The 120,684-nt window shown below is 42.1% G+C and overlaps 1 protein-coding gene across 1 annotated transcript; it reads left to right on the forward strand.

Annotated features, from left to right (window-relative positions):
* Positions 1 to 32,354: 32,354 nt before the first annotated feature.
* SESN3 (sestrin 3) lies at positions 32,355 to 106,776 on the forward strand. The gene is made up of 10 exons (XM_070942893.1): positions 32,355 to 32,518; positions 82,602 to 82,667; positions 85,653 to 85,850; positions 88,301 to 88,483; positions 90,792 to 91,028; positions 94,506 to 94,644; positions 99,021 to 99,139; positions 101,159 to 101,349; positions 102,357 to 102,501; positions 103,530 to 106,776. Exons 1-10 carry the CDS (start codon positions 32,408 to 32,410, stop codon positions 103,614 to 103,616), a joined length of 1,476 nt encoding a protein of 491 aa, XP_070798994.1. The 5' UTR covers positions 32,355 to 32,407; the 3' UTR covers positions 103,617 to 106,776.
* Positions 106,777 to 120,684: the final 13,908 nt, after the last annotated feature.

A 120,684-nucleotide genomic window follows, 5' to 3' on the forward strand; every position in this document is an offset into this window, starting at 1 on the left:
CCACACATGTGTGCGACATCAAACAACACGGCAATTCGCACGTGGGCACCATCCACACATGTGTGCGGCATAAAAAACACAGCAATATAGGACGGGATTGTGCCCGGGCGGGTGGGTGGGGAGGGCAAAAACGGCCTTCCCCACCCCACCGGAGGCCCTCCAGAGACAGGAAACTGCAGGATAGGAAGACCTAAAAATCAGCTGGCTGGTGCACGCATGCGCGCTGGATCTGAGCTAGAGCAATGCTCACCTGCCCACAGATATGGCTCCGTGTGCCACCTGTGGCACGCGTGCCATAGGTTTGCCATCACGGATATAGGGTCTCCTGCTTCAGAAGGGGGGTAGACTAGAAGACCTCCAAGGTCCCTTCCAACTCTGTTTATTTTGTACTCTGTCTTCATGCTAATTTAGAAACCTAAAAGGAAATGAGGGGCAGTTGCATACATTTTCTGACATTCCCAAACATTCAATGATCTTAAGGAAACCACTTCAGCCTTTCCAATAATACAAGCAAGACTTCCTGCAACTTTTCTTTACTTCCAACACCATAAACAAAAATATTGAGGTTTCTTAGCAATTTTTCATTATCTGGGGGACTGTATAGCTCAATTAAGGTTGACACTCTTGACCAGCTAATAACAGAGTGTTCCAACTGTGTTCTGCAAAATGTGACACCAGCTCAAAGCCCTTGCTATATTTGTGTGATGCATTTTCAATAGCACGTCTATCACTTCTCTAATTTTTTTTTTTTTTAATACCTAGGAGAGTGCAGACGAATTTGCTATTTTGCTATTTGCTGCTTGCTATTTAGCATGCATTTATTCAGTTATTACATAACTTGTTTTTGTATCCTGTGGCTATATGGTCACATGGGTCTCAGCGGTGGAACCAAATAAGATTAGAAAAATGTGATAACTGGAGTTCTGTTTGTTCAGAAGGACGAATAAATCCCTTGTTGCAGGCATGAAATATACAAAATGCAGCTTGGGGTCTTGTTTCTTCCGTTACTTTTTAAAAAGAGGGAGGGAAGTTTGGTACACCCACAGGGCCTCAAAAATTCAGAGACGGCATCTTCGAAAGTCTTTCTCTTCCTTTCCATAAGTTGCATCAGTGTGGTAGAATGTAGTCTGGATTCCCAAGAGGGAGGGGCCACATTCCAGAGGACCAAGAGAGAGCAAAGCTTAAATATTTCACTTAAGAGAAAGAGAGTTAAGACTCCCTAGCAATTCTCAGAGTATATCTTTTAGTGATGCAAAAAGTTGCTTCAATTTCGCAAGATTTATGTCTAGTGAGGAACAATAAAGGAAACTGCTCGGAGGTAACTCTACAGTAGCGGCCAAAATTGTGGAAACCTTTTGGGGAAAGTATATTTTTGAGGTTTGATGGCTAATAACACCACTTTTTTTTGGGGGGGGGAGTTTCAAGATAATCATATTCCACTGCTGGAATGGCCTGGGAATAGATTGAAAATCTATGGAGCCGACTAAAGAAACTTGTTAGTCAGAAGCGACCTAGCAATAAAACCCAGTTAATAGAAACAATCATTCAATCTTGGTTTCACATTCTAACAGCTGCAGAACTAAAAGACTTGGTTCACTCCATGGGAACACATTGTAAGGCCGTAATTCATGCTAAACGTTATTGACATGGTGATAATTTTTGTATATCTTGTTTTTTCTACGTTTCACTTTTCTTCTTTATACTGTAACTGCTATTCTAATAGCAAATCCTTCATAAAAGCTATTGCATTACATTCTTGATTAAATAATCTTTCCATTGATATATAATTTTATGGTACTACTCCAAAAATAAATGGTGTTATTAGCAGTTTTAGAAAATACACTTTTCCTAAAATGTTTCCACAATTTTGGCCACCGCTGTACGTGTCTTACTTGGTTCTCGGGGCCTGACAAGTTGTGATACTTGTAAAAAAAAGTTACAAGGCTTCTGTCATGTGATCACAGACATCATTTTGATTTGATTTGATTTTTTTGATGCCTTGGACATACTACTAACCCTCATGAAGAAACCTGGGCCAGAAAACATGGTGCCTCCTACTGTGAGAGAAAGTTGTTCTTAAAATTTGAATCATAACAAAATGGACCAAATCAACATCATTTTGAAAGATTTTTAAAATAACTAAAGAAACTATTGAGCTATTCCTGATATTTGTATATAGCTTGGGGATGGTCAGATGGTATACAGGTAGCCCTGTACAACCACAATTGAGCCCAAAATTTTTGTTACTAAGCAAGACAGTTGTTAATTGAATTTTGCACCATTTTATAACCTTTCTTGTCACAGTTGTTAAGTTAGTAACACAGTTCTTAAGTAAATGGCATAGGGCCTAGCTATCTTCGAGACCGCCTGCTGCCACCGACGACCTCCCATCGACCCGTGCGCTCCCACAGAGAGGGCCTCCTCAGGGTGCCATCAGCCAAACAGTGTAGGCTGGTGACCCCCAGGGGGAGGGCCTTCTCTGTGGGGGCACCTACCCTCTGGAATCAACTGCCTCCAGAGATCAGGAGAATCCAAGACCTCAGTGCCTTCCGCCGTGCCCTTAAAACCTTCCTTTTCCAGCAAGCCGGGCTGGCCTAATTTTTTTAAGTGTTTTTAAGTGTTTTGTTTATTGTTTTTAATTAACAGGGCCAAATTTATATATGTATATTTTAACTGTATTTTAATATTTGTATTTGATGTTTTTACTTGGCTGTTCACCGCCCTGAGTCCTCAGGGAGAAGGGCGGTATACAAATTCAAAATAAAATAAAAATAAAATAAATAAAATCTGGTTTCTCCATTGACTTTGCTTATCAGAAGGTCACAAAAGGTGATCACATGACCCCAGGACATTGCAACTGTCATAAATACACATCAGCTGCCAAGCGTATGAATTTTGATCATGTGACCACGGAGGTACTACAACTGTTGTGTGAAAAATATTCATAAGTCACTTTTTTCAATGCTGTTGTAACTTCGAAGAGTCATTAAATGTTTGTAAGTTGTGGACTATTTTTTATTTATTTATTCAATTTCTGTTGCTGCCTAACTCAACCAAGACAAGGAGGAAAGTACATTTCCTCCATTCTTCCATTTTCCCAATTTGGGAATTACATCCTTTAACTTAGTAACTGTTTGGCAGGTTGAATGAAATGTAGGCAGCACGTAGGATCAGTAAGGAACTAGGAAGATACGAGTCTTACAACCAGGGGTGGGCTGCTGGAGGTTTGCAGGAGTTTGGGAGAACCTCTAGCTAAGATTCTGTGCAGTTCAGAGAACCCCCAAATCCCACTCCTGGCTGGCCCCATCCACCCCGCCCCACCCCTCGCAGGAGTCCCCATGCGGCCCGTTTTGGATGCAAGTTAGTGCAGGGAGCGCATGGAGGCTCAAGGAGGGTGAAAAACGGGCCTACCAGAAGTTTGGGAAGGCTGGAAATGAGCCCGTTTCCAGCCTCCGGAGCTGGGGAGGCAGTTTTCACCCACCTGGCGGCTTGAGGAAACCCTCCAGAGCCCAAGGAGCAGGGGTGAAATCTAGCAGGTTCTGACAGGTTCAGGAGAACCGGTAGCGGAAATTTTGAGTAGTTCGGCGAACCGGCAAATACCACCTCTGGCTGGCCCCAGAGTGGGGTGAGAATGGAGATTTTGCAGTATCCTTCCCCTGGAGTGGGGTGGGAATGGAGATTTTGCTGTATCCTTCCCCGGCCATGGCCACTAAGCCACGCCCATGAAGCCATGCCACGCCCACCAAGCCGCGCCCACAGAACCAGCAGTAAAAAAAATTGGATTTCACCACTGCCGGGGAGGGCAAAAACGCACCCCACCCCCCCCGCCATAGTGCAGGAGGCTGACTAGGTCACGCCCACCATGGCCAGGCCCACCTAGCAACTGGGCAGAGAACTCCTTGCTAAAATTTTTAAAGCCCACCCCTGTTTACAACAATTGGCCTTTTGTCCCAAAGGTGCTTTCTTCAGGAGGCAACTGAACTTTCTTGTTTTTTCTTTTGAAGACGTTTCGCTTCTCATCCAAGAAACTTCTTCAGCTCTGAGATCTTGGTCACCTGAGTAATGTTCCTGGTTTCTGACCCTGAGGAGAACCTCCAAGTGCTTCAAGGACCCTCTAAAAGGATGCAAATTAACAGCTGTCTGCAAGGAATATAAATCCTTCCACCACCACCACCACCACCCCACTATCCTGTCAAAGCTAGAGAAGCTTCTTGGATGAGAAGTGAAACATCTTCAAAAGTAAAAAAACAAAAAAAGTCCAGTTGCCTCCTGAAAAAGCACCTTTGGGACAACCATGACCAGGATGAGAATCTCTATAGACAACTGGCCTTTTGTCTTTGCTGATTCAGTTCTGAAGCAGTATTTACTCCTTCCTCCAGAGCAGTGGAAGAAGTCATAGTGGAGAAAGTGAATGTCGTTGTTTCCTTAACCTAAAAAGCACAATCCATGCTGCATTTGCTTGATGGTACATCCTTTAATGCCTCAGCATGTGGGAGATGTGATGTGTGCCCCAGATGGCACAACAGTGATTCAGCCACCAGACGGCTACGCCTTATGGATGGTTTGTTTTTCAGCATAATGAGGCAGGCTTAAATAAAGATATCAATGTTTAGGCCAGCCATGAGTATTCAAAAAAGCTGTCCAGAGTTGCCTTGCAGAATGAGATGCGCAGGAAAAATAATAAAATAAATAAATAATAAAGTATAAAATAAAATAAAATGTAAATTAAAGTAATAAAAGAGAATAATAAAATTATTCCTACTGTCCTACTGTCCCCATTTATTTGTATTCATTCCTTCGTTCATGTCCATGTTCATATTTATACCTGCTATCTTGTACATGTTTGACAAACTAATAAATAAAGTAAAGTAAAGTAAAGTAAAGTAAAGTAAAGTAAAGTAAAGTAAAGTAAAGTAAAGGAAAGGAAAGGAAAGGAAAGGAAAGGAAAGGAAAGGAAAGGAAAGGAAAGGAAAGGAACGGAACAGAACAAAATAGAATAATAAAAAATAAAATAAAATAAAATAATAAAATAAAATAAAATAAAATAAAATAAAATAAAATAAAATAAAATAAAATAAAATAAAATAAAATAAAATAAAATAAAATAAAATAAAATAAAATAAAATAAAATAAAATAAAATAAAATAAAATAATACTCCAGGTACCAGGTCTGGAATAATAAATCAGATTTCTAGGTCCTCAGATAAAATGGTGTCTGAGATTATTTTTTATAGAAGGAATGATCAGCGGCCTACTTGAAAGCTGATGCATGATTTGAGCTAATTTTGAGTAGAATGACTCAGCCTTCATCTAAAGGAAGACTTTTTTAAAAAAGTGAAAGAGAACGTAATGAACAACATTCATTTAGAACATCCAAGTTCCAGAACCTTCTGAAAGTATAGGTCACTGATTCATAACATCACTATTTTAATCCAGGAATGTTAACTTGCCCTTGATGCAGGAATACTTTTTCAATTTTAATACATCTTTTTTTTTTAAAAAAAAGTTGATTTTAATTGTCTTCAGAAATGGCTTTATAAAGGTTTTTAAGAAATAAAAATTGAGCTGTTGAGATTAACAACAGCTGTGTATATGATCCCATTTAGAGCCCTCTTGAAATCTTAATTCTGAAGGGGGCAGACAATATAGAACTCTTGAAACAAATAAAATTTTGGGAAGAAATACCACATCCTACAGTTACATACTGAAACATCCTTTTTTATAGTAGATGGAATATAATAATTTAAAAAACCCTTATTCCCAATATTCTATGAGGGAGATAGCAATTTCAAAATTTGATAAGTAAATAAAATTATGTCATTCTACGGGAAGCATCTTTCAAACTGTTACAATTATGGACCACAAAAATAAACACTTGGAAAATGTGTGACCGGTGGCCAGTTAAACATCCTCTCTCATACACTATTGTTACGCCACGGTGAAGGGAGGTGGCGAGTAAGATCATAACTGTGGTTGCATTTATGTACCGCTTCCCATTCCCTCCATTTTAAGAGGACTTTTAAAACTAAATTTTAAACCAAACCATTTAATCCAGAATTATTTCCTTACCAATTGAATCATTTTATGTTTCCCGGTGCCATAATAACAATCCTAGTAGCACACATTTGCTAGTCTGGAATATTTGTCCTTAGAGACTTCTGAATATTAAAGGACTGGAGAAGAGTAGATCTCCACTCAGTGAAATACCATTTTTTACATTTTCATCACCATCTTTCCTATTTGCAGTTGTCTTTGGAGAATGCAAATTGTTGTTGCACTTTGCACAACACACACTGGGTAACTTACACTTGAGAACATCCTCTGTTTTCAATTGTATGCATGTTAAGACTCATGTTATTGCTTGTCTTCTCGTTTCTATGCTTCAGGGAACCAGTTTCTCAGCCACTGATCCATTCTTGCAAGACAGGGACTGAGTCAGAACCTGGGGCAACAAGCAGGATCTTGTGTGAAGCCTAAGACACAAACAAGGGAGTTAGAATGATACCAATTTAGAACATGGAACACATATGTCCAGTATATTTTTGAAAGCCTCCAGTGATGGAGCACCAACTCTGGAAGGCAAGCTATTCCATTGATTCATTGTCATTCCTCCTTACTTCTAGGTTGGAGATTTCTTTAACAAGCTTCCACCCATTTCTTCTTGTCTTGCCCTTTGATGCTTTGGAGAATAAGTCAATCCCTTCCTCTCTGTGTCAGTTTCTTAAGTATTAGAAGATAGTTATCATGATGTTCCCCCTAATCTTTCTCATCAATAGGCTAGCCGTACCTAGCTCTAACTTCCATTAGATGTTTTTAATGAAGAGGTGGGGTCAGACGTGGGCTTCACATAATTTAAACAACCGGTTCGCCCAGAATCAAAAATGTGAGCGTGCGCCTTGCGCATATGTGCACTGCATCAAAAACACGGCAATTCACTCACCTACCCCGTCCACACATTATTTTTTTCCCCAGCCTGGACTGAACTATCATTTAGTAGGTAAGCTACTAATAAACTCTTTTCTCATCTTTTAGCTGTTTTTGTCCAACATTTTGTGTATTACTTTTCCATTTTCCTACCAATCTTTCACATGGAAGTTAGCCTTTGGCATATGCGGGGAATTAAGGCTGAAACTAGTCTGTGAAAAGGGAAAAGTTGTAGTGGATCCTTTGCTGAACTTCTGTAGATCACCAACAATCTGCAGGATATAATTTGAGAATCGCTGCATTAGTCTGAACTATGTTAAGAAGCAGAATCCAGAATGGGGATTATGCAGATGTGATTTGCAGCAGTTGGGATCAACAACAGAGGTTTAGGGGAAGTTTTCCCAAAATATTTTTGCAAGTGAACTTTTGAAAAAATGATTTATGTCATATTTGCAAATTAATGTACTCCACTTTTTTTTTTAAAGCCATTTGAGCAGTTATAAATCAAAGAGTTGTCATGCCAATACCAATATAAGCCATCTCTACATTTTCACTTAGCTAGACAACCGGGTTTTTTTTCTTTTTTAAATAATTAAGCATTTCTAACAAAAGGAGAAGGAAAAAGATTAAAACAGAGGAGAACGTAAGCCTGAAGAGAAAAGGAAAGCACAAAAGCGGATAAACAACAAATTTACAAGTATCTAAAGTTAGATTAAAATTTTCAGTATTTTATTCATCAGTTTTAAATAAATTTCAAAAATTACAGATCATTGGTAAAATCCAACTAATCTGCAAATATCAGTAACAATAATCAATGCATATAAATCATAAAATGAGGTTAAGAATTACAGAAATTTCAATCGGAACAATTGATGATTTTATATTAATAGAAACCCAAATTCAGAGAACAAGGCTTTCTTGACACCAGCAATTTTCCTCCTTATCCATACAATTTTATCATTAACTACACTTTATTCATTATTAACTAATGTCATCATTAGCTTATGAATAAACTACTATTTATTCATTATTAACCAAGTCCATCATTAATGATTCTAATATTAAAATAGTGCATTCCACTTATTCTAGCACCATCTAACAATGAGGTCTTTTGTAGACCATTTAGTTCAATAATCTGCTCAGAGCATGAGAAATTAAATGTGGCTTTCTTCCCTCAAAATTCCTGAAATTCTGGGACTTGTAGTCCCAACAAATCTGGAGGCCTTCAGGTTGTGGAATTTTTTATATGCCACTAAAACTGTCATTGTAATGACCTTTAACTGGGAAAACACTGCATCATAGGGCATAATTTATGAACCAAAGTATCTCAAATGGGCTAACATACAGAATGTGTCCAAAATCCAGGACTCCTGAAGAAATGACATTTAAGGAGGTTGTGACTGCTTCAGTGCTGCTGGGTTTTGCTGGGCTTCTGCTATAGTCATATGATCCAGTGGTGGGTTTCAAAAATTTTTACTGGCGTGGCTTGGTGGGCGTGGCAGGGGAAGGACACTGTAAAATCTCCATTCCCACCCCACTCCAGGAGAAGGTTACTGCAAAATCCCCATTTCCTCCCAATCAGCTGGGACTTGGGAGGCAGAGAATAGATGGGGGCAGGGCCAGACAGAATTTTTACTACTGGTTCTCCGAACTACTAAAAATTTCCGCTACCAGTTCTCCAGAACTGGTCAGAACCTGCTGAAAGCCACCTCTGATATGACCTTCATTTTCAATGTTCTGTGATTCCATGACAGTTTCCCAGCCACTCTTGCAATCCCTCAATAGGGAAGCCAGCAGGAAGTCAGAAGTTGCACCCATTCCCACTGCTTTTTTGTCCACCTGTGATCATTCTGTTTCTCTGTTTAGGTAAGAAAATGTCTCTGAAACAATAACCCACCAGGTAAGCATTGTCTAGTGTTGTTCTATAACTTGATTGTAATGGATGTACAGTGATGGAATGACTTTCTGTCATTTCATTTCCTTTTTATTGAATAAAGCCCTCAACATCTGTTTGCCTTAGCATTCTGCAATTATGGTTGCACCAAAGCTTACAAAGATAGGCAGCTCACAAAAATGGGATCAATCTATTGGAGCAAATGGAATCAATCTATTGGAGCACAAAAATAAATCTAGTTTTGCTTTTCCGGAAAGATTTCAATTTAGATTCGTGATAACCCTGTGTATCCATCTAGCCATAGTTTATAAAGCATATAGCATCATAAAGATGTTGCCAAGACTGTCCTTACCTGTGTGGTAAACCCCCAGCCCCCCCCACCCCGGAAAAATGAAATATATTGGGAAATATTTAAAAAGGTAGAATATTGTATTTCCCTAAAGGAGAAATGGAGAAACGTGTTTTTAGAGGCAGAAAGCAGCTCCCAGTCTTTCTTAATAGCCCACAGCAGATGCCAGCACTTAAGGAGATAAAGAGCTTATTGAAAGAAGAAGCCAACTATCTAGATGTCTCCATTCAGAAACAAAGCAAATACTGCCGGCAGAAGCCCATTCAAGACAGGATATGTCGAAACTCCTTGCAGCAAAGTTTGACAGCTAACAAAGGCAGAATGGTGGGATTAGAACATGCAGCCCCTCACCCAAGATCTAGCAGATCTAGGACGAAAGCCATTAACCACAATAGGAATTGCCTGACACCCTTCCAGAACACCAGCCCCTTCATTGCACAATCACCCCCAGCAGCATTTCAGGACCTGTATAAAAATCCTGGCACTCATCTAGCTAACTGGTCAGCTGCCCCAGAACCACAAACCCTGGTGGTTCTGTCCATCAATAAACAGAATATTTTTTTCCAATCAGCCTCCAGCCTCCATTTTATTTCCAGCGACTTTCTCCCAGCTTGGAACTGAACCAGATGGATTTTCCTTCCAACACCTAGGAATAAAATAGAGAAGAAAGCAATGGCTTTGAACAGAATTTTTGTATCATCTGACGCAAAGCTAACCTTGTAGAGTCTTCATGCAAAGTTACCAAGTAGTGGCCAGAGATTTCCTGTCTCTACAGCTAAGTGCAAAGGAAATGTGGAGATCCCTCTTTGCAATATACAAAGCTGCTGCCTAGAGTTTGCTAGGAAACAGCTTGAGCAAAATCTCAACAATCTCTGATGCATTCCTCTTTCTGATTGGTCACTTTCCTGTACAACTGACATCATCTTGTTACCGGGCGAAAAACATCTGAAGCTGAAGCTTTGATGATATTGCACAATGAGCCAGTTGAGGAAAAGTAATTATTTTTGCACTTTAAAAAACAAAACAAATAGCTGTCATTTAGCAGCCTAGTTAAAGGTTAGACAATTAAAAAAAGCTCTTTTTAAACCTGTAGTTTAATATTAGCAGATCATTATTACACAAGCAAGAATTGGGGCATAATTCTGGTGTTTTTTGTTCATTAGGAAAGTAAATAGACACACTTCAGATATGTTGGACTATAAATACCATAATCCTTACAAGGTAGCCAAGAGGTTTGGGATGATGAATATTTTGTAGTATACCTTTCCATTTGTTGCCAAAGTGTTAACTTTTAATGAACTAAAATCAGTGCTGGGATTCAGCCAGTTCGCACCACTTCGGGAGAACCGGTTGTTAATTTTCTGAGCAGTTTGGCAAACTGGTTGTTGGAAAAAATCATTAGGGCAGAGAACCAGTTGTTAAATTACTTGAATCCCACCACTGGCTAAAATGTATTATCAGTGCAGTGGTGAAATCCAAATTTTTTTACTACCAGTTCTGGAGGGTGTGGGTTGGTGGGTTGGTGTGGCTTGGTGGGCGTGGCAGGGGAAAGATACTGCAAAATCTCCATTCCCATCCCATTCCAGGGGAAGGATACTGCAAAATCCCCATTCCTTCCCCACTCCTGGGGGAAAGATACTGCAAAATCTTCATTCCCACCCCATTCTGGGGGAAGGATACTGAAAAATCTTCATTCCCACCCCACTCTGGGGTCAGCCAAAGGTGGCATTTGCCAGTTCTTTGAACTACTCAAAATTGCCGCTACCGGTTCTCCAAATTACTCAAAAGTTCCGCTACCGGTTCTCCAGAATCTGTCAGAACCTGCTGAATTTCACCCCTGTATCAGTGTCATAATTGCTAAATGAACTTTGAAAGGCATAAGTAGACTTCATAAACTTCAAATTTAACCCCTGCATATGCAGAAGTGCTCAAAGTATTTATTCATATACCACCATGTTGTATATAGATGCCTAAAAGGATATACTAAAAACCACAATATTGTAGGAAGCCCCCCACTCCCGGAAAAATGAAATATTTTGAGAAATATTAAAAAGGCAGGATTAAATATTTCCCCTAAAGTCAGTGGTCGGATTCAAAAATGTTAGCAACCGGTTATCTGCCCGGTTGCTGGGTGGGCATGGTCATGGTGGATGTGGCCTACTTAGCCTCCTGTACCATGGCGGGTGGGGCGTTTTTGCCCTCCCCAAGCTCCGGAGGCTTCCCTGAGCCTCTGGGAAGGCAAAAACAGCCTACCCCGGGATCCAGAGGCCCTCCGGAAACCAGAAACAAGTCCGTTTCTGGACTTCTGGAAGACACATTTTTCACCCTCTGGAGGCTCTGGAGGATGAAAACAGCCTCCCCTGGGCTCCGGAGCCCTCCGGAGCCCGGAAACAGGTCTGTTTTTGAACTTCCAGAACTTCCGGAAGGCCCATTTTTTGCCATCCCAGACCCTCCACGCAGGCCCTGTATTTACCCACCATGATGAATGGGCCGTGCGGAGATTCCTGGGAGGGGAGGGGTGGGTGGAGCCAGCCAGTCCTTTCAACAACCGATTCGGAGAACCAGATGCAAATTCAGACGCCCGAACCAGTTTGAACCGGCTGAATCCCACCCCTGCCTAAAGGAGAAATGAAAAAATCTTAAGAGAGGCAGAAACCAGCCCCAGTCTCCCTGCCCCAAGTAGAAACTGAAGAGGCCAGCTTTTAGAAATGCAGATTTGGTAATCCATTCAAGACAGGGTATTTTGAAACTCCTTGCAGCACAGCTAACAAAGGCAGAATGATAGTATTAGAAAGCAGCTCCACACCCAAGATCCAACACAGGACAAAAGCTGTTAGCCACAATAGGAATTGCCCAACACCCTTTCAGAACACAAGCCCCTTCATTGCACCATCCCCAGAACAGGTAAAACTTCAAAGTCACAGAAACCTACAAAAATCCATCCTCTTATTCAACCATTTTGTTCAGTTGACCCAGAACTGTCTTTGTGGTTCCCCTCATTCCTAGTCTGCGTGGCTAATGATTTGATGAATTTGAATTATGGAAGCTGTATTTCAAGAAATATATTCCTGGTGTAGGAAGTTAGCATCCACCCCTCTCCTAGGAAAATGAGATATTTTAGGAAATATTAAAAGGGCAGAATATTTCCCCTAAAAGGGAAGCAGAAACTCACACACCCCACTTTTGTTAATGGGCCATTAAGGCCTGGACCAGTCTATTCTACATAACAAAGATCTACCTCCTTCAGGCAGAGCCATAGTAGGAATTGCCCAAAGCCCTTTCATTACATCATCACCCAGCAAGGCTCAACCAAGTCTGGGACACAGACAACCTACAAAGTTACCCCTGCATGGCCCCATGGGAGTCTGACAACCAATCAGAATACAAGCTCAAATTCAAAAGTCCAGAGATGGCATTAGAACCCAGGCACTCTCAGCATCTCTTCGCTGTTTTTCCCAGGACCTCAAATCATGTGGTCCTGTCCACCATTAAAAACCATCTTTCCAATTAACCACCATGTTTCCAGTGTCTTTCTCCCCACTTGGAACTGAACCCAGATGGACATTTCTTCCAACACTGGGGACAACTTAACAGGTAGCCTCTATATTGAAATATTAATAGTCTCATCACCATGACCACCAGGTGGTACCAAAAAACTTAGCTACTCAGGAACGATAACTTTTTATATTAAAGAATAAAATAATTTTATAAACTCTTGAGTTCCATCCTACTTTTTCTGCCACAAGATCTTAAAAACCTATGCTGGTTATTGAGATTCTTCTATTTCAATTCCTACTTTTTTTCAGTTCTGCTTTTGTCCTCTATCACTTCCTCAATTACACTTTCTATGCTACTAGTCATTTTTAGATTGTGAGCCTAGCCCTAGAGGCCAACAAAATATTTTTAATAGTGCATGCCTCTAGGGAATTAAAGCAGCTTTTGAGAAAAAAAAAAGTTACTGCTGTGACAGTCATTGAAACCTATTTCTGTGTTCAGTTTTCTACATCCCATATTGGGCATCAGTAAGCTGCGCTCACTTGCTTTCCTGACGGAGTATCCAGTGCTTTGGAAAACAAGTAAAAATAATAAATTGTACTTAATCATTGGAAAGTCAAGACTGATTTGAAAGACCATAAAAACAACAAGCAATATTGAAATGTTCATGTAGATGTCAAAAGTCAACTCTAGAATCAAATAGATTAACAGATTGGAAAGGACCTTGTACTGTAGGTCATCTAATCCAAACCCCCACCCCCACCCCATCCAAGCAGGAAACCCTACATCATCTTTGACAAATGGCAATTCAATCTCTTCTTAAAAGTCTCCAGTGATGAAGCTCCCACAACTTCTGAAGGCAACTTCTGTTCCATTGGTTGATTGTTCTCACTATCAGAAAATTTCTCCTTATTTCTAGGTTGAATCTCTCCTTGATCAGCTTCCATCCATTTTCCTTGTCTGGCCTTCGGGTGCCTTGGAAAATAGTTTGACCCCCTTCTCTCTGTGGCAGCCCTTCAAATATTGGAGTACTGCTATCATGTCTCCCCTGGTCCTTCTCTTCACTAGACTAGACTACAGTTCCTGCAACTGTTCTTCATATGTTTTAGCCTCCAGTCCCCTAATCATCCTGGTTGCTCTTCTCTCCACTCTTTCTAAAGTCTCAACATCTTTTTTACACTGTGGCGACCAATTTCAACCAGGGTTAGAGGGAGCAGAGATCAAACCCAAGCCAAAAAAAGACAAACAGGAAGAAAACAAAAAACTTCAGAGTGCTATTAGAAGAAACAAAAAGTAGTGTTCTTGTCAGGCCTGGAAATCATATTTTGCATTGAATCTTCAGGCCTGCCACATTTTCTACTGTTGGAATTGTATGGAGCAAGGATGATATATAGTCATAATAACATTCCTTTCTCAGAGAGTCAAGGTCATCTTGCCCTGCACCTGGACAGTTGGAATTGGGAGGCATCTCCAGGTTGAGATAGTGCTTTGATTGGACCATGTGGGTGCTGGGCAGGGACTTGGACTTTCCTTTGGGTGAGGAAAACTGGAAGCTTTCAGATTCGGGTTTCCCCAGATGTGCCAATATGACATCTCTAATAAAATGAAACTTTGAGGAAACTCAAGCCTCGGAGTTTTCTTTCATTGGGGATGTTTCTTGGAACCCTGACAGTTACAACATCTGTAAAAATGATGATAGAAAACTGAAACAGAAAAAGAGGATAAGTCTTCCAAAAGAAGAAGGTTCCAACCTCAATTGGAACACTAAAAAAATAGATAGATAGATAGTTAGATAGATAGATAGATGATAGATAGATAGATAGATAGATAGATAGATAGATAGATAGATAGATAGATAGAATAAAGTAACCAATCGTCCTCTTTTAGGGAGGACAGTCCTTCTTTTGTAAGTTCTGTCCTCTCTCAAAAAGTGTCCTCCTATATGTCCTCCTTTTCGATATTTGAAGACTAATCTGTAAATCTTCATATTTGATCAATGCCGATCCGATCCATTGCGTGTGATGTGACGTATTTGTATTTGATATGACAATTTGTCAAGGCTCGGTACAGTGCGGCGAGATGCGATTATGAGACACATGCGCTCCGCACAGGAGAATTGTTTTGAGAGAGTGCGTGGCGCGCAAGTGGCTTTGTTTACTTCTTACCAAAACACAACATGGCACACACGCATGTGTCCTCCTTCTCATTGTAAAATAGTTGGTCCCCTTAAAATAGCTAGCTAGCTAGCTAGCTAGCTAGCTAGCTAGCTAGCTAGACAGATAGATAGATGAGAGATAGAGAGAAAGAGATACACATACACACACACACACACACACACACACACACACACACATTGTGTGTATCTATATAATGATTTAAAGAAAATTGAACAAAAGTATTCAACAATACGTTAGAAAATATTCCAAAGAACTTCTAGCACTAGATAATGAAGTTTGATTAGCTATCTAGTCAGTATCCCATTGGAAGGCGACAGATGATATATCTACAGAAATGTGGCAAGCAGCAGACAAATTGGTAGAAATTCCAGCTAAGCTATACTGTACCTGGAAAATTATATTGCTTGATCCATTAGGTCTTTTTTAAAAAAAAATCTATCAAAGCAGCAAATAATTAAATAATTTTGTAGCCAGTATAAAACACTGATCGATGGCTGACCAGCTTTTCCTGAAAGCAGCCTGAGCATTGGTTAAAGCGAAGTTTCTCAAGGTAAGAGGCTTTTTTTTTCATTTAAATATCTTGCAGAAAGATTTCCCAGAACTAATAACAACCTAATTGACCTATTATTGACAGGGTCTTCAATTTCTCCCTTCTTATATAGGGGAATTATTACAGCCCTATTCCAGGATAAAGAGTTTAAATCAGAACTATCTATTGCAGGGAACTCAATTTCATTGAGGGCCACATCAGGATTGTGTTTGACCCGGGGGGGCTGGGGGGGGTGACCAGCTCAACGTCACTCATAGAGACTCTGTTTTCGGCCATGATGGCCTTCTGCAAATGAAAATGGAACTTGGGAGGGCCGCGAGCGAAAGGGCTGCAGGAGGCTGTTGCGGCCGAAAACGGAGCCTAAGACACCCGCACATGTCCCTCCCGAGGTCTGTTTTCACTGGCAGAGGCACCGTGGGCCAGTACTTTTCTGTTTCCAGGACAGGCCCACAGGCCAGATCTAAGCACCCTGCTGGCCAGATCTGGCCCACGGGCCTTGAGTTTGAAACCCCTGATCTGTTGGGTAAACCGGGCTGTTAATAAAAGGCACTGCCCATCGAGATTTTTTTTTAATGAGTTCAATGGATATATTATCCTAGCCAGGAACCTTATCAGATTTTGCTTTTGAAATAAGGTCAATGATCACTTTTTCCAACACTGGTTCCTACTACGGACGGTAAGTTAACTTTGATCTCATCTTGTTTGCCGTATTTACAAAAGGCTGCTCCTGCTCCATAAAAATGGATTTGAAATATTTTTTCCCCAGGTCTTAGATGGTATGCAGCAATCTGGGATGGAGGGAGCAGTGAAAGCTCCGGAAATTAAATTCCAAAAGGTTTCAAATTCTTTGCAGAGAGAAGCATTTATTAATAATAACCAGAGAACTTTTTTTCTCTGCTTTCTGTTTCTTCTGGAGTATTAGCATCTTATAATGTTTCTTCATAATATCTCAAAGGAGGCTGTTGTAAATTAGACGTTCTCTATACTAAATATAAAGCTCTTAATTTCTTTTTAGAAGTGGCATAATCCACATCAAACCAGCTGGAATAATACTCAGCTGAGTATTTTTTTTAATTATTATTATTTGATGCAATAGATGCTTCAAATACTACAGGATTGCCTGCTTGCAATCAGAAATAAACCACAATTATTTAAGGATGTATAATTTCTAATGACAAAAAAAATTACTGAGTTGGAATTAGAGAAGCAAAAGAGAAAGTGAGTAGATTAAAAAACAAGTATTTGAATTTCTGTCTGGAAATATACAGTATTACACACACATCTTTCTACAAAATATTATAGGAAGTGTACATCTTACTGCAAACCTCGGGGAATTTGGACTAGAACTAACATGTGAGTTTTTTTTAGCTACTTAAGAATCAAGAAATGGAGAGCCATTTCTCTTGGTATGAAGAACTTGATGCCCATAAGCTAAAGGAGAGAATTCAATGAAATAAAAACAAATTATAGAATTATAAGTCAAGATGGGTTCTACCCAGGGGTGGGATTCAGCCGGTTTAGACTGGTTCAGGCGAACCGGATGTTAATTTTAATCTGGTTTGCTGAATTGGTAGTTGCAAGGACTGTCTGACCCCACCCACCTCACCATGCGGCCCATTTTGGATGCCAGGTAAGTGCAGGGCCCACGCAGAGGCTCTGGGAGGGCAAAAATTGGGCCTACGGGAAGTACCAGAAGTCTGGAAATGGGCCAATTTCCAGCCTCTGGAGGGCCTCCGGTGCCCGTGGGAGGTCATTTTCACACTCCTGGAGGCTTGAGGAAAGCCTCTGGAGCCTAGGGAGGGTGAAAAACAGGCCTATGGAAAGTACCGGAAGTCTGGAAACGGGCCCATTTCCAGCCTCTGGAGGGCCTCCGGAGCCTGGGGGAAGTCATTTTCACCCTCCTGGAGGCTTGAGGAAAGCCTCTGGAGCCTGGGGAGGGCAAAAACGCATGCTCCTCCCCTCGCCGTGTTGCAGGAAGCCAACTAGGCCACACCCCCATGGCCACATCCACACAGCAACCGGACAGAGAACCGGTTGCTAAAAGTTTTCAATCCAACCCCTGGTTCTACCTGTATGGATTTCAAGTCCCAGAATTCTTAACCTAGAGTATTCAAGCTGGAGAAATCAATACATCTGGAAGGCAGACAAGTTGAGCAAGTTAGATTAGATTATAATTCTCATCACGTCTTACCACAGACATGCTGGCTGGGGAATTCTGGGAATTGAAGGTCACACATCACTGAGATTGAGAACCACCAGCCTAGAACATGTGGGCAGTGAACGAATGTGGGGTTACGTGTTGACCGCTTATGCATTAGAACAGGATAATAACCACAACCAATTACCAGGCTTCCATAGCAAGTCTGTTTGGAAATGTCTGCTGCCCGAGATTCTGGCTGCTATCTGTTGGATGGTATCATATAACTTCCAGCCTGTGAAAAGAATCTGAATGTCTTTCAGCTACAGGAAGTTTCATTTGCACAAAATTAATTAGAAGGTTCTCTGGCTGTAAAACAGCTTGGCATGCTGAAATTAGGAATTGTGACTCAGCACACACCCCATTCTTGAACTTGGAGTAATCTGAAAGACTTTTAAAGCTGCTGCACAAACAGTGCCAGATATTTAGAGCAATTGCTCCATTGCCAAAATCGGTTGCTTAAGGATGGAGCATGATTGATTGGGATTGTTCCAGGTCTTCTTGAATTAATTTCTAGATCAGATGTCAGGAAAAAAAAAATGCACGAGAACAGTATTTTGTAGCTTATTCTGTACTGTTAAATTTATCTGCAATTTTCTGGAATGGTCACACATTTATTTTAGAAAATTCAGGCAGCATACAAAGATAAACATTTATCAATATGACTTGATTTGTGAAGACAGATAGTCCTCGATTTACGACAATTGAGCCCAACATTTCTGTTGTTAAGTGAAACATTTGTTAAGTGAGTTTTGCCCCATTTTACGAATTTTTTTTGCCACAGTTGTTAAGTGAATCATTGACATTGTTCAGTTAGTAATCCAGTTATTAAGTGAATCTGGCTTCCCCGTTTGACTTTGCTTGTCAGAAGGTCGCAGAAGGACTCCGGGACAGTGCAACCGTCATAAATGTGAATCAGTTGCCAAGCATCTGAATTTTGATCTCGTGATCTTGCTGCAAAGGTTGTAACTGTGAAAAATGGTCATAAGTCACTTTATTCAGCACTGTTGTAACTTTGAACAGTCACTAAATAACCTTGTTGCAAGTCAAGGACTACCTGTATTCTATTTCATTACGGGTAGTCCTCAATTTATAACCAGAATTGCCATTGCTAAGCAAGGGAGTTGTTAAGGGAGTCGCCCCCAATTTTACCACAGTTGATAATGAATCATATGAAGTTATTAAGCAAATCCAACTTCCTCCACTGACTTTGTTGGGAGCTCGCTAGAAAGATCACAAATATCAATCACATGACCCCTGAACACCGCAACCGTTATAAATACGTGCCCCTTGCTAAGCAACCAAATTTTGATCATGTGACTGTGGGGTCCTGTGACCACTTGTAAGTCATTTTTTTCAATGCAGCTGTAAATTCAAGCAGTGACTAAACAAATAGGTATAAGTCAAGGACTATCTGTATTCTCATTTTTCATCCTCTGCTCTTATATTGGAAAATAAACAGTGTAAAATACATTTTTGCTTCTTGCTCTGTCTACAGGAGCAGGAAAGAGATGGAGAATTTTTAAGTTTTTTAAAAGGTAGGCTTTCATATTAGCTTCATTGAGGGCCACATCAGGGCTGTGGTTGACCTCGGGGGGGGCGGGGTGTGTGTGGCCGACTGGGGGTGTGTGGCCAACGTGGTGGGCGTGACCAGCTTGACGCCACTCCCCAAAGTGTTGGAGTGTTTCCTCTTTGCATTAGATAGACCAGGACGGCCCTGCGGGCCAGATCCAGCCTGTAGGCCTTGAGTTTGACACTTACCGGTTCAAGGAAATTTGGGGGATAGAGACTGGGGTGCAGGACGATTGCAAAAACTAGTATCCATTTCCCTATGTTTGAAAGAAAGTCTGTCCAAGCAATATCTTTGGTCCTTACACTATTTCATTTAAATAATCAGATGCAGTTTTAAAATACTCATGTCAGCATTTCTCTGTCTCTTCATAGCCGGGCCTCATGGAGAGTTTCATCATTTTAACTTGTTTTAACTTCTCCATTCTTGCTGAAAACAACATTACTCAGGGAAGGGAAGCAGCAAGATTATCCTTATTGGCCCAATTTTTAATTTGTTAGCAAGAGGTTGGAATCCAATCAAAATAAAGCATTAGCATTAAAGTTACCGTTTTCCAACTCTTCCCTAGATGAAATTTCAGCAACCCTGCAATAATTCAATACGGCAACCCTTTAATATAATAAATGAATTTATGTAAATCGTCCTCAAGAATAATACTTATTCACACGCACACAATAACAACTGCTGCATTTGGCAGGTAGTTTTATCAGATGTCCAGATCTGCTTGGTTTAGCCCAGGGGTCGGCAACCTTAAACACTCAAAGAGCCACAAAGGTCCTAACCGGAAGCCCCCATTCAATTCTGGAGCCGACCGGAAGTCCGTTCCCCCACCATAGAGTCTCCTCCTAACGCGGCATCCTTTTTCCTCTACCTGTCCTAACCGAAAGCCCTATCAATTGTGGAGCTGACCGGTAACAGGGAGCCGCAGCAGAGGGATGAAAGAGCCACATCTGGCTCCAGAGCTGCAGGTTGCTGCCCCCTGGTTTAGTCATTCCTGTCTGCACCAAGAATGGAAACTCTTAATTTCTACCTCAAATTAAGAATTTTTATATTCAATGCAGACTGGAATGAGAAATAGCTAAACTAAACCAGCAGAGTCCAGAGAGCCAAACACAGGAAAGTTGGTGGGTTTATGACTATGGCCACAGAACGATCTATTCATGACATCAATCTTAAAAATGTTTTAGCTTTTCAGACCCCAATTAACTTGGCAGAGAAGATGTTGACAGGTGTTCAAAACCAATAATATAGTGAACAGCTGCCTCCCACAGAAGTGATTGATTCTATCCAGGAAACAAGGTACAGCTTTTGTTTAAATCAGCCCTGATAGCAGTTCTGAGCAGACTTGAATTTCAAAAGCTGCCTACTGCTTGCTTTAAGGACAAACTGGAATCTCAAACAGGCAAAAATGAATCTTGGAGAGATCAATTTAAATTGTAAAATGGGTCGGTCTGTGATGGTCAAAACCATATTGTGTTGGAAGAAATGTCCATCTGGGTTCAATTCCAAGTGGGGAAAAAGACACTGGATTCATGGAAGTTCAATCTTAATAGCCCCCAGCAGATATTTTGTGCCCATTAAGAAAGACTAGGCCAGCCTATCTACAAAACAAAAGACCTTCAGATCCAGGATGATGGGATTATCCTTCAGGAAAAAGCTACTAAATCACAATAGAATTGCCCAACACCCTTAGAGCTGCCCAAACGTCAACCAAACCTAGCTCAGACAAACACCTAGGATTTGTACTTTGCCTATAGAGCCAGCTATGACCCCTACATAATCCCTACGTGGGCCCCATGGGAGTCTGACAACAGCCAATAGAATACATATTCTTGCACAGGAACAGGAAGCTCAAGTGCAAAGCCCAAGAGAAGGTATAACCCCCCCCCCCCATACACACACACACTCAACTCCATTTTGTCATCTGCACCAGAACCATGTGTTTCTGTTCATCAATAAATGGACCAGTGGTGGGTTTCAAAATTTTTTACTACCGGTTCTGTGGGCGTGGCTTGGTCGGCGTGGCTTGGTGGACGTGGCAGGGGAAGGATACTGTAAAATCTCCATTTCCTCCCAATCAGCTGTGTTATGTCCTTATAAGGACATCCGCCCTGATTGGCTGCCAGCCATCGGGCGGGAAATTTGAATCCCTGTCAAGGGGCGGTGCGTCTGCCGGGAGCGAATATAAGGAGAGCTCCGGCAGCGCGCCAGCAGTCTTGACTCGTTACTTTGTACTTAATAAAAGTTGCTAAATGTATCGAGCTGGTCCAGTCTTCCTTTCCTGCGCCTGATCTAACACTGGCGACGAAGGACTAGAGGAGAGAACCTGAACAAGACTCGTGGCACGATCGCCCACCGAACAGAATCACCACACCACAGCGACCTTCCAGAATGGCTACCCCGCAAGCCCCGATGACCGCGCTGAACCCGTTCGACCCATCCCGGGAGAAGTGGAGGTCATACATGGTCCGATTCCGGCAGTTCCTGCGAGGCAATGGATACCAGAACCTCGACGATGAGAGGAAAAGAGCCCTCTTCCTGGCTCATTGCAGATCGGACGTCCTGGAGATGGCGATTGACCTCGTGGCACCCAGGGACATCGAGGAGATGTCCTGGAACGACCTGCAGGAAGTCCTACAGGAGCACTATGCACCTACAGGCACCCCCATCGCAAACAGGTTCACCTTCCAGCAAAGAAACCAGCGGGAAGGTGAATCCATCAAGGAATTCGTGGCAGCGCTTCGCCAAATCGCTGCCAACTGTGAGTTCGACAATGTGGACAATGCCATCCGGGACCGCATTGTTTTTGGAATGCGAGATGTGGGGCTGCAAAAGAAATTCCTCAGCCGGAAGAGGATCCCGCTGAAAGACGTCCTCGATGAGGCAACAGCGGCTGAAACGTCTGAGCAAGCAGCCGCCGCAATGGTAAAAGCAAGAGGGATCCATAAGATCCACAAGTCGGGCCCGACCTCATCAGACGAGGCAACCACTCAATCCGAGTCTGATGAGGAAATGGCCGTCCACAAGGTGTCCCGCCCCCCCAGGCGGGAAGACCCACAGCATGGCGACCGGGGAGAGCGATGCGGCAGCTGCAGAGGCGACCACCCCAGGGCAAACTGCAGATGGAGGGACGCGACCTGCCACCGATGCCTGAAGAGGGGCCACATTGCCGAGGCCTGCAGAGCCACAGACCCAGCCCCGGAACCGCCCAGACCACGATTCCAGGAAAATCGCAAAGATAACCAGAGGACATCCAAACGGTCCTCAAACCAGTCCCGGCGCGGGGAGGAGGAATATCCCCGAAGCAGAACGGTGCACCAGACCACCACCATTGCCCACACAAGCGACGAGGGGACCACCAAGTTCCACGTGACGCTGCTAGCAGAGGGGTCTCCGTGCAAGATGGAGGTAGACTCCGGATCCGCCTACTCCATCATGGACTGGCAGCACCTACAACAGCTGAAACCGGCATACAAAAGGACCCAGCTGAAAACCCCGAAAGCGAGACTTGTGGACTTCAACGGAAACCCCATTGAAATCCTAGGCAGAGCCACCATCCATGTGAAGTACAACGACTTCGACGGAAAGCTACCCATCACCATCGTGCAGCACAGCCGACCGAACCTGTTGGGTGTGGAGTGGTTCAAGCCGCTAGGACTTTCACTTCAGGGCATCCACGAGATCCGCAGGGACGAACTCGACTCCATCATCGAAGAGTTCAAAGAAGTCTTCGATGGTAAGCTGGGGAAATTTGTGGGGAGGCCAATCTCTTTTAATCTGGACAAGGGAATCACCCCAATCAGGCTCAAGCCCCGCCGAGTTCTATTTGCCCTGCGGCCTAAAGTAGATGAACAGCTGGATAAGCTGATCGCCCAGGGCGTCCTGGAACCGATCGATCATGCCTCATGGGAGACCCCCATTGTGACCCCACTGAAGCATGATGGGTCTGTGCGCATCTGTGCTGACTACCGTTGTACCATCAACAAGGCGTTGGCACAGAGCGCATACCCAGTCCCAGTGGTGCAACATCTGCTGCATTCCCTGGGGTCGGGATCAATTTTCGCGAAACTGGACCTGGCCCAGGCTTACCAGCAACTGCCAGTGGATGACAAAACGGCGGAGGCTCAAACAATTGTCACGCACAGAGGGGCATTTAAATGTAACCGCCTCCAATTTGGAGTCAGCGCTGCCCCTGGTATCTTCCAATCCATGTGAACGAACGACAAGCCGAGACCATGATGGAACGCCTTCTCCAAGGCGTTCCAGGGGTGGTGCCTTACTTCGATGATGTGCTCATCTCCGGTGACTCAAGAGCCCAACTCCTTGAAAGGCTCAGGCTTGTCCTGCAGCGGTTCAAGGCCAAGGGCTTGAGGGTCAGGCGGGACAAGTGCATCATAGGAGTACAGGAAGTCGAGTTCCTGGGCTTCCTCATTGATAGCACAGGCATACACCCCACCAAATCAAAAGTGGAAGCAATCCATGAAGCTCCAAGCCCAAAAAACAAAACGGAGCTTCAGGCTTTCCTTGGGTTGCTCAACTTCTATGCCATTTTCTTAAAACAGAAAGCCACAGTTGCTGAGCCACTCCACCGCCTGCTGGGGAAATCGGCCTCCTGGAAGTGGGGCCAGGAAGAGGAAGCGGCATTCCGGGCCATCAAAGGACTATTGACGTCCAAAAGCGTCCTCATCCAATACAGCGAGACGCTCCCCATCAGACTGACCTGCGACGCGTCGCCGTACGGGGTAGGGGCAGTTCTCAGCCACGAACTGCCCAATGGCTCGGAAGCCCCGATCGCGTACTTCTCAAAGACTATGTCCGGCGCAGAACGGAACTATAGCCAGCTGGACAAAGAAGCCCTGGCCATCGTGGCTGGAGTGAAGCGCTTCCACGAATACCTCTACGGAAGACGCTTCACCATAGTCACAGACCACAAGCCTCTCCTGGGACTCCTCGCAGGCGACCAACCAACCCCGACCTTCATGTCCCCAAGAATGACGAGATGGGCCATCTTCCTAGCTGGCTACTCCTATAGGCTCGTGCACCAGCCAGGCACAGCCATAGGAAACGCTGACGCTCTCAGCAGATGCCCGTCGAAGAAGCCGGTCGAAGACCCAGCCCCCACGCTCCACCTACTTCACATTGATGATGACGCCAGCTGCCCGGTGTCATCCGCAGATGTGGCCGTCCACACCCAAAAGGACCCCACACTCCGACAAGTGAAGTCCTGGATCCTCAGAGGGTGGCCAGCGGAAAAGCCAGAGGAAAGGTTCAGCCCGTTCGCCAGGAAACAGGAGGAGCTGTCCACCATAAAAGGCTGTCTGCTATGGGGAGACAGGGTGCTGATTCCAAGCACTCTGCAACGGCGGACGTTAGAGACCCTGCACAAGGGGCATCCGGGCATCGTCCGCATGAAGGCCCTGGCACGGAGTTACGTCTGGTGGCCCGCCATGGACAGAGACATTGAACAATGGGCCTCCAGATGTGACCCGTGCCAAGAAGTTCGCCCAGCGCCGCCGCAATCCGAAGTCGCGAAGTGGGAGACCCCCAGCAACCCCTGGTCGAGGATCCACATTGACTTCGCGGGTCCGATGCAGGGGCGACACCTCCTCATCGTGGTAGATGCCTTCTCCAAATGGCTCGAGGTGGTGCCCATGGCATCTACCACAACAGACGCAACGATCCGAGCCCTGCGCCGCCTCTTTGCCACACATGGTCTACCGGATGTGCTGGTCTCAGACAACAGCCCCCAGCTCACATCCCTGGCCATGGAGTCCTTCCTGGCAGGACTGGGCATCCGCCACGCCCTGTCCGCCCCTTACAGGCCGGCCGGAAACGGACAAGCCGAACGCATGGTCCGACTGACCAAAGAGGCCCTCACCAAGATGGGCCCGGGGGACTGGCAAGAGCGCATAGACAATTTCCTCCTCACCCAACACATCACGCCACACGCCACCACCCACAAGAGCCCGGCCGAACTGTTGATGGGCAGAAGGTTGAGGTCACCCTTGGACCGGCTGCACCCCCAATACAGCCCGGAAGTGACCGCAACCGCCAGCCGCCCGCTTCGCGCCTTCAGCAACGGAGATTCAATTTTCGCGCTGAATTTCAGCGGCTCTCCTAAATCGCTGAAGGGGAAAATTGCCAGCACAACCGGCCCCAAATCCTACATCGTCGAGTTGGAAGATGGACAGTTCACGAGACGCCACATCGACCAACTCCGAAAAAGGTGGGGGGGAGCACAGGAAAACCAGCCTGACGAGGGAGGCCTACAACACCCCGACGAGGTAGGCCTCCAACATCCCGGCGAGGTAGACCTACCACACCCAGACCAGGTAGGCCTACAGCACCCCGGCGAGGTAGGCCTGCGACACCCCGACGAGGTAGGCCTACCACACCCCTGCGAGGCAGAGCAGCACCACCCCGACAAGGTCGGCCCAGCCCACTACCAGATGCTGTCACGTCGGCAGCCCAGCGAGGTAGACCGGGGCCAACCGCACGGAGGATGGCAACACCAACCCAGCCAGGTGGGCACCAGGCACGGCAAGGCCAGGGACCACCAACCCAGCCCGCAGGTAGACCGGGACCTGCCCAGAGGAGGAGCAGCGCACCCCACCAGTTACAGCAGCCCATGCCAGCCCAGCCAGGGAGACTGCAGTTCCAGGCGAGTAGACCGGGACCCAGCCAAGACGGGCACCCCACGACCCACGGGCGAGGGTGGCACACGACTCACCGACGTGGGGGACCCCCGCCCATCACAGAAGACAGCCGAGAAACGACACCCCGACCCGGATGGCCCCAGGCACCAACCAACGGTAGACCAGGGACTAGGGGGAAGGGGAAGCCGACAACAACCCGGCCAGGGAGACCTGCACCACCCCGGCAGGGGAGACCGCCGCCGCCCCGCAGAGGTAGCGCCGCAACAACACCCCGACCAGGTCGACCACCGCTGACCAGACAAGGGAGACCAACGCCAGCCCAACCGAGGGGACCAACGCCACCCCTGCGAGGTCGGACGGCACAACGACAACAACGCAAGCCAGCACCACCCGAACCGAGCGGAACCACCAACCGAGCGACAGCAAGCCGGACAGAGGCCGAACCACAGCGCCCGGGAGACCAGGGAGGAGCAAGAAATGGGCTTACCAAGACTCAGACGCTCTTCCCGGGCCGGAACCGAGCAACCGAGACGAGGCGAGAGATCCACAGGCCAGGAGGAAGACCACCAGGACCAGCCATCCAAGGTCTGCGGTCCGGCCGGAGGCGCTGGGGGTGGCCCCGCTCACTCGACAGCCGAACCGAGCCCGGTTCCGGAGAGGGAACCAGGAGACGAAGGAGCCCCGTCCTTCCAGGTCGGAGATGGAGGAGAAGTGAGACTGCGCAGGTCAGCTAGGGTGCCGAGGCGTCCGGCGTACCTGCGTGATTACGTGACTTTCGTGAACGAGATTGACAGTTCGGACTAAGGGGGGAGGAGTGTTATGTCCTTATAAGGACATCCGCCCTGATTGGCTGCCAGCCATCGGGCGGGAAATTTGAATCCCTGTCAAGGGGCGGTGCGTCTGCCGGGAGCGAATATAAGGAGAGCTCCGGCAGCGCGCCAGCAGTCTTGACTCGTTACTTTGTACTTAATAAAAGTTGCTAAATGTATCGAGCTGGTCCAGTCTTCCTTTCCTGCGCCTGATCTAACAAGCTGGATCTTGGGAGGCAGAGAATAGATGGGGGCAGGGCCAGTCAGAATTTTTACTACTGGTTCTCCGAACTACTCAAAATTTCCTCTATCGGTTCTCCAGAACTGGTTAGAACCTGCTGAAATGGACCTTTTTTCCCAATCAGCCTCCATTTTGTCTCCAGTGCCTTTCTCCCGGTTTGGAGCTGAACCAGATGGATATTTCTTTCCCACATAACTTTCTCTTGACATTTTGCTGTGTGATTAGTCTGTCCGGGAGGTATTCTGAGGTGGCTTTGCAGGGTTGAGAAAACAAGTCCCCATCAGCGCTGTCCTAATTACATCTTCTCACTGCATTAGCACAGAGACCAGGTACTCTGACTCAGCATTTTCACTAACACTACAACCTGAGGCAAACAGACCTCACATACACTCTCCAACTTTTTTTCAACTTCCCCCCCAGAGCCAATATCTAATCTCCTGCTGCCTTCCAGCACAGTTATCTTGTTTCTGCATGTGCAAGCAAGCTAGGCTGTAGCTGTGGTTATTAATTCTTTTCTTCTTTTGCCAAAGGCAATGGCTGTTCCTGAAGAAGTATCATCGGGCTCGCTTGTGCAGTGCATGGTTATCTTCTCCAACCTGCTCCCTGATTTTTGTTATTTTTTTTTTTTTTGTCATTTCACAAATTCGCTCTACGATAAGGCTGGGCTTTCCATATTCCACAAATTAAATATTTTCCATCCGGGTGGGATGTTAACTTTTTGCCAGCCGGAGTGATTTTAAAAGTTATAGAAAAAGATATGGATTATCTCCAATGCCGTTGCAAGGAGAGCAAAGATGAGAAGAATTAGGCAAGGAAGTGGAATTTTTTAATTTCAACTGGATTTCTTTGAGGAAATTATTTCTTGGTGTTTTAACTACAGGCAGTCTTCCACTTACAACAGTTCATTTAGTAACTGTTCAATGTTACAACAGCACTGAAAAAAGTGACTTATGACCATTTTTCACACTTACGACCATTGCAACATCCCCAGGGTCACATGATTTACATTTAGATCCTTGACAATTGACTCATATTTATGACGGTTGGGGACATGTGGTCACCTTTTGCGGCCTTCTGACAAGCAAAGTCAATGGGGAGGCCACATTCAGTTAACATTAGTGTTACTGATTTAAAAACTGCAGTGATTCACTTAACAACTGTGGCAAAAAAGGTCGTAAAATGGGGCAAAACCCACTTAACAAATGTCTCACTTAACAGCATGTTGGGCTCAAATGAGGTCGTAAGTCAAGGACTACCTGTATATCAATCCTGTATGGATTTATAAAACAGTTTTTACATATTTTCTGCCTCAGAAGAAGAAATTTAATGGAAGAAAATGCAAGGAAGGAAATGTAAAGAGATATTTAATGATACATTTGGAGAGAGCTACAGCAGTGGACACAAAGCTGGATTTAGAGAGATGCAAATTGCCAGCTTCCATTATATAGCTTTTTTTTTTTTTGCAGCATTTCCTGCCCTTTTGATTTAGTCTTAGGCAGGGGAGAAAGGATTTGCAAGCAGGAAATAATGGGTCACTTTCTTCTTTTTTTGAAGCTGCTTTTCACGATCACCTGTGCAGCTACAGAGCTGTGAATAACCACATGCTATTTTTTTGAGTCTGTAATTCCTGCACACAGTGTACAAATATGTAGCTGGTTGTCAGACCGAAAACGAGAACCACTTCACTTATAGTTCTTTAATAGGGCTTAGGGAAAGTACATAAAATATCAACTGAGCCATGACTTTAAACTCAGTACAACTACCACCATAGGTATTATTGTGGTTCTTGACTGAGTGATAATCACAGAGGACACTGTGTTTACGCTTTTTTATCTACATTTTTATTTTATTCAAGGCAAGGTTAAAATACAAAACTCAACACAGAAAACAAAAAAGACAAAAGACAAAAACAAAAACCAATCAAAGCGTTTAAAAACAAGAACAACACATAAAACATATACAATCCACTCTGGTTGAATACTGATTAATACACTACTCAGTGGTGGGTTGCCCCCGGTTCAGACCGGTTCTATAGAACCGGTAGTAAAACCAGAGGGAGGCTCTGTCCACCAACCCTGACTTCGTCAGAATGCTTCTGCGCATGCGCAGAAGACTGGGCGAGAGAGCAAAGTGAGCAAGCGTGCGCGGCCCCATTGCAAACCGGTAGCAAAGGTAAGTAGAACCCACCCCTGACACAACTACAACGTTAGTGTCCCACTCCACTCCTGGGAAACAGGCCCTCTCAAAAATTTGAAACTACTAAATCTAGTTGCAAATTATTGACCTGTCTTCTATAAGTTATATTAGTAACAAAGTAGTTAACAAAAAGAAGAAGAGTAAAACAAAACAAGATTGAAGTTTCAAAACTCTCTGTTAACAAACTTATTATAATCCACTCGTGGAAAATTTACCCCCGGCATCTTATCTATCCCAAGTCATACCAAAAGTTATAAATAGTATTTCTGCCTTTCGAGCACCCATAGCATTTGGGAAAAATACCTGTGCAGAAAGAACCTCAGGGGGGGAAAAAAGAGAAATTTAGCATAGAAGATGTGTATTCAGCTGTGCGTTCGTTTTAGCTGACTTTATACTTTAATTAGTCATTGCAACTGCAGAGCTGATGATAGGATCTTGAAGAGAAACAAGAGTACATAAAATTGCCTGAATCTACAAGTTCTTGCATAGTCCCACAGCCATGCCACAGATGGATCGTTTGAATTGTTGAGCATCCTCATGTAAGATCCCACCTGTATTCTGAAGTGGTACAGTCCAGAAAGCATTGAGCAGACTGTAAAACATTACCCAGGCCAGCTGCTACTGTTTCATTGCTAGGGGGAAAAGCTTTCAACAAAAATGTGATTTATGTCATTGTGATATTAATACAAGAGTTGCATCATGTATACCAATGCTCTTTGATGTGTCATCCAAAGCACCCACACTGGGCTTATGCTCAGGCTGCGCTGCCAAGGAGATATAAATTCTTTCTTCTGTACCCCAATATGTTTTGGGCTTAAATTAGGCCTTCAGGGCACAGCATTTGCGAATCTCAGCTTTGTTCAGCAGCAACTGGATTCTCAGTCTCTTGATTTTGTTTATAGTTATTGTACTGTTCTCCCTAGTTTCCTCTTGTGAGCCAGCATTGCTATTGGCAGTGATTGGGTTAAACATACTCAGTTGAGCCCAGTCTTTGTGATCAGAAGAGTCATGTCATTGTCTGCCTCCTCTCTTAGCATTACAGGGTTCCTGTTTTTGTTTTTCTCAAGAGACACCGGGAATTCCCCCATAAGTACCTTTGAGTTTGCTCCTTTTATTTGAGCAAACATACTTGTGCATTTTAAAGGTAGACAGGCTATAGAATCATCCGAAATACTTGCATTCTTCCAGGATTTCAATGGCTTCAGTAAAGCCAGGGTTTTTTTTTTTTTAAAAAAAAAAGCTTTCAATAATCCTCCTTGCAAGGCTTGGATATGTGCTTCTGTAACAAACATCGTACTGTATTTCTTTCTTGGGATCATTTTTGCCCAACCCTTCAGCACAACAGGCAAGAACAAAATTAAAAACAAACTCATGCAAATCCACACAATTGACCTATAAATGGAATCTTGTTCATTCAATGGGCCTTATCACCAAGATAGCAATCTCTTTCCAATTTAACCGGCCTCAGTGAGACAAATCCAAGGTATGCATGGATTTTATTCAGCTATAACATGGTGGTTTGTTTGTTTTTTAGTTTAGACAAATAGTTTATAAATCATGTTCAAGTTTATATAAATCATGTCCTAGTTTGTAAATCATGGTTTGTAGCTTCCTTTGCTGTTTTATTAAAGCATATTATGGATTGTAAACCAGTAGGTTTCAAAACCCGTCGCTACCAGTTCAATTGTGGGCGTGCACGCACATGCAATGCTTCTGTGAAGAAGCGTCCGGGCAGATAGGCAGAGCCTCCTCCCGCCGCCACCAGTTCGCCCTATCTGGGGCAAACCGGTAGCAACCCACTACTGCTGTGAACCCAAGCATAGGGCTGTATCTCTTAGCAATTTAGCTGGCCTCAGTGAGACAAACTCAAGGTATACATGTATTTTATTCAGCTGTAACATGGTTTGTTTGTTTTTAGTTTAGGACACTAGTTTATAAGTCATGTTCAAGTTTATATAAATCCGTGCTCAAGTTTATATAAATCATGTTCTAGTTTATAAACCATGTTTTGCAGCTTCCTTTGCTCTTTTATTAAAGCATACTATGGACTATCATTAAGTGTTGTATCTTATGATTCTTGATGAACGTATATTTTCCTTTATGTACACTGAGAGCATATGCACCAAGACAAATTCCTTGTGTGTCCAATCACACTTGGCCAATAAAATTCTATTCTATTCTATTTACAGTCTGTTTCTGTTGCTCCCCTCTGGGAGGAGGTTTTGAAGTATTTCTAGCAGGACTACCATATTCTGTAACAGCTTTATTCCCTATGCTATTCATCTGCTAAATTTGCAGGATTCTTTTTTTTCCCACCATGTATATGTATACATTCAAACTAGACTGCAATGTTTCTCTGTGTCATATATGTGTGTGCATATGTGGGTATATGCATAATGGTTATCTTTTGAGAGCTGAATTCAATGAAATTTCATTTTAATGTATGCTTAGTGTCCATTTAAAGTGACAATAAAGATTCCATTCCATTCCATTCCATTCCATTCCATTCTATTCTCACACTGTGAACCCAAGCGGTAAGGCTGTATCTTGAGTTTTGCACGTTATTACAAGCCCCAAAAGCTAGAGCAAGCTTTTTACAACCTTGTGTCTTCCTAGTTGCATCTGACTACAATGCCCTGAACTGATTGGGAATAATGGGAGCTGGAGTCTGAATATCTGGCGGATTTGTGGAAGAATGGAACAAAGCATTGCGCAATCAACACAAACCCCCTTCCTTGTAAAAACGAGACTAGACTTTAATCATTTTCTGCTCCCATTTTTTGGAAGCTAAACTAAGCTGTGCTTTTTTTTTTTGCTTTCTTCCTTCCCCGGGAGCTGCAAAAGGGGGGCGTAACCGCCCTCGTGCGCGCGCGCGCGCTCTCCCCGGTTCCCTTGACAGAGGCGCTTCTGATTGGTTGGAAGGGGGGACGAAGCCCAGCCTCCAAAACTTCCAGCTGGACGTGCGCCTCCCTCTCCGCCCCGCCCCCTTTTACCTTCTGGGAGTTCCCGCCCCTCACTCGGAGACTGCCCGGAGATGAGGACCGAGAGAGAAGAGCCCGGATTGGCTTGCGCTCTCGCGGCGTTTCTATTGGCCGGTCAGGGTGAGCGAGGGGGCGTGGTCGGAGCGCGGCGATTGGCCGCGGCGGAGGGGTGTGCGCGAGAGAGGGATGGAAGTGGCTGTTCCTGGGCTGGGGAAGCCAAGCGGCGCTGCTGGAAGGGGCGGGGGGAGGGGGCGGCGGCCGGAGGCGCTTCTGCTGGGGCTGCAGTCGCCGCCGTCGGGCTCCGAAGCCAGCCGGACGCTGAGCCCTCCACCGCTTCCCTCCTCTGCCCCCCGCTCGCCGGCTGCACCATGAACAGAAGCAGCGGCGCCACGTCTTGCCCTCCGACGGCCCCCGGCGACGGCCACAGCAGCGGGCACGGGCGCCGGGTCTGTAGCAACTGCCGGAAAGTCCTGAGGCAGGTGGGTCTGACTCTGCCCTCTCTCTCTCTCTCTGTCCCCGAAATGCCGGGCTGTGTTTCTGCTCCGCCTGCCTTCCCCGGCCGGTGCCCTCCTTTCGGAAGCGCAGGACGACAACATCCATCATCCGCGGCACTTGGCCGAGGATGACGGGTTATATATAGTTCGGTTACCCCTGGGGGTAGGGGGTGCGGGGATACCCGGCCGAGGAAAGGGTGAGGGAAGGCGGCTGGGGCTGCTTTGCTTCGCTCCGGCCACACCTCCTCACAGAAGGCCTTTTGAGAGGGAAGCTGGGCAGAAATCATCTTCTCTAAAATAATAATAATAATAATAATCTGTTATTGTTTTCGGGTTGTTTTATACTTTGGGAGGGTTTTGTAACGATTTCCTCAAAAACCTATAAATAGATGCACATAAACACATGCGTACGTATGTACATACATGTACGGTATGTGTGTGTATATATAATTTTGTATATGTATACATATATATATATATGTCTTAAGTTACATATATACGTATGTGTATACATATATATATATATATATATACGTATATACATACATACACACATATATACATATATGTATGTGTGTGTATATGTACATACATACACATATATACATATGCATACACATACATACAAACACACACACACATAGATATAGATACATAGATATAGATATACACATACATACCGGTATACATACCAGTATACATACATACATACATACATACATTTATACAAACACACATATATGCATACATATATATACACACACACACCCCTCTGCTTCTCTGCTGCTTCATTCAGCTATATGTACACACAAATATAGGAGAAATTATGTATATATAGACGTATCTGTATTAGCTTGCTAAGTTTGTTTTATTTTTTTATGGCAATAAATATACAGTCGCATTTCGCTATATCTCTTCTCGTGGTTCAGGGATATGAAAAAAGGCACAGGCAATAAAAACACCTAATATTTTTGTGTCAAATTATGTGCCTGATTGCATGTTGTGTGAATACTGTTTGGTAATGTTGCATTCCCATTGTGCCTTTCCTGTATGTGGTGCTTGTGGTTTTGCCTTTTCCCAAAATGTTTCCCAAACAAATGTGTGTTTTTTAAAATTTTTTATTAAGACCTCACTTCTTTAGAGGAAAAGAGTTTGGGGTAATGCATAAGAAAAACAGTTTTGAATAAAACAGTGTATGATACTCGGGAACAAATATAGTAGGTAACCACGTTCATTAAAATTTGAAAATGTGTGGAGGAGATGTTCTTTTGATCACCTCTAAGTGATAGCTTGATATCCAGCTAGAATATAGGGCTTAATGTAAGTAAATATGGATGTAGGAATTGAGTCTTTGTGAATGCTAGTAATCCTTGTGCTAGTAATAAAATACAAGTAATGCTAGTAATCTTTATGCTGCAATAAAATATAAAAATAGATAATGGCTAAATAACTGTGAACACTGCAGTGCCTTCTGCACTTCCATCACAGAAAGATAAATGATATTTGTTGTGTCATAGATCCAAGTGCCAAAACAGCAGATTCATGATTTGCAGGTTTTTGAAATCATACTGTGATTCATTTAATATCTTAAAATCAGCCTTCACCAATCTGGTACCTTCCAGATGGACTACAGTTTCTATAATCACTTTATATGGGCTAAGATGGGGAAGGCTGTATTAAAATTTATCCATACATATTTATATTTCATCCAGTATTATAAGCACTTATAAATCCCACTGATTTAAGTTGGAGACTAAACTGACGTGTGGTTCAAATTTTAATAACTATAATGTTTGTATTGCTGCATTTCTATTGTTTTTTTTATATATATATATATACTATTGCTTTTCCCCCTATTATTTCAACTCTGCCCTGTTGACCCTGAAGATTCAAGCTTGGAAAAATTCAGAACAAATACTGTGACAAAGTTCTTTTGTTTAGATTGTGTATTCCCCTTTCAAAGCTTTGACCTCTATATATATATTGTCTCCTATATCAATTTCTCCCTAGCATAATTGTGTGTGTGAAAATTTCACTGTATTTTTCTCATCTCAGCTTTCTTCATTATATAGTTATTGCTAATGAAAATGCTTTTAGACAATATTAAGATTTTGCATCTGATGAACTTTTAACAAAGGACACTAAAGGACTAAATACAGTCTTCAGAATTTATTGTTCCTGTATTATCCATCACAGTAATAAATTCCTTCTGATGGAAGAATAAATTTGAAAAAATGAGAAATGGCTGGATAGTGGGGTTGGTACAATCAGACACAGTGATTTGTGTCTTCCAAATATTGTTTTCATCACAAGTCTTGGCGAAAATGGATATGTTTGTGCAGCTGATTGGTTATGCTCCATCAATGTTTTGTGAGATCTTTGTTATGTTGAAGTATACAATTAAAGGAACATTCCTTACTCCCTGCATATCATTGGCTGGGTACATGCATTGCACTAGACCACAATGATGCAAACCATATTATACTCTAACTTGTTGTCTAAATCAGGCATTACATCATATAGTATATGAATCCAGTTCAGTAAACCATAGTTTAGCAGACTGTGGTTCAGTTGATGTATAAATATGTTTATTGTATTAATAGCAGTACAGGTGACTTTGTTTTTACTCTATCCAAATAATAAATGTACTATAATTATTGGAGAAAATTTATGTGATTGAGAAGAGTCAGCACTATCTTGATGGCACATAAGCAGTTTAATAAAAACTTCTACACTGTAATTGAAGAGAAATCCATGCATACTGTCCATATTAGTGTTTTTATGTAAACATAGAAATACAAATCTAAGACATATGCATAGATTTGTCTTATCCAATTAATAGGGGAGAGCTTTCTCTGTGGGAGCACCTGCCCTCTGGAATGAGCTCCCCCCGGAGATACGGACCATCCCGGACTTACAAACTTTTCGCCGGGCCCGAAAGACTTTATTTCACCAAGCCGGGCTGGCCTAATTTTTTAAATTTTTAAACTGTTTAATTTTAATCTGAATTTTAATGGGGTATTTAAACTGTTGGGCCAAATTATTTAATTTATTTTAAATTGCTTTTAAATTTTGTATTTTGTGTTTTTACCTTAGCTGTTCACCGCCCTGAGTCCTTCGGGAGAAGGGCGGTATATAAATTTAAAAATAAAATAAAAAATAAATAAAAATAAAATAAAAGTTGCCCTGAATTTAAATGGATCTATTATTTTAAATGTATGGAAGATATTAAAAACTATAAATGGTTAATATCTCAAGAGACTTTTCCCACTTTTTTCCCAAAGGAAAAGGGTCAATTTGTTGTTATTGTCCACATAGAATGTACCTAACAACTTATTTAATTTGCATTTTGAAACTCTCAATCTCGTTCTAAAAGGGAGCTAAGCCACAATGTCATTGGTTTTCATGTAGCATGCTTGTATTATCCAAGTCCCTAATGCCTTGGGGAAATCATGATTGTCAATATGTTGTGTGAATTAAGGCAGTTCAATAAATCTTGGTAAACAAAACCATGCCTAAGCACGAAAGGTTTCACATTTTGGTGGACGGGTGATTGCAACTGGAATTTCAGGAATATGGCAGGCATTCTTCCAAAGTAACTGCTTGTGAGTAGAGTTTTCTGCTCATAAAATGTCTGCTGTGTAAATCCCTTATTTAACAAACATCTTGCTACCTCCTCACAGAAGTATCCATCTAGGTGGTTCCTAGTTTATGCAACATTTATGCTTTTCAAGCAGGGGTGTGTGTACCTGCCTCAAATCACTGGAGGTTTCCTTCACAATGTTTATTTCCAAGGAGATTTCTGGGGCCCATTTGGATTACAAAGGCATTTTTGTAAATAAAAAAAGTCATGATGGAAGTTGACATTTTGTTTTCGGTATGTCAGCTTTTTATTTTTGGTAAAGCAATTTCCCTAGGAAGGCAAGTTGGCGGGTGCCAAGGAAGGGGGGGAGGACACTTTGAATCACCGTGTGCACCCATGTGCAAGTTAATTCAAATGAATGACATGTTTGGATTGCATCCTTTTTGTGGGATAGAATACCGAGGAAAAGAGAACACACTGTGCCCACCTTGAGCTCCTGAGAAGGTGGGACATAAATCAAATAAATAAACCAAACACAATTTAATTTGTTTACCAGGTGAAGCTCAGGCAAAAGTCCTTGCAACCGCCTCAACACTGTATCCCATTAGTTGGCAATAGCAGCTACTTTGTTACAGTAATTAGAAATATGGGTTATAGTATACACAGGAGGAACTTTGATTCTAATCTTTGTTCAGCAATGCAATTCACTAGTGATTCTTGGACCACCTGTCTCCTAATTAACCTTATCTTCCACTTCTCTGTGGAAAACAGGCAGGCTGGGGGAAAAAAATGTTAAAAACCCTGGCTAGCTTGTAAACTGGCACGAAGTTGAAACTCTCCAATTAAACTCCTACAAGGGACATTAACACAAGTAAGAATCTAAGCTAAGTAATGATTGAGCACAGGGAGGAGGGGGAAGGGATAAGGAGGAGTACTTGACAGTAATGCTTGTTCCCAGCTCTGTTAAGTAAAGTCTAAAACGATATAAACAATAAACCAAACTTTGCTAATGTCTGCTTCCCCCACCCCACCCCCCCAAACTTCTCACAGCCCATTCTTAACAATATTAACCTGGTCATCTACCGGTTAGCAATATTCCGATCAGTTTATCTCTTAGTACATGTGGCTAACTGAATGCATTAGCTGAGATGTTTTTTATTTGTCTAGTGCAAATGAATTAAAACTGCTGAGCTGTGCAAAAGCATCAACTTACAGCAAAAGTTGTTTGCCTTTGTTCAGCTCTCCCTCCCTCCCTCCCTCCCTCCCTCCCTCCCTCTCTCTCTCTCTCTCTCTCTCTCTCTCTCTCTCTCTCAGAGACAGAGGGGTGGGGAAAACCTCAAGTCTCACTTTGGCAACCTCTTTCTAATTATATCTTTGCACCATGATTTCTCTTGTAAATATGAAGAAACATGCAAGTCAGTGAGCTCAAATATTTGTGCTCTTTGTCCCAAAGCTGTTTTTCTTTTCTTCCTTCCTCTGTGAGGCCAAGTGCCAATCAAAGTTGTTTTTCAAGCCATGAAATTGTAGAATTCTCTCTTCCTTTCTCCCGAAGGGTTTGGCTCTGGAAAACAGGCATGGGGGTAGGGGATAAAACATTTTTTTTAAAAAAAGCTGTACTGTAAATGCTTTAGACTCATAAAAACTGTATCCTATGCTAACCAATGTCTATGTTTGCTACGTGTATTTACTTCTAGCTCTCCAGACACTCATGAACTCTTGGATCATATTACACATCCTACTTGATCTTTTCCCCCTCACCCCTTTGCAACTTGTGTGAGAAATTTCATAAACTTGAGAAGCACAGAAATATACAACTGAATTCCAGTCTTGGCTGAGTTCTCCCTTCATTAGAGGTCTTCTCTGTCTTGGATAAGCTCCACCGTGCAGACAATGGAATAGAAGTGTGAATCGGATAATCCCTGGTTCAGATTTTATTTTAAAAATCAATGTGCAGACCAGGGTAGGAAACATGAACTGTTGCTGAACTAGAAATCCCTGCACTCTTCAAAAGTGGCTAATGCTTCCTGGGAGTTGTAGTTCATAAATATCTTAGTGTCATGATTTGCCTATTCCACTAGAGATGTTCTTCAACACTTCTGCACACCAGTATGATGTGGGAAAGACAGGTAGTCCTCGAATTACGACCATAATTGAGCCCAAAATTTCAGTTGATAAGCGATACATTTGTTAAGTGAGTTGTTAAGCCACGGTGGCGCAGTGGTTAGAGTGCAGAACTGCAGGCTACTTCTGCTGACTGTCGGCTGCCTGCAATTTGGCAGCTCAGATCTCACCAGGCTCAAGGTTGACTCAGCCTTCCATCCTTCCGAGGTGGGTAAAAGGAGGACCCAAATTATTGGGGCCGATATGCTGATTCTATAAACCGCTTAGAGAGGGCTGTAAAGCACTGTGAAGCTGTCTATAAGTCTAAGTGCTATTGCTATTAAGTTAGTAACACTGTTAAGTGAATCTGGTTTTCCCATTCACTTTCTTTGTCAGAAGGTCGCAAAAAGTGATCACATGACCCCAGGACACTACAGTCATAAACATAAACATCTCAATTTTGATCACATGACCATGGGGATTCTGCAACATTCGTAAGCGTAAAAAATGGCCATAAGTCACTTTTTTCAGTGCCATTGTAACTTCAAACGGTCACTAAACAAACCGTTTTTTAAGTCGAGGGCTACCTGTACAAAGCCAACCTATATAACAATAGTGAGCATGAAGCATCGTATGAAAAATAAGTACCAGTACTGTCCTTACGTTTTGTTTTCTATACCTGGAAAAAAATTATTGTACATAAATTCTTGGGTCTCAATAAAGGAATTTGGCAGGGGGAGGGTGCACTGTAAAATTATAATAACGGTCTAGAGCAGGGGTGTCAAACTGGTGGCCTGCAGGCCGGATGCGTCACGCACAGGCCACACCCACCCCAGCTCCATAAATGGGAAAAACATCACGAAACATCATGTGACGGCAACATGACACAGCGAGTTTGACACCTGTGGTCTAGAGGAAACTGTTGATCCCAGAACCCTTTATGGGAGCTTAGATCTAAAAAAAAATGTGTTCAAACTGGCTTATAATGTGAATTGGATAATAAAGGTTGCTGCTTATCAAGGTAAAATTATCTGTATGTTTATTTGAGAGGAAGTTTTATATACTTTAATGAAGTTATTATTATTTTTTTTAAACTTAATTTGAGTTTGCTAGTATTTTTTTCAGGAGCATTTTAGAATTGGTTTGTTGTTTTTTGCTCCAGATTTTTTAAAGTCTTCAGGATAGCTGATATTCCTGGAATTTCAGGTGACTGTCCACATGCTTAATTCCCAAGATTAAATGACTGCTTAAATCAGACAGGCGGAATATATGGCCTTCCAAGTGTTACAGGTAGTCCTCAAAATTAAAATTCCTGTGCAACTGGCTTATATTTATGATGGTTGCAGTGTCATGAGATCATCCTTTAAGAACTTCTCACAAGCAAAATCAATGGGGAAGCCAGATTCACTTAACAACCGTGTTACTAATTTAACAACTGCAAACTCATTTACTTAACAACCGTGGCAAGAAAGGTTGTAAAAGGGGGCAAACTCACTTAACAAATGTCTCACTTAGCAACAGAAATGTTGGGCTCAATTGTGGTCATAAAGTCAAGGAATAGCTATACTAAAATAAAAATTTTTTGCAGCCAGCCACTATGATTACTGATAAAAAATAAAGAGAGTTATAATAGGGAGGACCAGATTTTCCATTGTGGGCTAAATATACTTGAATAAAACACTGTTATTAGTAAGATTTATAGTTACATTAACTTTGCAGCTTTGAGCTAGCTGTTACCCTCTTTCACTTTATCACTAAGGGAATTTCAGAAATCATACTATCCTTGCCAAGATTATTTTGTGTTTAAGGGCAGCTGGACTGCATTCATAGCTTATCAGAGTCAAAGGTTAGCAGTTCAATCTTGGTAATCTTTTAAAAACATAGTATATGTAAAAAGGTGTACATCAATTAGAGATAGTATCAATCCCTACAATAGACATTGGTAGACTGCCCTGTTTTCCAGCTGAACTGTACCTTGTGTACATTACATGTTAGTGTTTGTTTGCTTTTACTTTTTAAAAAAAATTATTGGTATTAGATATTTTTTAAACAAGCAAACAGCAAATAAGAGATTTTAAAATTTGAAATGTTTATTGGAATTATTTTTTCTTGCCTTCCATTAACAAGGAAGATATAGCAAGAAAAAAAATGTGAAGAATCATTATTCCCAGATTTGGAAATTATAATGGTAAATATTCTAAGAAGGAAAAAGCTAAAACTGCCATGGTTTTGAATAAACTGCTATAGGAAAAATAAATATTTTGCCAAGGCTGAACCTTCTTATATCCAGTCTTCTAATAATAAAAAATTGAAGGCAAGATATTAAATAGTAGACACAAATAACTATTTTTATATGGCCTAATAAAAAGCTTGAAAGAATGGACTGGCAGTACCAATTTTTAAATATTAGATAACTGCTTAACTTGGACCACATCTGGATGAAATCTCTTTAGGGCTACATTGCTTCTATTGAGGGAGCAGGATTCCCACATGGTTTACACAAATAATTTTGTACATAGAAATTTTACCAGTTAAGAGACAATAACTCCAATAAGCCCAAGACCTAATAAATAAGGCAAAGATGAAATCTTTTGAGACTCTTTCTTTGGAATTATCATAATCACTTCACTAGTTTCAGCATCTTCAAATAAACAGCATAGTTCTAAGTGAGATATGAAGATATTAGTAGACATAAACCTGAGGTTATGTTTGTTTAACATACTAATATGTCTCTCGTTCTGGAAACATTTATGGGCTGTCAGTATCTAACTTTGCCAACAGTTTCCAATTTTAGCATCAACAGAATCTCTCAGGACATACTGTAAAGAAGAGGTTTTTTTTTCTAAATTATTGGAAGCCAGAGCAGATAGTTGACTCTGGATGATCTCAAAAATGGTTTAGAGTTGGACATATTTCATTTCATTTCATTTCATTTATTGGATTTATATACCGCCCTATTCCCGAAGGACTCAGGGCGGTGAACAGCCACAGAATAAAACACATAAATACAATATTTAAAAACAGAATAAAACCAAATTAAACAATTTGGCCGAGACAAATTTAAAACACCCAATAATTTTAAAAACAAATTAAAATTTACATTTTAAAGGGGAAAGATTTAGGTCAGGCTGGCTTGATGGAATAAAAAACTCTTGAGAGCGCGATGGAAGGTGCGCAGATCCGGGATCCTCCGTATCTCCGGGGGGAACTCATTCCAGATAGTAGGTGCCCCCACAGAGAAGGCTCTCCCCCTGGGGGCCGCCAGTCAACATTGTTTGGCCGACGGCACCCAGAGGAGCCCCTCTCTATGAGAGCGTACCGGCCGGTGGGAGGCTATTGGCAGGCGGTCCCGTAAATAGTATTTAGTATATAGTATTTATTAAATTTTTATACCGCCCCCTCTCCTGAAGGACTCAGGGCGGTGAACAGCCAGAATTAAAAACACACAATACAAATATTAAAATACATTAAAACAAAATTAAACTATCTTTGGCTTCTCCAATTTAAAATCCCTTACCCATAAAATTTACCCAATTAAAAATTTAACCCAGCCCGGCTTGCTGAAATAAAAAAGTCTTCAGGGCCCGGCAGAAGGTCCGGAGGTCCGGGATTAGTCGTATCCCTGGGGGTAGCTCATTCCAGAGGGCGGGTGCCCCCACAGAGAAGGCTCTTCCCCGGGGGGTCGCCAGCCGACATTGCCTGACAGACGGCACCCTGAGGAGGCCCTCTCTGTGGGAGCGTGTTGGCCGGTGGGAGGTTATCGGAGGCAGAAGGTGGTCTCGTAAGTAACCGGATCCTAAGCCATGGAGCGCTTTGAAGATGAGAACCAACACCTTGAAGCGCACTCGGAAGACCACTGGAAGCCAATGCAGCTCGCGCAGGAGAGGTGTCACGTGGGAGCGCCATGTCGCTCCCATAAGTACCCGCGCAGCCGCATTTTGCACCAGTTGGAGCCTCCGAGTGCTCCTCAAGGGGAGCCCCATGTAGAGAGCGTTGCAGTAGTCGAGGCGGGAAGTAACGAGGGCATGAGTGACCGTGCATAGGGAGTCCCGATCCAGAAAGGGGCGCAACTGGCGTATCAGGTGAACCTGATAGAAAGCCCCCCTGGCCACGGCCGTCATATGCTCTTCTAAAGACAGCCGTGCGTCCAGGAGGACACCCAAGTTACGCGCCCTCTCCGTGGGGGCCAATGTCTCGCCCCCAATAGTCAGCGATGGCACCAGCTGACTATATCGGGACGCCGGCAGCCACAGCCACTCAGTCTTGAAGGGATTGAGTCGGAGCCTGTTCCTCCCCATCCAGACCCGCACGGCCTCCAGGCACCGGGACATCACTTCAAGGGCATCGTTGGGGTGGTCTTGGGTGGAGATGTACAGCTGGGTGTCATCAGCGTACAGATGGCACTGCACCCCAAAACCACGGATGATCTTGCCCAGCGGCTTCACATAAATGTTGAACAGGAGAGGCGAGAGGACCGACCCTTGTGGCACCCCACAAACCAAGTGCCTTGAGGTCGACCTCTGCCCTCCAGCCAACACAGACTGCGACCGGTCAGAGAGATAAGAGGAGAACCACCGTAAAACAGTGCCTCCCACTCCCAACCCCTCCAACCGGCGCAGCATGATACCATGGTCGATGGTATCAAAAGCCGCTGAGAGGTCTAATAGGACCAGAACAGAGGAGCAACCTCTGTCCCGAGCCCTCCAGAGATCATCAACCAACGCGACCAATGCCGTTTCCGTGCTGTACCCAGGCCTGAAGCCGGACTGGAACGGATCTAGATAGACGGTTTCATCCAGGTACTGCGGGAGCTGTCGCGCAACCACACTCTCAACAACCTTCGCCAAGAAGCGAAGGTTGGAAACTGGATGATAGTTTGCTAAAACAGCTGGGCCCAGAGAGGGCTTCTTGAGGAGGGGCCTCACCACCGCCTCTTTCAAGGCGGGAGGCAAGAACCAGGTCCTAAGCCATATTTAGCATTTAATAGAAGGCCACCAAAAAGTAACAAGTCGGTGGGGTAGATTAGAAAGTCATAAAATCATCCTGGGTGAAGGCAGTGGCAAACCACCTCAGTATTGTTGCCATAAAAGTTATATGGACAATATCCATAAACTTACAAGAAATTGAGCTCATCTCAAAGAAAAACGTATCTATACAGCTGTTGCTTCTACTGTTATCTTAACAGAAGCCGTATCATCCACATCCACACCCACACAAATGGGGGATTCATGCTAAATGGCTAGAGAGTTACTATTGTAGGTTTTACCTGTCATGCATTTCCAGTTGTCTTGCTTGTTGACTTTGAAAAAGTTGCTCATTTCTTTAGTTGCCATTTGTAAAGTAGTAGTAATAGTGTCCTGCCTCACAGGGTTATTGTGAGCATTTAAAAAAATTATATTTCTGTGTTCACCTAGCACTTTAAGGATAAAGCGGGCACTAAATCTTAATTAGTGAACTGGTTTATTGCTTTGTAAAATAGGTTATGAAGATTGGGAAGATCAGGCAACACTCATTCTAATAAGGTAATGTTTGGCTCTTGCCTGACGTTAACTTAATTGCATTAAATATATTTTTGGCCAATGGGATTTATATATCACCCAGTTAGTATATCATCAGTGCCATATATCTATTTAGTCATGTCAATATTTGGAATGACCACCTGTATAATTTTAGTAGTCATTGGTTTCCCATTTGGACACTACTTGTAGATCAGGGGTGTCAAACTTATGGCCCATGGGTGGGATGTGTCACTTGCTGGCCCCGCCCCCACCCAGTTTAGCGGAGGGGCGGAAGTCCCGATATGTCATATGATGCTACCGTGACGACGCAAGTTTGACACTCCTGTTATAGATTAATGCTGTCCATAAAAACTTGGAAATAACTATAATTACAGGCTAGATATGTAGGTAGTAACATTAGATTCTGGATTTAATGATCTCATATGGGTTCAACTCCAGTAAGCCAAATTTACTGTTTTTGGACAGGACTTTGGTTCTTCCCTAAAGTTTCTGCGTTGTAGCACCACTGTGTGTTTGTAATTGATAACAATTGCATAAGATAAATCTGGTACAAATTATTCATAGCTATGCTGAATTGCCAGCTTGATTTCTATCGTTCTCATATTCAGTTTATCTAAAATTCTACCAAGCTCCAGAAGCAGGTTAGCTTATATATCACTTAATTTTTACATGGTGTATGGAAACTGTATCTAGTCTCGTGCCTTTAATCAATATACTCACTAGAGTATAGATGTGTTTTCTGACACTAATTTCTCACATCCATACTTTATATATATATATATATATTGCTGGAAAGTGTTAGATATGTCTCTTAAATGTGATATTTTCGATTTTCACCTTCCAAAGCAGACTGAGAAAAAGCAATGGATAGATGTTTTGTCTAACTTTGTCACCCCTGGGAAAGTTGAGCTGTTTCTACTGTAATCTTGCCACTCTGGGCCAAGGGTAAACCAGTGTTTTCTGACAGTGTGAGCTAGTGATTATTATTGTGTCACTTTTCCCTGGTTTTTTTCCAGCAATCCAGAATCTTTCAGTCCTTGCAGGCCACTGAATCATATCTTTTTTAGCAGAATTCTCCAAAAAGAAGCTTTATAGAAGCAAGAAGACACGTTCTCTTCAGTTTCTGTAGAAAGCCGCTAACCTTTTACAGTATTGACCAACAGTGGCAAGTGAATGCCAGAAATGCAGTCTAACAAAGTTAAATTGTTATTGCCAAGAACCAGGCAATTTGAAAAAAATTAAGTGGATATAATGGAAGAGACATGTGTTGGCATTCTTTTATTTTTCAAAAGGCCTTTTGACTGGTTTGATCAAGGAAGATAAGAAATTCCATCATGTTTAACTGATTAAATGGTGGTTAAGAGAAGGTTGTGGTTTTGATGAGGATTTTAAGAATGCTGCCAAATATTTTACTTTGTAGACTTCATAACTGACTTAAAGGAGTCACAATGCATTTTGTTATAGGAATGTTCTTAGTACAGATCTCTAAAAGAAGCTCAAATGTTTCACCACTAATTTGCTGCTTGTTTTCATTTTCCAGTAGTTCTGCCGAAACATTTTGACAGCTGTAACTAGAAAATTATTTGTGAAAGATGCTGGAATTATTTTTTTAAAAGAACTATTAAATTAGATTAACCCTTGTTTAATTCAGCATATAGATGAAAGTGAAATTCTAAGAAAACAATAAATAAAAAAGTAGTCAGTGGTTCAGAATGCAATCTCTCTATATACAGAGGGTAGGTGTTTTAGAGTTTACCAGTCTTGATTCTCCTCAGTGTTTCTACAGTTATGGGAAGACTACAGTAGTGGCCAAAATTGTGGAAGCCTTTTGGGAAAAGTGTATTTTCTAAAACTAGCTAATAATACCACTTTTTTTGGAGTAGTACCAATGGTGGGTTCCTCCCGGTTCGGTCTGGTTCGGCCGAGCCGGTAGCGGTGACGATATGATGTCACCGAACCGGTTCTCCCCCCCCCGCCCTCCCCCCCCACCCCCCACGTTATTCTTACCTTTTATTTGGTCCCACCCCCAATCTATTGCTGCCTTCTGAGTCCCAGCTGATGACTAGAGGGAAAAAAACTGTTTAAACTCTTGCCACGGGGCTTCAAAGGGCCGTCCTACAGCTTATCAGTGTTAAAAGCAAACAAATGAGTCGGGTCGTAAGTGCGAGGACTGGTCGTAAGTGCGAGGACTTTCCAGAAATGACTCTGACCAGCTAGCCACGCCCACCTAGTCGCATGACCTCCAAGCCACACCCACAAAATAAGCCACGCCCACAGAACTGGTAGTAAAAAAATTTAGAACCCACCCCTGAGTAGTACCATAAAATTATATATCAATGGAAAGATAATTTAATCAAGAATGTAATGCAATAACGTTTAGGAAGGATTTGCTATTAGAATAGCAGTTACAGTATAAAGAAGAAAAGTGAAACGTAGAAAAAAACGAGATATACAAAAATTATCACCATGTCAGTTGGGTAATTCTTTAGCATGAATTATAGCCTTACAACGTCTTCCCATGGAGTGAACCAAGTCTTTTAGTTCTGTAGCTCTTATAATGTGAAACCAAGATTGAATGATGGCTTCTATTAACTGGGTTTTATTGCTGGGTCACTTCTGACTACCAAGTTTCTTTAGTCGGCTCCACAGATTTTCAATTGGGGTAAGATCTAGGCTATTCCCAGGCCATTCCAGCAGTGGAATATGATTATCTTGAAACTCCCCCCCCCCCCCAAAAAAAGTGGTGTTATTAGCCATCAAACCTCAAAAATATACTTTTCCCAAAAGGTTTCCACAATTTTGGCCACTACTGTATATGGCCCACTAAGTCAGATGATTCTCCTGGTTCTGTTTATACATACATAATGAAGGGGAGCTTGAAATTCAGAAATTCTTCTACTGGTGAGCCACTGCTATTAATGTTAATAAGATTTTCATAGCTTTTAACTGGAATCTGCTACTTTTAATTGTGTTATTTGTTTCCTATTCCTTCAATTTGTTTTCATTTCATTTCCTTATCCGTGAACATTCCCATTGCTCTTCTCTGAATCTGTTCTAGTTTATTGGATCCTTAAAGTGTGGTCTGACCAATGCAAAATAAACTGTGAACTCGTTGTTCCCATGATTTAGAAACTTATGTTCCGCTGACAACTCTTTCTACATTTGACAGCCAAACTCAAACAGTCGTTGGCTTCTGATCATCTCCCAAGATTCTTTTTCACAGATGTCCTTGATGGTATATACCTATATGGCAGGGGTGGGTTCTAAATTTTTTTACTACCGGTTCTGTGGGCGTGGCTTATTTTGTGGGTGTGGCTTGATGGTCATGTGACAATTCTTTAGGATTTAACAGAGGTACTGGTCTACCAGGCTTTTAACTGCTTGCAGAACTGTACCGGTCTACTCATTTCTTTTTGGAGGCATCCGTCTACCCATTTGTTTTTGGAGGCACCGGTCTACTCATTTGTTTTTGGAGACACCGGTCTACCACCATGCTGCCTTTTAACACTGATCAGCTGTAGAGCGGCCCTTTGAAGCCTCGCGGCAAGAGTTTAAACAATTTTTTTTCCTTCTAGCCGATCATCTGGGACTCAGGAGGCAGCAATAAATTGGGGGCGGGGCCAAATACAAGGTAAGAATAACGCGGGGGTGGGCGGGAGGGCCCAGCTCCCGAACAAAGAGAACTGGTTCGGTGATGTCATATCGTCACCGCTACCAGCTCGGCCGAACCGGGCTGAACTGGGAGGAACTCACCACTGCTACATGGTAAATCTGTGCATTGATTTCTCTTCCTTACATGAAAATGTTTACATTTACTTAAATTTAATTTCAGTCTAATTTTCTAAGCTACCAGAATATCTGTGTGCTTCATTTTTCTCTTTGAGACTACGACAACAAATTCAGCCCAAAATTTCTTTTGCTAAGCAAGACAGCTGTTAAGTGAATTTTGCCCCATTTTATGACCTTTATTGCCACAGTTGTTAAGTGAATCACCACAGTTGTTAAGGTTTAACACAGTTGTTAAGTGAATCTGAGCTATGGTGGCGCAGTGGTTAGAGTGCGGTACTGCAGGCTACTTCTACTGCCTGCCAGCTGCCTGCAATTGGCAGTTCAGTTCTCACCAGGATCAAGGTTGACTCAGCCTTCCATCCTTCCGAGGTGGGTAAAATGAGGACCCAAATTGTTGAGGGCAATAGGCTGACTCTGTAAACCGCTTAGAGAGGGCTGTAAAGCATTGTAAAGTGGTATATAAGTCTAAGTGCTATTGTTATTGTTATCTGGCTTCTCCACTGACTTTGCTTGGAAGGAGGTGGCAAGAGGGAATCACATCACCTTTTCCCCAAAATTCCTCAGAAGTGCGGGCTAATGGGTAGTTATATTTCAGTACCTTAGCTACCCCGAGATATTTCATCTATAGGCGTTCCCTGACATTTCCATCAGGCTTGAACTAGGATCCTGCTACTTTGACCAATTATCTGAAATCAAATATAGAAAAGTCAGCCTCTTCTCCATGGAGACTGAGCCCCAGGGCCGGATTTAGATGAAAAGAGGCCCTAGGCTATTCCACTTATGAGGCCCTTTCACCTATAGTGAAAGTGTAATTTTAATTTTGCTAACAATTTGAATGTAGGCCCCTCTTGATCTTGAGGCCCTAGGCTGAAGTCTAGTTAGCCTATAGGAAAATCCGGCCCTGCTGAGCCCAAAAGATAAATTGAATAGCTCAGGTTTTTCATCATTGTTACCTGTTATTATGTACCTGTCTTTACTGAGCAATGGGCTTGGTGTTTCCTTTTCCTTCATTGCCATATGGTCTGCAAAAAGAAAAAAAAGCACAATTTCATATTCTGAATGTGACACTGTGACAGACGAGAACCGAAAACTAAAACAGATAGTGGGCAGTTAATTACAGGAAGTTCTCAACTTACGACCAAAATTGAGCCCAACATTTTTGTTGCCAAGTGAGACGTTTGTTAAGTGAGTTTTGCTCCATTTTACAACCTTCCTTTCCACAGTTGTTAAGTAAATCATTGCAGCTATTAACCTAGTGCAGGTAGTCCTCGACCTACAACAGTTCATTTAGTTGCCGTTCAAAGTGACAATGGCATTGGAAAAAGTGACTTATGACCATTTTTCATACTTACGACCATTGCAACATCCCCATGGCCAGATGATTTATATTTGGATGCTTGACAGCTGACTCATGTTTATGACGGTTGAAGCATCCCTGGGTCATGTGATCAACTTTTGCGGCCTACTGAACCAGCAAAGTCAGTGGAGAAGCCAGATTCATTTAACAACCGTGTTACTAATTTAACAAGTACAGTGATTCACTTAACAAATGTGACAAGAAAAAACGGTAAAATGGGGCAAAACTCACTTAGCAAATGTCTCATTTAGCAACATAAATTCTGGGCTCAGTTATCGAGGATTACCTGTAACCTGGTTGTTAAGTGAATCCGGTTTCCCCATTGTCAAAAAGTCACAAAAGGGGATCACATGACCCCGGGACACTGCAATCGTCATAAATATGAGCCAGTTACCATCTTTTCTTTTTATATAATAATAATAAACCAAATAACTTACTACCGTATAATTCCTTGAATCTTATCTCTAGTTTTCAATTATTTTATCAAACATTATTATCAAATTATATAAAGAGAAAAGATGGCTATATAATTAACTGATTTTTATTAAGATGTTGGATTGTATTATTTGGAATAAGATTTAAGGAAATGTATGGTATAAAACAATTGGGTTTACTATTTTTATAAGAAATGAATGATTGTAACACCACATAATTAATTGATTTGTATTAAGATGTTAGATATTGAAACAGCTGACGATGGAAAACATTAGTGATTATATTAAAGGAATATAAGGGAATACTAGGAATTATATTTGTGAGATTTTAAATTTAAGGGGTTTAATATAGAGATAAAGGGAAAAATTGAATTTGGTTAAGATTAGAGGTTAGGATGAAGGATAATATTGGTTTTAAAAAAATAGAGAGAATAAATATTATGGCAAAAAGGGAATATATAAATTGTAAATTGAGTTGAAATGACTAAAAACTGTTTAAATTTGTGAACCGGCAAATACTCTGTTCAGAAAAAATACATTGTGTGTTTGTTTGTTTGTTTGTCTGTCTGTGTAAAAAATAAAAAAAACTTTAAAATAAATAAATAAATATGAGCCAGTTGCCAAGCATCTGAATCTTGATCATGTGACCATGTGGATGTTTCAATGCTCATAAATGCGAAAAATGGTTGTCACTTTTTTCAGTGCCGTTGTAACTTCAGTCACTAAACGAACTAGAGGTTACCTATACATCTGGACAAATAGCATCTGTCTTTGTAGTATGCCTCTCATCCAGGGTTGAAATGCTCCCGGTTCGGACCGGATCGCCCGATCCAGTAGCGATGGAGGCGGGTGGTTCGGAGAACCGGTAGCAAAAATCCCTGCCCCCCCCCCCCACATACCCAGCTGAGCTGCACAATCATCAGAGGCTTTTTTTTTACTTTTAAAAGCATTTTTTCTACAACCTCTTCGGCTGAAAAAATGCTTTTAAAAGTAAAAAAAAAAGCCTCTGATGATCGCGCGGCTCAGCTGGGATCGTCAAAGGCTTTTAAAAGCATTTTTTCTACAACTTCTGAAGAGGTTGTAGAAAAAATGCTTTCAAAAGGCTCTGACGATCCCAACTGAGTTGCCTGATCTACAGAGGCTTTTTTTTCTTTTAAATGCCTCCGGCAATCAGGCAACTCAGCTTGGATCGTCAGAGCCTTTTGAAAGCATTTGTTTACAATCTCTTCGCCGAAGAGGTTGTAAAAAAAATGGTTTTAAAAGTTAAAAAAAAATTGGCCACGCCCACTCAGTCACGTCACATCCCCCCCCCCCCAAGCCATGCCCACAGAACCGGAAGTAACAAATTTTAGATTTCACCACTTCTCTCATCCCACATATATTCTTGCTATAACCATACTATTTATCCCCCCAATGTGCTTACATTATTTGCTTGGATATGCTGGTTTCACTACCCTCTGGCAAGGGGAGATGGAATTCCCCATAAATTTGCCACATATAGCATCAGATTTTTCTAGATTTTGGTATTAAATAAAACAGAGAGAAGGGAGTTGCCATGGAAAAACTGTGTAAAAATCAATGAGCGCATGTGCAAATGTGTGCCAATTTTCTGTTAAATAATAACTGAAGTTAATGCTAAACATAAATATGAACGCATTCGCTGTAGAGTCTCTAAAATGAATCAGTGCAGCCTAACGTAGATTATCCAATACATTTTTTTTAATTTCTATATTTTCTGAACTAGTTAATGTTAACTAGTTGTAAAGAATATATCGAATTATTTAACAGGCATTTTATACTTTTTAAACAATAAGTATACCCAGTATACAGTGTCACAAAGATGCAAGAAATGAAAAAATTAAAAAAGGGTACAACACAAATAATATGTCCTCATAAACATTTTCAGTGGTGACAATGGCTCCATTGTTTAGAAAAGAGATAATGAATATTTCTTGTCATGTTAGTTTCAAGCAATGCAAAATTAGTTACCGTATATTAGGGCTTTTTTTTAAAAAAAAACCACTACGGTAATTTTTAATCATGGTTTAAATTACCTTGTTTTAAATCAATCAGCCTTAGAAGAGGGGAGGTTCAGCACAAATTTCATGTTGCTTCTCTGCTGAAAAATCATTTGTGCTTTTTTTTATTAATTGAAATGAGCATTTAAAGTTTGTTGCACATGTCTTCATATTATATAGCCAGCGTTAGCTGTGATCATTCATAATCCAATGTAATGTATATCCAGCGGTGGGATTCAGCCGGTTCGGGTGAATCAGTTGTTAAATTGCTGGCTGGCCCCTCTCCTCCCCTTCCAGGAGTCCCCATGCGCCCCATTTTGGCTCCCAGGTAAGTGCAGGGAGGTCTGCTAGGCCCAAAACGCGATGCGGGGGGGGGGGTGCAGCACAGCTCATACGTGGCCCGTTTTTCCTGCCAGGAGGCTGCAGGGAGGCCTGCTAGTTTAGTTTGGAAACCCCCATCTCCAGGTGGAGAACCCATAATTTGTCTTTTGTTGACCATGCGCCAAGGCTTCCAAGGAGGACAAGTGCTAAGAGCTACTTAAGGGGGAAAGATATGCACGTTTTTATGCTTTATTCAATCCTCTTCTTTCTTCAGTAATCCCTCACTTCATAAATTTCTGAGCAGTTCAAGCAAAACTTCTGTTGCGATATGGAGGAAGAATGCAGTGTGCTTCCTTCTCAAAATGGGGTATGCAATCCACCTTCCTTTAAGCTCTCAGAGATACAGATGTTATGATATGACCACCTTCTAGCTCCATACTCTCTTGGAGGTGGGGAGAATTTTTCTGTTTTTACACAAAGTGTATCCGATGTGGAATTTCTAGTTACTCTGATCACCAGGAGGCACTGCGTGACAGATTTTATCCTTTGTTGCAGCTCTCTAGGTGAGGTGGCCAGATCTTAATCTATGGGATTCAAATCTTCTCCCAGAAATTAAAAAGATTTTTTTTAATGTTTCATGAAAAACAGACAAGTGGCAGCACATCATAACACCAAGGATCCTGTTTAGTGATATAAAAGTAGCCGTTTGCTGTTGTTAACTGCAACTATGGTGTTGTCTATGTGTGTGTGTGTTAATTATTTGAAGTCATGAACTATGTGCAACCCAACAAATATTAAGAGAGTAATAATATCACTGCACCTCTGTCTTGGACAATCCCTTCATACATTATTCTTACCTTTCTTCTTTGCAATTTTTTAAAAAAACTTGCATATCATAATGCCAAGCGTTTATGCAGCCTTTATATGATTCTACATCCACTGTTATTGTATTAACCTTTGCTGTCACTAATGTTATCCACTTCATTAGGTTCAAAAGAAGAATATCCATGTTGACATAGTTAGGCAATGTTAACATAAATCAGGATTTTTTGAGATGCCAAGAATCATATAGACATATAAACATGCTAGATTTAGGCACATTCCTTAATAGGTTCACTTTTGCTAGCTGAAGTAGGCCTGGTAATATACCTTCTCTGATTCTGAAGACAGTTGACTGCTGTTGTATAGTTGAAGCTTCTTTATATACCCGTGATGGGGAACCTATGGCACACGTGCCACAGGTGGCATGCGTAGCCATATCAGTGACGTGCCAGCTCAGCTCTGGTGCGCATGCGCACGCTGGCCAACTGATTTTCAGGCCTTCTGGGCCCACCAGAAGTAGAGAAACAGGCTGTTTCCTGCCTCATGAGGGCCTAGGGGGGTGGGAAAGGCCCGTTTTTCTTTCTCACCTGGCTTCAGTTCCTCTCTATGCATCTGGAGAGGGTGAAAACAGCCTTTTTTGCTGTTCCCCAGCCTCCAGAGACTCCTAGAGAGGCTCTGGAGGCTGGGGACAGCAAAAAACATCACTTCCTGTCCAACCTGGAATTAGGAAATAGGCCGTTTCAGGCCTCCGGAGAGCTCCGAGGGGGTGGGGAAGGCTGTTTTCGCCCTCCCCAGATGCATAGAGAGGATCTAAAGCCAGCTGAGAAAGAAAAACAGGCCTACCGGGCCATTGTATGGCAGGAGGGGGTGGAAAGAAGGGGCGCAGGGTGGGGTGCATAGAATTATGGGTGTGGGCGCGCGCATGAACCTCTCCCCCCCCGGCACGCGATGGCAAAAATACGATACACAGAATGGCTATTTTGTCTGATGAAGATAGACTTGAATTAATTCAAGTTACGATCCCTTTAAAAATTCCAAAACAGGATTAAGTCATTTTATCAATTGCTCAGTCATCCTTACATTAGTTGATAGATGTTTTTGATTCCCTTGGTGTTTGCAATGACTATTTTTCTAATCTAGCCTGAGAGTTTGTTGGGTGCTTTCCAATTTTTTAAGTTCGTTACACAAGAGCTAATATCATCACGAACCATCCATACGCCTTACTGAACCAACAGTTTTCCTTCCAAATATTATATGAAAATAAGTGAGCACAAGTGTGTCTCGAATCCTTAAGAAATCGCTTGGAAGACGAAACTAGGGATCGCTTTACATCAGGGGCGTCAGACTCGATTTCATTGAGAGCCACATCAGAGTTGTGTTCAGTGGTGGGATTCAAGTAATTTAACAACTGGTTCTCTGCCCTAATGATTTCTTCCAACAACCAGTTTGCCAAACTGCTCAGAAAGTAAACAACTGGTTCTCTCGAAGTGGTGCGAACTGGCTGAATCCCAAAACTGGTTGTGTTTGACCTCGGTGGCCAAGGTGGGCATGGTCAGGATGGGCATGGCCAGCTCGACTTCACTTATGTCACGGTCACCTGTGGCGGCCTGAGTGGTCTGCCAGCGAAAACGGGTTCCTAAGCTCCGTTTTTGGCTGCACCAGCTTTCTGCAACCCTCTGCAAGTGAAAACAGAGCTTGGGAGGACCGCGAGATCCATTTTTGCTGGCAGAGGCACCGCGGGCTGGTCCTTTGCTGTTTCCAGGGTGGCCCCATGGGGCAGATCCAGCTCCCAGGCCATGAGTTTGACACCCTTGCTTTACATATTAGCACAAGGAACACTTAGTTGTTAGCGGGGAATTCATTTTCAGCATGAATTTAGAATATACCCCATCGTGCAATTTCAGACCGTCTGGCCCCTTCGTTTTAAAGGATGGTGGCCGTTTTGAGATGTGCCATTTTGTTTTGATACAAAGCATATGCCTTTCTAGTTGCAAGGCAGACACAGTCCTTTCTTTATCCAAACAAAATGGGGATGGGTGGGGAGAGGGATTGGGCTCTAACTTCTGCTTCTAATTCCCACTGGGGATAAGAGTAAACAAGTAAAGGGACGCTGTTATTCTACTTGCTGAGCTGAAAATCTGGCTCCGAATGGGTGGGTCAACATACTTTGTCTGGAAGGCTGCCAGGTTCACAGTCAGTTCTCATATCTTCCTTCTCTTGCTTGTAAAACTGGGAAGTCGGGCAGTTTTTGTTTTTTTTTAAATATTTTCTGACCTTCCTAATACTGAAATATAGGGACGTGGTGGCTCAGTGGCTAAGAAGCTGAGCTTGTCGATCGAAAGATTGGCAGTTCAGTGGTTCAAATCCCTAGTGCCGCATAATGGGGTGAGCTCCCATTACTTGTCCCAGCTTCTGCCAACCTAGCAGTTTGAAAACACGTAAAAATGCAAGTAGAAAAATAGGGACCACCTTTGGTGGGAAGGTAACAGCGTTCCATGTGCCTTTGGCATTTAGTCATGCCGGCCACATGAACACGCAGACATCTTCGGACAAGCACTGGCTCTTCGGCTTTGAAATGGAGATGAGCACTGCCCCCTAGAGTCGGGAACGACTAGAAAATATGCGAAGGGAAGCTATCCTTTTAATACTGAAATATTGTCTATGCAACATCCTTCACCTTGGGTTCTGGCTGAGCTGAATACTAGGTAGTTGTTGACTTGCAACAGTTCATTTAGTGACCGTTCAAAGTTGCAACAGTCCTGTAAAAAGTGTCTTATGGCCATTTTTCACACTTACGACCATTGCAGCCTCCCCATGGTCAAGCCACGTGGTCAAAATTCAGATGCTTGGCAACTGGCTCATACCTATGACGGCTGCATTTGTTCCAGGGTTATGTTTACACCTTTTGTAACCTCCTGACCAGAAAAATCAATGCGGAAGCCAGATTCACTTAACAACCATGACACTAACTTAACAACTGCAGTGATTCACTTAACTGTGGCAAGAAAGGTCGTAAAATGGGGCAAAATTTACTTAACAAATGTTTCACTTAGCAACAGAAATACTGAGCTCAATTATGGTCATAAGGTGAGGGCTACCTGTAATGAATACCCTCTTGTAGATCTACTGTGTGTTCCAATTGTCTGGTGTTTTAAATTTTGATAACTATAACTATAACTGCTTATACTTGAACCTTGGCTAGGTGCAATTTAAGAATTCAGTAATTGCATTCATAAAAATAAATTATAAATACAATCTCAAGGAGATGGTGGTGGAGGGGGAAGAATTCTTCATTACCATTAAACAATATAACTAAATGTCTAGGGCAGTGATGGCTAACCTTTTTGCCGTTGTGTGCCAAAAGCGGGGGGAGAATGGGGGGGCCACGGGTGCGGGTGCCCACATACATAATTCAATGCGCCCCACCCTCCCGCGCATGCGCATGTGACCCCCCCCACTTCCCCCTGCTTTTGGCACGTGATGGCCCGGTGGGCCCGATAGGCCAGTTTTTTCCCCTCCCCAGGCTCCAGAGGCGTTCTAGGAGCCTGGGGAGGGCAAAAACAGCCTTCCCCATCCCCCCGGAGGCCTTCCGGAAACAGCCAGTTTCCCAACTTCCGGTGGGACTGGAAGGCCTGAAAATCAGTTGGCCAGGGCGCGCATGCACGCTGGAGCTAAGCTAGGGCAGCACTCGCGTGCCCACCAATATGGCTCCGCGTGCCATCTGTGGCACTCGTGCCATAGGTTCGCCATCACTGGTCTAGGGACTTAAAAGTACTGGAGTTCAGACTATTCATTCAGAGATTTGTACATCATGTGGGTTATCTGGCTTTAGCTTGGTATACAATGGAAACCAAGATATTTTTGCTTTACGGTTAATCGAACTAGGACTTAGTGCCATCTCTGAACCCAGTTTAGTTCATTGTCCTGACCTTGTGATTATAATGAATCAGCTCTCCAGCATTGATTTAAACAAGCACAGGCAATTCTTCCTGAACTCTGAGATTAACATATGAATATTCATCCGTGCATGTAATGCTGGATGAAATAAAGTGTTTTACTTAGGATTTGGTGTCCCCAAACCTCAGGTTTATTATTCTAAACTTCTTCCAAAAGCCCAGGACAAATAATAATAATTTTAGACTGAAGCAGACTCTTCATTCTTGGTACAGCTAGTTAGAATAACCTGGCAGTTTTGTGTCCTTGCTAATCTCCTATTTATTCTGTAAATTGCTGTCTTGAAATCACAGATGTAATGTCTTAATTCAACCCATTCTACCAAAAGATTGAAAACTGTCTGCTTTAATTGTGTTGTTTTGTATAGTTGTTTTGTGTTTCCATGGAGATGAGTGCTGCTTTGCTATTTTATGTCTTACCTATTCTAGATCTTTCAAGCCCAGATGTTTATCCTAAGTTTTTTAATATCCCTGAAAACTATTGGGAATTCAATGCTCTTCCTGGAGAGGATGCATTAGTTAGAAGAAGCATGCATTATTTACATGTATTTTGAGCACTCGCAAATGCATAAACATTGAGAAATAGGAGTGTGTGTGTTTAATCAAAACAAGAACAGTCATGTAAATGAACATGAAAAAGAAATTAGATGCCTGAAGTAAGATGAAGGAAGTATTTTTCCACGCAATCTGCTGAGGACCAAAGTAAGACATTCTGGTGCTTGAGGAGACAAGCATGATGGTGTCTTATTCCCACTGGATATTTTTAAAAAAAAAAAAAGCATATAGGCAGATACCCTAGTAACAGGCAAGCATCTTCATTCATGCCTGCCCAAGAAAATAGAGTAGTTCAAGAAGTGTTGGCCAAACCAACCCTCAATATCTTAGTCCTTCTGGTGCTTTGCTGTCACTCATTCACTTTTGGTTTGCTGCCCATTCAGACAAAGGGTGCAGTACAATATGCAATAGTGCGCATTACAATGCATGTATTTTGGGCAAAGCAACACATGCAGGGTAATTGTTTTGAATGCATGCTATGAAATGTCTGCCTCCTTGTCTGTCTGTTTATTGAATTAGTCTGCTTTCTCAACAGTTGGTGTCTATTCTTAGTCGTGAGGAAGTGAGTCAATGAAGCGCAATTCAGCAACAAACCAGCATTGCTAATCATATAGACATCATTAGCTTGTGACTTGGGATTTAACAGGGGTTCTCCGAATGAAATATCATCTACTTGTGGCTTCTGTCTCATCCTGACTGGGTTGGCCTAGAACTTGCCCTTGTCTTGCTTTGAAAGGCATTGTAGGTCTGTCATTAATGATAATGCTGTGCTATAAAAAGAAATAGCTCGGTATTTAAGAGGTCCTTCTGATACGTTGGCTTTCAGTCTGTTGGGAGGCATAATTATGTGCTTACGGGATCTATAAAGGACTAAAGGGAGGAAATAAAACTAGGGTCACTTGAGGCTGGACAAGCAAAGGTGGTGAAAAGTATTGGCAACAAGGCCTGCAAACCCTTGGAACGCCATTTGGAATCCATCCTTCCATGATGTATTAGTCACTGGGCAGCACCAACTCTAAAGCAGCCAGCAAGGTATACAACAGACAAAATATTGGCAGTGACCCTCTATAAAACCAGGGTACTTTTAAAGCTGGAAATTACGGTATAGCACCCAGTGATTCTGTGGATTAGCAACTATTATCTTCCTCTACTTCACTGAGAGCGTAACAGGAGGAGATAGCATAGTTTGATGGAGGAGGGAGGCAGTGAACTCTGAGAGAAAAGCAAGGGAGGTGTGGAATGGTCCAACATTGCACAGACATCCATCTAAGTCCATCTACAATGAACCAGTGGTGGGATTCAGCTGGTTCGGGCTGGTTCGGGCAAACTGGTAGTTAAATTGCTGGCTAGCCCCTCCCCTCCCCCCTCCTCTTCCATGAGTCCCCACGTGCCCCATTTTGGCTCCCAGGTAAGTGCAGGGAGGCCTTCTAGGCCCAAAACGGGGCATGGGGGTGTGTGGCACGCCCCCCCCCGGTGGCCCATTTTCGCTTGCAGGAGGCTTCAAGGAGGCCCAAAATGGGGGGCGGGAGGGGGCGGCATGCTTTTGCTCCCAGGGGGGTGCAGGAGGCCGAGTGCTGCCGGTCACACCCCCTGGCCATGCCCACCATGGCCACGCCCACCCAGCCGGTCATTAGGGCAGTGAACCGATTGTTAAATTATTTGAATCCCACCACTACAAAGAACTTAGGTGTCTCAAGTAAGTTATCTTTACCTGCCTCTCCTGAGTGATGCAACCTGCAGAGCTGACTTACATGTAAATCCTGAAACCAGCTCATGAATAATAGAGGCCATCAGGTAAGAAGAGAGGGAAATCGGCTGCCCTTACTTCCATAATCCTACTCTTCTTCATTTTCTCTCTACTCATGACAACAAGATAGCCAGTACAGGGTCCAATGCACTGTTGTCGTCATGTACACAGTTCAATTTTTATCAGCCAAAAATCAGGGCTCTGCATTCTGGATTAATTGATATTTTCAGGCGTCTTCACTGGTAGTAACCTTATTCCTCAGGTTGCGTGATAAGTCGGCAAAGACGTTGAACCTAGAACTAGGCCCAGCAACCCGGTTCTGTGTCTTTTAAAGGATTGCAAGTGCTGTATTCTCTTCAGAGCCTAGCGTGGATTTCAGAGTGCTCTTTCCAGATTATTTCACAGAGATTCTCCAGAAGGAAGGGGTGGAACCAGCCAAGCCCAGGGCACCCTCCACATTGGATTAGAAGACCTCCAAGGGTCCCTTCCAACTCTTGTTATTTTATTCTGTTATTCCTGAAAAAGCTCTTGCTCTTACGCAAAGAAATGGTTAACTATTCCTAGGATTTACAAGCCAATAGGTAAAGGTTCCCGCGCACATGCGTGCTAGTTGTTTCTGGCTCTAGGGGCGGTGCTCATCTCCGTTTCTAAGCCAAAGACCCAGCGCTGTCTGAAGACGACTCCATGGTCATGTGGCCGGCATGACTCAATGCTGACGGCACATGGAGTGCTGCTACCTTCCTACCAAAGTGGTCCCTATTTTTCTCCTTGCATTTTTTATGTGCTTTTGAACTGCTAGGTTGGCAGAAGCTGGAACAAGTCACAGGAGTTCACCCCGTTACGCGACACTAGGGATTCGAGCCGCTGAATTGCCAATCTTTCGATCGACAAGCTCAGTGTCTTAGCCACTGAGCCACCACGTCCCATACAAGCCAATAGCAGGCCTTATTTTTTAGTGACGAGGAAGAGTCACAGACCCAGGAGACTATAGAATAGGCCAAGAGTCCCATGAAACAACAACACAGGGAGCCAAGACTGTATCTGCATCTCCCATCACCCAAAGTTTGATGATATAGACTTGTGGCCACCTCACAGAATCTGAACAAAAGCCAGATGCCTTAAGGGCTGGCACAAGCTAGCTAAAGCATCAGAGTTTGAAACAGTATAGAGTCCACGTATAATGTACAATCAGATTCTTGGCTTCTGGAATAGTAGTATGGCAAGGGCTGTGTCTCAAAGTAACTGAGACCCTGGCAGCAAAGTCCTTCTCAAGTCCTTCTCTATAACTCTTTGAATGTTGGGAGGGGATGATGGTAATTGGATTTTGTATTTTTTTTTTTTTTATGTTTTGGCATTTTTATTCTTGTAAGCTACTTGGAGTCACTGTGAGTGAGTTTGGCATTTCTAAATTTCTTTAATAAGTAAATAAACATAACATTGGTGAGCTAACAAACTCAGGGCAAACTAGAAAGCAAGAATGACATGGGGGTGGATGAGTGGGAATAGAACCCTTGTCTTCAGCCTTGAAGGAGAAAAAACAGGTACAGTTGTTCTTTTGTTCCAGGGATTATAACATTTGGGAGGCCAGAACTTTGCCAAAAATGCACTCATGCCCTTGAAGTAGAATCTGCACTTGAAGTTGGTTCAGAGCATAGCAGCTGGATTGAGTGCTTCCTTTGCTGCTAATTATCTTTTTGTCTGAAGCCAGGCTATGGAATTTGGTCTTTAAAGCTTCAGTGTGAAAGGCTGGCTTCTCTCCAAGTAATCTGTCTGTGGTTTTAAAACTCTGATCTCAAACAAATTGTCCCTGCCCCGATAGTAGGGACTACTAGAACACCTTTGTAGAAGTAAGACGTTACCTTCTAGCCATGGAAGAAATAAAGCTTATATAAAGGTGAGATCTAGAGCAGTGACGACTAACCTTTTCCGGACCGAGTGCCCAAAGCACGCACAAACTCCCAAAATGCAATGCGCATGTGGCTCCCGTGCATGCGTCCCGCCCCCATGCATGCGCAGCCCGCATACTTAACTCCTGTGCATGTGCGCCCCGCCCACCATGTGCAGCCCCACAAATGCGCCCCCCCCCACGCATGCACGGCAGAGACCTGAAGACCAGCTGGCTGGTGGGAGGCTCACACACATGCGGCAGAGCTGAACTGGGGCGACAGCTCGCATACCCACAGAGAGGGCGCTGAGTGCTACCTCTGGCATCGTGCCATAGGTTCACCATCACGAATCTAGAGCATTGCCATCTGGTCTTCACCTGTACTTCGATTCTCATTGTTTCATGTAAGAAATTCCTGTGTACTCGGTTTCCTCTCTGACATTGTTGTTCCTCTCTTCCTACTTCAGCCTCTCAAAGCTGGCATCACCAATGCTCAACTGTTCCTTGGCTTCAAAGGTAGCTAGCTGTCTGTCAGTCTGTCTAGATTTAGGCACCATTCAAGCCAGCACTTAAATGCTGAGTTTAGGTGCAGATATTTTCTTTTTTGCGTGCTCGCGCACACACACATACATACACACACAGAGAGCCCTCATTTACTTGTTGCACAATTCAATCATCATTCCTCCTTTCACTGCTCTCTCACTATATCACTTGAAGAAAGTTGTATCTTCTCTCCATACTTCTTACTTTTATCTTCTGAAAAAAAATGGAACTTCATGAAATAAGATGGCTATTTAGCACATCAAGTTTTAGAAGTTTTGCATGTGAATCTAGATGGGGCTAGAGGTGGGGATAACATGGAGAAAAATGCTGGTTTAGAAATAAATCTGCCATTCAAATTTAAGTATAGAAAAAATCAATAAAGGGGAAGTCTGTGAATGGGTGATGGATGTTCCTCCTCAGTTGGCCATTCAAGAATTAACGTCTGATTGTCAGATGTCAGTCTTCTGCTCTCCCCTGTAAAGGTGGGTGGACCTCAACCCTTCAAAGTGAAAAATGCTTCAAATAGGACGATCCCTAATAATAGGCTTGTTGAATTTTGTGTGGGTAGCAGTAGAGGCAGATCTGTGGGATATGATGATGAACAGATCACTTGCAAAAGAATTTTTTTCTAAATAATCAACTGATTATGAAATGTTCCTGAGTGACTGGCTTGACCTTTAGTAAAATTGTCACTGTTTATTCATTCTTCCTTTCTGACAAAAATAGAATTCGAGTTTAACCCTTCTCAGGAATTGGGGAGAATCTAGTTCTTGAATTTCAGGTTTATGAGGTACAGTATTATTTTTGCATGCCTCGAACTGCAAGACGGTCATTACTGATAATGAATTTGTAGCATCACTATTCATTGAAGTACAACCCTGAGAAAAGGGGTTATATTTACTTGGTATTGTATGACTTTCATGTTGTATCCTTTAGTACAGACATAATTAAAATGTTGGAAACGAATAGGGAGAGAACCGCTACAAATTATAAATGTGACCTCCAGGAGAAAGGCAGAAAATGGTAACCTCCTAAATCTGTGCATTGAGTATGAATATGGCAAATTAAGAGCATGAAGCAAAACCTGCTTAAAGAATACTGATTTGTTTTTCAGGGGGGAAAACATTACAAGTTTAAAATATCCTTATTTAGCTATGAAATTAATGTTATGTCAGTGCTCAAGAGATGGAGGGACACAGTTCAAATTTTAGGGATGCATATATTAAATTCCTTGAATTTATGAATTTATGAATGTAATGACCAAATTATAGAGCCGAGGTGGTGCAGTGGTTAGAGTGCAGTACTGCAGGCTACTTCAGCTGACTGCTAGCTGCAGTTCGGCAGTTCAGATCTCACCAACTCAAGGTTGACTCAGCCTTCCATCCTTCCGAAGTGGGTAAAATGAGGACCCAGATTGTTGGGGGCAAGAGGCTGACTCTGTAAACCGCTTAGAGAGGGCTGTAAAAGCCCTATGAAACGGTATATAAATCTAAGTGCTATTGCTATTGCTGTTATGTAAGCAAATACACAGATAGATACTGCTATAGAATGAGCTAAAAACCCAGTGAAATAGAATAGATCCAACCTTTCCTTCAGGCATTCTGAATGATCTAAATAGCATTCTTTCTTCTGGGTGATCTAAGTAGCATTCACCCCCAGCGTCCACGAGCAAACCAGTAGCGACGGGATTTGAAACCCACTACTGCCCCCAGCCCATAATAACCACCCTGTGGATTGATCTGAGAGAGAATGACTGGCCCAATATACTAGTGAGCTTTCATGGCTGATATTGGGTCTCCCAGCTTCTAGTCTAACACCATAATTGCTGTACCACCCTGGCTTTCCAGAGTGCATGCTAGGCATGTTTTTTTTTTTTCCTAACTTTTTTTAAAAAATATCAACGATCCATTTTGGAAGAAAGAAACCTACGATTAAAATATTTGTTTCTTAAATTGATGCCTTTTTAAAATAAACGCATTCCGTGCCAGACTGTCAGAAATTATCCCAGTGCTGTGATTTAAGCAATTATACCATATCATATACACTCAGCATATTTTGTTTTCTTTTTTCACCTGTGGTATGGGATAAAAGGTTGAAATAATATATACTGTATATGGGCTGTCTAGCTAAAGAAGAAAGGCAAAAGGCCAAGATCTAAAACCGTGTAGTTAAACTACATCCTAAGTCTGTAAAATGGAATATTTGGATAATTATTTCTTAATTCCTATCAGTTTCAGCAGAAGATGCCAAACAGACCTCAGGAGCTCTCCTAGTAAAATCAAAGCCATCTGCAGAAATTAATATGGGATTCTGTTCCTCCTGTGGGTTTTCATTATGAGAATGCAGCTTTTTAAAGATTATTTTATCGCTGCGAAACTTTTGTTTCTTTGGGCTTCTGTTTGATGCAGATTGCTCTAATTTTTTCAGGCAGGACATATATTTTCACCCAAAAACTTTTTTAAATTTTTATTTTTAAATACAGGTCATTTCAAATATATTCAAAAGCAAAATTCTTGGGACTTTTGGCGCATTTGAATACTTTGAATATCTCCCTTGCACTTTCTACATTCATTCTGTTTGCATAAAGTTTCCTTTTCTTCTAATACTGTGAGGGGCAACCCAAAACTTAGCTTCCTTCTTTTGAATGAGAAATACATTTTTGCATGTTATTTAGGGCACAATGGCAGGATGTTTCCATTGATGTGGACGGTGGGGACGAATCCATTGAAGAAGAAGAATGATGGAAAACTTGCCTGTTTTGTGGCTCCGGCTATTGAAAGTTTTAATAAAAGCAAACACTACGTCTTGCAATTCAATTGCCATTAAGTTACAGTAGACAGTGGTGGAATATCATGTCGCTTTATTTACCCGCTCATTAGAAGTTGGCTTTGAACTGCAGCTATGGGAAGCTGTCTTTTCTTGAGCAGAGAGGAATAGTGGTCAGCAGGCAGTTTTCAGATGTGGCTGAAACACATGTTCTTGCTTTGACATTGGCTGGGAAGCAAAAAGCTGTCTTTAAAAAGCATCTTAGATATCAAGTGTCGTTTTGATGAAAAGATAAGAAAGGGATAAATGATCCGAACATAGAGGGCATTTTTTTGCAGAATACACTATCCATTTCTGTTTTCAGATTGGTAAGGATCATTTCACACATCATACGGAGGGACTCCTGAGTTTTCCAACAAGTCACTAGGGAGACACAGCAAACTGAAGGTTTTTGATCATGGTATTGTTGTTACGTTTTTCTTCATAAATGCATGATGAAAGATGGTTTTGGAAGGGATCTTGTTCCAGTCTACTTAATTCAGTGCAGGATTTGCAGTTCAGGTTGCAATATTTGACTAAGGTAAAGGTAAAAGGTTCCCTTCACATATATATGCTAGTCGTTCCCAATTCTAGGGGGCAGTGCTCATCTCCGTTTCAAAGCCGAAGAGCCAGCGCTGTCCGAAGACGTCTTCATGGTCATGTGGCCGGCATGACTAAACGCCAAAGGCGCACGGAATGCTGTTACCTTCCCACCAAAGGTGGTCCCTATTTTTCTACTTGCATTTTTTTTTTAATGTGCTTTCAAACTGCTAGGTTGGCAGAAGCTGGGACAAGTAACGGGAGCTCACCCCATTACACGGCACTAGGGATTTGAACCACTGAACTGCTGACCTTTCGATCGACAAGCTCAGCGTCTTAGCCACTGAGCCACCGTGTCCGCATTAATACTTGGCTAATGGAGCTCTATTTAAATACCATCCTTGAAAGAAAACCCATCAATCTCCATGGTTTACTATTAGGCCTTTTCTCCCAAGGTTTAACTGAATGCTGCTTTCTTGCAGTGATTATCTATCCTGGCCTCTGGATCAGAAAAAGAACAAGCTGACTTCTTCTTTATTATATACATCTATTTATATATCTAAAGATTTATATTGCAGCTTGCCAGCAGGCTAATTTTGCACAGCTCTTTCAGATTCCTCCTACTTCAGCCAAGGCAAGTTGATTGATGCCATTCTTAAAATGTGGTGCCCACTTCTATGTAGCATTTTCACTCTACATTGTTATTTGTACACCTGAAAAATGAAAGGTTAAAGTGGAGTCCAGTTTGGCTCAGTTTTCTTCATCAGAAGGAGCAATGTGTTAATTATTTCTCCAACTTAAGCAGAAATGCTTCCAGACAAAGGGCTACCCACTCAAACCTGTCTGTCTGTCTGTCTGTCTGTCTGTCTGTCTGTCTCTCTCTCTCTCTCTCCCCCCCCCTCCCTCCCTCCCTCCGTCTCTCTCTCTCTCTCTCTCTGAAGGAAGATTGAAAAATATAGGACAGTTATAAGTGGAATATAATGATTAAAGTTCTCAGTAAAATTAATGAAGCAAGGCGATTGCAGGGTAAAAGTTTCAGCTGGAAACAATCCGTGTTTTCTTGAAAATAAATCACATTAACTTAATGCATTTAAATTCTTAAAATTACCAAGTTTTCATAAAGAAGCTTACCACGGTTTTATTCTTTATTAAACTTGTTTGTGAAAAAAGCCTTAAGATCAGCTTGATGGCAATGATTTAGTTCCATGCACCTCCGTTCATTTTGTTTGTTTGTTTGTTTTAAACTTTATGCAAAGGTGAAACTACAAAATACGGTATTTTGAGAAAGAAGACTTGTTAGGAAAGATGTATCTTTTTGCCTTATCCTATTCTTCTGACGAAAGAACCATGAGTCAATTTGGCTCTTCATACTGCAGCCTCAGCAATTATACTGACCAAAGGGAAATCTGGTTGCAAAATTAATGTATAACAAACAGAAGTTCAACTCTTCCTATGGCAGTTTAATCAAGCTTTCTCTTTCTATTTCAAAATCTATTAAATCGTGCAAACCATTCTTAATTGCTTATGTTGTATACATTTTTGGAAGGTCCAAAATTACTTTTCAGGAAAACAACCTGTGGCACTCAAGGTTTATTTAACTATTCTGTGAAGCATTGCTATTTGCTTTAGAAATTCTTAAATGTGATTCACGTCAAGATTTATGTTGCAACATTTGTGCCAAGATGTAAAGCTGATTTCTTAATCTGTGAAATAGAGAATTGTTAATGAGTGAAGTGTCCAAGGATTCCTTTCAATTCTGAAGGGTTGGGGGTGGAGCAGCCTCTAGCGTTCTCAAAGATTTGTCAAAACCATGAACTTCAGTTTGTCTTCTAAACTTGACTTCTCCCAAAGAATCCTAATTTTCTACCAATTTCAGCTTTTTGTGAATGTATACTGAAGATTCTCAGTTTGGAGATAGATGGTGTATACAGTCCCCAATCAGCACTGTAGAAGAAATTCTTAGAAGTGGCGCAAAATAGCCGAAAAATGCATCCTTTATCTATAACTGCTCCCAGATCACTTACTGATCCTTACAAAGATGGCTTGGTGATAGCATAGCATATGGTGAGGTGTAGTGCACAAGACTTCACCAGCACTGTTTGATATTTCTGGAAATAGGCTGACTTCAGGGGTGAAATTCAGCAGGTTCTGAGAGGTTCTGGAGAACTGATAGCGGAAATTTTGAGTAGTTCAGAGAACCAGTAAATACCTCCTCTGGCTGGCCCCAGGGTGAGGTGGGAATTGAGGTTTTGCAATATTGTTCCCCCAGGAGTGTGGTGGGAATGGAGATTTTGTAGTATCCTTCCCCTGCCACGCCCACCAAGCCACACCACGCCCACCAAGAGGAAAGGGGGAGAGAGAGTGGGCGAAAGAGAACACAAATTCTGGTCTTTGTCATCACAATCAACTAGCGCTAAAAAAAAAAAGAATAAGAAAGTACAGTATACCCAGTTAAGTTGCCTCAACTACTATACATTTTGTGGTATGTATATTTTATAACAATTTGCACAACAGCCTGAGTTAGAAAAATGAAATATTTTTTTAAAAAGTATATCATCCTTGTCCAGTCTCTATGTTGTCTAGATTCTATATACAAAGAAGTTTTGTTTTTTTTAAATGGAGATATATTACATTTAGTATTTCTGTGTGCTTCTACCAGTGGTGGGTTTCAAATTTTTTTACTACTGGTTCTGTGGGTGTGGCTTGGTGAGCGTGGCATGGGTTGGTGGGCATGGCAGGGGAAGGATACTGTAAAATCTCCATTCCCACCCCACTCCAGGGGAAGGTTACTGCAAAATCCCCATTTCCTTCCAATCAGCTGGGATTGGGAGGCAGAGAATAGATGGGGGCGGGGCCAGTCAGAATTTTTACTACCGGTTTTCCGAACTACTCAAAATTTCCGCTACCGGTTCTCCAGAACTGGTCAGAACCTACTGAAACCCACCTGTGGCTTCCACCCATGCATACAGAAATCCATGGTAATGCTTTCATTTTGCTTCATCTGTAGATCATGCCCAGCTGACTAGCGCAAAAAAAAAAAGAGCACACTTACCCAGAACCAATTCTCCTTTTTTATTTACTTTGTTCCCAGTAGATGGAAGTTAAAAAGTACCTCGAGAGAACTGTAATGAACCCTAACCAGGAGAACTTTATATATTATCTAATGATTTCATAGCAGTAGCTCTTACTGAAACAGCTATTGGATTGCCTGCTTGTTCAGTATTGTTTTACATTTCTTAATAGCCTCCAGAGAGATTAGATGGGCTATGATATTGGGATGTCTGCTCAGTTTCCTGGAACATATTACCAGAACATTTCTGAACTCTGATCCATATAAAAATAATCCTCCTAGGTTGGTTGCCCTCTAGTCAGTTTCATGCAGCTTTGCACGGCACCAGTCTGTAGCAGTCAGGACCCACACTGGAAATGATTGAACACAGAGTGGCCTGACTCTCCTATGTAGTCTTGAAGTGCCTGTTCTAGTTCCTGCTCTAGTTAATGTAAAAGCAACCCCAAAAAAAGATTACATGGAGTTTCGTTATTAGAATTGCTTTATTATCTGCCAGAGGCAGGAAATGGCTCTGCACTGTTGCCTTTGGTTCTATTGCTGAATTGGAGTTTTGTCATAGACAAGGTTAACCAAATACATTTTCTTCCTTGGTCAATATTAACTCTTCATATGCTGTTGGCCTCTTTCTCCCTTCTAATCTACCAGTATGAAGTCTTGAAATGTGTTACTGGTTTACACATAATCCCTCTGAGATTCCAGGGATTTTCTAATGTACATATGCTTACTTACACATGGATCAGAAATTATTTACCTGTGCATCTATATATATATAAAAGCAAAAACCACTCACGCATTAATCACAAAATCTCCAGAACTGTAAAGCCTACAAACTTGAAATTTGCCCCGTATGTTCCTCTTGGCTTCTAGATGCTCACTAAGAAAGGATTTTTCGAAATGACCATCAGAGCATTAGTATTTCCTATATTATTATTATTAACACGCTCTGATGCTAATTAGTTAGATGTTCTACTCCCCCTCCCAACTTGAAAATAACTCTGGAGAGAATGGGATAGCATAGAACAGGCTTCTGTGGGGCAAGTCTCATGGAGAGAAGGGGCTAGAAAGCCTGCAGGAGAGAAGGGGATAGGATAGGAGATATTTCTGTGGGGCAAAGCTGAGGGAGAGAAGGGGATAGGATAGGGGAGGATTCAAGCTGTAAGTGTCGATTTATCAAGCCCAATCACATAATTCCGTAGTGAAGCACAGTGATCCAGCTAGTTTACCATATACTTACAATCAGTTGCTTAGTGACCATTCAAAATTACGACGGACAACTCCAAAGATACTTACAGCCCCACTTCCAAAGTTCCAATGGCTGCCCCCTCCATGGTCACATGACTATATTATGGGTGTTTAGCCATTAACCCGTACTTACGGTCATTTGCAGTGTTCCACAGTCACATGATTGTGATTTATGACAAAACTGGCCTTCCATTTTTGGTGAAAATGCCCCATAGCAAACAATGGGTTTGTTTAATGACTGCTGTGATTCACTTAACAGCCACTTCAAAAAAGAAAATCAGGTCGGTCGTATGGGTGACCCCCCTTTGCAGCTATCATGATTTATGACCATAATGGGCACACTCCAATGCAGTCATATGTCAAGAACTAGCTGGTATAGGATGCTGTACAAACATTTGTTTAAAGAAAGGATTAATCTCATGGCATCTATAACAATTATTTATGACTTTTCTGTATAAACACAAATGGGATTCAGTAAATACAAAATACTGCTTTTTGTTGAATAAAAGTGCTCTGAGATTTATTGAACTTTTTGATTCCCAACGCATCTTTCCACCCATTAGTCAAAAGCAGAAAATAGGAATCTCTGATTTTTTTTTATTTTATTCAAACATTAAAATCTCCATATGTAAATTCTATCTCCATCAAAATTTTATAGAAGAAGTTTGGAGAGGTCTGTTCTAGGATTTGTTGTCTCTCTTAGTCGATTTAGGTGTTTCCAGGAATAAAAATGGCATACTGTAGGTCCAAATTAGTATGTCAGTGGATGTGACTATACATATACTATTTATCCCTTAAGGTAACATATGTTTTTAAAAAGCATTTCATTCTACTAATTGTTCCAAAGTAAATATCCATCAATTTAGTATGAAAAAAAAAATGCCATATACTAATAATAAACCCTAATATTTGAATCATTTTCATTATAAGAGGAACAAGAGTCACAGTCACATGGCGCAGAATGCAGTACTGCAGGCTACTTCTGCTGATTGCCGGCTGCCTGCAATTTGGCAGTTCAAATCTCACCAGGCTCAAGGTTGACTCAGCCTTCCATCCTTCCGAGATGGGTAAAATGAGGACCCAAATTGTTGAGGGCAATAGGCTGACTCTGTAAACTGCTTAGAGGGGGCTGTAAAGCACTGTAAAGCGGTATATAAGTCTAAGTGCTAGTGCTAACTGTTTTGCTTCCAAGAGAATCCAGCTGATAAAAAGTATAGTGTATGAATATTCTAAAGGAATTCAGGAATTCACTAAGAAAAATCATCCCAAATGTGTTAGTCGCCAACAGATATACAAAATGGTATAATTCAAAATTTTAAAAATGAAATCCTCCTCCTTTAATAGACAACTACATCTTTTTTTCAGGACTGAAGATCCCCGCAACAAAATAGAAAGATTATATTAAATTTTTGAAAATAGTTTGCAAATATATGTTTAGGTTTCCACGCAAAATGTACTGTATATGGTTCTCAAAAAGAACATTAACTTTGCCCCAAAATGTTAATGTCTACTGCATATTGTTGGATTTAATGTGAAGAGTTAATAAAATAATAAGAAAAAAAGTATAATATTTCTATTCAACGTCTTTAATGTTAAAAGAAAAAATGCTTTGTTAAAAGTATGTATTACATTGTTTGAATCATTGTTACAGAAAGAGGAACTATTTTGATTTCAAGACAGTCCAACTGATGAAAAATTAAATATATGAATATCTGGCATAAGTGCCAATTTAAATACTAGAGTACTTATATTTCCATGTTTTTTCCAGTCTCTTCTCTGTCTTGAAAAGACTGTTTAGTGATAGGTTGGCTAGGTTTAAAGCCATCTGAACCATTATGTGGGATTTTTCTTTTAAGATTAATCAAAATTCTGACAAGCAAAATTTGGAAATTAAGAAAGTTTTTTGGAAATGCATATGCATTATTTAATAGAAATGTTGGATACCTTATAGACTACTTTTGCTTTTAAAAAAACCCAGATTCCTTGGAAAATTTACATCAATAAACATTTGAGCTGAACATTGGTTCAGTGTTTAAAGTTAAGCACTCATTTTTCCCCACTCCCCCCTTACTTACCCTCCTGTACAGAATATTGTCTCCCACACCCATTAAACTGTGCCAAATATATACTTGAACTGGCAGAGCAACTTTTCAAAATGCTTCAATTCACAAAGGTTAATGGAAGAATGCTATCCTATAGCCCATTATTTAGTTGTATGTTTAATTCTAAAACAATTTTAAGAAAGCCTGCAGGGTGCCTAACTGACTACTTTTAAAACTGAAAAAAAAAGAGAAAGAAATTACAGATTAATCTCAAGAGAGTTTCAAATGAAATATAAGTCATGCTTTCAAAAATAGTTATTTTAATTGAACAAATGTTAATGCATTCAATTAAAATGCATTTAATTGCATGCATTTAATGAAATGCATTCGTGTAGAGCAGTGTTTTTCAGCCTTAGCAACTCTTAAGATGTGCGGACTTCAACTTCTGGAATTCTGGGAATTGAAGTCCGCACAACTTAAAATTACTAAGGTGGCGACACATCTGCCTAGAAGGTGGCTGTTATATTTTGAGTTATCTGGATGCTAACAGGATGTAGCAGTGGTGGGTTTCAAAAATTTTTACTACCGGTTCTGTGGGTGTGGCTTGGTGGGCGTGGCATGGCTTAGTGGGTGTGGCTTGGTGGGCGTGGCAGGGGAAGGATAGTGCAAAATCCCCATTCCCTCCCGATCAGCTGGGACTTGGGAGGCAGAGAATAGATGGGGGCGGGGCCAGTCAGAATTTTTACTACCGGTTCTCCGAACTACTCAAAATTTCCACTACCGGTTCTACAGAACTGGTCAGAACCTGCTGAAACCCACCTCTGGTATGTAGGGACTGCATATTTAAAGGATACCTCACTTATATATGATATGCTTAACATATGGAAAAAGTAGTGTGATAGAAAAAGCCAAAATAGTGAGTTTTAGTTCCACCTTGGGCATGAAAGCTGGCCAGTCATTCTTCTACCCCAATTCACCTCACAGGGTTGTTGTGGGAAAAAGAGGAGGAGGAAGGATTATTAGGTATGTTCACCGCCTTGAGTTATTTGTAAATATAATAAAGGCAGGATAATTTAAGAATAAAAATAAAAACTTTGGCTATGGTTTGCTAGCTTTTGGTATCAAGCAGCAAGCATAATCATTTGTGTGGATGAAGGAACAAATTTATTTTAGAGAGTATATCCATGCAAGCATGCATCCATCCATCCACCACTAAAAGTGTGGCATATTTTTGTACATATTTAATGTACAATTGTACATATTTAATGTACAATTAAATATGTAGCTAACCCACAATTTCACTTTTATTGTAAGTGAGTCACAGTCTAAGCAGATCAAAGTAGATGAAGACACACATTTATGTTCTTACACCTTTGGCTGACTTTGCAACACCAATAACTTTTCTATATTTAAATCGGTGACCCCAGTCTTTTAGGATGACTTGGCACATTTCCAAACATATTGTCCGTGTTCTCACAAAATGGCTGCCACAGTGGGCACAGCCCATAAGACAACATCCATTTCCTGCAAAGAAAACTGATGAGGATGCTCCCCACAGATTCCTCTAGCTTTCCAAAATACCTTTTATATTTACAAGCTTATCTTTGCTTGGGTAGGCCCGGCCGGGGCTATAGTTTTCCACCATTATTATTATTATTTTTTTGCAGGAATGTTTATGGGACTAAGAGGAATTACATTACACCTGATATTAGTCCAAAAACAGAGAAGAAATTGAAAGGCTGAATGAATATCTGAAAGATGCTACAGGCTGAAACTTGGCAAAGCAGCATGCTTGCTTCCTATTTTATTTTAATTAAAGGATTTTTTTTTAAAAAAATGTAAATCAGGTAGTTCTGAGCATAATGACCACCAAAAAAGAAGTCTACATGTACTGGTATGTTAATGTCTGTAAGCACCACGCTCCAGATCCAGCATAGTAGATGGCAAAATTCAAGCTATATTGCACCAGCCTAGAAATAGGAAGAATGTGCTTTGTTTATTTTTAATTAGTTACATATTAAGTAATATAATTATTGCAACAACAGCTCTGTTGATGAAGAACATAAACTGGTGTTCTCATCCAAATTCTGAATTGATCCAGACCAGAATTCTGTGACATCTAACTGTGCAATAAATAAGATTATTTTCTCTGTTTTTGGTTCTAGCTTTCATTTTGTGATGTGCAGTTCATCTCCACATCATGCCCCTTGAAAAACATGAGACATCCTAAGGCACATGGGAGGAGCCCAGAGTTGTAAATCCTGCCTTAGTTAATCTCCTTGAAGCTCGGCTGAGGCTGGGATGGTAAATTATGCTGATTACTAGGTTGTTTACTTGTTTACGAGATCAACATGCTCCACCTATTACAACCTTTCCTGCATAGTTAACAGAAACATCATTGCTGTGATTGTCCCAAAGTCTTGAAAAATCTCTTAAGCCGAGGGAAGTTAAATAATTAAACATTCATATCTACTTACCAAACAGAAGAAAAACAAGTAGATCATGAAAAGAACCTATATTACTTTTAAAGCAGATCTTTTCAGATTATTTATATGAAGCAAAATGTGACATTGGAATGTCTGGTGAAAGCTAGATAATAAATCAGGGAGGAAGTATGTTTTGTAGGAGCTAAGTATGCATAATATGCAAAAAAAAATTGTTGACTGCAATACCAACCATGTTAAAGTGCTTTTGAAGATTCGAGATCAGAGTTTTTCTCATCTGATAAATTTGTTTATTACTTTAGATTACACAAAGTCCTTTTGTCTAACAATTGAGTTAGATTTCAAAGTTTCATGTTTCCAGCAGCATTTCATAGCAAAAGAAGGTTCATTCTATTATTGTAGCTAACAGCCTCTTTCGGGGTGGGTTCTACTTACCTTTACTACCGGTTTGCAATGGGAGCACGCATGCACACTCGCTTCACTCGCAGATCGTCAATTATGATGTCCGGGTTGGCGGATGGAGCCTCCCACCGCTTTTACTACAGGTTCTAAAGAACCGGACAGAACCAGGAGCAACCCACCACTGGCCTCTTTCCATGATGCTTCAAATAAAATGTTCACAACTTTTAAGTAATCCTCAACTTAAGACCACAACTGAGCCCAAAATTTCAGTTGCTCAGTGAAGCAATTGTTAAATGAGTTTTGCCCCATTTTATGACCTTTCTTGCCACAGTTGTTAAGTGAATTACTGCCGTTGTTAAGTTAATAGGATGGTTGTTAAATGAATCTGGCTTCCTTATTGACTTTGCTGGTTAGAATGTCACAAGGACGCTGCACCTGTCATAAATATGAACCAGTTGCCAAGTTGCCAAGTGTCTGAATTTTGATCACGTGACCATGGAGATACGGCAATAGTCATCAGTGTGAAAAATGGTCATAGGTCACTTTTTTCAGTAACTTTGAATGAACTCTTAAACGAACTCAGTAAACCAGTGTTTCTCAACCTTGGTAGCTTGAAGATGGGTGGACTTCAACTCCCAGAATCCCCCAGCCAGCAGCGCTGGCTGGAGGATTCTGGGAGTTGAAGTCCACCCATCTTCAAGCTTCCAAGGTTGAGAAACACTGCAGTAAACGAACTGTTGTAAGGCAAGGACTACCTGTGTGTGTATAAAAATATAACTTTAGAACTGGTTTTCAAATTAACTACAAAGATCAGCAGAATTCATGTGGTCAGGTATTCCATGTCATTGCTTTAAGCGTGTATGTGTAATGTTTTTTGTTTATGCAGCTATTATACAAACCCAGTATATGTAATTGGCATTACACCACTTTTATGAGCTAGTAAGTTTGTTTGTGTAAAAAAAAGATGTCTTGATTGCTACAAAGGGGGTAGAGGGTAGGCAATTTTCAGTTGGCCATGCCTGTATATAACCTTTGGGCCTTGTTTGTCAGGTGGTTGCCACTAGGGTAGATGACAAGATACCACAACATTTTTATTTGTCCAAATGTTTCCACATATTTTTTTCCCAAAATAACCTTGAAGTTATGTCAAAAAGGAAAAGGATACTTTTAGCTTGCTCAGAATTAAATATGTTCTCTGTGCCCATGACCCTTGAAGAGCAAGCATGTTTCTGTTTGAATCCATTTTGGATCTTGAAGATACAGGAAAAAAACATGCTGTAACCTGTATCTCATACATCTCCTCAACCTTAAGGATAAGAAACATATTTCTAGATAAGCCGAGAACAGAAGTAAAAAGAACCGTGACATCTTCATAGATTGAAGATTAACCCTGGGAGCTATTTAGGGAAAAAAGGTAGTTGAAGCCAAATTATTTAGTATTATTTATAGCAATTTTATATAGTTTATAGCAATAGAACTTAGACTTATATACCACTTCACAGCACTTTACAGCCTTCTCTAAGCAGTTCACAGAGTCAGTATATTGCCCCTAACAATCTGGGTCCTCATTTTACCAACCTGGGAAAGATGAAAGGCTGAGTGAACCTTGACACGGTGAGACTCGAACTGCCAGCAGTTGGCAGTCAGCAGCAAAATGCAGTACTTCATTCTAACCACTGTGCCACCATGGCTCTTATGGACAGAATTCTCAAAATGCAAACTTCCCCTCAGTCTTGTGGTAACACTGTAGATCAGGGGTCCCCAACCTGTGGGGTGTGGATTACTAGTGGGCCGTGAGGGGTTTGTAACTGGGCCACAGAAACAGCCAGCAAGTGCACGGACATGCACACGCATCCTCATTTGTGCCAGCAGCAGGCGAGCACATGTGCTCCATTTCAGTAAGCGGCAGGTGTGTGAACACCACTCATGCAAATGGAGCTGTGCTTATACACACGTGCTTGCTGGCCGCTCACACGGAAACATCCCACCCACCACCCACCCCCGCCAGTCTGCAAAGCCGGAAACGTTGGGGAACTCTTCTGTAGATTATTCCACTTGAACAAATAAATGTAGGGTTCTTGAAGATATAAGCCACACTGATCCATTAAAAAAAATCCTCTGAGTTCCCCCCTCCCCCATTATTATTTCATAAATGAGGACATTAGATAGGCCATACTGGTAACGGTATTCCACCTATAGCAGTGATGGCTAATCTTTTTGGTGCCAAGTGGCAAAAGCATGTGTGCGCATGCACACACCCATAATGCATTGCGTGTTTACCCTCCGCACCCCCATATGTGCACACAACCCCCGTGTGCCACCCTCCCCGTGCATGTGTGAGCCCTCCCATGCATACGCACGGGATCCCCTCGCATGTGCCTCACCCCATCCGGCATGTGCAGCAGCGACCCAAAAATCAGCTGGCTGGCGGGAAGTGCGCACGCATGCATAACAGAACTAAGCAGGGGCAATGGCTCGTGTGCCCGCAGAGATGGCTCTGTGTGCCACCTGTGGCACGCGTGCCATAGGTTCGCCATCACGGGCCTATAGTAACCAGATGCCTCCAGATGTAGTAGTTATCACAAGCCTAGATATGGAAACAACATTTCTCCCACAATCACCCAAACATCAGATAGACCAAAGGTTCCATTTCAGCTGTTGTGACTTCAAATTATTGACAGGCTGAGTCTAATAAATCCTTTCAAAAGCTATATAACTGAAAGTTCTCGCACTCATCCTGGGGTAGCAAACTTCACAGGTTAATGATAAAAGTTACTGTGAACAAAATCCCTTTTTTTGTGTGTGACAATTTCTCTCCCCACTTACAAAAGAAAGAAAGAAATAAAAGGTCTCACTGAGCTATCTTAGTAGCTCTTCTTTGTTCACATTTATGAATGGTAATTGTCCACCTGCCCTTCTAAAGCAGCAATTTTTGTTCTATTTTGAGGAAAGTGTGAATAGGAGGGTGTTTCCACCGACATGCCTGTGGTTGTGATCAGCCTTTGATCTTTACACTTGATCTGCTACCCCATACATGTAATGCAGGGCTTGGACAAGGCAGAGTAAATCAACAGCACGGCTATCTTGTTGACCGTGTAGTATAGTATAAATTTTTACTTGGGTTTTTTTACTGTAGGGGCACTACTTGCTCCATATTTTTATTATCATGTGCACAATTATATCATGTGCACAATTATAAAGTCCCATAATTTCCAAGATGGACAACCCAATACATGTATGTGGCTGGCCTCAACTGAGAGCAGATTGATTTAAAAACACTTCAGAGAAACATGGTTTGTACCCCTGATGAGATCAAATTAGAGCCTCGGTGGTGCAGCAGACTAAAGTGCATTAAAAGTACACTAAAGCATTAGTGTAGGGGATGGTTGAATATTCCATTTGCTCAGATTTCCTTTGTGATCTAATTGGGCTAAAGCAGGGATTCTCAAATTTTTGACCCAATTATCCCCTTTCCAGTGGTGGGTTCCTCCCGGTTCGGCCTGGTTCCGTCGAGCCGGTAGTGGTGCCGATATGATGTCACCGAACTGGTTCTGCCCCCCCTGGCATTATTCTTACCTTTTATTTGGCTCCACCCCCAATCTATTGCTGCCTCCTGAGTCCCAGCTGATTGGCTAGAAGGAAAAAGCTGTTTAAACTCTTGCCGCGGGGCTTCAAAGGGCCGCCCTACAGCTGATCAGTGTTAAAAGGCAGTGTGGTGGTAGACCGGTGCCTCCATAAACAAATGAGTAGACCGGTGCCTGCAAAAATAAATGGGTAGACCAGTGCCTCCAAAAACAAATGAATAGACTGGTGCCTGCAAAAATAAATGGGTAGATCGGTACAGCTCTGCAAGCAGTTAAAAGCCTGGTAGACCAGTACCTCTGCTAAATCCTAAAGAATTGTCACATGACCATCAAGCCACGCCCACAAAATAAGCCACGCCCACAGAACCGGTAGTAAAAAAATTAGAACCCACCCCTATCCCTTTCCTGGTATTGAACAATGCCATTAGTCCCACAAAAAAACACCTTTTTTTTAACACACACATCTCAATAGCAACAGTCCCAAACTGGATCCTTTACTCACAAACAAGCAATTACAAATTCTCCACTACCTCCTGGATATGCCCAAAATTATTCACTTGGAGATAATTACCCACAATTTAAGAACCTCTGGGCTTTAGCAACCATTAAAAAGAAAAAATTAAAACTCAGCCTTGTGAAATATGCTCATTCTGGTCTGTATTTTTTCCTGTTCTATTAATTTCCTAACTATTTGGTAGAAGTACATTTTCAAAATGCCCTGGATGGGCAAACATGCCACCATTCGAACTAGCCAAGGCAGGAAAGTTCCAATTTGACTTACGGCAACTGGCTGCATCCAAAAGACCAGTTCACCCTCCCGCGTGCATACATAGCATTAAAAATAATGTGAATGCAGCTGAGAGCACCAATTCTTACATGGGGTTACCAGTGTGTGTATTTATGCTTATCTTTGCAGCATCTGCTAAGGTGAATTTCCCTGCAGCTGAACTGCTTTGTGGTAAGCAATAACTTGCTTAGTGCTGCCATCTAATGAGTTCCCTTTTGACTGATTTGCCAGTAGAACATTGAGACTCATAATCCCAGCTGCTCAGAAGTACTGTATGGAATAAATGTTGTTCTAATACTCTGAAATGCCATATAACAAACAAGTTTATGGTTCTGGTTTGCGCTTGACATGTTGTTATATGCTTGGTCTTGACTTTAACCTGCAATAAATTGTGGGAAGCTGGCCCTTCCTGGATTAATAGTTCAAAGGTGTTCGCTGTTCCATAATGCTCGCACCTTTATTTGTTTCTTCCCTCCAAAATAGAAACAATGATCTCAAGCGATTTAATATTTTATATAGGGGGGGGAAAAAAACAACTTGGAGAAAAAAGTTGAGAGATTCACAATTGCTAGCCCTGGGACCACACTTGGCCTCTTTGGACTGACCTATCCAAGAAATATAATATTTTTATTGGTTGTCTCTATAGACATTTCTAGACCACTCCTGTCTGGTGTTCATGGGAGGAGAACCAGACATCACTGCACCATCACTTCCTCAAGGAAAGTCTCCTAAAACGATTCTTGATGGGGAAGAAAGACCCAAATGTTTCAAATGCAAATCATACAGATAATAGTTCCTGCCTTCCTAGCAGTTCGAAAGCATGCAAGTGTGAGTAGATAAATAGGTACCACTTCGATGAGATGGTAGCAACATTTTGTGCGTCTCAGCGTGTAGTTATGATGGCCATATGGCCACAGAAGTGTCTTCGGGCAATGCTGGCTGCCTCAGCTAAGAGAAGGAGCTGAGCACAACCCCATGGAGTAGGACATGACTAGACGGGGGACCTTTACAGACAGTAGTTAAGTTCAGATAGTAGTTAACCTCTGAACACTATCCAAGAATAAAATAAAACAAGTGAGAGTTCTGATTCTTCCCCTTTTCAGTTAGTTATTGTCTAGTATCTTTTTTAGAAAGTGAATCAATGTTTGTGTTTCGTACAGAAGGAAGTTGGAATTCTGACAGCTCTTCATTGCGTTCTTTCTTTTTTAATCAAAAGCTGCATTTTATTAGAAAAACCATTTCCCCCTTCAAAACTTTCACTTCACCCACACCAATTTAATGTTTTCCTGGAATGGCCCAGGTCCAGCAAACAGTTGGCTCCATAATATAGTTCCATCTCTGAAAGTATGCAGGTCTGGACTTGCTTAGTACCTGGGTGGAATAATGTCTTGTGGAAGAGTGGGTAATATGAGGAATAATTTAAAATCACACAAATGCACATACACATCCTTCAGAGTCAGACTCAAATATTTCCTGTTTGATCAGACTGGTATTTTTACTGGAAGTTTAAGTAGGGTTTTGAGAAGGTGGTATCTCCAAAATAACCTTCATGAAAGAGGCTGTCTTACTGCCAAGTTGGTATTAGGAGAAGAGGAGAAATAAATTTACACCTTTCTTGTAACTGATCTATGATCTATGTGTAGTCACTTGAGGATGACCCCCAGTTACAGTTCTTCTGGCTAGTACTGTAATCTAAATAATGGAATACTGGCTACTATATTTTAGATGACTTTTTTTTTAAAAAAAGTTCACTTGTAAAGAAGACGATTGTCAGTAGCTGCTAGTTATAAAAGCTGTAGGGCAGGGGTATCAAACTCAAGATCCGCAGGCCAGATCTGGCCCACAGGTGCTTAGAACTGGCCTGTGGGGCCACCCAGGAAACAGTGAAGGACCAGCCAGTGGTGCCTCTGCCAGTGAAAACAGGCTCCCAATCTCCATTTTCGGCTGGGACGGCTTCCTGCAACCTTCTGCCAGTGAAAAAGGAGGTCGTGAAGGCCGCGTGCGGCCCTCCCAATCTCCATTTTCACTGACAGGGTTTCAGGAGGCCGTCCCAGCCAAAAATGGAGATTGGGAGCCCGTTTTCTCTGGCAGAACACTTGGGCCACCACAGGTGCCCCTGACACGAGTGACGTCAAGTTGGCCATGTCCCCTGCCCACACCCCCCCCAGGTCAAACACAACCCTGATGCGTCCCTCAATGAAATGGAGTTTGACACCCTTGCTGTAGGGTATTGCCAGTGTCTGAAGCAGTATGCCACTGAACGTCAGCTGTCTGAGAAGTAAAAGTGTTTGGAAAACCACCTCTCAGCAAAATGATGTTGTTGCTGTGAGGAAAAGTAGGACGACTAAGTGCAGTGTGTGCACCCCCTTGAGCACCTGCATGAAAAGCAAGACATAAATCAAATTAATAAATGACTAGTTACAGTAAGTCTGCCTCATTAAGATATTTTAATAAATTAATCCCAGTATCTCAAGATGTTTATGTTCACTCCCATGTTCCTAGATCCTGACGAATAGCTATGTAAACACTTGACCATTTTAATGTTGCCATTAGTTTATTAACAATATATTATTTTATGTTAATAACAAACACGTACATACACACACACACACACAAGTTTTTTATATCTCTCCCACTTTTTTAATGATGCTGATTGACAGGAGTTTCAACGAATTTCAAGTACAGATCCGTCATTTTTAAGACACTAGGTTTTTGAAAACCCAGGTAGTAGTTCTTGATTTTGCACTGGGGCTACAGCTTTGAAGATCAGTAGGGGAGTTAGAAACAACTTCCTCCTCGAATCAGGGGTGGGTTCTACTTACCTTTACTACCGGTTTGCAGCGGGGCCGCGCAAGAACTCTTCTGCGCATGCGCAGAAGTGTTTTGATGACATCGGGGTTGGTGGGCGGAGCCTCATGCCGGTTTTACTACCAGTTCTATAGAACTGGTGCGAACCGGGGGCAACCCACCACTGCCTAGAATGAATGTAGACCGGGAGTGCACTTAAAGATTGATTTGGAGCAGTGTTTCTCAAACTGAACAATTTCAAGATGTGTGGACATGCTGCTAGGGAATTCTGGGAGTTGAAATCCATACATCTTCAAGTTGTTGAGAGACACTGGTTTCGAGAGAACAGAACTAAAATGAATTTCTACATCTCATAGAAATGCAGTAATCCAGGAATTACAGGCAAAATGGCCAATGATTTTGCAGATTAAGGATATGAGGTTCCAACAGATCTGGAAGGCATTATGTTAGGAAAATTTTCCATGGAGGGAAAGTCGAGATTGAGAAGATGCTACATTACATTTTTCTGAATATTTAATATTGTTTTTGAACGTGAGAGTAAAGTGACAAAAAAAAGAGAACACACTAAAGTACCAAACATGGGAAATTTAAAATTAATAATCAGCTATCATGGAACAAGCATACTGCTCTTTATAGCTTCAACTCTAGTGCAAAATTTTCAAGAGTTGGAAACAATTTGCATTAATTCTTTACATGTCTGCTTTTTCTGCTCAGCAAGCTTGACAGATGCATTTTGACTTGGCAGTTCTTCGTTTTATTTTATTTTTTTCTTGTTGGAACTTGCTGCAGCTTATTTTTCTGATACTTTCCAAGAACTGACATATTGTTTGGCTGCCTTGGAGCATGTATTTATGTATTGTTGAGATGTCAGATTCGTTTTTGTGCCCACCTGGAATAAAACACTCCAATCTTACATCAGGCCTGTGGTTAGTGAAAATTGCTATCGGACCAGAAGGGTTTCCAAATACCTTGTTTTGTCATATTACTGACATAGCAATCTGTGGGTGGTAGAATTCAATGTGAAATAAATCTGACTTGTTTAGAAGGCTTTGGTTAAGAACAGTGGTGGGATTCAAATTTTTTTACTACTGGTTATGTGGGTGTGGCTTGCTGGGCGTGGCAGGGGAAGGATACTAGAAAATCTCCATTCCCTCCCCACTCCAGATGAAGGTTATTGCAAAATCCCCATTTCCTCCCGATCAGCTGGGACTCGGGAGGCAGAGAATAGATGGGGGTGGGGCTAGTCAGAGGTGGTATTTACCGATTCTCCGAACTACTCAAAATTTCTGCTACCGGTTCTCCAGAACTGGTCAGAACCTGCTGAATACCACCTCTGAATCGGGTATCTTTTTATAAATTCCGAGACCACTTTTGTTGCTTTTGTAAATTACCGTTACCTTTTCCCACCTATATCACCCATTCTCTCCAGCAGGCCATCTCTGCAATTGGATTGGAACAATGGAAGTTGAGTTGCAAAATGGCACTTACAGAATTTTTTTTTTTCAGTTTGTAGAAGGGTTTGTGGGCCATGCCATGGGCTTCCGACACTGACCTCTTACTTAGGTTAGTCGTGAGACAAGATATTAAAATATAGCCATAGGTTTCATAAAAGTTTTGCAATCAACATCAATTGATTCATTACTACCTGGAAATCTTAATATTAAAGAGGACACAAGTAAAGTTATGCTAAAAATTGCATCTGTTACTTTCTGTTACAGGAAAAGAAAATCAGAGTATCTCTGCCTTTAACAAGAGGACCAAGTGCCTTTATACCAGAGAAGGATGTAAGTCGTTTTTGTTTTTTCCTTTCTTTGAAGAAATGAACATGAAGCAGCAAAGCAGTGCAAAGAGATTATGGACCTATTGAATAATTTCCACCATGGCCATTTCAATTTACGGAATATCCCAACGGTTTAAAATCCCAAGCTTTGAATCAAGCTATTGAGGCTTAATCTGATGTTCAGGAAATTCAAAAGCTTAATCTTTGGTAGCAAAACTTACTAAAAGTTCTATTTTTTTTCCTCTTGTGAATTAAAATGGTTATTTTGAACCTGGATATTTATGTATTGGATTTTAAATGATTTGAATGCTTTTGGTTGTTAAGAATGTATCAGCTAGAGTGGACTGCATGTTATGAATATTTATGGCACATTAAATTATGCATTTTAATAATAGTCTAAGCTTCTTTAACTTTTTGAGGGGAAAAAAACTGTGTCAAGGAGGAAGAATATCAGGATAGATTTGAAAATAATATGAATCTGGTGGTGACTAATGATAGATCTTTATTTGTGCCTGTTGTGCAGGAATGTTCCCAAATTGTGCAATACAAGAATACGGCACTGAAAATTAAGGGGTTTTTTTTGGGGGGGGGGGGGTTGGGTTTAAGGAAGAATTAGGATAAAACTGCAGCTAAATAGTCAGAATATGGGGAGATAATACACAGAGCAGTACTTTCTTAGTAATGGCTTAGCAATGATAGAATGGCTGGGAAAAACTTGTTTGGCCATTTCACCAGGGGATTTGGGCAATTCTAACTACAAATAGTCTTCAATTTATGACCAGAATTGAGCCCAACATTTCTGACCTTTGTTAAGTGAAATTGACCCCATTTTAGGACCTTTCTTGCCTCAGTTATTAAATAAATCACTGCAGTTGATAAGTTAGTAACCCGGTTGTTAAGTGAATCTGGTTTCCCCATTGACTTTGCTCGTCAGCAGGTCGCAAAAGGTGACTACCTTACCTTGAGACAAAACAACGGTCATAAATATGAACCAGTTGCCAAGCCTCTGAATTTTCATCATGTGACCTTGGGGATGCTGGAAAAGTCATAACTCTGAAAAACAGTCATAAGTCGCTTTGTTCAGTGCCATTGTAACTTTGAACGGTCACTAAATGAACTTCTGTAAGCCAAGGACTATTTGTATAAGCCATAATATAGTTGTTTTACTTACAACAGCCTAGACCGATCTTAAAAAAGAACCATAAGGACTTTGTCTTCTGTTTTTCAAATCCTGTCGTATTTTATTTTGCTGTATCTGGACTTAGGATATTGCTTCATTTTTGTTCTTTGCTCTGCCTACTTTTTCTGGTATTGGCCATAGAACAAAAAAAAAATAGATTGCTTATGTCAGAATTGCCGCCTCATGCCTGTACTCTGCAGTTGTTTCGGTACCAGTCTGCCATGAATCCGGTGGGGAAGGGGAGGAGGAAGGGGAGCACTCTGGGGGGAAAGTGAAAGTTAAGAAAACGAAGTTGCCTGCCCGAGACGGTGCTTCAAGGTCACTCCGCGATGAGAAGAATGCAGCTGCAAGCCAGCCTGCAATCAGAGTGGCCGTTTCCAAAACCTCTTCTTCAAAATTGATTGGACGATGGGGGATCAGCAATGGGAAGGGTCGAATAAGCGGGGAGAAATTTTCACTTGGGCTTTTGGCGCACGAATTTCAGTTCTGGCTTTGCAGTACTGTAATTCACTTGACTTCTAGTACACTATACCTTTCTCACCAAATGGAGTTAAGGATCGTTTTTAGTGAGAAGATCAAGCTGAGGCAGGTCTGACATCAAGCCAGAACTACATTACCAATCCATCTGGAGAAATTATCTGCCATGGGGGGTTGTCCAAACTATACATTTCTCAGCCCAATCATGTTAAGGATCGTTTTTACTTAGAAGCCTAAGTTGGGGCAGGTCTGACAACTTATCTTCAAGACTGACACTAGCTTTGTTGAACAGATTTTAGTTTAGCATTATGCTAAACCACTTAGGATAAACTACTGGGTTTCTTCCGATGGCCATCAGTGCGGCTGAAATTCTGTCGTACTATGGCTGATATTCTATATGTTTTGTTATTTTTTTTATTATTTTAGTTCTCTCTTGTTTGCATGAGAATATGCATAATTATGTATGTATGTATGTATGTATTTTGTCACGTTTATGTAGTGTATATTACAGGTGGAGACCCTTTGAGACCTGCATGCAATGAAATTTCATTTTAATGTACAATAGTAGCCAAAATTGTGGAAACCTTTTGGGAAAAGTGTATTTTTGAGGTTTGATGGCTAATAACACCAGTTTTTTTTTAGAGTTTCAAAATAATCATGTTCCGCTGCTGGAATGGCCTGGGAATAGCCCAGACCTTAACCCAATTGAAAATTTATGGAGCCGACTAAAGAAACTTGGTAGTCAGAAGCGACCCAGCAATAAAACCCAGTTAATAGAAGTAATCATTCAATCTTGGTTTCACATGCACTTGGTTTCAGCTGCAGAACTAAAAGACTTGGTTGACTCCATGGGAAGACATTGTAAGGTCGCCATTCATGCTAAAGGTTACCCAACTAAGTATTAACTGACATGGTGATAATTTTTGTATATCTCGTTTTTTCTACGTGTTTCACTTTTCTTCTTTATACTGTAACTGCTATTCTAATATCAAATCCTTCATGAAAATTATTGCATTACATTCTTGATTAAATTATCTTTCCATTGATATATAATTTTATGGTACTACTCAAAAACAAAGTGGTGTTACTAGTTTTAGAAAATATACTTTTCCCAAAAGGTTTCCACAATTTTGGTCACTACTGTATGCCGATTAGTGTACATTCAGAGTGACAATAAAGTTAGTCTAAATCTCTTCACTTAATCTTATTTAAACTTCCACAGCTGCTTCTTCTTAAAACATGTCTTGGAATAATTATCTATAACCTATAAAACTGAATCAGATCAATAATGTCTTTTTTTTTTTTTTTTTTGCTTTTGAACCTTCTCTAAAGGTTATGCAAGCCAATAGTTTGAATGAACGTATGCATCTGCTGGTGGAAGAATATTCTACATCCGGTCGCCTAGACAATGTCACTCAGGTCATGAGTTTACACATTCAGTACCTGGAGTCTTTTCTCCGCAGTCAATTTTATATGTTGCGTGTGGATGGTCCTCTTCCTTTGCCCTACCGGCACTACATAGCAATCATGGTAAGCCCTGAAAAAGTCTTGATTCATCTCCCGTCATAATTACATTAGTATGTTTTCCACTAGTGTCGTAAGTTAAAGCAAGTGTCACCTGAACTGAAAGGAGATAACCCTGTCACATCTAGTTGATCTTTCCTTCAAGAGCTGGACATCTATCAGCTGGACCTAAGACACACAGACACACCCACACATACCAGGGATGATAGTCACTTACCTTTGCTACCAGTTCGCAAATGCGAGTGCTGAAGAGTGTTAAAAATGGGACGTGATGACGTCTGGGCAGGTGGCTGGAGCCTCCCACAGCCCCCTGGTACCGGTTCGCCCGAACCGGATAGAACGGCTGAATACCCCCACTGACACATACTATATACCTAGTCTAGAGTCATAGATGGAGTTTCTTCATTTTTAACACTTTATGGATACAGTGTGCTTTGTTCACTCAAAATGTGGTTGTGAGCTATCTATGATCATTGTGTGAGATATGTGGCCAGTAATCCATAATAATATGTGGTCAATAATCCCTTAAATCAGGAGTGTCAAACTCAATTTCATTGAGGGCCGCATCAGGGTTGTGTTTGACTTTGGGGGGCCAGGGTGGGTGTGGCCAGCTCCATTTTCAGCTACGACGGCCTCCTGCAACCCACTGCCGGTGAAAACGGAGCTCAGGAGGGCTACACATTGCCCTCCCGAGCTCCGTTTTTGCTGGCAGAGGCACCGCGGGCTGGTCCTTCCCTGTTTCCAAGGCGGCCCCATGGGCCATATCTAAGCACCCCGCCCCCCTTCTTTAAATAATACCATTCCAAACAAGGAACTCTGAATTCTGCACTTGGAATCAATTAAAACTATAATCTGTAGTTTTCAAAATTTTGCAATAACTAAAATACAACATTTTCAACATTCATAAATAATTTTCCCACTAGTCAAAACTTCCTACTGCAGTACAATATATTGTTATTCTGGTGGTATTGGAAGAGTTATAGCTGAATAATACCCGTTTTCATAAAGCCACAATGAATTCCTGGGAAAGGCAAAATTTAAGCAAATGGCTTCTATACTTAACAGCTTTGTGTCATAATTGTTGTGGCAGAGTTCTTAGTTTTGTACAGAACATTCATGCAGTGGGGACACCTAGCCTTAGCCGTTTTAGGCTTGGCTACACTCACATTCGGCATCAGCAGTATACAGGTAGACCTCGACTTAACAACCAGAATGGAGCCCATAATTTCCTATGTTAGGTGAGACATTTGTTAAGTGAGTTTTCCCTCATTTTAGGACCTTTCTTGCCACAGTTGTTCAGTGAATCACTGCAGTTGTTAAGTTAGTAACAAGGTTGTTAAGTGAATCTGGCTTCCCCATTGACTGCTTGTCAGAAGGATGCAGAAGGACCCCGGGACCAGAGGTGGTATTTAGCCAGTTCGCACCAGTTCACGTGAACCATTGGCAGAAATTTGGCCAAGGTCGCCGAACCGGTAGTGATGGCCAGCTGGCCACGCCCCCAAACCTGTTCCCTGGTCACCACTTGCTCACCCTGCCCGCCATGTTCTTTGCACACGCGCATCTCATTGCCTTGCAAGTCCAATGGGATGCGCATGTGCAAAGAACATGGCGGCGACAGCAGCAGCTTTTTCCGCGACCTCCAGTACTTTTCAGCAGCCTGCGGCCAGCTGCCGCAGCTGCACAACACCTCTCAAAGAGGCTGTTTTGCCAGCCGCTTTCCAGCAGCAGCAGCTGGCTGGGGGCGACCAAAAACTCTAGTCAGCTTGCCTTCCGGACTCTGGACCAGCCGCCGCGGAAAGTAAGCAACCCGAACAAAGAGGTGGTGGTGGAGGAGGAAGCGGGGTAGGGCCGGGGCCGCTAAAGGAGGGGAAACGGGGGCAACTGGTGAAGGGAGGGCAGAGGTATATAGGTGGAAATTCTAAAAATTTTCTTAGCTTTTCCTGTGAGCATGGCTAAATGGGGGGGGGGATCATGTGACTGAGTGGGTGTGAGTGATGTCAAGTTGGTCACACCCACTCAGTCACATGCCCTCCCACCTAGCCATGCCTACTGAACCGGTAGCGAAAATTTTTGAAACCCACCACTGCCCTGGACACTGCAACCATCATAAATATGAACCAGTTGCCAAGCATCTGAATTTTGATCACGTGACTATGGGGATGCTGCAGTGTTCATGAGTGTGAAAAATGGTCATAAATCATTTTTTTCCCCAGTGCCATTGTAACTTCAAACAATCACTAAATTACTAAACCAACTGTTGTAAGTCAAGGTCTACCCAAATACGTTTCACACATTTTCTTTTCTGTTAAAAACAATTGCAGCGAAATTTCTCATAAGATTTTCTTGTGGAAAGATTTGAATGCGGGTTTCTCTCTTCCTTCTTTTAAAGCTATTTTTTTTCCCTCTTACATCTGCCTATCTGTTTTCCAATCTGCCTCTTTGGGTTTTCTCCGTAGGCTGCTGCCAGGCACCAGTGTTCCTATCTAATAAATATACACGTGGAAGAGTTCCTGAAGACTGGAGGGATACCAGAATGGCTGAACGGCTTAGAATACATTCCTCAAAGGCTGAAAAATCTGAACGAAATCAACAAGCTGCTTGCACACCGACCATGGCTGGTTTCCAAAGAGCACATTCAGGTACTTTAAAAAAAAAAAAAAAGAATTGGCTAGAGAAGGCAAAGCCAGATGTTCAAGCATTTGCATGTGCCAAAACTTTACAGCTTTTGCAAGAGTTTGATGGGAATGAGATCTCCTTACAACTGACTTTGAGCTCTCTGTCAACTTTCTGTAAATCGGACGTCACCAAGTCACTATAAAAAAGATGTTGAGACTCTAGAAAGAGTGCAGAGGAGAGCAACCAGGATGATTAGGGGACTGGAAACTAAAAACATATGAAGAACGGTTACAGGAACTGGGCATGGCTAGTCTAGTGAAGAGGAAGACCAGGGGAGACATGATAGCAGTCCTTCAATATTTGAGGGGCTGCCACAGAGAGGAAGGGGTCAAGCTATTTTCCAAAGCACCTGAAGGCCAGACAAGGAATAATGGACGGAAACTGAACAAGGAGAGATTCAACCTAGAAATAAGGAGAAATTTTCTGACAGTGAGAACAATCAACCAATGGAACAGAAGTTGCCTTCGGAAGTTGTGGGAACTTCATCACTTGAGACTTTCAAGAAGAGATTGGACTGCCATTTGTCAGAAATGGTATAGGGCAGTGATGGCTAACCTTTTTGCTGTCACGTGCCAAAAGAGGGAGGAGCGCCGGGGGGGTCGCGCGCACCCGTGCCCACACCCATAATTCAATGCGCCCCGCCCCCTGCGCATGCAACCCCCTCCCTGCTCCCCTGCTTTTGGCACGTGATGGCACGGTAGGCCCATTTTTCACCTTCCCCAGGCTCCAGAGGCGTTCTTGGAGCCTGGGGAGGGCGAAAACAGCCTCCCTCCCCCACATAGGCCCTCCAGAGGCTGGAAACGGCCTCTTTCCCAACTTCCAGTGGGACCAGAAGGCCCATTTTTTGCTCTCCCCAGACTCCAGAGGCTTTCTAGGAGCCTGGGGAGAGCCAGAATGGCCTTCCCTACCCCCAGGAGGCCCTCCGGAGGCCAGAAATAGCCTGTTTCCTGACTTCTGGTGGGCCTGGAAGGCCTGAAAATTAGCTGGCTGGAGCTGAGCTAGGGCAATGCTGGCGTGCCCACAGAAATGGCTCCGTGTGCCACCTGTGACACACGTGCCATAGGTTCGCCATCACGGGTAGGGTCTCCACCTTGGGTGGGGGTGGTTGGACTAGATGACCTACAAGGTCCCTTCCAACTCTGCTAATCTGTATCTGTATCTAAGTCAAGGAACAGAAGAGCAGTCAGAAGGAACATTTATAGATGCAGCTTCTCTCCCGTCGATACCTCCTAAAGCCGTTTTTCCTGTTTGGTTGAGGGGTTTGGGGGCTTTGTTATGAAAAGATCTGTCAGGCCATGGGGAAATCTGTTGGTTTCTTTTCAAAGGAGGAAGAGGTTTGCAAGGCATGGTTTTATCATTCCAAGTGAACAAAACTGCACCTACCGAAACTCCTCCTTGCACCTCTAAGTCATGTTGCAACGCCTGGGAAGTGATAACTCACCCCTTTCTAGAGGGAGTGAGACGGAGCCAAAAGAGAAAAGTGTTTATGCTTTTGACCTTTTTTTCCCAGAAAAGAACTGGTTCATTTTACAGTTTGTTATAAACCAGGTATGGCTTGGCTTTCTGCCAATTCCACTTGAAATTTAATACAATTAAACAGTAAAATACCTGAAAACGGGCATGCACAAGGCTAAGGCCACCCTTGCCTTTTCAATGGCACCCCAGAGGCAAGATTCCAGTAAAATTAATTTACTTTTAAAAGCAATCTCTCTAAATAAGTTACATTAATACAATTTTTAAGCTTTTTATTCACGATGCTTCCCTTTCATATAAAACAACAAAAAAAAATCCTACCATCTTTGGAAGGACTGTGGCTTTGTGGATGAAATGTAGCTGAGGAACCCTTATCTATAAATATTCCATAGGAGACATAGCCAACGTGCACTGTTTGAGATTTGTAACCATCATTTTTGTTCAGAATGTGGGAGCTAAGAGCCCTTGAGCTTTTCCATTTAAAAAATGAATCTGTCTGAGATATCAAACCATTTAATTACAATCCTGGTTAAGCACTAAAGAGTCTTGTTTTTCCATTTTGATTTATATTTTGCAGTGGAAAGGATGGGAAACACGCAGTATCTCTAAATTGTGCTGCAATGATTCAAGGAGATTAGACTAGAAAACTTTCTGGCATACTCTGGTTTTGCTGCTTCCAACTCAGAAATTAAAAACTCAGCCGAGGAAAACACATCCTGCCTGTTTCTTGTGCCTATATATAAAAAACATAAATTCACATACGTACTGTTTTTTTTCCCCCCTCTTCTTTTGTTTCAGAAACTTGTGAAGACAGGGGAAAATAATTGGTCTCTTCCTGAACTGGTGCATGCTGTGGTCCTTTTGGCACATTATCACTCCCTGGCAAGTTTTGTTTTTGGCAGTGGCATCAATCCCGAGAGAGATTTTGGGACCTCCAACGGCTATCGCCTCATATCAGTTAACCACTTCTGCGTCTGTGATCTCGCCAATGACAACAACATTGAAAACGCAGCCCTCAAAAGTAACAGCTTTGGGGTTAGTTGTTTGAAGTTAGTTGTTCTTTTCTTGTCTCTTCTCTGACTTTTTGTTGATGTTATAAAAGCTGGCTTGGAAGGGGAGATCATTTCAGCTTGCGGTTTCCTCTGGAGTCTATCAATGCTCGGAATGCGGGAAGCAAAATGCAAACCCCAGCAGAACTAAGATGGATGGATGGAGAGCAGGGGCTGAAAAATCAACAGAAGTATTAGTCGTAGGGCAGTGTCAGTTCTCGGAGGAGAAAATAGCCTGGCTTGGTGGCTAAGACACTGAGCTTGTCGATCAGAAAGGTGAGCAGTTCAGCAGTTCGAATCCCTAGAATAGGTCTCCTGTATGAGCAGGGGGTTGGACTAGATGACCTCCAAGGTCCCTTCCAACTCTGCTACTGTTATTATATTGCTGGGATTCAGATGCAGGCAGTTGGTAAAGATTTTGAAGAAATGACCCATAGGAAGGGAGAGGACAACATTTCCCAATAATTTTCCTTTCAAATTTCTTGGCAATAGTGATTTCCTTCTTAGACAGAAAATATCATTGAAACCCAAACTGGAAAGAAAAATAAAAGTTTTCATTAACTTTTAAAAAAAAGTTATTAATACAGATTACATAAATAAACTACAAAATAAATAGTGTAGAAAGGAAAAGAAGAAAAATAGGGAGGAAAATTAGAACATTGTAAAGAAAAAACCAAATATATAAAGAAATGAATTCCCTTTCACAACAAGTATAAACAATTTTAGTAACTTATCACCATCTCTTAAAATACAATAATCTCTTTTTCTTGTAGCTCATCTCTTATCTATTAAAAAATTCTTAGACTCCTTGCTCAATCCTCATCAGCAAAAGTCTATTAACGGGTTACCAGAAATATCAACGTATCTATTTTAAGCTTGATTTTTTAAAAAAACATTTTAAATTCATTCCTTTTAGTTGTAACAGTCTTGATCTTTAGTTCTTTCAAACTCTAATTCTAGAACTTTTTTATTTTTTTCATTTTTTTCTTTGGCCCTTCTCACAAAATCCTTCAGAACTTTAAAAAGTATTTTTTGTAAATCCAATGTAAGAGAGTTATCCAAGTGGTTCTTTTGGTTTGCCATTTATGCATCCCCTGTAATTATTAAGACATTAGCTGGTTTCATTTGTAAATCCAGTCTAGCATCTTTTTCCATATCATTCTTGTAGCTTATCATTTTTAAATCCACTTTCAGTTTGGTGTCAGTCTTATCCAGTAAAACTTGCTCTTCTTCCATAACATCTTTTAAACACAGTCTATCTACACTCTTAAAGCAGACACTCTTAAAATTGACTTCTGGGTTCATTGTTCAAAAATATCCTCCAAAACATCCAGTGTTCAAATATTCTGTCCCATTCTGTGATAACAAGTGAAATGTAAGTGTTCTTCCCTTATAATTATAATCTTTAGTTTCTTCTGATTCCTTCTAATGTCCAAGATTCAATTTGCCATCCTATCATTTCTTTCAAGACAGCTTTTTCTAATGAGAAGGATTGTAACAATAATTTGAAAAAATTATTTCAAATCCACCATAACCTTTCATCCATTTATTACAAATTTCTGAAATCAATATTCTAATCATCCTTAAATTTATCTATGAAACTTCTTTCAAGATGGATTAAAATAGATTTACCTTGTGCATGACATCAAATTTGTGGTTCAGAAGGCTTTTAACAGTTGAATTATAGCTAAGGAACCGTTTCAAAAAGTGATTAAAAAATATGTTTCCACAAAACTTTGTGTCCATAAGGCTATATTATGGCTGTGAACTTGACGGAAATCTCTTGACTCCCAGCCATTCTAATCATGAGCAGTCCACTTATGAGGAGCTGCTGTCTGGAGTGCAAATGGGTGATCCCATAATCTCTCCTTTATCAGAAGCTTCGTTAGCCAGAAACCCCCCATCTGGTCCCCAATCTGTTCCAGATGCTTTAATTTGGATTTTTGCATGAAGTGGAAATTTGAATCCAGTAGCCTAAATTGTATTTTCAGCTCTTTAACTCTTTTCTTAATAACTTGTCTACTATGGCTAGGAAAGAATACAATTGCCCCTCCAATTAATTTAGCCAGGAATCTCCAAAGAATACAATTGCCCCTCCAAATCTCCAAAAAATACAATTGCCCCTGCAATTAATTTAGCCAGGAATAGAACATAAGTATCCCTCTGCCCTCCAAAAAACTTTGGTGAGTATAAAGTATAAAAAGCAGAATAGCCATATAGAATAGAATATAGAATAGGGATGAGCTGCCATCACACTCTCCAGCTCCTGCTGACCCAGCTGTTTGAAAGAGGGCAACCATGAGTAGGTAGATGGACACCACGTCAGTGGGCAAGTTAATGGGCACATGAAAGAACCCGTCCCCCACAAACTGGTGTCCCCCGGGGAAGAGTGGTGTCATTGTTTAAACCTTTCAACCTGGAAGCGCTTCGGTGCTCCCAACACGAATGTAATAGTAGTACTGTGTTTCCCCAAAAATAAGACCGGGTCTTATATTAATTTTTGCTCCAAAAGATGCATTAGGGCTTATTTTCTGGTTAGGTCTTATTTTTGGGGAAATACGGTACTAAATGCATCCATCTGACTGACAATCTTAACTGGGGCTTATTTTGGGGGTAGGGCTTATATTATGAGCATGCTAGGACTTATTTTCCAGTTGGGTCTTATTTTAGAGGAAACAGGATAGTAGAATAGTAAGCAAAAATTACCATATTTTTCAGAGTATAAGACGCTCCGGAGTATAAGATGCACCTGAGGTTTGGGAGAGGAAAATAAGAAAACAAAAATTCTGCCTCTGCCTACCAGCATCCATCGGTATTCATCTGGCTAGTGTCCTTAGCAAACAGCCTAGTCAGCTTCAGCACATTAGCCTGATTCAGCACAAGCAGTTGATTGACGGGTAGATCGGCCTCCCAGAATACCCCCAATCAGCTGTTCCCAGAGGTGAACTTTAGCAACAGGTTCTCTGGTTGTGAGACTCACTACACTCGCACGCGCCTCATTGGGGCAGATACGCAGTTTCAAAAATTCAACTGATTGTCGCAGGATGCTCCAGTGAGTCCAGCAGGGGAAGCGCGGAACCAGTCTGACAAGGCAGCAGCTGTTCCAGGTTGCCATTTTGGCCTCTGTGCCTTGCTTTTTCACACTCCAAAAGCTCCGTTTGAGAGGCTGTCTTTGCAAAGAGAAGCTCCTTTGCAAACGGACCTTTTGGAGGCTGCAAAGGCAACCTCTCAAACAGAGCTTTTGGAGGCTGTTTGAGAGGCTCTCCGTTTGAGAGGACAGGTGGAGGCCGAAGGGTGGGGGCTGGCGGGTGGGCAGGGCTGCATTTGGTGTATAAGACGCACTGAAATTTTCACCCTCTTTTAGGGGGGGAAAAGTGTGTCTTATACTCCGAAAAAACGGTAGTTTCATCTCAAAAAAGAATAAATAACTGGTAACATTCTTCCACCTTGTGGTCTGTTTTAGCTCTCCGATTCATTAAGTGAGCTGGAGGCCTTAATGGACAGAATGAAGAGGCTGCAAGAGGAGGACGAGGCTTCCCCAGAAGAAATGGATACGCGCTTTGAGAAAGAAAAATCAGAGAGCCTACTAGTTGTTACTGAAGGTATTGCCCTCTGTGTGCTCCAGTGGAGCTCCTTTCATAATTCAGATCAGTCCCCTGCATTAAATAAAATCAAGCTAAACAATAGATGTGTTTCTCACTTGCTGGAGGTTGTTCTGACATGCAGGGAAATCTGCTTTCTTCAGACTCGGAGTATTTCTAAGTGGGACACTCTTTGCATGTTCCCCTTAACACCGGCAATAAATCTTTAATCATAAAAAAAAAAGTCTGGAAGGCTTTAGCTCATCTTCTCTCTCTGACATGCTAACTTTGCAAAAAGAAAATGAAAACGAAATTAAAAGGTGTATGAAGAGTCTTGGAATGCTCAAATAGCTAATTCATCACTGGGAATATGAAATGACATATTCAAAAAAAATAAAATAAAATAAAAGCTTTGCCCCAGGTAACTCAGTGAAATCCTGGAGACTTTAGTGCAGTATTTCCCAACCTCAGCAACTTCGAGATGTGTGAATTTCAACTCCTGGAATTCCCCAGGCAGTCATGTAACCCCTTTGCTCTGCGAACTGCATTGGGTGCCAGTTTGCTTCCAGGTCCAATTCGAGGTGTTGCTTATGACCTTTAAAGCCCCTACATGTCATGAGGCCCAGGCTACCTAGGGAACCATCTTCGCCCCATTGCATCAGCCTGTCCCACCCAGTCAGGCAGGGAAGGTATGTTGCCGAGTTGAAGCATTCCGACTGGTGGGGTCCAAGAAAAAGGCCTTCTTTGCCATCACCTCTGCCCTGTGAATTATTATTCCCCTGGAGATGAGGCAGGCCCCTACTGTCCTGGACCTCCAAAAAGGAGTGAAACATGGTTCTAAGGCAGGGGTGGGCTTCAAAAATTTTAGCAAGGGGTTCTCTGCCCGGTTGCTGGAGGGGTGTGGGCATGGTGGGCATGGCCTAGTCAGCCTCCTGCACCACGGCTAGGAGGCTGTTTTTCCCTCCCTGGGCTTCAGAGGCTTTCTTCGAGCCTCCGGGAGGGTGAATGGCCTCCCCAGGCTCCGGAGGCTACCTGAACTTCCGATAGGCCTGTTTTTCGCCCTCCCTGAGCCTCCACGCATGCCCTGCACTTAGTTGCATCCAAAACAGGCTACGTGGGGACTCCAGGGAGGGGAGGGGTGGGCGGGGCCAGCCAGGAGTGGGATTTGGGGGTTCTCCGAACTGCACAGAATCTTAGAGGTTCTCCTGAACCCCTGCGAAACCCCAGCAGCCCACCCCTGCTCCTTTGGTGAGGAGTGCGGAGGAACATACAGCCATGGGGCTGGTTAGCAGCCTGAAAGCATTTCCTTCGCCTTTAAATGCATTTTTAAGTGCTTTAATCAACCTTGACTTCTTTTTTTAAAAAATCTAACTTTTATATACTTTTTTATTTTTTAATATTCTGCGAGGGAGATGGAGTGCTTTCAAAATGTGGTAAATAAATAAATGTACAGCAAAGATAGGAAATTTTTCCCTTCAGTGAAGCGGTACACGTCTTTCAGCTAAATTTTCAGCCCTTAATAGAATAACAGAGTTGGACGGGCCTTGGAGGTCTTCTGGTCCAACCTCCTGCTCAGACAGGAAACCCTATACCAGTGATGGCTAACCTTTTTGCCATCATGTGCCAAAAGCGAGGGGAGCGCACGGGTGTCGTGCGCACGCGTCCCCACACCCATAATTCAATGTCTCCCACCCCCGCACATGCACGTGCGACCCCCCCCCCATATGCAACTCTTGCTTTTGGCACGTGATGGCATGGTGGGTCCGAGAGGCCTGTATTTCACCCTCCCCAGGCTCCAAAGGCTTTCTTGGAGCCTGGTGAGGGAGAAAATGGCCTTCCCCATCCCCCTGGAGGCCCTCTGGAGACTGGAAACGGCCCATTTCCCGACTTCCGGTGGGCCCCAAAGGCCCAAAAATCAGCTGGCCAGCGCGCACATATGCGCTGGAGCTGAGCTAGGCAACACTCGCGTGCCCACAGATATGGCTCCACGTGCCACCTGTGGCACTCGTGCCATAGGTTCGCCATCACGGCCCTATACCATTTCAGACAAATGGTTGGTCCAGTCTCTTCTTAAAAGCCTCCAGTGATGGAGCACCCACAACTTCTGAAGGCAAGACATTCCACCGATTAATTGTTCTCACTCTCAGGAAATTTCTCCTTAGTTCTAGGTTGGGTTTTCTCTGTTTCCATTGCAAAGGATCCAAACTGATTGCTTGTAAGGATCTTTTGAATTGAAGACTGGGTGCTTGAAGTTTACCTTCCTAGGCCGTGGCCACCTTGGAAATGCTTCTTGTGGTTAAATTCATGTTATACAGGCTTAAAAACAGAGGACTTGCCAAAGCTGAGCAAATGGGTGAGAAGGCAGAAAGATGATTTAGCATTTTAATTCGGGTTAGGTTAGACAAATTATGCTCACAGCCCCCAGGCATTTGCTGAATGGGGAGTTTGGCTTGGCATTTTATTTGAATGTGAAGTCACTTCACTTCCTCCAACAGAGTTCTGTGCCAGTTCTTAAACCTGGATATCCACCCAATGTTTAAACATCTACTCCCTCAATCTCTTACCTAGCATGTTCAGTGTTGAGAATTCTGAGAAATAAAATCTACATTTAATTTAATTTAATTTAATCATATATCAATGCTGCCCAACTCCCAAGGGACTCTGGGCATCTTACAACAAAAATAATACAAACAATGAACATATTTTTTAAAAAAAACATTATAAAAGCATTTTAAAAACATTAAAAACACATGCATGCCATCCATGGCCAGATCTCGCAAGATTGAACAGCGAGATCAACGGCCCCAGGCCTGCCGGAAAAGCCAGGTCTTCACCGCTTTCCGGAAGGCCAATAGGTCTTCTATATATGTAGAAGACGTGTCAGATGGAGAAAGCTGGGCTAGTGGGACGAAGGAGAAAAATCTAGGCTTTCAATTATTGTAGAATAAAACATTCCCACATTCTTCCTAGGATCACAGAAGCTCTTATAAGGGAGCTACCTATGCTGATATCTTTGTGATGCACAAATTATTGCAGTTAGTCCTTGACTTAGAACAATTCATTTAGTGACTGTTTGAAATTATAATGGCACTGAAATTCACTTAACAAATGTCTCATTTAGCAACAGAAATGTTGGTCTCTCAATTGTGATTATAAGTCAAGGACTGCTGTACAGTGGCTAACACAATAGAAAAATCCAGCCAAGCAGTTGGAAAAGCTGCATTTTGTACCCCTGCACTGTGCATATTTTTTTAAAAATAATGTTTTTGAAGCAAATTATCTCATACAGTAAACATTTTTTATACCACTCAGAATGGAAAAGGAAAAAAAGGATATAGGCTGCAAAGACAAGGCCGATAGTGACTCTTTTACTGCTTAGTTTCTGCTTTTAATAACATGCTCGGGTTGTTGTTGTCTTTTTTAAATGCTGTCACAGACTTCCAGAAAGCCTGTTTCAAAAGAGATGGCAGGAATCAGTCACAAAACAAAAAAGTAATTCAAGGCTTGACAACTTCTGATTTCTTAAACTGCATTAAGAAACTATTTGGATGCTTGCCAATGAGGTTTCTTCCCACATACTTATGTTTTAATTGGCTAATGAGCCAGAATAAAAAAAATAAAGGTGGCCTTGTAAATAGCTGGGCGAACTGAAGGGTTTCTTTTTAATGTGGCTACTAAGAGACACAGAGCAGGTTCCCCACCCAATTTCATGAGGATGCCTGGGAGTCAGCCCAGATGGGGAATCAAGATAATTTGCAAACACCTTTGCAGAAGTCAACCTTCCAGAAAGGGTATTTAGCAAACTTAAATCCTTTGAACATTTAGTTGGCAGAGAGGAGAAAATGATGGAGGGTTTCTTGGTAAGAGAGATGCCCTGCCTTTAATTGTTGGTACTGGTAATCCTCCACTTACAACCCTTTGTTTAATGACTGTCTGAAGTTACAACAGCATTGAAAAAGTGACTTACGACCCGTCCTTGCCCTTAAGACCATCGCAACATCCTTGTAATCACGTGATCAAAATAAGGGTGCTTAGCAGTTGGCATGTATTTATAGTAGTTGCAATACCCAGGGGTCATGTGATCACCATTTGTGACCTTCCGCCCTTTCTTTAATTTATTGAAGTCTCTTTTAAAATATTCCTACTTTGCAGCACGTGTCAAAACAACATCTCTAACTGAGATGTGACCAACTATGTTTTTGCTTCATAGCGTTAGATGTAACTCAGACAGTAACAGTTCCCTTTCTAAAATAGGAAGTTAGATTAGGTTGGGGGAAGCCAATGGGGAACCAACCCCGGGCTTATGCCCCATTTGTTAACCTACAGTTGTTTTGAGAGGAATCCGATAAGGAAACAAAAAGGTATATTTTACTATCTGCTGTCCTTTTCTTTAATAGCGTTCGATGACGAATTAATTTCCGTGGGTGATGTTTCCTGCTATGTTGAAGACCCCGGGTTTGGTTACAAAGATTTTGCAAGACGGGGAGAAGATCATCTTCCAACATTTCGAGCCCAGGTAACTCTTACGTGACATGTGTAACTTATGGATGGAGAACCAAAATAAGAAGTAAAGATGGCAGCCTCTTGTCAGCCCTAAGTTTTTTGGAGTGAGCATCCTTGGGCTTTTGTTCAAAATGACTCTGAACACAGGAAAGCTGTTCTATCCAGGCCAGAATTGAAAGCTCGTTTCTGAAACGTAACACTAGGAATCCTCCCAGCCTTACCTAGAGATGCCTGGGGTGGTCCTTGTGATTTTTTGGCATGCACTGTGTTCTCTGTCTGTGATTAATAGATTCTTAAAGAGGCATTATTGTTGGAGCAAATATATCTCAAAGGATTCTAAAATAAATTAATGTAAGGAAACCAAGTTCCCTTTTTTTCCCCCAACAATGAATTCATTCATTTACTGATGACACTTAAGATCTTTCTCCAAACAAATTAGAACAACTTCCAGGGAGCAACCAACATTTTTTATTTATTTATTTTATATCCAATTTATATACTGCCCTTCTCCCTGAGGACTCAGGGCGGTGTACAGCCGAATAAAAACATAAATTACAAACATTAAAATAGTATTAAAAGAATATATATAAATTTGGCCCCGTAATTTAAAAACAATAACAAACCAATTTAAAACATTTTTAAAAAGTTAAAAGCCAGCCTCGCTTGCTGAAAAAAGATTTTAAGGGCACGGCGGAAGGCACCTACATAAACAGGTAGTCCTTGACTTACGACCACAATTGAGCCCAAAATTTCTGTTGCTGAGTGAGACATTTGTTAAGTGAGTTTTGCCCCATTTTACGACCTTTCTGGCCACAGTTGCTAAGTGAATCACCACAATTGATAAGTTAGTACCATGGTTGTTAAGTGAATTTAGCTACCCCATTGATTTTGCTTGTCAAAAGGTAGATCACATGACCTTGGGCCATAGCAATGGTCATAAGTATGAATCAGTTGCCAAGCATCTGAATTTTGATCACGTGATCATGGGGCTGCTACAAAGGTCATAAGTGTAAAACATGGTTATAAGTCACTTTTTTCAGTGCAGTTGTAACTTTAAATGGTCACTAAAGGACTACCTGTACCAGAACTGTTTAGGTCGGGTGTTGGCAACCTGCGGCTCCAGAGCCGCATGTGGCTCTTTCATCCCTCTGCTGCGGCTCCCTGTCATGGCAGAGGGATAAAAGAGCTGTCGCCCTGTTGCGGCGGTGGTGATGGGCAGAGCCTTAGTTCAGGAGCAAAGGGCCCCTGCACTTGCCTTTGCGCAAAGCAGCATTCCGCCTTCTTCGCGGTGCCTTTGCTCTTGCCACTCTCACAGCACAGTAAAATTTAGCACACTTCACAATGGAGAGGGGGTCCCCTCCTCCTAGAGCCCATTATGACACCTGCCCCACTCGCCCCTGGCAAGAGCAGAGTCATCGTGGGCTCGGTCCCACCTCCCAGATGTCAGTTGCTATTCCTGCAGAGCTGCCAATGTTTTGATGCCCCACCGCCCTGCCGCCCAGCTGGTCTTTGGCGTGCTGCTCCTGGGCTCTTCGGCCTCCGGACATCAGATTCCCACCACCCAGCATCAATTCAGGGGTTCCTTTCCCCACACCCAAGGGAGAAGGAGAGGGAAAGAGAGAGAGAGAGAGAGAGAGAGAGAGAGAGAGAGGGAGAAGGAGATGGAGGGGGGGGGAGAGAGAGAGAGCCACAAAATCTGGGAAGGCATGGCTGGGGGGTCATGTACCCTGTTTCCCTCAAAATAAGATATCCCCCAATCGGGCTTTTGAGCGCATGGCAATAAGGCCAAGCGCTTATTTCAGGGTTCAAAAAAATATAAGACAGGGTCTTATTTTCGGGGAAACACGGTAACTGGGTGAGTGACGTTGAGTTGGCCAGGCCCACCCAAGTTTTGTGGCTCCCAGTGTTTTCTTTTCTGTGGGAAATGGGTCCAAATGGCTGTTTGAGTGTTTAAGATTGCAAACCCCTGGTTTAGATGTAGAAAAGAACTGCTGAACCATAAACAAATTGGTGGAATTCATTTCTTTTATAGGACTACACTTGGGAAAATCATGGATTCTCCCTTGTGAACAGACTGTATTCTGATATTGGCCATCTCCTGGATGAGAAATTTCGGATGGTCTACAACCTCACCTACAATACCATGGCCAGCCATGAAGATGTTGACACCACTATGTTAAGAAGAGCTTTATTTAATTACGTTCACTGTATGTTTGGAATCAGGTAGGTTATTCGCCTGGCTGGGATAATGGATGCATTCCGTAGTTTCCGGACTTGTAATAGTTACACTCTACAATCAGCGGATGTTATGTATTGTAGTTAAACAGTACTTTTATGTTTGAAAAATTAAATATGATGCAATAGAGGCAATTATAACCATAATCATAAATATTACCCTCTGAGCGAGAGAACCTCAGTATATGTTAACTTGCATTCTCCTGAATACGAGATAGAAAGGCATAAATGACTATGCATTTATAATGAAAGAACACAAATAAACACAGTCAAAAGTAATATGATGGCATTCGCTCTAGGTATGGTAATATCCAGCCACTATTTGTTTGTTGTTTTCCCAAGAACTGAAGAAATGCTGTAGAATAAGGAAGCTTTCTTTTTCCATTTAGGGGCAGAGTAAATATGATGTAACTATGCATTGTTATTTAATACTGGTAGTCCTCGACTTATGATCACAACTGAGTCCCCAAATTTCTGTTGCTAATTGCTCTGAAGCAGTTGTTGAGTGAGTTTTGCCCCCATTTTACATCCTTTCCTGCCACAATTGTTAAGTGAATCACTTGCATTTGTTAAATAAGCAACATGGTTGTTAAGTGAATCAGGCTTCCCCATCAACTTTGCTTGTCAGAGGGTTGCACATGGTGATCACAGGACCCCGGGACACTGCAACCGTCATAAATATGAGGCAGCTGAAGTTGTGAATTCAATTCCTAATGATGTTCTCTCCGTTCTAGCAAAATACGCTGGGTGAATTTGGTCCTAAGATTTTTTTTTATGAAAATTGGCTTTTTTCAAAGGCGTTTCAGGGTTAAAGGTTTGACAAAGCTAATTGAACTTACATGATACTGGAACGGTAAGATTCACAATCAGGCATTTTTATCCTGATGCGCAGTTTGAAGGGATTTTCCAAAACCCCCATCTCCCCCCCCAAAAAAAAGGAAAATAATTGCTTTTTAAAAATATCACATGCTCAGAAAATCTTAAATCTCATTTAGATACGATGACTATGATTATGGCGAAGTTAATCAACTACTTGAACGGAACCTGAAGATTTACATTAAGACCGTGACCTGCTACCCAGAGAGAACTACCAAGCGCATGTATGACAGCTATTGGCGCCAGTTCAAGCACTCAGAAAAAGTGAGTCCCTCAAACTCAGGATGTTGAACTGGATTTCTTTGAGAGTTGGATCAACATTGTAGTTCTCCTCCACGGGCCGGGGGGGAGACATGACGGACACCTCCTGCAGTACCTTGCCGGCCAAAACGGGCTGCACAGGGGCCCTGTGTGGCCCGTTTTCGGCCGGCAGAGTGCTGCAGGAGGCCATGGAGGCCAAAAACAAGGCATGGATAGGTATCTGGGAACACTCAGCTGGTGCTCTTTCATTTCAACAGGTAAAAACTGTTGAGGAAAGGTTTATCTCTAACACATTCAAACTCTGAGCCATGTGAGGCCTTATGAATCATAAGCATCTCCAATTGCACATGGAAACCTATTGGTATCCAAGGTGTAAATTAGAATACATCTCCAGATAGAATAGGTCATTCATTTAAACCTCACCTCTTGAAAGATCAAGCACCTCTTTGAGAAACATTCTTAACACTATGAACAGCTCTCTAGCAATAGCATTTAGACTTATATACCGCTTTACGGTGCTTTACAGCCCTCTCTAAGCGGTTTACAGAGTCAGCATATTGCCTCCAACAATTTGGGTCCTCATTTTACCCACCTCGGAAGGATGGAAGGCTGAGTCAACCTTGAGCCTGGTGAGATTTGAACTGCCAATTGCAGGTAGCCAGCAGGCAGCAGGCAGCAGAAGTAGCCTATAGTACCACACTCTAACCACTGCGCCTATATCCATATATTACCAATTTGTTTGTCTCAAAGGTGCTTTTTCAAAAGGCAACTGGACTGTTTTATTTTGAGGAAGAAAAATAAGACTTTTCGCTTCTCCTCCAAGAAGCATCATCAGTTCTGATGGTGGTGGGATGGAAGCCTTCTTTACATCCCCCCACCATCACGACTGATGAAGCTTCTTGGAGGAGAAGCAAAAAAAAACAAAAAACCAGTCCAATTGCTTTTTGAAAAAGCACTTTTGAGACAACTATGCCCCAGATGACTGAGAAATCTCCATAGACATTTACCAATTTGCTTCACTATTTCCTTAGGTCCACGTGAATCTTCTCCTGATGGAGGCTCGCATGCAGGCTGAGCTGCTCTACGCCTTCCGTGCCATCACCCGTCACTTGACCTGACGGGCCCAACGCGGTCGTAGGAGCCAAGCTTCCAAATGAGACGAGCAGTAAAATGCTCCCCTTTTTGGGGTGGCATCAGGCCTATTGGATTCCGTAGTGTTGAAAGCTGAAGCTGTGTGTCTGGCAGCTGTTTACCGTGCAATGATCTCTCGCTTTTTTTCTCTGTCCCGTCTATCTCTTTCTTGATGCTTAACTTTACTAGCAATCGCAAAGATAACACTTGTGGAATGCTTCTCCTGAAGCGGTTTCCCGTTGAAGTATTGCTCGCAAACTCCTAAGCTGGTTTGCTATCTCTGATCCTTTGCTGTGTGTTTTTTTTTCTTCCCCTCGCGCTATAGTTATAGTTGAGGTTCCAACTATCGCACCCGGCCTCTCCTGTAGACGGTATCGTGCAGGGGATTTGTCTTGTCTCTTCTCCCCTCTTTCTTTCAGCTCTTTCTGGAATATTAACATGCCGTTTCCCTTAATACGGTGTACGCTACGTTTCAAGCTGAATTGCTCAGTTAGCTTGTTCTCGCATAACTCCCAAGAAATGTTAATTCTTCGGCGGTAGTTTGGAGGTCGTGTGGAAATGAATGCAACTATTGTGTTTGCCTTTTTTTTTTTTAAAGAAAAATGTGAAAGCAACCGCGGCAAACCCCCGCGGCATGCTACTGACAACACGGCATTGGAAGACTGTTTTCCTGAATGCAGTGGTTCTTCCCCTATCCATTTCAACTGTACTGGTTCAGGGACGGCCTACCCTCTTTGGCCCCTATGATTGTGTCACTTTCTGCCTCTTCCGGTATGTTGGAGGTTCTTGGCAACCCAGGTTCAGCAACTCAGTTTTAACTTTGGCATGTGGGGATTTTTTTATTTTACTTTTTTTTAACCTAGTCACTTTGTAACTTTTAACTGGTGCACGGATCAGGCAGTACAAGTTCAACACACACTGCCTGATCAAAAGGAAAAAGAGACCTACACAAAGTTAAGTTGGTTGGGTCCAAATTGGAAAGTTTGTGTTAACTCATATCGCCGGAGAGTTGAGGCCAGCCCTGTTTTTCCTCCTCTTCAGTTTCTCCAACCTTCTACACCTGAAGCATGGATTCTTTTGCTGATCTGTAGCAGTTTCCCTGAAAGTTTCATGTTATGCTGCCTTCCCGTTGGGTGAGATCGTTGTTCCGTCTCATCCGTTACTGTGCTTTCTGGTTGGCGGTTGCTCCACTAGAATCTCAAGGCGGGCCTCTTGAAATTCCCTTGTACAACTTGAGATCGTTTCTCTTGAGATGCCACCCACCCCTTCCACAAGCAGGGAAAGTGCTTTCGTGAAGTTACATCTTTCTTCCATTGCTGTTTCTTTTTTTTTAAAAAAAAAACCTATATATATAGAAGAGTAATGACGGTGGTGTTGATTCAAACTTTTAAGAAATTTGATTCCTCTCGTATTTCCCTGAGTGATAGTGTCAGAGCAGGTTTTTATATATACATATATATATATAATCTATATTTTAAAGCTATGAATCATGTTTCTGTGTGTTGTCATGAGTGAACAAAGGAAGTGCAATATTTGAGCAGAAAGGCAAGGTTTCCCCGCCCCCCCTAACAAATTTCCTGCTGAAAAGTCCTGTTCAGAAGAGCCGGGGAACATCAGTTCCCAAACATTGTTCCTAACCTCGGCTTGCTTGCCTTGAACAATCACCTATTCCCACATTGCCAAAGCCGCTTATTAAAACAAAACTGGGGCAGAGCCCAGATCCCCATTTGTTTCTGTGGAGCCTCAGTTCCTTCCAATGGAGACGCCAGGTTGAGTTTCCCGAGAAGCGACTGTGGCAAAAGTGCCACAGCCGCTTCGGAGAAGTGGTACCCATTGATGGCTGGCCTTTTTTGAGGGAAATATGTGAATTGCCAAAAAAAAAAAAAAAAAAAAAAAATTAAAAAGATCCCATCTCTGTGGTGCTTGAGCACATACTCTTTGCAGTTTTAGAGCACAAGTTATCTGCGTTTTTAATAGCTTTAAGTGTGTTAATGTTGCGTTTCAGCAAAGTGCCTGAATACTGACCCACGGAAGCAGTGACTTTTCAGTGATGGGCTTATGCCAGGGAACGTTAGTCATAACTAAGTCCCATTGAAATCTAAGCTGCTTTGGCCCAACTGTGACTGTCTTGTCAAAGTTGACAACTTGCCCACTGCCTTCGAGTGGACTTAATCTCCCAATAAATCTTTAAGCACTGACCAACATTTTGACAACAAAGATTGTCAGTTGTGACTTAACTTCGGCTCGACTTGGTTTGATGTAGATTCTTCCCTCACCCACCCACTCACTCACCTTCCCCTTTCCTGGCTTAAGACTGACTCCAGTTTGTTTTTCTGCACTTTGGAAATGAACGAAATGGGTTTTCTAAACGAGCTGTAGAAAACAAAATAGAATCGTTAAAAAAAAAAAAAGTGAAAGATTTTCATAATGGCTTGTTTTATAATAGTACTTTCTGTGTTTAAAAAAAAAAAACAAAAACAAACAGACCAGACCAAGGTTATTTTGTTGAACTTTTCAAAACTTTACTTACCATCCTTTGTGATAGGATATTGTTCTCCTCCTCCCTTCCCCGCCCCTTTCAGATGTTGAAATGATTGTGTTCACTTTCCTGTGCAGAGTTTTCTTCTGTATGTGGAACCGTAAGCTATTTTTGATATCAGCATTCTCTGGGGGATACATTTACTGTACACTACGGATTGCTATCAGCTGCATCGTTGCACAATTGTGACTTCTCTTCAAGAAATCTAGAAATTGTAAAGACCAACTTTTTAAAAAAATAAATAAAAATAAATCTAGTATTCCCCATCCAACCCAAAACATTATCTCCCTCCTGCTGTTATATTTTCTGCAGTTCTGCCTCCTGGGTAGACATTCAGTTGAATGGAGAGAGCTGTTAAATTAAACTGGGACAAGAATGGGGACTGGTGCAGGCACCAACCACACACCAACCTACCGTACTTTTCGGCGTATAAGACACACTTCCCCCCCCCCCCAAAAGAGGGTGGAAATGTTGGTGTATCTTATACACCGAATACAGCCATTTTTGGTCTCCCAAACCCCCCCCCCCACGTGTCCCATTTTTGTGAAAAACAGGCCCATTTTTGGCCTTCCAAACCTGCCAGGCATCACATTTTTGCCCTCCCCAGCCCCCAGGAGCACTCTGCAGGCCTCCCAAACCGTCTGCGCATCCCATTTTTGCGAAAAATGGGCCAGTTTTTCACAAAAACGGGATGCACAGAGGGTTTGGGAGGCCTGCAGAGTGGTCCTGGGACCTGGGGAGGGCAAAAACTTTTTTTTTTCTTGTTTACCTCTTTGAAATCTTGGTGCGTCTTAATACTCCAGTGTATCTTATAGTCCGAAAAATACAGTAAGCTAAGATTGTTGCCGCTGCTTAACAAACTTCCAGTCCTGCTTCCTTTGTAGGTGGAGGTAGCACACGAATTTCCTAGGCAAAGGGAGAGTTCTGCCAATTGCTTTGCTATGGCAGAAGTTTGGGCACATGTTCTTCTCCCAGCTAGACCCAGAATCGCATTGGAGCAGTGGGAGAACTGAGCACCCTTAAGAGGGTCAGTAGCATTTTTAGCTTTGAGTGGCCTTTGGCTTTGAACAAGGGTCATGTGGGGAGAAAAAACTGATGAAGAATGGTCTCCCAATATACAGCAGCAGACCAACGTGTGGAGAGAAAAGAGAAATAGAAGCAAGGACTGATGTCTTTCCTTCTATTTGTCTCTCTTTGCTCTGTATCCTCAATCATATTCTCTCCTCCACTGGTGGGACTTGAATAACTTAACCATCAGTTTTCTGGCTGGGTAGGTGTGGCCAGTTGATCATGTGACTGGGTGATGTCACTCATCACATCCAGCCCCACCTCCCGGACACTCGCCTCAAAGGCAGAGTTAGGATTCAGCCGGTTGGGGCTAATCCCACCACTTCCTGTCCCTGGCCCCGCCCCCACCTATGTTTTGGCCGTTTTGGGGGCATTTTTGGCCCGAAAAACAACCCAAAATGGGCCAAAAAATGTGCAGGGGCGGGGCCACCCAGTGGTGGGATTTGCCGGTTCACCAAACTGTGGAGAATCTGAACTACCGATTCACCTGAACCAGTGCGAACCAGCAGCAGCCTACCTCTGCTCTCCTCTTTGTCACTAGATAAGAAGAGACGTCAGGAGGACTGGAAAGTGATGGAAGTTCAAGCTTTTCCATCACTTGCCATTCCTCCTGAGATCCCTTCAAGAGGGGCCCACTGTCCTACTGTTATACAGATCATCTGGTTTGTCTTAACAGGGATGATTACTATATATGATCTGGTTTCTGTTTTAGATTTTATGAGCTTTAATTTTTCTTTCAGAGGGAGATGTTTTTTTTTTTTTTTTAATGGAAACCGGTGTTCCAAATTCAGAAGCAGTAATGTCTTTTCTTCGAAAAATTTCCTTTTATTATAACAAAATCTTACCAAGACACAAATAGACTTTATATTTCTAAGACCGTGTTTAGTTGTTGTTTTTTCCCCCCCCTTTCCTTAGTGAAATATCTCAGTTCTAAATTCATCAGCGGAAGCAAAATTTCACTTGGTACCTGATCTTCTTTTGGCATTTAAGGCTGGACTCTACTCTTTTGAGAATTGGGGATTTTCCTTAGAAATAGAATGGCAAGTCTAAATGTTACAAAGCATTTCCAAGTTCAGACCAGTATGATCTGGTGTGATCAAGTAGAGTGGTTAGATTTATCTACTTAAATAAGTTGTAGTTGTGATAGTGTTTTTACATTGTGAATGTTCAGAATAGACATCCATTTTTACTTTGTTTTTTTTTATTTGATGTATTGTTTAAACTCACAAATGTGCCAAACTTATAAGTGTGCAAAAAGGGAGGGGAGGAGGGAAACACATGAGAAAGAATCAACTTTTAAGCATTAAAATCTAACACAATTGTTTGTTGCATAGACATAGTTTTCTGGTTTGCTTCTGGTTTGCTGCGGCTGTAGCCATCGGCAGCTGGCAGCCCATGGACCAAAATCTGTTCTGTTATCAGCTAAGGGGCAGACAAGTAACATCAGCAGTAACATTGATCTAGAGAGAAGGGTTGGAGAACCTGTGGCCTTCCAGATGTTGCTAGACTACAGTTCCAGGCATTGTGCATGACACGCTACGTAACTGGAGCTAGAAGCAACATCTGGAGATTGATTTTTTCCCCTCGTTGTAGAGTTAGGCAATCCAGTAAACTTCCCCAGGTATGTTGCGGGGCAGAGGTTGGGGCTTTGGCTCTAAATAGGACATAATAAGGCCCTTACGCATTTATTCTGCTATATTCTTTGGTCAAAATCTAAATTGAATTACTTAATGATTTCTCTTCCACACCTAAATTTTTATCAGCTGCACTGAGTTTATTTTCAGGATGGGAGAGATCGGTTCACAATTAATCAACAGTTGGCCAAGAGATAATATTTCAGTAAATGGAGAGAATTATAATTTGAATTTGCATGCAGCTAATCTCTGCATCATAAAAACACAGATTCTGCAACTGAAATAAGACATTCTAATGCCATACTTTCATTAAATAATGGGCTTCATGGGAAATGCTCTAGTCTTCGAGTAGCTGACATGTCAGAGGAGATGCCAAGTTTCAAACTGAACAATTCAGCGGCCTGAATGTAGCCATGTAGATTTCCAGACCTCTTACATATTTTTATTCCACGACTAGATTCAGCTTCAGCTTAGAAAGGGCTGGAGTGCCATTCCGGTCGTTATTGGGCATCAGGCCCCACTCATTCCTCCTGCCAGCTGGGGAATTCTGGGAGTTGAAGTCCATACATCTTAAATTTGCCAAGGTTGAAAAACACTGGTCTAAGAGCTTCTGGACTGGGGCCCTTTATAATAAGATACGATCAAATAATAAATATTTCTTTAAACCAAACAACCCCAGTTGGAACCCTTTAATTTGTAAAAAAAAAAAAAAAATGAACAAATTCGCTTTGCAATTCCGTTTGATTTTTCAACCTTTTTTTATAGAATGGGGGGAGGGGGCTGTCGTTTTAATGTAATGTTGTATATGTGCTTTTTCTTTCTACATATATAAAGAGGCCAGTAGGACTGTTTTTTTAAAGAAGCATAAGTGCAGGAGAGGTTTAGATAGATAGGATTTTTGAATCAAGATCTTTTTTCCACCCAAGGACAGGGAATTTTTTTTTTTTACATCCATCCTTTGAACGGAAAAGGAGAATCCCAGGAATTCTTTGTTCTGCTATCTGTGAAAAAATTCAAAGCAAAGTTTCAGTGCACATGAGCTCTTCTTAAGTGCTGTTGTTCAGGTGTGCTTTGATCATAAAAGAGGTGTGGCTTGCTTTAAAAGGGCACATGTTATGGCGAGGAATTGCTTAGAAGATCAGATTGTCCCGGCAAGAATTTTGCACAGAACTGCACAACAGACTTTCCACCTTGCCAGATCAGCGATGCGTATATTTCCCTCTTGAGGAGAAGACATGGCAACTGTCAAAAGACTGTATGTCTGTGGAGATTGTCAATCTTCCAGGCGGGTGGGCTTCAAAAATTTTAGCAAGGGGTTCTCTGCCTGGTTGCTGGGTGAGCGTGGCCATGGTGGGTGTGGCTAGTTGGCCTCCTGCACCACGGGGGGAGGCTTTTTTGCCCTCCACGGGCTCCAGAGCCTTTTCTTGAGCCTCCAGGAGGGCGAAAACGGCCTCCCTGACTCCGGAGGCCCTCTGGAGGCTGGAAACGCATCTGTTTCCGGCCTTCCCGAACTTCCGGTAGGCCCGTTTTTCACCCTCCCCGAGCCTCCGTGCGCCCCCTGTACTTACCTGCATTCAAAACAGGCTGCGTGGGGACTCCGGGTGAGTGGGCGGGGCCAGCCAGGGGTTCTCCGAACTGCACATGATCTTAGCTAGAGGTTCTCCCGAACCCCTGCAAACCCCCAACAGCCCACCCCTGCATCCAGGTCATGGTTGTCCCAAAGGTGCTTTTTTCCAAAAGGCAACTAGACTTCCTTGGTTTCTTCTTTGAAAACAAAGAAAGTCCAGTTGCCTTTTCGGAAAAAGCACCTTTGGGACAACGGTCAAAAGATTTTTTCTGATTAGGTGGAGAAATCTATATGTGGAAATAGTTCTTTTTTAGAGCAGAAGCTACATAAATTCTTAGTTCGGGTAAAAATTTCTTCTCTCTGAGGTTGTGCTTTTTTTTAAAAAACCCTTTCTGTATACATGCATGCTTCAAGATCTTTGAAATTAGAGTGATCAGTTATTTGGGGAAATGCTAGCTGGGGATGATGGTAGTTGAAGTCCAACATGACCAGAAGGGGGCCAGGAAAAGGAAGGTTGACTCAACCTCTTGCAGAGTACCTCTTGTCTCAGAGTGTGTGAACTTGAAAGAAGGAGAAATTGCCACGAAAGATTTTAAACAGTGGTGGTATTCAGCTGTTTCTATCCGGTTCGGGCAAATCGGTAGTGGCGGCTGAGGGAGGCTCTGATGTCATCACATCCCGTTTTCGACGCTGCGCATTCGCAGAGGACTCCGTGAGGTGCGCATGCTCACATTTGCGAACCGGTAGCGAAGGTAAGTGAATACCATCCCTGATCTTAAGGCTTCCTGACTAAATGATTCAGGAGAGATCAGCATAGAAAAAAGATGGCTGTTAGATCTAGATTCTCTTTGATCTTATGCACTTCGGTGTCTACTTCGGCAGCCTCCAAATAAAAGAAGCTAGAGGTCAAGATTTGATGCTCGTGGTTGCATCAAATTTTAACCAGGGAACACCAAAGCTTAGATTCCTATGAAACAGAACTTCAGAAATAGAATAATATATTCTTTTATTTGTTTGTAGACTGATTGGCAACATTATATATATAATATATATATACACACACATATACATATACATATATATATATATATATATATATATATATATATATAAATATATATATATATATATACATACATACATACATACATACATATATAATATCAATATCAATATCAATATATATATATATATATATATATAAATTAATTAATTAATTAAAAAAAAATAACAGATGGACATCAGTTGATCTCCTGAATCATTCAGTTAGAAAGCCCTAAGATTTTTTTCATAGCAATTTCTCTCTCTGCTTTCAAACCCATCATGCATGGTTCCCAAACAAGCTGTCTGAATATGTATAGCATTTGGAAATTGGTGCTCTCTTCTAAATCTTACTTGTTATCAAGTTGTGGTTGGATGAAGACCTGAGGCAAGTGGTCAACCCTACAAGGGGAGCGAGATTTCACCAAAAGCACTCTTCTCCCCCACCACCACCAAGACTTCTCCTCCAGCAGCCCTGCCAAAACCCTTTTCACATCCATGTGAAGATGGGTCTTTCCAGTTTAACTTCAAAGGCAAAGAAACCTGGTGCACTCAGCTGTGTACGTAAATTCTGCTGAATTGTTCACTCATAAAAGGATAGAAACAATCCAGGAGGATCCTTCAGAAAGTTCTTACGTTCCTCGGCCACCACATCCCCTAATGGCCTTATTACAATCCCAATGGATGTGGGCTCCGGTTAAAACACCCCCCCCCAAAAAAATTATCAAAATAAGCAGGTCATCACAATCTGGACTTTCCTACTCTCCAGATGTACTGAGATCTACACCTCCAAAGCCTGTCTAGAGAGTGGGAAGGCTGGTATAATCCTCCTTGATGTTCTCTGGGACAGAAACAAAATGGTGCCTGAATGTATGCCAAGTGGCCCAACCAACAGGCTCTTGAGGTTGAAGTTGCATGTATAAACATCTAGTTGCACTTGATGAATACTCAAAAAAAAAAAATTAATAAAAAAATGAAATCACTTTTTTCCAATGGGCTTTTTGGGGAAACATGTCTTCTCCTCCCATTAAATGTAGTGTATTTCTAGAAGCTGTGATAGGCCTTTATGGTCCTTGACTTTGTTACTGTAACTTTTTTTTTTTTCCTTCACAATTTTGTGAAATGTAGAGCGGCAGCCAAGAAGTGAGGTGGGATTACGTCCACCTTCAAGTTGTGTACTGTGTTATGGCTGTACGTAGATTAAGCTGATATTATTTAGAATTTCCACAGCTGTATTATGTATGTGTATTTGGGTTGTGTTTGTGTGTGTGTGTTCTGGTCCGTGGGGAGAGAATGAAGACGTGTCTGTGGGTTTAAGCTTTTTAGGGTTTGGTGTCTCTGGGTTGTTTTTTTTTTTATATATATATATAAGTGACTCAATAACCCGTAACCATTTAAAACTGTCCTTTCCTATTAATTTGAGATCATGTGTTTAGTATGGGTAATGTGAACTTATGTATGTGGGAAGAGACAAAATCATTTGTACTGCTCTAATCCTGTGGGGATGGTTGGTTAGCAATATAAGAATCCAGGTAGAGATTTCACATAAGAATGGCTCTTCATGCTTGCTCAAAAATGTTGTAGGGAAAAATGAGAATTATAACCTCAGCTTCTGCTCACATTTAAGAGAAATCACAATACAGGACAGAAAATGTCGAAGGGTGAGGACCAGAGGGAAGTCTACGGTCCATTTCCCTTTTCACCCACTGTCCAAAGTTTATCTCCGAAAAGATTTGTCAGACATGTGGGACGAGCAGGAGCTTTGGGTATTTTCAGATTTCCCTGGTGCCAGAAGTAAAGAAGTAGACAAAAATCAAAATACACCTTTGATTGGCTACAAGGATGCTCCAGTATAGCATCACCTGAGTGACGCATATCTGGCCCACCAGTTGCTTGTAACTGACCAACAGGCTTTTCCACCAATAGTTTAATCCCAGTAAAGAGGGTGAGATTGGGAAGAATGGATTTTTATAGTGTTCATATGGTCTTGGATAACTTTGATTCTGTTACCTCAGGACGTGTTTGAAGTTATTCCAGAGCAACAAGAAGTTGACTGGGGTGTCCCTTTCCTACACTCCAAAAATATAAATATCACAGGAATAACTGATGTTTGTGGGCTTTAGATTACCCTTAATAACACCAGCAAAATGAAGATAGCAACATAGACCCATTCTTTTTGAAAATGTGCGGATTTAAGATCTAACCAAGTTTTCTAACCAAGATGCATATTGGACAAGCCAATCCTACTGGATCTATCTGTGTGACTTACATTTTTTTTTTCTGTCTTTCTTGGTTTAAGCTTTTATTTACTCATTTTGAATTGTATTGGAGCAGATCCAGAAGAAGAAAAAAATTCTAGTGAGCTGAAACTGAAACGTATTTTTCAATAAAGTAATATGAGTGTGCATATTAACCTGTTAACAAGCAATTCATAAAATCTGCACTTTTTATGAGGTTTTCAAGAAAAAAAAATCTATTTATAGGTACGGAAGAGTGGGGTTTGTTTAAACTGTATAGCATTTATACTTGCTGAAATCTCTTTCATTGTTATCAGCAGGAATTTTACTGGTTCAATAAAACTGGCAAAAAAAACCCCACCTCTTGTCCTGTTTCTTATTTTCAATTCAATGAATGCTATCGCCTCTTTTATTAGCTCCCCCTGGAGATACGGAGGATCCCGGATCTTCGCACCTTCCGTCGCACGCTTAAAACGTTTTTATTTCATCAAGCTGGCCTGGCCTAAATCATCTCCTCTTTTAAATTTAAATTTTAAACGTAAATTTTTAATCTGTTTAATTATGGGGTATTTTAAAATTCAGCCTAAATTATTTAATTTGTTTTAATTTATTTTAGATTTTGTATTTCCTGTGTTTTATCTTCTGGCTGTTCACCGCCCTGAGTCCTTCGGGAAAAGGGCGGTATAGAAATTTAATAAAATAAATAAATAAATAAATTATGTTTTTTTTACCTGACAGGCAAAGGTATCCACTGAAAACTACAGTGTGAAGCAGGAGTTCAAGATAGGCAAAAAAAAAAAAAAATTATTATCAACTAGTATTAGGTTGAACCACTGTTTATTGAATTAAATCCCCACTGGCTGGCTTCACAGAATATCCCCAGCCTCTGACAAGCAACCTATTTTTTAGTTTAGCCAACTGCGTGGTCTAGTGGTTAAGATATCGGGCTAGAAAGCCAGAAGACAGTGAATTCTAGTCCCACCTTAGACATGAAAGCCAGCTAGGCGACTTTGGGCCACTCACTCTCTCGCAGCTCAACAACAGGGTTAGTGTGGGGAAAATAGAAGGTGGAAGGAGGTATGTACATCACCTTGAGTTATTTATAAAAATAATAAAAGCGGGGGTCCTTCGTGGTCTCGGAGCTTGGCTGTTTTCTAGCAGACGTTTCATTACTCAAACTAGGTAGCATCATCAGCATTGATAGTGTTACCTAGTTTGGATAAGGAAACAACTGCAAAAAAACAACCACTAGCCCTGATGATGTTACCTAGTTGGGTAATGAAACGTCTGCAAGAAAACACCCAAGCTTTAGAGAGCACCAAGGACTCCTCATTTCAACCCCCTGAGCTACAAATATTCTCCTTTATTAATAAAAGCAGAATATAAATGCTGAACATCATTCTAAGATGATTGGCAGCCATGTATCCCGATGGTTGTCTGTTACTTGTAAAATCAGCACAAGCATGCTTTTGAATATAGATTTCTGGGAAACCAACATCAAAGAAGGTGATTCTTGAGGGCTTCTCAAGGAGACCTGTTGGCCACTTTGAGAAATAAGATCTATATTAGAATACGCAGAAATGAACAGATTAACTCTTGCAATTATGGAGAAAGAACAAATGGAATATTATATGATATGGGAATTATCAATGGTTAGAGAATAAAAATGAAAGTTGGTAATAAAAGAAGGATATTAAAGAAGAGTAGAAAATATAAGAAAGAGATGTAAACAATATGATGATTGTTATTACGACTATTAGGATTATTATGCTTATTATTATATTCTTATTAGAAGATATGTTAAGAGGGAAAAATAAATAGGTTTACTATGTTCAATATTACAATTGTAAGCCAATTTCTGATTCACAGAGTCTTAACATTCCTTCTCCAAGCACGAATGAATTCTAGGCCTTTGTAGCATCCCCAGCAGTCCTCAACTTTGTGAATCAGAAGCACGGTGTCTCTCATGTAGTACAATGTGTCTCCCTTAAATTGGCCGAAGTTGGAAAAACATCCCAGATGATGTCAACAGTAAACTAATTTTTTTGGTATACATCAATGATGGCTAACCTTTTTGTCATTGCGTGCCAGGAGCAGGGGGTGAGTGGGTGCACGCGCGTGTGTGTCCACACCCATAATTCTATGCGCCCTGCCCCCATGCATGCACGCATGATTCCCCCCGGCTCCTGGCACATGATGTAGTCCCACCGGAAGTTGGCAAACGGGCCGTTTCCGGCCTCCAGGGAGGTGGGGAAGGCTGTTTTCTCCCTCCCCAGACTCCTAGAAAAGCTCTGGAAGCTGGGGACAGCAAAAAAATGGGACTTCCTCATCACCCCCTCAGGCCCTCCGGAGGCAGGAAACAGTCTGTTTCCCTACTTCTGGTGGGCCCAGAAGGCCCAAAAATCAGCTGGTCAGTGCGCACATGCGCGCCGGAGCTGAGCTCGCATGCCCACCAATACGGGGCACGCATGCCATAGATTCGCCATCACGGGTATACATTATTGCCCAAAGAACTAGACCGACATACCCCAGAGTTTGCAAAACTGAGCAACCACACATATTGCAGCCCAGAATTCATTACTTCACGCAACATGTTTAAAGCTGTCCTATGCACGCATCCATCATGTGTATCCAATCAAATTATATGATTCAACCATCCAATTCTGACAAGGGAGCTGAAGCTATTTGGAGTGTTCTCTTTTGCTATTAATTTTTTTGACTTTTTAAAATCAAGAATGTGTTTGACATGTGCCACCGGTCTTTTGCATTACAACAAAAGGTATTTCAAATATTAAACTGGGAGCTTTTAATTAACCTATCCCGATCCCTAAACCCTTTCGGTGTGGTTTGGCTTTTTTGAAATTAGCAGGCTTATGTTGTCCCTACTCCTTAACACAAGGGGGCGATGTTAAGTTAGAAATATTTGTTCCAAGCCTAGAAACCCTTTTCACACTAACAAAGGGAAGCTAGTTTTATCTAGAGCTGCAGTTCATGAAAGCTTGTATCTTTTAATAAAATTTATTGTTCTGAAAAGATCCTCACACCTACAACCATTGCAGCATCCCTATGGTCGTGTGATCAAATTTCAGGCACTTGACAACCGGATCCGGGCCCCGGGCCTTGGGTTTAACACCTCTGTTCTAATTAGTAGTAGAAAATACATTTATATAAAAATGCAAGAGGATTTTCACGGGCTATCTTCAGTAATGTAATCTCCAGGGTAAATATTAATGCTGGGTGTCTGATTTAGGAAGCTGGTCTCCTTTCCTGGGAAATAAGAAAAAAAAAATCAGGGAAAGGAACTTTCCACGAAAAATGGGATTCCCTGCAGATTAGAGAAAGTTTAACTTTTTTTAAGGCTTAGCTTGATGTTACTACAGAATGGACACACCAGTTGTAGTTCTGGTGCAAGTTATTCTAGAGTTGTTTTATGGGTGCACATCATCAAGTCAGTGTTGACACCTGCCAACTGCCTATACAAGTCCCTGTGGTTTTCTTGGCAAGATTTCATAAATAGTTTGCCATTGCCTTCTACCTTGGGTTGAGAGAGGGAGCTGGCTTTGTGCCTAAGGTGTGGCTAGAATTCATAGTCTCCCATTTTCTAGCCCGGTTCTTAACCATAACACCAAACTGGTTCTCTTTAAGTCTTACGATTCCCCTCAAGGTGATAAATTCATCCAAAACTGTCTTTCCATTATGGAAGTTGCCTTTTTTTGCCATTGCTATTTTTCTATCCGTTTCGCATCAAACTCATTCTCATTCCTATCTTAGTTTGCGTATCAAACAGCAACAAAACATGTATACTGTGACAACAGAAACCTTTGTACTGACATGCATGGGGCTTGAAATGTTTATGCATGTACTCTCTCTACAGATAGCCTAATACAGGGGTGAAATCCAGCAGGTTCTGACCGGTTCTGGAGAACCGGTAGCGGAAAATTTGAGTAGTTCGGAGAACTGGCAAATACCTCTTGCTGGCTTCAGGTGTGGGGTGGGAATGGAGATTTTGCAATATCCTCCCCCCCAGGAGTGGGGAGGGAATGGGGATTTTGTAGTATCCTCCTGGAGTGGGGTGGGAATGGGGATTTTGCAGTATCCTTCCCCCAGGAGTGGGGAGGGAATGGGGATTTTGCAATATCCTTCTCCTAGAGTGGGGAGGGAATGGGGATTTTGCAGTATCCTTCCCCCAGGAGTGGGGAGGGAATGGGGATTTTGCAGTATCCTTCCCCCAGGAGTGGGGAGGGAATGGGGATTTTGCAGTATCCTTCCCCTGGAGTAGGGAGGGAATGGAGATTTTGCAGTATCCTTCCCCCAGGAGTGGGGAGAGAATGGGGATTTTGCAGTATCCTTCCTCCAGGAGTGGGAGGGAATGGGGATTTTGCAGTATCCTTCCCCTGCCATGCCCACCAAGCCACACCCACAGAACCAGTAATAAAAAAATTTGAATTCCACCACTGGTCTTATATCTGGGCCAAGCTGGAATGCGGAAAAAATACAAGTGGGTAAATTGTTGCTCCAACTAATACCAACTAATGCCAACCTCATGTGTCAAAAGACCACATATGAGCCAGTACTTTGGTGTTTCTTGTGCCAACTCCTTGGATTGCTTGCCGAGTATCATGAATTTTGGGGAAATACAGGTAGACCTTGACTTACAGCCATTTAATGATTTTGAAGTCTGCACTAAAAAAAATGACTGTTTTTCAATGTCGGCATCCCCATGGTCATGTGATCAAAAATTCAGACGGTTCATATTTATGTGGTTACAGTGTCTTGGGGTCATGTGGTCACCTTTTGTGAACTTCTGACAAGCAAAGTCAATGGAGAAGCCAGATTCACTTAACAGTTGTGTTACTAAGTTAACAACTGCAATGTTTCTCTTACCAAATGTGGCAAGGAAAGTCTTAAAATGGGGCAAAACTCAACAATTTTCTTACTTTGCAACATAGATTTTGAGCTCAATTGTGGCCATAAGTCAAGAACTACCTGCATTTATTTAATGAAAAATAACAATGCACACATACATAGTATTACATACAATATACATGTTCATTTCCTAACTATAATTATTTGATACACTAAAAATTTATCATTTTACAGAAACTTCTTAATATCACTTTTTTGAGATTTAAATTCTTTTCATGTACATCTTTCTGGCCTAGCATCTCAATTTTAGATGCTAAAACCTTAAAAGTCAAAACAGTATAAATCTCTTAATTTTGTATTCTGTTAGGAGAAGTTAACTATTTAAGAACTAAGTGGACTTGTGCATATTTAGGGTGACCAAACATGTTTTAGCTCTGGTAGTCAAACCTCAGGAGGGGTGTGAGAGCACCTTTTCAAATTAACCAGTTTTATTCAAAGGCATACACTGTTGTGAACTGCAGTGGTGAAATCTAATTTTTTTTACTACCGGTTCTGTGGGCGTGGCTTGGTGGGCGTGGTGTGGCTTGGTGGGCGTGGCTTGGTGGGCATGGCAGGGGAAGGATATTGCAAAATCTCCATTCCCACCCCACTTTGGGGCCAGCCAGAGGTGGTATTTGCCAGTTTTCTGAACTATTCAAGATTTCCACTACCAGTTCTCCAAACTGCTCAAAATTTCCGCTACCGGTTCTCCAGAACCTGTCAGAACCTGCTGGATTTCACCCCTGGAACTGCACCAGTCTGAAACAGCATCCCAGGCTCTTCCTGAAGTGAGTTGTGGCAAAAAGAAGCGGGACACATCAGTTCCACAATTTGGAAATGGGACATCTTTTCCCTTGCTCCCAAAGTGCATTAATTAAATTACAGATTCTTGCCAAACCAGATCATCAGGAAAGGTAGCTTACCGCTCACTGCATTTCTGGATTAGAAAATGTTGCCTCAGATAGATTTTCACCACTTAAGTCAGTGTTTCTCAATTTTGGCCACTTGGAAGATGTGTGGACTTCAGTTCCCAGAATTCCCCAGCCAGCATGCTGGTTGGAGAGTTCTGGGAGTTGAAGTCCATATATCTTCAAGTGGCCAAGGTTGAAAAACATTGATCTAAGCCAATACCAAAAAGAGTGTTGTTACTTCAGGTCCCACCTGGTTGCCTGACAGACGTTCCCAGAATGGACTGATGGTTGAATACAAGTTCAGCAAACCATTTAAATAAAGCCATTGCCATACAAGTAGCAATGTTCCAAGCAGACATTCAGGAAGCAGACAATAATAAAAGAAGTCTCAATGCAATTGCCAATTGTGACTTTTCATGTGTTGTGCAGGGTGCAATTATAATCAACTCGAACTGAAAAAGGTGAGTGCAAATGGGAACTATGAGGTACCAATAAAGGAGAACAACGAGGGGATTCCCCACGGAGGATCTCAATGAGCTGGAGATCTACTTGCTCCTAGCTGAAGTTTTCCTCAGAAGAACATTCCTTGTCAGGTTTAAGGCACAGGCAGAGGTGGTATTCAGCCGGTTCAGACCGGTTCACCCGAACTGGTAGCAGAAATCATGGGTGGGCCTGCCCACCTGCCCCAGCACCATGCCATCCTATTTAGGCACGTTTTTGAGGCTGGCACCAGGGGTGAAATTTAGCAGGTTCTGAAGAACCGGTAGCGGAAATTTTGAGCAGTTCGGAGAACTGGCAAATACCACCTCTGGCTGGCCCCCGAGTGGGGTGGGAATGGAGATTTGCAATATCCTTCTCCCAGGAGTGGAGAAGGAATGGGGATTTTGCAGTATCCTTCCCCTGGAGTGGGGTGGGAATGGAGATTTTGCAGTATCCTTCTCCTGCCACGCCCACCCAACGACGCCCACCAAGATGTGCCACGCCCACCAAGCCACGCCCACAGAACCGGTAGTAAAAAAACTGGATTTCACCACTGCCAAGTGCACGCGCGGAATGTGCATGCATCAGCAAAGCACATGCGCGGAAGGCCGGGCGCATGCATGGATGGGGCGCGTGCGCTCACATTTGCGAACTCGTAAGGAAAGTACCACCC

This window comes from Pituophis catenifer, unplaced genomic scaffold (genome assembly GCF_029215685.1).
Source record: "Pituophis catenifer annectens isolate HBS135680 unplaced genomic scaffold, rPitCat1.0.hap2 SCAF_4, whole genome shotgun sequence".
NCBI classification, from domain to species: domain Eukaryota; kingdom Metazoa; phylum Chordata; class Lepidosauria; order Squamata; family Colubridae; genus Pituophis; species Pituophis catenifer.

Coding starts and splice junctions, on each gene's coding strand:
- SESN3 (XM_070942893.1), top strand. CDS start 32,408: ATGAACAGAAGCAGCGGCGCCACGTCTTGCCCTCCGACGGCCCCCGGC. Junction 88,484..90,791: donor TTTCCAAAGAGCACATTCAG/GTACTTTAAAAA, acceptor CTTTTGTTTCAG/AAACTTGTGAAGACAGGGGA. Junction 91,029..94,505: donor TCAAAAGTAACAGCTTTGGG/GTTAGTTGTTTG, acceptor GGTCTGTTTTAG/CTCTCCGATTCATTAAGTGA.